This window comes from Carettochelys insculpta, chromosome 17 (assembly GCF_033958435.1).
Source record: "Carettochelys insculpta isolate YL-2023 chromosome 17, ASM3395843v1, whole genome shotgun sequence".
NCBI classification, from domain to species: domain Eukaryota; kingdom Metazoa; phylum Chordata; order Testudines; family Carettochelyidae; genus Carettochelys; species Carettochelys insculpta.
The window spans coordinates 3,682,236-3,821,959 of NC_134153.1; the positions used below are offsets into that span (position 1 = coordinate 3,682,236).

At 55.4% G+C, this 139,724-nt stretch overlaps 3 protein-coding genes and 1 long non-coding RNA gene across 5 annotated transcripts; 1 reads left to right on the forward strand and 3 right to left on the reverse strand.

Moving 5' to 3' along the window:
* Positions 1 to 5,484: 5,484 nt before the first annotated feature.
* Positions 5,485 to 9,966, reverse strand: LOC142022079 (uncharacterized). Its single transcript, XR_012647848.1, has 3 exons — positions 9,671 to 9,966; positions 8,262 to 8,485; positions 5,485 to 7,041 (listed from the first exon to the last, which is right to left on the reverse strand). It is a non-coding gene; the product is annotated as an uncharacterized LOC142022079 (long non-coding RNA).
* Positions 9,701 to 17,284, forward strand: FAM110A (family with sequence similarity 110 member A). Its single transcript, XM_075011555.1, has 2 exons — positions 9,701 to 9,777; positions 13,771 to 17,284. The coding sequence occupies exon 2, from the start codon at positions 13,981 to 13,983 to the stop codon at positions 15,034 to 15,036; it is 1,056 nt and encodes a 351-aa protein (XP_074867656.1). The 5' UTR covers positions 9,701 to 9,777; positions 13,771 to 13,980; the 3' UTR covers positions 15,037 to 17,284.
* A 27,379-nt stretch (positions 17,285 to 44,663) lies between these two features.
* ANGPT4 (angiopoietin 4) lies at positions 44,664 to 90,698 on the reverse strand. 2 transcript variants are annotated; one of them, XM_075011885.1, is made up of 9 exons: positions 90,103 to 90,698; positions 61,862 to 62,008; positions 60,289 to 60,410; positions 58,922 to 59,138; positions 56,188 to 56,358; positions 54,804 to 54,905; positions 53,686 to 53,852; positions 51,172 to 51,302; positions 44,664 to 48,655 (listed from the first exon to the last, which is right to left on the reverse strand). In XM_075011885.1, exons 1-9 carry the CDS (start codon positions 90,415 to 90,417, stop codon positions 48,495 to 48,497), a joined length of 1,533 nt encoding a protein of 510 aa, XP_074867986.1. In that variant the 5' UTR covers positions 90,418 to 90,698; the 3' UTR covers positions 44,664 to 48,494. The 2 variants fall into 2 exon arrangements, with proteins under 2 accessions (XP_074867986.1, XP_074867985.1); XM_075011884.1 differs by having other exon boundaries at positions 56,188 to 56,303; positions 58,906 to 59,138.
* Positions 90,699 to 104,814: 14,116 nt separating this feature from the next.
* On the reverse strand, positions 104,815 to 131,355 carry RSPO4 (R-spondin 4). The gene is made up of 5 exons (XM_075011993.1): positions 131,277 to 131,355; positions 113,287 to 113,475; positions 112,713 to 112,856; positions 110,040 to 110,225; positions 104,815 to 104,894 (listed from the first exon to the last, which is right to left on the reverse strand). Exons 1-5 carry the CDS (start codon positions 131,353 to 131,355, stop codon positions 104,815 to 104,817), a joined length of 678 nt encoding a protein of 225 aa, XP_074868094.1.
* Between the last annotated feature and the right edge of the window lie 8,369 nt (positions 131,356 to 139,724).

Below are 139,724 nucleotides of genomic sequence, written 5' to 3' on the forward strand. Positions count from 1 at the left end.
GGGGTGACGTGGGTGTTACCCATGAAAGCCTGTTACCTAATACATACATTTGTTAGTCTCTAAGGTGCTACAGGACTGCTTGTTTTTTGTTTCACAAGCTAGCTGGTGGGTGTTTCTCAGCAGGGAGGGGGTTAATAGCCTTCTGTTGGCAAATGGCTGTAATGAACAGGAATTAACACCCCAGTGAGATGAATGTGGAAATAGAGTTCACAGCTCCCTGGGCTGTCAGGAACAGATTCAGAAAATCAGGGCACCAGGCATACTGAGGACCCTGTACATGGACGGGGATGTCAGTCACACTGGTGGTTTCTATGGCCCTTGCTGATAAGGTGGAATGACCTTTCTTTTGGAGCCAGTTTTGGGAAAGGCCCCTCTGAAAAACACCAGCAGCTGAGACCTTCAAAGAGTGAACCGATGATAAGATGAGTAAATAGAACTTCCCCAGATCAAACAGGGAGGATAAAAACTCTGCCCACGGGAGCAGCCTGTCTGCAGAACATCAGAGCAGCAACCCTTTGGAGCCGGGTGTGCATTGATTTCTTCTCTTTCAAACTGGATAGAAAGAATGTTGAAAACATCTTAGAGTTACATACGGCTGTACCCGGTACACTCAGGCCTATCCCGCGCATGACCAGAGAGCCACCACCATAGCACGAGTATTGTGGGAAAAGTACGTTTCAGCGATTGGACTCCCAACTTGGATACGCCCTGACCAGGGGCGAGACTTTGAGAGGGACCAGACAGGGAGGACAGCGGGGAGAATATATTTTCAGTCCCAGTCCCCGGGCTCTGTTATTCTGCCCTTGGAGGTGAGTGGAAGAGGTGTAGGATGGAGGATACAGGAAAACAGCCAGTACTGCTGGCTGCATGGGCAGGGCACTGGGCTCAGGGCCTTGGAACCATCATGTGTTTGGGGCAGGGGAGGGGATCACAATGTGAAATGCAATGTGATGAGCCTTCAGCCCCCACGGCCAGCTAACCTCAGCCTCCTGGACCGGCCAGGAAGGCACATGCTGATGTCAGCCCCTGGGCTCCAACCTGGCCCTGGCATTTGGGTTCTGAGTGCGAAGATCCCAGCCCAAGAAAGGCCTGTCCGCAGGAGCCCAGCTTGGAGGTTTCTTCTTCTCTGAGTCTCAACGTTCCGGGCCAGCCTCTTCCCCGCAGCTTTGGTGCTGCTGGGTCTGACCTCACAAGCCCAAACCATTTGAACACCACGCCCTCAGCCTGGCTGCAGTAGATGTGATGAAAAGCAGGCTCCATAACCACCCACCCTTTCACTGGGGATTCCAGCCAAGCCAGGGCTGACTTCCCCCAAACATACCCAGAGACTTGTAGCTGCCTGTCGGACGCCTGTGTCCTGTGCTTTCTGCTCATGGGTTGGTCTGCTGAGTCACTGCTCAAGGGCTGGCCAGCCATCACCTCGCTGTGCCAGTGCAGGTTTGCTCCCTCTGACAGGAGCGTTTCTCTCCTTCCCCCATCCACCACTCTCCCGCCAGCTCATTCCAGCAGACGTCACGTCACCTAGGCCTGCTTCATGCTTCTGAGTGGGTTTAGCCTGCTTCTCTGCACCCCCCTCCCAGACCCCATCCATGGCAGACGGTAGCCTTGGTTACCTCAGCCACCCTGCAATGAAAACTTGCTCCAAGCCACTGGATTTGGAGCCCGAGTGCAGAGCTCAGCCAGTCTCTGAACAATGGGTGACCTTCCCTCCCGTAGCTCTCCGGCCCATTTTGTAGATATACCCAGGTAGCCACTGAGTTTGGGAGCCCAAACTGGGCAGCTCCAAAGGTCTCCACTGCAGACTGGCTGGAGGCCACCAGCTCTGGTTGTGCTCATTGCCCTGGCTGCTTAAGCAGACATGGCTTGTTGGCTGCTGTGAGGGGGTTCAGGGGTCCCCAGGCTCTGTGCCCCGTCCGCAGGCAGGAGCGACTCTCGCTCAGCAGAACAGCGAGTTTATTAGCTGACAGGGCACAGCGTGGTACAGAGGAGTCAGCAGAGCAGGTACAGACAGCCAGTCCAACCATGCTGGGGAGAGGAGACTCTGAAGGGCCCCCCGAGACAGGGCCTTGCCCCCTCCTTGGTCTCTCTCTCTCTCTCCCCGCCCAGACTCACTGCTTCCCAACTCCCAGTTCCAGTTCAGCCCCATTAGACTCCACCTCCCGCTTTGTCTGCAGCTCAGAGGTGTCACCTGGTCGCCTGGGTTACCCTCAGCAGGAGCCCCACACCCTCTGTAAGCCCCCCCCACGCACACATGTATCCCCCACTACATCACAGTTGGGCTCAGCAGCAATGAGAACCTGCAGCGTCTCCTTCCTCTGGGAACAGAAACTGGCCACAGCCACTTTTCAAGTCTCCATGGGCTGCACTTAGTGCTTGAAAAGTACATCCTAGCGCAGCATGGCCCAGTGCGCTTCAGCGCCCAGGACCTGGGTGCCAAAGGAACATCCCTTCCCATGGACACTTTGGATTTTAACCCTGAAGCAATCAGGCTCCTTCTGGTTCACGAGGCAAGAATACCACAGGAGACACTCACAGCTGAGCAGGGACAGAGTGCAAAGCCCGAGCCGGTTTTCAGATCTCAGCTGTCAAGTTTATTCTGTAGCAGCTCGTTTTCCCTGTGCCTCAAGGGCATCTTGATACGAAGTGGCATCAGACTGGACCAGATGCTTTCCGGGTGCAAGACCATCGCCTGGGTGTGTCGCTTGACGCTTGACAGTTGTTTTCAGGGTTTAGCTGTGCTCACCTCTAAGTCATCCCAAGGGATATTCCCAGAGAGGGTGAGGCTCTTTGAAGCTCTCCCAATGACTGCAACGCCCTGCTGAAAAACGCACAGATCCGCACTCGAAAACATGTACGGGCAGCTCCCTGCAGGAAACTTTTGCCGACAACCTTGAGCCCTATGTGAAATGCTGGCCTCTGGTGCGTGCCCCATACAACAGCTGCTCCTTTAGCCACGTTCCTGCACTGCACACCCACGCACAGTTGCACAAGCAGGTGAAAATATATGGGCAATCAAAATAACGTGGCTATTTCAGACCACCTGTGCTAATCGTGTTGTGGCTACACCAGCACATCAGTCATTTGCTATTCTAGCAAAGCTCGGTTTGCAGAGCCCTTTGGCAGGTTACATGAGTCCAGGGCAGCCCTCTTGGGCTGAAGTCACTTGTTTTCCCAGAACTTCACTCTGAACTCTTTGCCTTATCAGCTCTCTGGCTGGCTGCTGATCTCACTTCCAAAATCCACCAGTTTAGTGTTGCTTTTCCACTTCTGGGCTCAGGGGGCCAAATGCTGGAGGCCTTCAGGAAGCCAGAAGGACTGGCCGTTGGGTGGGAGACCCCTCTGGGAAGCAGGGAAATGGAGTCATTCAAGGCTTTAAAAACAACGAGAAGTCCCGTGGCACCTAATAGACTAACAGATATTTTGGAGCATAAGCTCATGCATCTGACGAAGCAGGTCTTTGCCCACGAAAGCTTATGCTCCAAAATATCTGTTAGTCTATAAGGTGCCACGGGACTTGTTGTTTTTGAAAATACAGACTAACTCTGCTGCCCCTCTGATTCAGGCTTTAGTGTAGCACCCACATGCTTCCCTGGCTTTGGATGTCTACTCAAGGGCCATGCCTCCACCTCTTTTATCCACCTCTGCTATGTTCTCCAACAAGCACTAGTGCTCTCGCTAGGTAGTCGGCCCCCGTGGAAAATTGCTGTGCGGTATGCGGCTGATAGAGCCTCCTTGCATGGCTATTCCAGGGCCAGAATTCCCTCTAATTTTTTATTGTCCGTGGGCAGAATAAATTTGTTATGTGCACCAAGGCATGTGTGGATGTGCACCCCCATGGAAACACACGCTGGCAGCTGTGGGTGCTCTGCGAATCAGCAGGGGAACACGTGAATCTGTCCTGGGTGGCCGCATGGCTGGGGGAGATGGGACTGGATGCAGGTAGCTCCCAGATGGAAGAGGGAAGCAGGACCCCTGGCTGCGTGTAGCCTGGGCACAGTGACCATGGGGAGGAGGGGAAGGTGCCTTACGGCTAGCGGGGGAGAAGCAGGGTCACAGCTCATGGTAGCGGGGTGAGGCTGTTTCCACCTGGCGGAGTGGGGGAGAACAGATCCCAAGGAGCAGCCCCCCGCCCAGTTCATTCATAAAATGCCCAGTTGCGGTCACTTAGTGACCCCGGCTGCATCACGTTCGAATGGCGGCAGCAGAGCCAATCAGAAGGAGGCGCGGGGGGTCGAGCGGACTGGGGTGTCTGGGATGTGCTGCAGCCTCCACTGTTCCTCCGTCCCCGGCGGGTTCAGCTGTGCAGTAAGTCAGGCCAGGGAGGGGTCAGCAGGAACCCAGGGCTGGGACTGGAGTGTCTGAGGGCGGAGTCCCGAGCCCAGAGCCCGCAGGTGGGGACAGGACTCTGGAAGAGGCTTGGAGGGGAGACAGCCCACAGCCTCTGTTGCAGGGGATCGCTTGGGAGTGGTATTCATATTTTGGGTGCTGTGAGCCCCCAAAGCCTGACCCTAGCACAATGTCAAGGGAGGGGGCGCCCCGTTTTCCCAACCACCGGCCCCTGCCTGGGGAAGTGCAGATCACGGCCAACAGACCCTGTGCTCAGAGTGAGACAGTAGCATGAGCTGTACTCAAGGGGCAATGCAAGGAGAACGCGGTAGAGTACCCCTTGGCCCCAGGATTTTGGCCATTAGTGGAGCACAGGGTGAGAGCTGGACACTGGCAGCCGAGGGGAGGCCAGTTCGTGGGCTTGTGCCGGTTACATCTGGTGCTGATTTCCTGGCGGGGGAGGTGGCTCTCCAGAAAGGGCTGCGACCTGCAGTTTATCAGGTTGCCCCAAAGCCACGTGGGATGAGCCATGTTGGACTATCTCCCCGGCTGCGTGTTTCAGTGAAAGCAGGCCTGCCGGAGGGGCAGAGTGTGGATGCTGTGGCAGCCTTTGTCAAGGCCTGGGCGATTGTGCACCCAATAAACACACCAGTTCTGCAAAATACCAGCGAGAGGAGCAGGGGCAGGAGAGAATTCCCCTTTGCATACAGCACGACAGAACTGGTAGATCCTGTATGGAGATTTTTTTACCTCTGACACATCAGGCCTCAAACCTTCCCTGAGGCTGGAGACGGGAATTGGTGAGCTGACGTGGTGTGACTACGCCATGGTTTGTGGCCAATCACTCAGACAGCCATAGCAAGTGAGCAACCCTTCTGGTGATGCAACATGAGACGGCCAAGTGGGAGATGTGGTTTCCACTCAGTCAGACCACAAAGCGGGCGAGGCATTGCAGGGGCTCCAGAGATAAAACGTGTACCTGCTTTGCGATGCCAAGGCTGGTTGGCTTGTATCTGGGGTGTCAAAAATGGGGCCAACTTCAGGTTTATTTGATTTGGTTTGAAGACTATTTACAGGATCTAGAATTTTGCGTTTAAAATGCAGTTTGACTCCCCACCCCTCTCCCTGCCCCCCAAAAAAGCACAATAGGGTTCCATCTTCTTTGTCCTGCAGTGATTTTCAAGGTGAGATGTACCCATCTGTGTTCTCTTACGGCTAGCCCCACACATCGCCCTGAGCTAGGAAAGTCATGCTTGGCTTCTTACTTTTCACACCTCAGCATGGATAAAATATTTTGTGCTCGTTTACAGCTGTGCAGGATCAATGTCCTGTAACTGAGGACAGAATGAGACCCTGCAAAAGGGACTGCATAGAGCTTTTTTGATGAGGCATGCTGGAAACCCCGTGCCCTTCCCAGAGCTGGGCTGGCAGTGCCAGCAGGAGTCAAAAGGCCAATCTTTGCTATTAAATTCAGTATGTGCGTTCCTGGCTGCACAAAAGGGGCAGTTCTGTTGAATAAGAAGGTGCCTGTTTAGTTACTCTTCAGTGCAATGCTCTGGAAATACACGTTCACCTGATTGACGGGTCAGCGTATCTGAGCTAGCTGCAGGCTTGTCTATACCTGACACAGTGCAGCTGTGGTGCGTCGGGGTAGACGCAACGGGTGCAGACTGGCTGGGTTCTCCCATGAGTGGAGGAGGTGCCTGAGAATTCTGCTGACCTAGTGCAGTCTATGTTGGGGGTGAGGCTGGCGTAATTCCATGCGGATTCTTAGCTGGGTCGACCCTACTCTTTAGTGTGGCCCAGGGCTCAGCATGACTGGGTTTTGACTGTTGAGCTGATTGCACACACGGAGCCAGTGTCATCATCCTTGGGACTGGGAGGGTTACAAGTGCTGGTTGGGAAACAAAGAAAATCCCAGGGATGAATGGCTGGGGAAAAAAACCAATCAGCTTGTATTGTGATTGAAAATCTCCCAAATCCCCCAACAAGGAAAGGGCGTCTGACTCATAAAGATAATCCTTTTCAACAGCTCCCCCAGTGCCACAGGTTGATTTCTTTGGCTGCTGTTGCTCAATAACGTTATCATTTCATCCAGTTCCCTGGGGAGGCTTTGAAGTCACAGCTCAGGTGAAGTTGGGCTGCCCAGACCACACCTTTCTCCCCTTCTGTTGTTTAGCTGGAGACAATGGTCTGAGTCAGCTGCAGCTGGAGGGACTCCTGGGGCTGAGCTGGCAGACAGAACTCCCCACCACGCACACCCTGTGGTTGCTTGCAAGCGGGTCCCTCGAATTTGCCAGCGTCCAACGGATCTTGGGGAGCTTTGTGTTGTGGGGGAGGCCAGCCTAGCCCCGCATGGACTTGAGTCCTGTCTGATGGCAAAAGGAAGGCCGGTCTTCCATAGCTCCTTCCTAGCTCCCCCTCTATTACGCCAATATGCTAGATCCACACGTTATCTGCAGGTGCTGCAGGGACGTGGCTGTACTGGGCACGCCCCTCCTCTCTCCTGCTCAAATGCAATACTGGTGCTGTGCTTGGTGCCAAGGCTGGCATCTGCCCGCCCCAGTGACAAGAACCGAAAGCTGCGTGCTGTGGCTCCGAAGCGGGCAGGTGGAAGCAGTTAGGGACGTCTGTCACTTATGAGAAACGGGAAATCAAAGCCACTCCCTCCTCCTCTGCCCTGGCCTTGCGGTAAGATCTTGCCTCCTGGAAAACCTGTTTGGTTGGAAACAAATAACCACACTGAGACGGACTGTGCAGCCAGCACAAACCTTCCTGACACGTGAGCATCACGTAGCTAAGAGCTCCAGTGCCCACTTGCTGGGCTTTGTCCCTTCTGTGCCCTCGCACAGGTGGAAACGGGGTCACCTGAACTCGATGGTATCTTCTGCCTCAGTGTGTCATGCCTCGGCTCCCTTGGGAGATGGGAAGGGCCTTGGCTCCCTCTGCCCAGACCAGGGGTGAGCTAACTTTTCATATCAGGCCCTACTTTTCATCTCTGCAATGAGCGCTCCCTCCCTGCAGCCTGTCTAACGTAATCCAAACCAACGGACATTTCGGTTCTGTTTGTCTAAAAAACCCCAAACCCTTTGGCACACATAAGAAAACAAGACTGTAGAATGTAAAATCTTGATTGATCAGTATATACATGTGAATACACCTACAGGCTGAACCTCTCTCATCCGGCACCCTCGGGACCTGACCGGTGCTGGGTGAGAGAATTTGTTGGTCTATGGAAAGTCAACATTGTCTAGCTCATTACCGACACTTCCACTGCTTACCAGGCTCTTAGAAGACATTTGGGGTAAAGTACAGCTAAATAACAGCACAGAACCCCGAGAGCCAGGACTGGTGGCTGGAAACAAACTTTATGGGGCTGTGGGAAACTTGGCCGCATCCATGATAAGTGGTCGTCCGGCTACTAAATTCAGGCCAGATTACGGATGAGGCTGGAAGAGAGAGTTTCGGCTTAGAGAGGTGCAACCTGTACACATGTCCAGTAACTCATTTGAACATTTTTAATGAGATGGATGCGCCTGAGACCAGCAGCCAATTGTACTGCTCTACCTTTATGAATTTTCATGTCCCCCTACAGGAGGCCTGACCACCCCTTCACACCCCTGTCTTAGACTCCTGCCTTGATGAAGTGTCCCTCCACCAGTGGGGTGGGGGCAAAGAGCAGACAGCCAGGCAGCCTGTTTCCTCTCTCTGCTTCTTCCTTCTTTCTCAGGCTGTTTTGCAGCAGATGGAGAATTAGGGTCAGGGCTGCGGCTGCCACTTTTGCCTCCCGGTAAGTGAAGGCAGAGAAGGGACGGGGCTGTCTGCTCTAAAGGCAGAGGACTAGGAGTTGGGCTTCCCAGGCTCTGTGGGATGTGGGTGAGTCAGGCGGCATGCTTCAGTGTTGCTATCTGTGAAATGGGGATAATGAGGCTTACCTCACAGGATGTGAAGCCAGCGATGATGATTGTTGTTATTATTAGAGCACCCAAGAATGTGCCCACATTGTGAGCATGCCATCACGCCTGCTCGAGATGCCTGGCTGGCAGATGCCACGTCAGGGCTGCAGAGAATGGCCATGTGCTTAATGGTCCCCTAGGTGAGAGCTGGTATTTCAGATCGCGCCTGCTTCGGCCTGAAGATGTTTGCTTCCTCAGTCTGCCTGAAGGAGTAGAAAGGAGCCTTTGTTTGATGTGATTATAACCAAGTCAAGGGATGGTGCTTGGTCCTGCCAAGAGGCCAGGGGACTGGACCCAATGACCTGCCAAGGTCAGTTCTAAGAGACGTGTATCTGTGTCCCTTTCCAAGGGGGAGGGATAGCTCAGTGGTTTGAGCGTCGGCCTGGTAAACCCAGGGTTGTGAACTCAGTCCTTGAGGAGGTCACCTTGGGGATGTAGGGAAAATAGATTAAAAAGAAGGGTTGTGATCTGTCCCGCAGCAATGTCTGTCTCTCTGTGCAGAATGGGTTGTGCCTGCTGTAGTTTCTGTTCCCCCTAACTTCAGTAGTAGCTGAGAACCAGCATGGCAGAGGGGATAGGCCACTGGTAGGAGAACTAGGTTCATTGGTGCCACTGCCTTGGCGTGCCACCTTGGTCATGTCACTTCACCTGTCTGTGCTTCTGTTTCCCCTCCCAAACTTTGTCTTGTTTCTCTGTTTCAACTGAACCCAGGGCAAGGCAGGGACTGTCTGTTACTGTGTCTGTACAGCCCCTAGCACAAAGGGATACTGATTTCAACTGGAGTCCCGGAGCACTGCTGCGATGGACGTAACCAGCTGCATCTCTAGGGGGAAGCTTACCTCAGTGGTGTGGACGCCTTGCCCCAAACACCGCCTTCTCCCTCCCCGTAAGAGGGGTTACCCCACAGCAAGACTCGCTGGTTTCCCCTGCCTAGCTCATCACTCTGACATGTCACTCCCCAGCTGCAGGCCTCTGCCCTGAGCAGCTCCTTCCTGTGGCTGCCTTGGGGTGGCGGCTGTAGAAGCCCCAGGCCAGAGGAACTAAGGAGCAGGAAGGGGCTGTCCCCCACCCTGGAATATGCCCCACCTGTAAGTGCGCCGACTGCCCCCTCCTCTCTTTCCAGGCCCTAAGGCTGGCGGGGAGCAGTGAGGCTCAAGTCACCAGAGGGGGGAATGATCGGGAAGCTGCTGCTGCAGCCCGATCCCCTCCCCCGCAGCCTGGCGCGGGACACTGAGGCAGGGGGCGGCCCTGGAGGTGAGTGAGCAGCTCCGGCCGCCCCCTCCCGCCGGGCCGGGCCGGGGCGGTTCTTGCAGGCCCCGTGCAGGGCGCCCTGTGCACGCCCCCCCTGCCCCCGGCGGGTATAAACAGGAAGTTGTGCGAGCCCTTACCCGGGCGCTCCAGGTGTGCAGCTGGGGCCGAGCCGAGCCGGGGGCGCTCTCCGCTGGAGTGGGCTGGCGCTGGGACCCGGCAGCCGCCAGGGGCAGGAAAGTCCGCGGTGAGTTCCTGGGGTTCCCGGGCACTGGGCGTCCTCGCGGCCGAGCCGGGGCAGTGGGTCCCGCTGGGTGCAGCAGCGCCCGGCCCTCCCGCGTCTCCGCAGCGCTCCCGGGGGGCGCGGGGCCGGGCAGGGTCTGCCCGCTGCGCCCGCCCCGGCGCTCGCTCCCGGCGCTGGGACCCTCGCTGGGGCGGGTGCGGCCTCCCCGGGGCAGGCGGGCGAAGGGGTTAACGGCTCAGCACCCCGCCCCCCAGCCATGCAGGGGGCGTCTAGGCTGCGGCCCGCCGGCCCCAGAGCTGCAGCGTGGTCGTGGCCGGAGCGGATCGCCCCGCTGCCGGGTTGAGCCTTCTCCGGCTCCTGCCAGCGACGGGGCAGGGGTCCCAGCAGGGTCCAGCCCCGGGGGGCTCTGGCTTTGCGGGCAGGGAAAAGAAACAAAGCTCTGGAGGGGGCTGGGGGCAGAGGGGGGGCCCCTCTAGGCTCAGGTGGGGGCGGGACGCTGCCCCGGACCCCTCTGGGCTCAGGTGGGAGCAGCCTGCTCGCCCAGCGTGAAACCAGGCCGGTGGCATAGGGAGAAGGCGCTGCTGGGCCCATTGAGGCAGGTGGAGGTACCCGGAGCGGGCGCTGGAGACAGAGCAGCCCTGACCCGGCCTTTGGCTCAGTTGGAAAGAGGCCAGTGGAGGGCAGCAGCCCGGGGCGGTGGCAGAGCGGCTCTGGCTTGGGTGGCTGGGGTTATAGCTGCATCTCCATGGTCTGTTTGGAGCCTTCCTGCCTCCCAGCTGCCCCCCAGAGCCGTGTGGCAAATGCATAGGGTCTGGCTGCAGGCTCTGCCCTGGCAGGGCCGGGTAAGAACGGGCTAAGCTGGGAAGCCAAGCAGGGGTCGGGGAGTTACTTGTGCTTGTGGCCAAATGCCCCAGACTTGGGCAGGCCAGCGCTTTCCCCTCCAGCCCGCGGCTGCCTGGCTGCTGGGAAGGTGGCACAACCCCCTGTGGTTCAGGGAAGGCCACAGCTGCCGGGGAGGAGGGAGACCAGTCTTCTGTGGCGGTTTGGGGAGCTCTCAGTGGGGGAAGGCCCCATGCTGAGGTCACTGGCCTGGTTTCCAGCCCTCGGGGCTGGGGGGTGAGTCACTGTCACGTCAGCTGTGGGATGCTCAGGGCCCTTTTCGCAGGCCTGGGCCTGCTTTTGGCAGCGGTGGGCTCTGGACGAGAGTGCTGCGGCTGCTGACAGCTGGGCTGAGCGGATGTAGGGCTGAATGGGGAATGACAGACTGAATTTGCTGGGTGCCAGATCTCTGCCCACCCCCATTAATCCCCATGCGCTGCTGGAAGTGTTTGTGAAATCCCTTCCACGCTCCTGGCCCCACACTGCTCTTGTGCAAGTGAACGATCCTGTGCTGTGGAACCATTGCCCTGCTCCTCATTTCTCTTCCCCCCACCGCTGTGGAGCGAGCAGCCCCTTGGCTGTGGGCCATATTGGCTCGGAAGCATCTCACAGCTCCTCCTGCGAGGGACCGGAGGTGCAGCGTGCTGTGCTGTGATTTAGTTCTGACTCTTCCTAGCTGTTCACGTGGGAGCTTTGTTGCTTTTCTGGGAGCCCATCTGCCCGTGGGACGTTTGCTCCTGCGTCCTGGCGGGTGGCTGGCTGGCAAGCTGCCACCTAGGCAAAGCGTGAGCCACCTTGAAGAGGTTCTTTATGTCTTCGTGTTTTTTCCAGTGTCGTTCACCAATGGATCTCGCAGCAGGACTTGGTCTCCAGCAACACTGGGCTAAGGCCTTCAGTCTGTCACTCTGCCAGCTTGTGGCTTGGAGGGGCCAAACTAGACCTGGCTTGAAGCTGCTGGCTTCCATCTGCCTGCAAAGCACCATTAACCCCCTTCTAAGTGCCTAACAACGCTCCCTTGTTTTGCCCTCCGGGCCTGGGGGTTGTGGTTGCTGGAGAAGAATGGCTCCTCATTTGGAAGCAGGAGCTGCTAGTTTCCAGGGGCTGGTTCTCCAGCTGTGGGTGTCTGATTCAGCTGTCAGGCTGTGGGGGGAAGGGGGTGTTCCCCTTCTGCTGGTGACTGACAGCCCTGGTTCTGAGGCCAAGCTTCCAGCAGGCTGCAGACCCATTGTCCCTGCTGTACAGAGCAGGAAGCGTCCTGTCTGATCAGGAGAGATGCAATGGTCTGCTGTCCCCATGGGGCAGATGGAGGCAGAGCGAGGGGAGGCAACTAGACTAAGGTCACAGGGGGATTGTCTGCAGCAGAGCACAGGTCTCCTGGCTCCCAGTCCTCAATTATCACCCCCTGGGATGGGCAAGCCAGCAGGGTAAAAAATTTACCACTGGAGCAGGGTGCAGAAGGATGCTAACCCTCCCACCTCCTTTCTGAGCTCTGGAAGAGTTCCCTGCCCTGCACTTTCCCTAGTTGCAGATGTGCGGAGGGGCCAGGAGCAAGGCTGCCTGGCCAAGATTTTTCCCAGCCCCAAAATACTGGGATGGCCGGCCCGACGTCCCGATGCGTTTCCCATGCGCCCGAGCTTTGCGCATTGCTAATCCCCATGGCTAATGAGAGCCGGGAGCTGTTGTAAGCGGTTTTAAAATGCCCCTTCGCAGCGGATTAAGGAGGGGAGGGCAGGGGGAAGATGTCAGCCTCCTGTTGCTGACGCCTGCTTTGCAGTGAGTGCTGGGGCAGAGTGCATCTGGGGAACAGGGGTGAGCTTTCTCGGGGCTGCTGCAGGGGGCTGTGCAAAGTGATGAGGGCACCTCCTCTGACCCTGAATCCCAGCCATCTCTCGCCTCCGGGGCCTCAGCCCTGCTGCCCGGGAGCCCGGGTATGCAAGAGTCCAACACAGCCACGGTCCCCCAAGGCTGCATTGCGGGTGACACCAAGTGAACCCTGCAGACTTTGGGGTACTCAGCCCCCCCATGTTCACAGCAAGATCCCCAAAAGTGTGGGTGGGGCCCCCTCAGCTTTAGCACCCTCTGTCTGCCTCTCCTCTGTGGGAGAGCTGGGTAGGCTTGTCTCAGGGCTGGGTTTCCTAGCCTGGCACATGCGGGCTTGTCGGTGGCGCCTCTCTGTGGCCCCTTCCCCAAATGGGCCCCGTGGCTGTGACCAGCAGAGCAGGGATGAGGCAAGGTTCCCTGCTGGAGCGACTAGGCATGCGGGGTGCCAGGTCACGGAACCCCCTTCAGTGACGTTCCCTCCTGGCGGGGCTCCAGACAGGCCCGGCCGTCAGTGCTGAATGGCCTCTGTTCCTTCAGAGAGCGTGGGACGCCTCCCTCTTAGGTCCTGTCCGGCCAGGCGGGGGGGTGCAGGGGAGGGGGCACACAGGCTGCCACAACCCAGAACTGGCCTGAGGCTGCCTGGCCCTTCTGACCCCTGGCAAAGGAGCGGGGTGGTCTTGGGGATTGGGGGGGGGGGTGCCCCAGCTGTTTGGGAGGTGAGATGCCCCCACAGCCCACAGGAGGGTTTCAAGGGCTGTGTGATCCGTTCCCTGGGCCCCCGTCGGCGATGAGGGCGCAGGCCCTGGTGCGGATTACCCGGATGCTGGGGTTGAGGCCAGTGTGTGGCTTAACACCTCCCGCAGCTGTCAGTCACAGCTCCTTGGTGCAGATGGCTGTGGTTGGGGGCAGCTCCCCAAGGACGCGCAGGGGCATCCTGGCAGACCCAGGCCAGGCCTGGGGGTCAGCTGGGATCCCATATGGGAGGAGGGCAGGTGATGGGGGTGGGGAGGCTGGGCTGACGGTGGCAGCTGACTCCCTTTCCTGCCCCTCTTTTCAGCCCAGGCGCTGGCTGGGGCTGCCCTCCCGGGGTTGGTGGAGCTTCCTTTTTGAAGCGTCTCTGCCTCTGTCGATTGGCTGGAGGGAGAGACCTGTCTGCAAGTGGGGCGGGGCCTGTGCCTTGAAATAGGAAGCCCGGCTGGGCTCCCCCGCCTGCCGGTGCCTTTGTCTGGCTGCCCTGGCAGAAGCAGGAGGCAGCAGCTCTCCACTGGGCGTTGATCTCTGTCCCCTTCTTTGCAGCGAGCGGAGCGTGACCCGGCCCCTCGGACTCCTCGCTCTGGGCCCCTATGGAATGTCGGAGCCGTTTCCTTCCAGGGCGGACGTCCGGCACTAATCTTCACGGCTAGCCATGGGCGGCAGGTGACGCCGGATGGACTCTGCTGCCCAGGGCAGTGGGAGCCAGCGAGCGGAGTGGGCAGCGCCGGGGGGAGCAGCCGGGGAGCGTGCAGCATGCCCGTGGAAACCCTGCAGGCCGGGGGCGTGCTGAAGGGGGTTTCGGTGACGGCACCTTTCACCTCAGCCATGCCCTTCCGCATCCTCAACAAGGGGCCAGAGTACTTCCGCCGCCCGGCAGCCCCCGGCGCCAGGAAGCCCAGCGCCGTGGAGAGGCTGGAGGCGGACAAGGCCAAGTATGTTAAGAGCCAGCAGGTGGCCAGCACCAAGCAGGAGCCGGTGAAGCCCCTTCTGAGGCAGCCCCTCTTCGCCCCGGGGGTCCGGAGAGCCATGCTCACTCCAAGCCGCAAGACCCCTCCTGGGGGCCGCAGGGCGGAAGCCTGTGGGCCAAAGACCTCCCTGAACCTGGAGATCCTCAACAACCTCATCAACCTCTGCGACAGCCCCCTGCCCTTCCCCAAGCCAGAGAGTCCCCGGGAGCACCAGCGGCAAGCGGAGCTGCCGGCGCCCCAAGAGCTGGGTGGGCGCCCCGGCGGGCAGAGGAAGAGGGGCCCCACGGAGGGCATGAGCAGGCTCTCGGAGCACTCTGGCACCTCCAGGGCCCCCAGCACGGTGGCCGTGCGGCGAGTGGATGTCCGGCCCTGCGGGGTTCTCCGGGCCAGGGCGAACCCCCCTGTCCAGGTCACCCCCGGGCCCCTCTCCCCCGCCCCCAGCTCACCCAGCAGAAGCCCCCAAACCAGGCAGCCAGACAGCGCCAAACGCCAGACCCTCCTGCACCGGTCTAAGTCGGACCTGAGCGACAGGTACTCCCGGGCCACGGCCGACCTGGAGCGCTTCTTCAACTACTGCGGCCTGGACCCTGAGGAGGTGCAGGACATCGGCGTGGAGCGCTTTGCCCGCGCCACCTCCGACATCGTCTCCCTCCAGTTCCACAGCGTCAGCACGGCCAGCTCGGAGGGCCCCCGCTCCCAGCGCAGCGCCGCCAGCCCGGAGGACAGGCAGGCGGAACGCATGCCCTACGGCATCTCCGTCATCGAGCGCAACGCCAGGGTCATCAAGTGGCTGTACGGGCTACGGCAAGCCAGGGAGCCCCAGAAGGTGTCCGACGTATAGTGACTGGATGCTGCCAGCTCTGGGGCAGGGGAGAGTTAATTTCGTGCATGACTCAGTCTGGTCCCTGTGGTGGAGTCTCATGGACAGAGCATCCGTTAACTCTGGTCCTGGTCCCCCCGTTACCTATTGCCTGTCCCTCGCCTGTGGCATTGACAGACCTTCTCCCTCCAATGTTGAGACATCCCCCGGCCGCGATGAGCAAGAGGGCCAATTTCCTTGGCACAGGGAGAAGCCAGGCAGCGTAAGTAGGGGCCTGCGGCAGCCTCAGGAGTTACTGTGCATCGCCTCAGGCGATGAAGCTGGCCCCGGGAAGGGGTTTCCTGCCTGACAGGAGCTGGTGCTGTAAATATGCAACCTATTAATAAAGGGCCTGGAATACAGCTGCACCAGTTGGAGGGCAAAGGGCCGGCTTGCACCTGCCGGCCTGGCTCCAGTCTGGCACCTGCCTGCACCGGCCTAGGAGTCAGTTTACCGAGACAGCGCCGAGGGGTTGTAAACATCCTTGGAGGCGGTGGGGGGGGGGAGGGGGAGCGCACGTGTGCACCCTCCTTGTGGGCGAGCCGAGGGAACACCTGTGTGCTGGCTGGGCTGTGACCTGCGCACCCTCCTCCTGCAGCACAGCAGAGGCTCCGCTCTCAGCTAGGGCTTTTCTCCAGCCCTGCCCATGTAAGAAACAGCAGGCTCAGAGCCTACCCCCCGGCCCCCGCAGAAGGCACTGCCCCAAGATGCCAGAAAGCCCAGGAGCTGGCTGCACCTCCCTGCCATGCAGCATGGCTCCTCTGCCGCAGCTGTGGGCAGCCTGCCCCTTCCCTCTGAGCTAGGGAAATGCTCTTAGCTGGCTTGATCTCTTGCAGCCCAGGAGCCAGTTCTACTGTCCTGTGCCAACTGCCCACCCTCATTAGTGGGGTAGCGTGTGCCACGGTACCTGTTGCTCAAATGTTAACTGCGGGGGTGCTCTGTACCCACCCGCTGGACTGGCAACTCCTTGTGTTTGTGTTCAGCCTTAACCGCTCCCCTGGGAGTTCAGAGACAAAGCCATTCTAGGAGGCAGCTTAATCCAGATGCAACTTAATTTTTGTTTGGCGGTTTGCTGTCTGCCAAGAGGCTGAGCCCCTGGCGTCAGGGCCCTGGTGTCCGAGGGCGTGAATTCTCCCAACCAGCATTAGCTAAGCTCTGGTGTGGAGAGGAGGAAATAGGGGTTGATAAGAGAAATCCCTGGGCTGGGGAGGGCTGGAGCGTGGGGCGCTTGCAACAAACTTTGTCTGTGTTGCATGAGAAGAACAGCCAGGTCTGCTCTCTGAGCCGCCAGCCAAGGGGCGTGCTGTTCCGCTCCAGGACGCTGGGGCGGGGGTGACAGATCTCTCTCCTGAGAGTCCTTTTTCTGCGGTAGTTTTTACCTGCCTGTTGGTTTTGCTCTGAGGCTCCTTTCTCTTACAGCTGCCGCTTTGTTGTGGTTCTGTGTACACTCCAGTGGAAGCCAGCTTGCAATGTAATAGCTGACCCCTTGGAGAAATGTATGCAACGGGGATGGGGGAGAGAAAGTGACATGTAACAGGGAAAACAGTCCTTGAGGAGGTTACTAGTTACTTCCACTGGAAACAGACCCAGCATAGCAATCTGTGGTACAGCTGCCTCTTAATGGCCATCTGTTTCGTGCCCCAGCAGAGGTGCTGGAGAACCGCCTGCTGTGTGGAGCCATTTGGACATAAGTGTAGCAAGGTGGGAACTTTTTGAACTGCCCAGAGATCAATACAACCTCCTACCCAAGCTGGAAAGCGTGCCCTGGGACCAGGCCCCGTGCCAGTGCTGGCTCATTGAACTTCTGCAGTGAGGCTGCAAATAGGAAGAGCCTCATCAGCTTAGCCATAAAGGCAAAGATCTACCTCCTCAGTGTAGGATTACCAAGGCTCTGGCTGTGTGTGTGTTTGTATTTTGTGTGTGTGTGTGTTTGTGCATCTTTCTGTGCTGCTAGCCAGCACGGCCCAATGGCTCTGGCACTGCTGAGCCCGGTTATTTATGAAGATGGTTTCTGTATTTTTCCTCTTCTTGTTTTTACTGTATTTGCTGATGTTTGGTCTGTTTAAAAAAAAAAAAAAACAAAAAAAAAACTGACTGATTTTTATTAAAGTCCTGTCCTTTGGATGGTCGGCAGTTATTTTGTTCGAATGTAGCTGCAACCGGGCTTGATGCCCCATAAATGTGGTGGCAGGTAGGGGCCGTGCTCGAGGAATGGTGTCTGAATCAATGTAATTCACTCCCCCTACAAAAAAAAAATCTTGCCACAGCTGGGTTCAGAGCAACTCATGGAGTTGGTGGGCAGGGCAGTCAGGGCCACTCTGAAGTGTGGGGACCTGCCCTGGTCAGAAGGAGAAAATAAAATGCGAGTAGAATAAATCTCCCTCTTTCTCCCCGATTCCTCTTTGCTGTAGTTCTGTGTGTATTTCACTGGAGGTCCTGCCCTGGTCATGGCAGAGAGTGAGAACAAACCCCAAGACTTATGTGCTGCCTGGGGCCCAGAGTTCCAGTGCCCCAGACTGTGCTGTACCTGGCTCAGCTGTGATGCTCTCCCTGCCCCCAAAAGCAGCAGCTGGACTTGAAAGGGGTCAACTGCACTCAGGGGTACTTGCAGGAGCTGAAGGCCAGTAAAGGAGGGGGATGGGGGCCCATGGTGAATGGGCAGTAAGGGTACTGCTCTCCAGAGCAGCTCTGCCAGGCTGATTCCGGCCTGCAAGGAGGTGTGTCTCAGGCATAGAGCCTGTGCAGAAGGGGATGCCCATGTTTAGGGGATGGTAAAGGAGCCTGCATGGGCTCAGGAGAGGTAGAGAGGATGCGGTAATGGACTCCTTTCCAGGTGACCCCTGCATGGCCAGTGCTTTTGTCCTGGGAGCTTGGCTCTGTCAGGGCACGCCTAGCACGTTCCACGTGTAATCTGTTAAGTGCAGGTTTAATTGTAAAACAGGTGCTGTGGCTGCAAAAGTCGCCAGCTGGAGGACGTGCCTCCCTTAAAGGCAGCAGTGGATCTGCAGAGGCCTGTTTTTGGGCACTGCAGGGTGTTGACAATCTGTCATCTGAGCTGCGCTGTACATGTAGGTTAGGTCGCTTGCAGATCCTGGGGCTTGTGCCATCTGCTTCTGCCCTTGTCTCCCAGCTGGGGCCTGGATACACGCCACAGTGTTGGACAACTTCCCTGGGGGTATCTGAAATCTGCCCCAGGGTTACAATGGCCTTGAAGGGTTCAGGGGCTGTGGGTGAAGGGGCAGCACTGTGCGTCCTGCTCTGGGACAGTTAAGCGAGTGTTGGGGCGTGCCAGAAAGAAAGAAATCCCCACAGGTGGGCAGTGGGCTCCCCATCTTCCAGCTCCCTTGCTCTTGGGGCTGCTAAGCTACCCTCGGGGTGCAGGCAGCTCAGGGTGCATGTCCCTGTGCTGCTTCCATATAAGCAGCCAGTCCACAAGCACAGTACTTCTCTGCAGCTGTGGTATGGCCAAAGGCAGGCTCAGGCTTTGTGCTTTTACAGCAGGGACTGACACCAGGGAAGGTGAATCAGTGATGTCATGGGGACATCTGCTCAGCTTGGACAACCAGGGACTTTCTCTCCTTTCCTCCAGGCTCTGACACAGCCTGGCCTTTGATCTTGGGCAAGTCACTTAATCTCTCTGCCCATCTCCCCAGCTGGGAAGTGGGGAAGGTGATCACAGGTGGTTGGTGTCTGTATTCTCTTGGGAAAGCTTAAAAAAAAAAAGATATAATTGGAGATACACATCTCCTAGAACTGGAAGGGACCTTGGGAGGTCATCTAGTCCAGTCCCCTGCCCTCTTGGCAGGACCAAGCACCATCCCTGACATCTGTTTGCCCCAGTCGCTAAATGGCCTCCTCACCGATTGCGCTCATAACCCTGGCTTAGCAGTCCAGTGCTCAAATCGCTGAGCTATCTCTCCAGCAAGGCACCTCATGTGGCCAATGTACAATTCTTCAGGTGCCCAGCAGGCCGTCTTCATGACGTTGTCAAGGGAAGATACTGGTGTGAAATGATTCCCTCTGTGGGAATGGCCTTTAAGAAGCGGGGTGGGGAGTTTTCCTCTTGCAAAGAAGCAATCACTGCGTGGTCAATGGCAGTTGCAATGTTTTTTCAAAAAGACTTTGTAGTCAGCGGTAGTGGAAAGAAATCCTGGAGCAAATGTAATTCTGTCTCCTCTGGCAACTCCCAAGCCCAGGCTAGCTCTGTAACTTGACCAGAGATTTCTAGGCTCAGGGCCCTACCAAGCTTTGCCAGCCCCCAGACCTCTCCCCCAGCCACTTTCTAACAATCCGCAGCCATTGCACTTGTGCGTCTTATGTCCAAATCCAGGTGTCTGAAGTAAAGCCGTCTGCTGGGCAGACAGACCAGGGAGTAAAGCTCACAAGTCACACGATTGCAGGGTAAGTTCTCTTGCTGGTCGATAGCGGGGGGTGGCACCGAGCAGGTTTTGCAGACTGGAAGCAGTCCCTGGAGGTGCTGACTTCTCAGCCCGAGGCCTGGTTCACATGGGAAAGATGGTTTTCTTTCTTCACTGTAAGCAAAGGTGAATTTAAGCCAGTGTAGTTCTGCTGCTATGGCTCCCCCTCTGCGGATGCTGGTAAGAACAGAAGAACAGCCATACTGGGTCAGACCAAAGGTCCATGCAGCCCAGCGTTCCGTCTTCTGACGGTGGCCAATGCCAGACACCCCAGAGGGAGTGAACAGAACAGGGAATCCTCAAAGTGACCCCTCCCTTGTCACCCATTTCCAGCCTCTGGCAAACAGAGGCTAGAGACACCGTTCCTACCCAGCCTGGCTGACAGCCATTGATGGACCTCACCTCCATGAATTATCTAGTTCTTTTCTGGTCCTCGTCATAGTCCTGGCCTTCCCATCCTCTGGTGAGGAGTTCCACAGGCTGACCGTGCGCTGCATGGATCTGATCCACTCGTGCATCTGATGAAGCGGATCTTTGCCCATGAACGCTCATGCTCCAAAATCTCTGTTAGTCTATAAGGTGCCACAGGGCTTCTTGTTGGTTTTGAAGATACAGACTAACTCAGCTCCCTCTCTGATACTTGCATGGGGAAAAAACCCAACAACTGCCTTTTCTCCGTTTTAGACCTGCTGCCCATTAATTTCATTTCAGTGTCTCTTGGAAGGGGCTTTTGGCAAAATAAGTCCCACTAACACCAGGCACAGAGTGTCGTCACATGGAGTTACAGCAGGGTAACTTGCACAGCTGGTCGGGCTCTCCTGCGTAGACCCAGCCCGCAGGCTGCCAGAGCTTCTTGCAAACGGTCAGCATCGAGCGTCCTTGAGAGATTGAGTGGTTGTGGCTGAGCTGGGCTGTGATTCCACTGCCCCACTAGCGTCGTGTGTGCATGTCCCCTCTGTAGATCCCCCGCTTCTCTTTGCTCTCGCAATGCCCCTGTTCTCTACTGTGGCAGCTCCCTGCTGTCCGTCACGCTTGTTTCTTCCTGTTGCTCAGCTGGGGCGTGTTACTTCTGTTCAGATCAGGGCCTCCTCCTCCAGTGAGTGACCAGTTGCTTTTGGATGTCTGGCTTGCTGGCACTGTTGTGTTACCCACACAAATTTCTCATCCCTTCCACACTCAGGGACATACACACCTTTGCCCAATCGGTAAGGCTCAAGGCGTGACCCTGTTCATTTAAACTCCCACCCTTACCCAATTCCTAGGGCTCAGGGTGTAACTCCCTACTGGTCTGCAGGATCTGTGCCACTGGAAAAAGCCTCACATGGTAATATTCTTAGTCTCTATTTATTTACAACTACCAATAAAGCGGAATACATGCTAAGCACTCAATGTCATGCTCACCAATCCTGATAAGGCAGATTTCCTCCCTTGTGACAGAAAAAGTCACTCTCTGGATGCTGGTTGCTGCACTTCTGGGTCTTAGAGGGTGAGTCCTCCTTAAGCTGTTCCTTCTTCCATCTTTCCTGCTGGATGTTCTTTCTTTTCTTCCTGCTTGATGTTCTGTTCTCCCTCCTTTTTCCTTCTTGGACCCCAAGTTAAGTATTGAAACTTGAGTCCTGCTTAGCTAGACCTTGACCAATTATTTTACTACGGTTTTACTAACCAATCACAACCTACTGTAACAAAATTACCTAACCAGTCATAACCCACCACTAACTGATTTACACCTAACTGAATTAATTATACAGCCGATGGGAGCAATTACAAACCAGACACAATATACAGAAAACAGTAGAAAAGCGAAGACAATCATTGTAGAATGGTGATTCCATGACTTCAGCTCTTGAGAAGTCATTGCTTGCCAGATGAAATCCTGTTGACTAAGTTTTCTTTGCTTATCTTGAGATCTGTTTAACAGTGGGTGGCATTAGGATGTGGTCTTCTTCTTACCAGCCTGATGTGATACTATTGTGCCAAAATGTAGATGGGCTGTGAGTATGCGACCTGTAGCGTCAGTTACTGGCTGCTGCTCTTTAGTCTGGCTGCAGACAAGCTGTAGGCCTTTCAATATGGCTAAAGAAACCATATTGGTTATACTGTTACGGTTGCCTTTATCAGAACAAAAAAGCAGTCCAGTAGCACTCTAAGACTTTAAAGCACTTTAAAGGATTGCTTTTTGTTTTGGTAGAATGTAGACTACCACGGCTATCTCTCTGTTACTATTCAACATGCAAGTTGCCTTTGTGTTGCAAGAAATGAAAAAGACTTCCTGCTCCAAGGCATGGCCCAAGGGGAGGCTGCCTGTGGCTGATTTGCATGAAATCTCGTTAGCCTGATTGGTGTTGATACCCCTCAGCAGAGAAGGGTTCAGGGCCATGCAAATGCGGATCAGCCTTGTGTCTAGGCTTATTGCCTCTAGAGTCCCCTGTTCCACTCCCTCATGTTATTCAGCAGGCACCACGCATCCTGGGCAGGACGGCAGAAGCAGGTAAAGGGTAACTGATGAGCAGCAGGACTCCTGCCTCACCTGGCCTCACCAGGCCCGATCGCCACCGCTCGGAGGTGTGGATCAAGGAGGCTGGCCTAGTGGTGCAGATACGGTCGCTGTGACAGCAGGCGCTTCTGTAAAAAGCCCACGTCATTCAGCTTGCCGCGGGCAGACTGATGTTCCGCAGGTTAATAAGTGATTGTCAATCCCAGCGCCACGTGCTGTTTTTATCTGAATGCAGCTTCTAATCCCCTGCACAAAGAGACGGGATGCAGGAGCCAGCGTGCAGCTCAGCTAGCCACCCGTTCGCTGCCTAGGCAGTGTCTCCGGTGAATGGGGCAAAGGGGGAACCAGGGTATTAGGGGGGATCTCCCTGCTGGAGGCACCAGGGAGCCGGCACAGATTTGGAAGTGGAGAAGACACCAGCTTTCTTTTCCCTTCCCTGCCTGTGCCTTGCAGCGGTAACAAAGACACAGCTCAGCTCCTGCTGTCACAGCAGCTTCTGTTCCCACCCTGCTGAACTGCTGGCACAAAACACGACCGAGCCGCAAGGAGAGCACAGCGCGATCAGACTGAAAGGCAGGTGCTCGGGGTTTGCCCAGACCATGAGTGTGCAGGGTCAGTGGTCTGACAACGACAAGGGCTCTTTCTTCTTTGCCACTTTGCACGTGCTGCTGGGACAGCTGAGTCCAGCAGCGCTCTGGGCTAGGCGTGTCTGAAGTAGCAGATGAATGACAGGTGCCAGCGGGGCCCAGAATTTGGAGTGCCAGGGAGCAAGGGAAAGAGGGCAGAAAAGTCAGGAACTTAAAATGAACTAAAGGGCCCCGGTGGGGAATTGTTTCAAATGCAGAACAAACCAGCAGTCCTGTAGCACTCTAAAGACAAACAAAACGATCTATGCGGCGATGAACTTCGGTGGGACAGACCCACTTCTCCAGATCAATCTCATTTCCAGTCCAGACGGACAGCTGCACAGTACAGAGGTCCAAACCCCATCGGAATTAAAAACTGACAAATCAAGTACGTAGGACTGAAGGAGGGGGTGGGGCACGTGAAGTGCCCTGCCTGAGATAATTACGATTATCAAAGGAAGGGAAGCAGGCCTTGTAATGCCTGAGGTAATTGTTGTCTTTGTTCCTACCAAGTGTGAATGTGTTGCATTTCAATATGAACCCCAGTTCACAACTCTCCTTGTGCAATCTGTTTGTAAAGTCTCTTTGTCCTAGGACGCATGTTCTTGGGTCTTTAACAGAATGGCCCACTACATTGAAATGCTCCCTGCCTGGCTGAACTGACCTTGTCAACTTGTTAGCCTCTGACAAAGGCTCACATCCCCCAGCTGATCTAACTTGTTTTTTCCTCTTTTGATAAGTACTGTTGATGCTGGGCCATTTCCACCTTGCTGAATAGACCTCGTCAGCTCTGGCCCTCCCTTTTACTGGGACCCCACTCTTTAAATATCCCTCTGAAACCACCTCCCACTCATGCATCTGATGAAGCAGGTCTTTGCCCATGAAAGCTTATGCTTCAAAATATCTGTTAGTCTATAAGTGGCGACAGGACTTCTTGTTGTTTTCGGAGATACAGGCTGACTCGGCTACCCCTCTGATACTTGACCGGCTTATGTGTATTGAGATTCCTGATGCTTGCTCTGTGTCCATTCATTCTTTGGCGAAGTGTTTGCCCGGTTTATCCAATGTACATCGTAAAGGGGCATTGCTGGCACGTAAAGGTGTATATAATATTGGTCGAGGTACATGAGAATGAGCCCTTGATCCTGTAATTAACGTGGTTAGGTCCAGTGATGGTATCCCCGGAATAAATATGTGGACAAAGTTGGCAACAGGGTTTGTTGCATGGAAGAGTTCCAGGATTGGTGTTACTGTGGTGTACCTGTGATTGCTAGGGATTGTTGCAAATGCAGGTGCCCACTGGGCCCCTTCCCCTGTGCTCTGGTGGCAGTACTCAGGAGGAGAATCGGACAAAGAAACGAGTGGGAGGTGGACCAAGGGCTTGATTTACGAGGACAGATCGAGGGAGACATACCTGCACCTTGGGTAAATGAGAGCCCAGGGGTATCGGAGCAACCAGGTGGGGAGGGAATAGCTTATCATAGAATCATAGAACGATAGAGCTGGAAGAGACCTAAAAAAGCCATCGAGTCCAGCCCCCTGCTCTAAGCAGGGCCAAACCCATCAGATCAGCCCTGCCGGGGCTTTGTCGAGGCGAGACTTAAACACCTCCAGGGATGAAGACTTTTATTGGACCAGGTTCTGTTGGTGAGAGAGCTGGTTCCCTGTCCTCTGACGGCTGTTGCGTCGGGTGTTGGGCAGATAATCTCCCAAAGCCCCTTACTACCTTCTCTCCCAGGCTCCTGCTTGGAGATGGGGGCCAAGAGGTTTGGCTCGATGCCCCCTGACATGACGGGGAGGGTAGCCCGCCCTGCCAGCCTTGGAGAGGGCCGTAACAGGCAGGGGAAGAGACTCAGGGTTATAGCCCTGCCTTCCTACACCAGCCTTCACTCTGCCTGGGCAGACCTCGAACCCTGCAGCTTTGCAACACTGGGGTTTGGATGGGCTCCTACATCAGCCAGCCCCTGCAACTGTGGGGCTGGGAGACAGCCTGGGAAAACAGAGCTGCTGCCAGGCCTGCTCTAGGGGAAGAGTGTGTCACACTCTTGCACACTTCAAATGGGTGCTTATTTGCACAGGTGTGTCGCTGGAATAGCTACCTGACAGGCCCACCGCGTGGGGAGGGACAGCTCAGAGGTTTGAGCATTGGCCTGCTAAACCCGGGGTTGTGAGCTCCATCCTTGAGGAGGCCATTTAGGGATGGGGGCAAATAGATGTCAGGGCTGGTGCTTGGTCCTGCCAAGAGGGCAGGGGACTGGACTAGATGACCTCCCAAGGTCTCTTCCAGTTCTGGGAGATGTGTATCTCCAATTAAAATAAAGGCTTCTGTTTGCGGGTGGCAGTGCTGGGCCTTGACACCCAAGGTGGGGGCAAACCTACCTTCTGTTGGACCAGCTTCTGTGCGCTGGGTGGCTTGGCGTCTGCGCTGACAGGTGCTGATTAACGCTGTGGCCGGTCTTGGCCATTCCCGGGGCTGTTTGTGTACCAGCGGGATGGGAACAGGCTGCGGGGAGATGGTGCTGACAGGCGAAAAGGGGAGGGAGTGTGGCTGGGAGCCCCCTGCAACACGGCGCTTCCTCTCTGCCTCACAGCTGCGGCTGAGAGGGCCTGGGGAGGGAGGGGAGCAGGCTGGCTCGAGGGCTGCACGGTGCAGCGTTACCAGGGCCACACACATGCCTTTGTCTGTCTGTGTCTCCCAAGCCACTAGGTTGCTGCTGTGGAGAGCAGAGGGTCTCGCCCACCTTCAGCCTTGGCATTCACCCTCCCTCCAGAGGCGCAGCAGGCGAGAGGCAGGACAACCGGGCGAGGACCTTCGGGGAAGGTGCAGCTGCTGGCAGCTCTGAACGGCACAGCCCCAAGCCCCTGGGGCGGGATGCAGCCCCTGGAGGGCTGGTGAGCTCCAGGCCGGCCCCAGGGCCATTTGCTGGCGAAGGAGCATGCCCTGAGCACATTCGGAAGTGCTGAAGAGCACCCCATGGCTCCCAGGCCTGCCTGGCGTTTGGCTTCTGTGCCTCTATCGGCTCCCAACGAGACATGGCGCTCCCGTTCCTCAGCCGGCGTTCTGTTTGGATTCCCCAGCGGGGTGGGAGGGAAAAAGGCAAAGTCTTCAACCAGAAGGCAGAGCCAGACCCAGGCACTGGAAGCTGAACTTGGACTAATTCAAATGGGTAACTGGGTGCTCTCTCTTTCTCATGGCTTTGGACCCGGGCTGGCTGCCTGTCCAGCAGATGCTGTAGTCAAGCAGGCGTTGCTAGGCTCACTACCGCAGGTAACTGGGCAAAATATGCTGCTCTGTGATAGCCAGCAGGTTGGACAGGATGATCTGATGGTGCCAGGGAGCTGGCGGGGGGGGCTAGGCCCTGCCTCACAGCCGCAGGCGGGTGTGACTCTCGCTCGGCAGGGAGAACAGAAGGGACAGTGACGCAGGGTAGAACAGACTGGTCAGCGCAGGGACCAGGAGCTGTCAGTACAATTCAGCCTTGGGAGAGGGGGCCAGGGGGTCCCCGAGCTGGGAACCTGGCCTCCGTCCTCCCTCTCCAGCCAGAGCAGACTGCCCCACCCCCCTGCCCAGCTCCCATTCAAACCAGCCAGGTTCCTCCTCCCTGCTCTGGCCTGTTGCCTGGGGAAAGGAGGTATCACCTGGTGGCTTAGGTTACAAAGAGCAGGAGCTCCCCTTGTTTACGTGTGAGAAGTCATCAAATTGACGCTCCCTTCAACTATGCTTGGATGCTGTGCCTAGGGAAACTGAGGCACATACACGGTGTTACTACAGAGCATCCGGAAACACATGGGACCTAGCCTGGGGACAAAACCCTCACACGCTGCACTGCATTGCAGACGGGCCCTTCTGTTCTTAAACTCTGTGACGCCAGCCTGGAATACCGAGCATCACAGTGGCTTCCCAATGTCCCCATAGAACAGAAGCAGTGAAGAAATGGCCCATTTCTCATTTCTGTGCATGCTTGTCCCTTTCTCATGGACCCTCAGCGCCACCGGCCAGTCTGGGAATCGGGGATGAGCTCATCGGGCCTTTCTAGGCTGCCTGACGTTCAAGGATCTCAAAGCACAAGTTAGGCCTCACCCCTGCAATGAGCTGCATAAGATCATGGCACATTCACAGGTCATTTCTCCCACCACTGAATGCAGCCATGTCTGGGGTGCAGCATTGTGGCTAGTGACCTGCATACAGCACAGTTGAGGACGGGAAGTGAAGACTACCCTCCCACTGAGTGAGGAGTAGGACCATTAGGCTGACAGGATGTGACTAGATCGAGGTGGAATTTAGCCACGGGATCATTAATGGCCAGGACCTCAGGTTTACACGTCATCGGCAAGGCTAGCCCTAAGTGATGCTGAGAAAAGCACGATGTGGTGATGACACAGCGCGAGAGGCTGCCTCGGTGAGCATGCATCAGACAGACCATTAACGTGGTTATTGGCTGACACGCAGGAGTCATGTAAAAATGCCTCGGTGCTTGGTGCGCTCTGGGAGCGGAGGTGATTGTTGTTTCGCCTTCAATAAGAGTAATCACCGATCCAGAGTTAATGCTTCCCGAGTGCCTGGTTGGTTCAACGCACCAGGCAAATTATGGCACAACCTACCCAACACAGCTGCTTCTTCCAGAGGGACTTTGTGTATTTCCATATGCCCCCAAGTAGTCACAGCCCTTTTTAGTGAGAAGAGAGGCCTCAAGCCCCAGGGGTAATGGACCGAACAGCTGTCAGGGTGTCTTGTTATTCTGATGCTTTTTAAAGTGAGGTTGGAAAAAGTTAATGTTCCGCGGCTAATAACTGTGCACGGCCCCCACAGCAGTCGAATGGGGCTGTGTTCTGTGCAGGGACGGCCGGGTTTCCTACCTCACTCACCTACAGCAGTGTTGAAGGGCAGGGTGCAGTAATTGGTGCAGCTTTCTTCCAGTTGGGGCTCCCAGGACCAAAGGGGTCATGACGGTGGTGTAAGGGGGCTGTGAGTAGGGTCACTAACCACCCAGGTTTGCCCAGCCATGACCTCCTTTTTGGTCTTCAAATCTTCCTCTGGGCAGATTTTGGAAATATTAAAAAAAAGTCTGGGATATTTTTTCTTGGTTTTCCACCAGAGAGCTGTGGACACTGTCTGGGCACCCAGTTTGGAGAGCAGCACCGGTGGTAGCAGTAGCACAGACAGAAGGGTGCTGCCTTCTGAGCTAGGTGGTCACAAAGCAATGGCCTCGGCTCACTCACGTGCCCTGCTCACATGGCAGCACCAGGGCCAGCAGCACAGGAGCATGGCAGGTGTGGTGTGGTATGGCCACCCTTCCATCTGCACTGCTGCTGGCGGTGGTTCTGCCTTCGGGCATGGGCAGCAGCGAGCAGTGGCTGCTGGCAGGTCACCCAGCTCAGCCGTCAGTGCCACCACTAGCCACAGCCCCAAAGGTAGGGTGGGATGCTCTGGTATCGCCTCCCTTCCCTCTGCACTGCAGCTAGGGGTGGGTGGCCAGAGAGCAGGTGCCACTGGCCAGGTGCCTATCTCAGAAGGCAGAGCCCCCAGCAGCAGCAGCACGAAAGGAAGGGTGTCACGGAATTTCATTGCCACTCTTCCTTCTGTGCCGTGGCTGGTGGCGGCTCTACCTCTCAAGCTGGGTGGCCGGAAAGGCAGTGGTGGAGAAGGAAGGGTGGCCTGGTGTGGTACTGCCTCCCATCCGTCTGTGCCACTGCTGAGGGCAGTGCTGAGTTACACACTGGGAGGCCGCAGAGTGTAGGTTAGATGCACCCAACACGCACAGCTGGAGTTTTTGGCAGAACAATGCGACCTCCTGAAACAAAGGTCTCCTAGCCTCACAGCTCGAGCAGCCAGCAGGATGCAGAGCAGGGGGTCGGAGCAGGTGTCAGGAGTCCAAGAGCCAGCCAAAACCCAGGTCTCATTGACTCAGGCTTTAAGGGCAGAAGGGACCATCATGATCATCCGGTCTGACTTTCTGCCCAGTGCAGGTCACAGAACCTCACCCGCCCACTCCTGTAACAGGCCCACAGTCTCAGACTCAGGCCAGGTCTACGCTAGACCTTAAAAGTCAATTGCAGATATGCAATTCCAGCTGCAGCCATCGCATAGCTGGAATCGACGTATCGACGATCGACTTACCTGGCCGTCCTCACAGAGGGAGGTTGGCGGGAGAAACTCTCCCATTGACTTCCCTTACTCCTGGCGGGAATGAGGAGCACAGGGGTCGACTGGCCGCCCCAGAGAGTTTGATTTGGCGCTTCCCCAGTAGGCCTGCGAAATCGAACCCCAGAAGATCGACCGTGACCAGGTCGGTCTCCCGGTACGTGGAGATGTGCCCTAAGTTACTGGCATCGTGACTTCAAGATGGCAAGTTACGGAGAATCCACCATTCACGCTAGTCGACGCTAGCAAGTGACCCATGTCCCATGCTGCAGAGAAAGGGAACCTGCCCCCCGCCCCCGGCTCTGCAAATCTGCCCCATTGAGAATTCCTTCCCACCCCCAAACACAGGGTCGCTCAGCCCATGAGCGTTTTGGCAAAACCCACCAGCCAAAGCCGGGGAAAGAGGTGTCTGCAGCGACTCAGCATCATGTGCTACACCTTGGAGCAGGAGCGGCATGGGGCCCTCCCTTGGCTGTGGTCTGGGCAGGGATGGTTTTACCCCATTGGGGTGCCCAGGCCGCAGTCACTAGGGAGGAAGCCCATTGAAGGTTGGGCCTTATTTGCTCCCTGGCCTTGCCCCCTGGCAGCTGTACTGGGGTCACATCTGGGAAGCTGCAAACTGCCAGCTTGCCCTCTGTGCAAGGCCTGTGCACAGAGTCACCGCTCCAAGCATCAGCCGGGCCTAGCTCTGGCCTGCTCCTTGCCTGGCCCTGCACTCGACGGCACGTGGTGGCAGGAAGGGGTTTGGGGCTCTCTCCGGTGCCTGGTCAGTGGAGTGACCAGGGGGCTGCCTCTCTCCCCTCCCCCACCAGACGCCCAGGGGCAGGCAGGGGCCTGCTGGAGGGGGTGAGGAAGGGGCGACAGACCGATGAAACCGTTGCTCGGTCTGGCAGGGGCTGTTAAGTACTCCAGGGCCTGGCTGGGTCTCGGGTGACTATTTCCCATCCAGATAAAACAGGCACCTTAGGGCTGTGTCCCCATCAGCCCGGGCCGGCAGCACCCATCGCACCTCCCACGGGCTGGGCCGCGACCCGAGACGAAGCAGGGACAAGACTGGGGAAGGGGAGCAGCAGGACCAGGTTGCGATGCCAAAGCTCCAGTGAAGGCAGTTTTTACTGGGCGGGGGGGTTTGCCAGGGGCACCGGCTCCCGGCGCCTCTCTGTATGCTGGGAACGGACCCAGGCCATGCAGCAGTGCTGCTGAATTCCCACTGCAGGAGAGACCCGCGATGGGACAGATGCTTCTCCAGCCGGCGTGTGCCCATCCACCCTGGAGGCAGAGTGTCCCCTGCCCAGGCTCCCTGGCTGCAGCTCTGGGGCGCAGTTCCCTGGGGCTCTCCGGCAGCTGGCAACTCCGTGAATGCTCTGCCTTCCCCCTCTGCCAATCAGTGGCACCGTTTGTCCTCAGCAGCCTGGGAGCCTGGGCACTGCCTGCCTACACCTGCCAGCCCCTGGCAGCCACGCACTCCACGAGAAGCCAAGGGCAGGATGTCCCAAGCCCTGGCTGAGCTTTGCTGGGGATGGGTCCGGCTTTTGGCCTTTACCCTGTGCGGGAAGCGGGTGTGTCATGTGTCTGTCCCAGGGGAGGGTCACTGCTGGGTAACATAGGGCGGGGGCTTTCTCTCACTTCTCTTCTCCTGCAAAGCGGAATCAGGCGGCCCCTTGTTGTCACGGCCTGCTCCTCTGTGCGGGCGCGGCGCAGACGAATCCCAGGCCCCTTACCTGTCCCGACGGGAAGGTATCACATCCGTTTGGCCTCTTGCCTGGGCATAAGTCGCACCTGAGAGGCTGTTGTGTGGTGTGGCTGAGCGGGGCATCACGCCCCAGAGGTGGCTGCATTTCTGCGGCGAGTGGCGTGATTCTGCAGACAGGTGCACGCTCTTGCTCATCTGTTGGTCTGGTGTCTTTATAAAGCCCCGTGAGTCACATTGCGTGTATTGCCACTGCTAGACACACCACCTGGCCTTGCATAAATGGCTGGCGAAGCTCCCTTAGGGGGCGGGGAAGGGATGTGACAGAGGGGTCCTCTGTGCTCACACACAGGACCTGCCAGGCCGTGCTAGGTGTGAGTGTGACCAGCTTCTCCGACAACGAGGCAGTGCACGAGCAGCTCCAGCGTGGCCGGCCCCCTTTCCACAGGGAAGTCTGAGCAAAGGCTGCAAGAAACAGAATCCGTCCCCTCCCCGCCAGCCTGCCTGCCCTGCCCTGGTGGAAGCAATGGCTGGTGTGAGCACTCCCCTTGGCACCTGTCTCCCTCCGGGTTGGGTTTCTGTTTGGAGTCATAGCAGAAGGTGCCTGTTATTTATAGTGCAGGGAAGTGGCACGAGGGCTCTCTCCCTGCAGCTCCTCATTTCAGTGGTCGGAAGCCCTCTTTATGTGGCCCGTTTGTAAAGGTGATTCCTCCCCAGCCTTGTTTTGTGATAGCCAGGCAGATGCACCTCAAACCCTGGGGAAGTTCCCCTCCAGATCCAGACCTGAGCTTTGTGGCTGGAGCCCTCCTGTTGCCTGGTGGATGCTGGGTCACTTTCGGCCAGGTCTGGGATTCAGCAGGGGGCCAACCCCCCAAATATTTGAGTGCAAGGAGAAGAGGGAATAGACATCTGCAGCACTGTGCAGTTCACAGCTCCTGCAAGACCTAATAGTGCAAAGGGCACCAAGCCGGCACCAGGAGACGTGGGTTCTCCTCCTGGCTCTGTCCTGTGTGGCCCTGAGTTAGTCACTTCCGTGCCTCAGTTTCCCCCGCCTCGCTTGTATATGAAGTGCAGGCTTTGGGGGCATGGGCTGTCTCTTGCCGTGTGCTTGTACAGCACCTGGTGTGGTTGGGCCCGATCTCAATGGGTCCCACAGTATTAATGCGATAATAATCCTGGTGGCAAGAGAAGGCAAAAGGTAAGAGGACCAGAAGCTCTCCTGTCTGCGGCGTGGAGGAGACGGCCGCCTGCAGTGTTCCCTGTATAAGAACTCCCTTCCCCAGGTATTCTTCCTGAGCAGGGTGGTGCGAAGGGCCCCACCTTTAATATCTTTGCCATTTGCTAATTACACACACATTCTGCAATGAGCATCATTCCTGGCGTGCCAAGTACTTCATGTGCTTTACTCACTGGTAATTAGCTAGTGCCCTTAGCGTGATTGGAAGACCTAAATGCCAGCTCCGTAGAAGTGCAAAGTATCATTAGTGCTGTGAGTGCAGCCAGAGCTGCATACTCTTGGCTGGCCCCAAGGGGGCTGGCGTGTTTCCTAGCATAGCTATGGGCTTGGTGTATGTTCCAGAGGCTGCTGCCCGCCCCAGCCTTAATTAAGGAGCCTGTTTCATCAGCTCGAGATGGCACATATCTGGCAAGTTTGTACCCACACTTGTCCCCGTTGCACATGCAGACTTTGGGGAAGGCAGGGCCTAGTCAGACAGCCAACCATCTGCCTTCGGCAACTGCAGCTCAGGCGTGCAAAGGTGCACAAGCACCTACCTTTTGCACAAGTCAGTGCGACGCTCTAACACGTGCTGCGTCGTAGGTGTGAGGCCTATGAATCCGGAGGGAGCGAACCTGCGACCTTAGGGGCTAAAGCCAGGTGCGCACAGCTAAGGCTGTAGAACAAGGACTGCCCTCTCCCTTGTGCGTGGTCTTAGTGCCTCTGGGGGTACACAGGGAAGGCTCTGTATTTGTGTCTGTTTGTGTGGGGGATGCCCCGGCAGCTACTGTCCTCCATTCTCCCTCAGTGCCTGTACAGCTGTGGCTTCTCTCCATGCAACCCCCATAATGTCCTACCCTCTTCTCCCCTGAGCAGACCAGCTCGCAAGGAACCAGGATCAGGCTCCAGCTCTGTTTGCAGGAGTTTGCCCCTTCCCTTTCTATGGCTCTCCAGCTGAAGCCATGTGGTCTCCCTGCCCTGCCAGCCAGCCAGGGCTGTGTGCTCCCTGCTTCACCGGAGGGTGTGGCTTCTCCACTCCACTCCACCTCTGGTGGCCCATTGCTCCCGGATGCCTGTTTCGGACATCTCACCCTGCTCCGGCTCAGTGGCGGAGCAGCTGGACCAGAGACTGGGGTTGCATGAACGCGAATGGAGATACGATCGCATGTCCTACGGGTGCTGATCGCTCCAGACCAGCTGTTCACACCCCCTCTGCTCCGTGCACTGACTCGGCCGCCAGTGTTAACAGAATGTGCAGGAGCAGAGGGTAGGGACTCACCATAGCAACCCTCTCTGGGGAGGTGTCAGTCCAGGGCACTGGATACCCTCCCCTGCTGGGCTCTGGAAAGCCTCCAGGATGCTTAAGGTTTCCCAAGCAGCTGAGCTGCCGCTGTGACTTGTAAAAGGTATCGGGTGAAAAGCAGCTGCTTGGGGCTCTCCGGGAGGGTCAGCTCTGCCCTGCACAGGCCTTTCTGCTTCACCTGCCACCCCGGCCGGAGTCTGGCTGGAGCATCCCCCGGGAAAGGCCTCCAGCCCGGCCCGGGAACCACCAAGAGATGGCGAAGGCACCACTGCCTGGGGAGGTGGCTCAGGGGTCAATCACCCACTCTGGGAATGGCTGGGACCTTATTTCTAGCAGGACTGTTCTTGGCTTCTGCGTCAGCCATTGGCTCTGGTTCTGCCAGTCAATTTCTCTGGGGGTGCTAGGGACACGCTGCCACCGAGTCACTTCTCTGTCCGTCCAGCCAGGAGCTTGGCCAGCCTCCTGCTCTTGGGCTTTTTGTCCAGCTCTCTGCTAATGCCTGGGGCTCTTTCCTGTGTCCCAGGGATGGGTGGGGGCTGTGGGAACACTCCAGGGGCTGATCTTTGTTTCTCCCCGCCACATCTTTCCTCCTGCCCCCACTCAGCTTCCTTCTCCCTCTGCCTCTGCCCCGAGCCAGCCCCTTGCTGCTCCTCCTTGGCTGCTGAGAGCCAGCAGTGTCTGGCCAGACTCCGGGCACGGGAGTGGGCAGGGCACCCCTCTGCTGGGGGGCGAGGGTAGTAGTGGTGGTCCCCTTGGGGTGGGAGGGGGAAGGCTAGAGTGGGACCTGGAGGGGCTCAGGTTCGACCAGGGAGCAGATGGGCGGAGCTGACAGCTGCTCCTCCGGCCCCTCCACCCGTGCACTTTGCCGATGCCCATGTGAAATGCACACACCAGAGCTGGTCGCAGCAGTCCAGAGCCGTGCTCACCAGGACTGGCCACATAGGAAACGCCGCCTCAGCTGCTACACACTCAGCCTGTTTACCTGGGCAAGGACCGTGGGGGCCCTTTCAGCTGCCGCGTAGCGCTGGGAGCTCAGCTCAAAGGCTGCCCCATTCTGGCTCATGCCTCCCGGTCTGGGCCACAGCTGCCCTGGGGCTGCAAGAGCGCAGAGCGATAGCGTCCCGGGCTCATGCAGCCATCGCCCCAAAGGTTAGCCCCAAGGCGCTGGGCATGGGGGGGGAGGGGAAGGAAGGACCTTTGTGCAGAGGTGGTGGGAGGGGGTCTGTGGTGTCTTGGCATTGGAGCAGCTGTGCCCACCCGCCCTGGCAGTGGCAAGGCCCAGGGTCTGGGCGATAGCAGGCAGCTTTCTCCAAGTGCTGGTGCGAGGGGGTGAGGAAGGGGGTTAATCGGGGGTGGGGCGGAGATCAACTCATCTAGGCCTGAGCATAGCACAGAATGGGAACGCTGCAGCCCCGTCTGCCCCAGAGGACAGCCCAGTGCAGGAGCCCAGGGGCAGCCTGGTGGAGGAGCCCAGCGGAGGAGCCCAGGGGACAGCCAGGTGGAGGAGCCCAGCCCTGCCCTGCACAGGGGGCGTGACTGGTACCCGGGCGCTTATCTGGACATCTCAGCTCCTGGCGTTTGAGCATCGCCTGTGAACAAGTGCCAAGCTCCTCACGGCCCCACCCCAAGCCTTTTCCGAGCGCCCCCTGCTAGCAAACCTGGCCGCATGGCTCTCCCCAGGGCTCACCGTCCGGGGCAGTGCTGGGCTGGGGCTTTGTGCCCTGCTGGGCTGAGCATCACCCTGATGTGCCCCAAAGCCAACCACGTCTGCGATAACGACCTGAAATCCATGGCAGGGTGTGATGGGGTTCTGGGGTCCCCCAAGCTCTGCACCCTGTCCGCAGGCAGGAGAGTCTCTCACTCAGCAGGAAAACAGCAGGTTTATTAGCCGACAGGACACAGCATCGTACAGAGGAGTCAGTGCAGCAGGCAGAGACAGCCAGTCCAATTCATGTTGGGGAGAGGAGGCCCTGAGGGGGCCCCAGAGCCGGGGCCTTGCCCCCTCCTTTGTCTCTCTCTCCCTCAGCCCAGACTAACTGCTTCCAACTCCCAGTTTCAATTCAAACCCCTCAGGCTCCACCTCCTCCTTTGTCTGCAGTACAAAGGTGTTACCTGGTTGTTAGGGTTACCCTCAGCAGGAGCCCCACACCCTCTGTGAGCCACTCACACACACACAGGTATCCCCCACTCCATCACATCTTTTCCCCCTTCCAGACCGAACTGAGCGGGGTCACTTAGCCAGTGACCTGGGGAAGTTTGGGGCCCTTCCCTCGTGATTGGGCATCGGCTGCACCCTTAGTGCTCCCCTTGATGTGCACCACCTTTATGTTATAATCCTGCTGGGAAAGGCTTTAACTCAGGAGGTTGGTATTGGCCCTTTTCATGTGATGCAGCCGGGCAAGTCCCTTTAGTTTTCTTAGGTTGGTTGGTTTTCCTGCTTCTGTCTTTGGTCCATTAGCCATGTTCTCAAGTCGGGCAGGCAGAGCCCATACAGATGCTGCAGCACCAACAGATTAAATAGTTTTTTTTTGGTCTGGGCCCTGCCCTGTCTGACCACCAGTCCATACAGCTGCTTCAGCCAATGTTTGGAATTCAGTTACAGTCCAGTAAAGGAAGGTACAAATGCTTCCACCCTTGGCATTTAGCCAGACCACCAAAATGGTTGTGTGCCTCAGTTTCCCCTTCCATGCCACACAATGGGTTTGGAATGTTCCTTCTTATGTCAGAGGTTGCAAGACTAGTTACAGGGAACAATGGTGACATTTCAGAGTTACAGACTTCTTCAACATACAACTCATGCTTCTACATCAATGTCATCATGTCACATGGCTCTTTTCAAACATTCAGTGCATGGTACAATTCTGCAGCTTTTGGGAGCAGCACCCCTTGGTTACAGCAGTCAGCGTGAGTAACAGAACAAACCCATTGCAACTGTACATTTACGTTGCTCTTTGGTAGACCACAACCTTTGTGCAACATCCTTGAGAATCTGGTATTTTGGGGATAAATGGCTGAGGCCTTTCTTAGCACCATCAAGTTCTAATCTTCTCCCTTGCCCCCTGGGGTGGAAATCTGATCTCTCTGGCTGTGCCCTCCCTTCTAACAAGAGCTGGGCCATTGATGATCTCAGGGAGACGGCCCCCTCCCAGCCAGCCTGGAAATTTGCAAACCAAACTGCTTTCTGAGAGCCGTTTTGTGAGTCCCAGACGCAGAATCCACATGAAGGAATCCCTGTTTATCCCTTACTGGCCCACCAGGCCCAAAGCTCCTTTGTCCTTCCACCGCCAACTACTGCCTCCCCATGGAATCAGAAGTTGAATCCAGTATGAGAATATGAGTGTTTCCACAATCTGGAGATGGGGAATTGCTCGCCCCCTCCTGCATCCTACAGAGACTGACTGTGCAGCTGTTTTACTTGGTTCTCACAGGGCTGCTCACACTACCTGATAGTTTTCACTTTACTTGCATCAACTTCCAATTCCTGAGAAACTTTTACCCTGCCTGCTTTGGACCCTTCCAGAGCACAGCCAGTGGTTACACACTTAGGCGGGTCCTGGCCATCAGGAGCTGAAACAAATGTCTCCCCAGGCAAAGGGCTGCTCTGGTGCTTACAGACATGCACCTTTTTTGTTCACTCTCCTTCACCTCACTCCCATTTTCTGCAGTCCCCACAGATGGGTCAGGAAAAGTTTCAGGGAAATTCTCTTCCTTAAGAGCTCCCCCAAACAACAACTTACCCATCTGGCTCCACAGGGGCACTGCTCCCTTGAGCCACAACCAGCTCCTGGGGTTCACCTACACCCAGGATCACTTCTGGCCCATTAGGCAGATTCCCACATAATCCCCCTCCAGGCAGACAGCCAGTACCACCGGACAGAAGATTAGGGTCCCTTTCCTCCCTTCTGCTACCAGATCCTTTATCTTCATCAGTTAGCATAACTCCATTGCCCATCTGTTCTTGTGTCCTGGCAAGAGGATGACTCTGGTAGGACAGAGTCCTCTCACCCCCTCCCAGTAACACCTCAGCATCAGGCAAAGAACAAGCACCAGAATCGTCTGGTCTCTGGGATTTCCTGATGATCTTAACTGGATTAGACCAAGTTAAAGCATCATCCCCCCTGAGAGACACAGAGGTAGGCCCACTTCCCATCTGGGCTTCAGCTGCCCTCAGATCCAGCTCTGGGATCTTGGCTCCATCTTGAGCCCCCACAGGCTCAGGCAAAGGATTCGCTTCCCCAGAAGCAGAAGCACTTTTCTTGTACCAAGGACCAGTGTCCTCAGCAGGGACACCACTGCCCATCCCAGAGCCATTCCCTCTGCTCCAGCCCCCATGGCTGGATTCAGAGACACACCTGGAATGCTCTTTCCTGGTGGTTCCTTCTCCAGCCACCCCAGGCTGGGGAATCTTCCTCAGACAATGGGCTAGTTTCCTCATTGGCACCTTTTCCAAACGCAGGCTCTGCTCTCTCCCCAGGCTGCTGCTGCTGTTCAACACAGACAGACAATGGGAGACACTCTCTCCTTTGTCCCAGCCTCCCGGCTGGTCTCCACACACACACAGAAGGTGGAGCAGCTTCTCTCACAGACAACTTGCCATTCCCAGTGGATCAGCTGCTTTCCTGCACAGACACACAGGCACCTTCCTCGGCCCAGGCCTGGAAAACTCTTCGCAGGTCTGTCTTGGCCACTAGTAGATGATGGGTTGGAATCGCTCCTTCCCTCCTTGAGCTGTGGCGGGCCACTCGGTTCAGAACTCCATGCAGTCCAGGGTTCCCTTCCCTGATCCGGGCTCACCTCTGCAGGATTCTCCCCAGCCCTCAGCTCCGCCACTGCACATCCACGCTGCCTTGTCCAGCTTCTTTAATCTCGATTCGGTTTCCAGGTGCTGCCACTTCACAGCGGAGTTGCTCAGCGTGGTTGCAGGCTCTCAGGCTGATGCCCTCTGCACCCCACGATTCCTGGAAGAATCCCTTCAGTGTGCCAGGCTTCTTGCGGGTCACAAGCTGCCCGGGGTTAGGCCGTAGGCCCCTCTGCCCTCTGGGACCGACTCCAACAGACTCCAACAGACTCCCAGCGGAACCCCTTCTTCAGTGTGACACCCGCTGTCAGGGACCATGAGCACCCTGTCTTGGGAAGGACTCATTCAGCGTCAGCCTCCTCAGGGGTCACTTGTTCCTGGGGGTTGGGCTCTCGGCCCCTCCACCTTCTGGGACCGACTCCAACAGATTCCCAGGAGTAACCCCTCCTCGGGTGTGACACCCCCTCTCGAGAACCACGACCACAGTTGCTTGGGTTCGGCCGCAGGCCCCTCCGCCTTGGGGAGCTGCACCTCACTGCCCTTCAGCACACCTGGGACTCGCAGGCCCCACTACTTCCGGGGCCCCGGTCACTTACTGCTGGATGCTCCATCCTCGGGGTGCAGAACATCCCACTTCTGACACCAGTGTGATGGGGTTCTGGGGTCCCCCAAGCTCTGCACCCTGTCCGCAGGCAGGAGAGTCTCTCACTCAGCAGGAAAACAGCAGGTTTATTAGCTGACAGGACACAGCGTCGTACAGAGGAGTCGGTACAGCCGGCAGAGACAGCCAGTCCCATCCATGTTGGGGAGAGGAGGCCCTGAGGGGGCCCCAGAGCCGGGGCCTTGCCCCCTCCTTGGTCTCTCTCTCCCTCAGCCCAGACTAACTGCTTCCAACTCCCAGTTTCAATTCAAACCCCTCAGGCTCCACCTCCTCCTTTGTCTGCAGTACAAAGGTGTTACCTGGTTGTTAGGGTTACCCTCAGCAGGAGCCCCACACCCTCTGTGAGCCACTCACACACACACAGGTATCCCCCACTCCATCACACAGGGGCTATTCCACAACAGCTGCCCCCAACAGCTCGGCCCCCACATGTGATGGCCACTCCCCAAAGCATCGCGAGTTGTACCGCCCACCGGGGCCCACACACCGGCGCAGCCAATGGGTTAGCGCGTCCAAAGCAGGGACCCTGTGGCCTGGCCCCAGCTGCAATCACTGTCCTGCACCACACAAGACAGGCCTGATCCTGGACGTTGGTGACCTCAAGTCAAGCAGGCAAAGGCTTGCTCAGGGCAATGCAAAGAAAGAGAGTAAATTATCAGAGGGGGAGCCGTGTTAGTGTGTGGCTGCAAAAACAGAGAGAAGTCCTGTGGCAACTTACAGACAAAGCGGTCTTATGGAGAGCTGTTAGTCTCTAAGGTGCCACAAGACTTCTTGTTGTTTTTAGTAAATTACAGGTAAACTCCCCATAGGCACAGAATCCCAGAATCCCAGAATCCTGGGGCTGGAAGGGACCTCAGGAGGTCATCGAGTCTGGCCCCCTGCCTAAAGCAGGATCAGCCCCAACTAAGTCATCCCAGCCAGGACCTTGTCAAGCCGGGACTTAAAAACCTCAATGGATGGAGATGCCATCACCTCTTCAGGCAACACATTCCAGTGCTTCACCTCCCTCCTGGGAAGTAGTTTTTCCTAATATCCAACCTACTCCTCTCCCTCTGTAACTTCAGACCGTTGCTCCTTGTTCTGCCACCTGACACCACTGAGAACAGCCTCTCTCCATCCTCTTTAGAGCTCCCCTGCAGGAAGTTGAAGGCTGCTATTAAATCACCCCTCAGTCTTCTCTTCTGTAAACTAAACAAGCCCTAATCCCTCAGCCTCTCCTCATAGGTCTTGTGCTCCAGCCCCTTCATCATTTTTGTTGCCCTCCGCTGAACCTGCTCCAGCACATCCACATCCTTTTTATACTGGGGGGCCCAAAACTGGACACAATATTCCAGTGCCACAGCAATGGTTGACTGGGCCTTTGGGTCCCTCTTGTGGCAACAGCTCAACCTTCAGGTTTATAACCCCGGTCTGAACATAATCCAGCGGGAAACAGCAGCCTCGACGTGTCAGTGTGTCTGCTCAAAGGCGACCGCTAGTCAGTTCCGGAGCACTGACGTTCCCAGGCCAGCGCCTGCTAGACTAACCGAACTCAAACTAACGTGGCGGCGCGGCCCTGGCCTGGCTTTCGAGAGGGCGTTCACGGATAACGCCGGCAGGAGGGGAGAGGCCTGAGAACTCATCTGCTCCAGACAGAGAGCAGCACAGGTGACATCCACTGCAAGAGGAACCTCACCCAGCCACAAACGGACATCTGGGTTCTGCTCTTCCACGCCAAACCCAGCTGGGGAAGTGGCTTTTACCCACGGGAATTCATGCCCAAATAAACTGGTCTCTAAGGTGCCTCAGGGCTGCTTGTTGCAGTATTTGTGCGGCTACAGACTAACACGGCCGCCCTCTCTGAGACTTGTTGCCCAGCTTCAGATCACAAGGAACTAGGGGCGCATTTTCCGCAGCTGATGTGCCGCGCAGGGTTCCTTTCAACCAGGGATCGCTGGATTGCATCCTGAGACCCTCCCACCCTCTTAGGGTGCATCGCCCCCGCCTGGAAGAGCGCGTGGCGGCGTTCGATCTCGCGGGCCTCGTGGGGCCGCCTTAAATCGAACCGTCGGAGCTCCGCCGTCGCCCTGGTACTCCAGGCAGTTGTGAGGCATTAGGGAGGTTGATGGAAGAGTTTCTCCCGCCGACCTCCCGCTGTGGGGATGGCAGGAAAAACTGATTTCTGATTCCTGCACTCCAGATACCCGACTCGCATAGCTCGAGCTGCATATTGTGAATCGATTTTTCCCCATCGTGCAGCCCTGACCTTAGATTCCCCAGGGCTGTTCTTAATGCTCAGGCTCCAACCTGGCAAGCGCCAACCAGAGCAGATTTTGCCCAATTCAGGAGTAAAGCGGGGGGGGTGCGTTTTTAGTGGCAAAGGGCTGTCGTTGCCGCCATTCCAGTGCGGGGAGAGCTCTGAGGATTGGCAACAGCTTTGTTTGGCCTGCTTGGATTCATTCCGAGTCGCGAGTCAACCGTGTGTCAGATGAGCAGCTACATGCATACCCTGGAGGCTCTGCAGCTGCAGCTAAGCAGACATACTTGGGCATCCCTGGGACTGTTCATGTGGACCTGCCGCATCGAGCTCTCCATGTGTTTGCCATGCTACAGGCCAACAGAGCAGACTGGGAGCTGGGTGCACTGGGTTCTCTTTTGGATTTCGCCACCGGGTGAAGGGTTCCCTTGAAATTTTTCCCATCCAGGGCTGGAATAAATTTTGTGATGTGCACCAAGGTCATGTGTGGATGTGCACCGCCAATAGGAACACACGCTGTCGGCTTTTGGCGCTCTGCTCTCACTGGGCGGCACCCGATTTGCTCATGGGCAGCTGCCCACGCGCTCAGCTCACAGGGAAGGCTGGCTGGCTCATCTTGGGCAAAGCCCTTCGCTGGCCTCATTGGCCCATCTGTGAGCGACAGAGCCACCTTTGTAATGCACTGGGAGTGCCTCTGCTGTGCACCCTGTGGGTATTGTTAGGGTGTTCCTTTGTAGGGTTCCTCATCATTCTTTACATGTTTCATCTGTGCAGCTGCTGATGGGGAGGGCCACGCGCGCACACACACACACACAGAGCAAATAAACAGCAAGCAGTCCTGTCGCAGCTTAAAGACTAACAATTATTAGGTCACGAGCTCTCGTGGGCAGGCAGGTGTGGGTCTTAGCCACGGACGCTCATGACCTAATAAACTTGTTCGTTTTCATGGTGCGCCAGGAACTGCTTGTTAGCTGGGAAGCTACAGACCAACCCGGCTCTCCCTCTGAGCCTCCGAAGCCAGGAAGTCCTTCAGATCCCTCCTCCTCGGTGGGCTGCCGTGCCCGATGATGACGCCTTAAGCTTGCGCAAGCTCATCGGTTGTGGACTTACATGTGGCTGAGGAGTCCAAGCCTTGACCGGCCTGGGCGTTTACAGGAGGGGCAAGGGAATTGTCCCGGCTCTGTCCGTGCGGGTGTGGCTGTGCCTTCCTTCTCGCACGAGCATCAATCAGGCGTACGCGTCGCTGCTCTTCAAAGTTATCATACGCGTGTCGTACGAGAGCGTGCCAGCCTGGTCGGCCTTCTGCACGCTGCTCTAGCTGCTTTGGCTTTAACCCAGCATGAGCAGGATTGGCCTTCACGCAGTCTTTATACCTTATGCGAAGCCTACCTGGATTCCACAGCAACTTTTTCGCCTTCAAAGAGAGTTATAGCAATTCGGGCCAGTAGAGGGCATCTGGGTCCATTCATTGTACAGTACAAAGCAGAAGTCCTACCCCTGAGGCTGTGCCTCGTAAGGGTCATGTACACCCATCTCTGTCTTTTGAGCACCTCCCAGATGTTAGCGCCAAAGAAGCACGCTGTCCCCCACCGGCAGGAGAGCTTTTCAGGCGCAGGCTGGTCGGTTGCTGCTGGCGTGGGAGGGAGATGGTGGGAAGGTGAAGTGCTTGTGGATGGACTTTAAATGGAAAATGTGAGGCTGGTGAGGAGGCTGTGAGCTCGCAGCAGTGAGTTCTGCAGCCCGGAGAGGGTGGACGTTCTGTTTCCCCTCTCCTGGGTGGTCGTGCTCGCAGAGGCAGAGGACTCTTGGCTTTGAGGTGCTAGCAGTGAGCTCCCAGCTGTCTGCGTTGCACAGCAGAGCCACAGCTGGCTCAATATAACTTTTTAAACTGCGAGAGAGCGAAGAGGTGAGACTATGTCATTGGCATGGCTCAGGAAATAGCTCAGCTGAGGCTGGAGGACAGAGGTTACAAGCCTAAGTGATAGACAGTAAGTGCTGTTTAGTCTGGCCAGGAGAATTAAAAATCTGTGATACTTTTTCAAAAGGCGATGAGACTGGAGAGGCCCCAGGTCCTCGGTATGTTTGGGGTTTTGGGGAACCTCAGCTTTAAAAAAAAGTTGGATTTGACAAAACTTTTCCAGGTTTCCTTAAACCCATGTTCCTTTAATTCCATCCATTGCTTTTCATGGAAGATGTAATGAACCAGCCAGAGATGGGCTTGGATAAGCATCTACTCAAACCTCCATCCCTGAACTTTGTGGAAGTTCTGGTTCTGTTCTTGAACCAAACCACCCAGCTCAGGCTTCCTGTGTCTTGAATCCCAGACAAATGTGGGTTTCTTCCCCCTATGTCATGCAAACGAGAGAAGCTAGTTGGACAGTGATTCTGGCTTAGCTAGAGTGATTGAGGGAATTCAAATAACAGTGGGGAAAGCTCAGCGGGTGGGTTTTGCTGTAGTGGAATGGAATTTGAACCTCAAAAAGCGTGTGTTCACTTCTAAATGTAGCACCAATTGGCTTGTGCACCCGCTGTGTATTAGACACAACAAGGTCTCTCAAAGTGATGGGTCTTATCTGCAGAGCTAAAGGGGAGATTGCAATGGACTCCCCATGCTTTTTGGAAAGTGGTCATGAGTATGCATAACTCTGAAATGCTTCATCATAGAGTCATAGACTCATAGAACCCCAGGGCTGGAAGGGACCTCAGGAGGTCATCTAGTCCAGCCCCCTGCTTCAAGCAGGATCAACCCCCACTAAGTCATCCCAGCCAAGACCTTGTCAAGCCGGGACTTAAAAACCTCCAGGGATGGAGAATCCACCACCTCTCCAGGCAACACATTCCAGTGCTTCAGCACCCTCCTGGGGAAGTAGTTTTTCCTAATATCCAACCTACACCTCCCCCTCTGTAACTTCAGACCATTGCTCCTTGTTCTGCCACCTGACACCACTGAGAGCAGTTTCTCATACACCTCTTTAGAGCTCCCCTTCAGGAAGTTGAAGGCTGCTATTAAATCACCCCTCAGTCTTCTCTTCTGCAAACTAAACAAGCCATTGGAACATCTGCAATGGGGATCAAAGTGAGATTTTCAGAGCCACCCGTGTGGTTACAACACACTCATCCCTCGCTGTACGAGCACAAGTGGTTCCCAGCTTTCTGCTCATGGGTGAAAACTCGTAAGAGAGACACTGAATTGCCATTAAAATACACACAAACGTCTCTGATTGGTCGCTAGGGCTCCTAACTGGGCAAAGGGGCGGCAGCAGGTGACGCTGCTTTAGGAAGCTAAGTGAGGCTTGGGTTTGGGTTTGGGGGTTGGGAGGGTTAAAGGCTGGGGCAGTTTGGGGCCATGAGCAGGAGGGAGGGTTAAAACCTGGAGACGGATTGGGTCCGTGGGGAGGGTGCGGGGGTCAGGCTGTGGCTGGCTGGGGCTGCGGAGCTGGCGGGGGGTTCAGGCTGTGGTGGGTTGAAGCTGCATGGAGTGGGGTTAGGCTTGTATTAGTGGGGTGGAGTTCACTCATCTAGTGAACAAAGGTAAGTACATGTGTCCCTCGTTTAAGCCAGTACTCGTAAGTAAAGCGCTCCTCTAACGAGGGCTGGGGGTACCGGTGTCCCAGTGAGGGACTTGGGCAGGCAGCAGCCTCAGCCGCTCTGGGAAATGCCCGTTCGAGGAGGATCAGTCACCAGGTGAGCCAGAGACATGCGAGTGTCCACATGGTGCCTTCCCTTTTGGGAGCGGCTCTGCCTTCCCTGGGTGAGATGGGGTCAGTGCAGAGCCTCTTCCTACCGGCTCCCTACTCAGACTGTAACTTTGATCACGGACTCCGACTAGTCTGAGCTGAACGGGGGACTAGTGGAATGGAGACCTGGAGCCAGAGACCCAGAGACCTGGAGCCTCCTGTGGAGGGATGGAGAACAAGGGAATAAACCCCCTGGTACCTCTGCTGGAGACAGTGCTGCTAACAGTGACGGCATGACTGGGAGCTGGGTAGTCCAACCAAAGAAGAGCAAGAGGGTTATTGGTGGCTACTATAAAATCCTTTATGTGGAGCTCAGACAGACGACGGGCATTACAACCCAGAGGCACCCATCACTCGTCTGGCAGGGCAGCTCTTTGAATCCCACCACCGAATACAGTGCCAGCCCTTCACAGAGGAAACTGGGTGGTTGCACCAGGCTCTGACGGCTCCCAAACCTTGTCTGAGAACTTGTTAAACTGCTTATTGTGCAATCAAACCCTGGATCTAAAAAAGCCCAGACCCTGCACAACCCAGCGTTGGAGACATGCACAAACCACACTGCGATGCCAGAGCCACCTGGCACCGGGGGCAGGATTCAGCAATAGGCCTGTGCTGGGGACATTGGCTGCTACGAATGTGGGACATTGATCTGGGAACGTCTGCGTGTGAACTCCAGGAGTCTGGCTCGCCCAGTGCGAGAGTGCACGGGGTGGATTCCTCAGCCATGCGGTGACCTGGCGTCTGTGCCGGCGTAATGCTCAGGAGCCGCACAGCGCCCTCTGCCGAAGGTCTGGGAGCGTTTGGTGCTTGTTGAAGATCAGGATGCGTCCCGGGGCGGGAGAACTCGGGCTAGGAGGGATGGGGCCCTCAGAGCCTAACAAGCTTCTGACTTTCGAACGGAAGTTTCTCTGGAAAGAGGGGAACAGAGCCTAAGCTTGGAACAGCTCTGAAGGCTGATGCTTGGGTGTGACCTTGGCCTGGCTGTGCAAGCCCCGCTGTGTCTGAAATCTTCCATGGCCAGGAAGAGGCCGGCCAGGTCAGGGTCTCCTGTAGTGGCTGAATATGTAATTTAGCACTCCTGGCTCCCTGTTAGCACTGCTGCAGGGCCAGGGGAGCTGAGCTACCTTAAGCAGACACCGAGGGCGACCCTGTTTCATGGTGCTGCTAATCAGTCCAGGTGTAGGTGTCTGGGGGACACATGGCTGGAGGGGTATTGGGGGATGGTTGGGGGGAAGACCCTTCCCATGCTTGGCAGTACTGGAGGAGTGGTCCCTCCTAGTGGAGTTGAGCTTGGGGCGCTTGTCTCAGGCTGACAGCAGCTTGCACAGGGGCTTCTTAATTACACATGTGTTGGTTTAAAAACCCACAGGGTTTCCATGCACATGGCGCTGCAGAGGCCCTGCAAGGCCCTGGACCATGAGTAGGGCTCTAAGCCAGTGGTTCCCAGCCTGGGGTCCGTGGATAGCTGGGGGTTTCCGAGGGTACTGCAGGGGGGTCTGTGGAAAAAAATAAAAGAAAAATAAAAATGATCCTAGTGTAGCACCCAGAGGTACCAAGACCTCAGCTGGGGTGAGTGAAGTCTCTACTCTACAGCCTTGGCTGAGAGCCACCTGGCCTTTAGCTCCTGTGGTAGAGTGCAGGGCTTCAGACCCTCTCCTCGTAGGTTCTATCCCCTGTGCCGTCATCCCGGGTCTGTCAGCGTTACAATAGGAAATAAGCTTTAAGTAAATGGTAAAGTGGCGACCAATTGTCCATAAATCAATGCTGTGGTTTCCTTGGCCAGCGAATGAGGTGTACCACAGAGGCTAGAGCTGGCTTTGATGGGGGTCTGCGAATGGTTTGGGGGGCGATTGGGGTTCCTACTGGTTCACAGGCTGGGAACCCCAGCTCTGGCCACAACAGGAATCCAGAGTGCTGCTAGTAACGATTCGCTCCGCTCAGCCGGAACCCAGGCCCAATGCTCCTTTGGCTGAAAATCAGGCAGTGCCGAATGAGGCACAGAACGGCCATGCACGTTTTCTAGCCTTTGAGAAGCCGTTGCTGAGAGGTGGAGCGGCTCAGGCAGTCACCCTGGAGAGGCCTGAGTGGGCTGTCACCCACGGGGTGTCGTGACAAGAACACAACAGGCCTGGAGGAAGAGGCAGACCTGCCCCCTCCTCTCCCCTGGCTCCCTGGAGGATGGAGAGCCGACGGATGTGCTGCAATAAAGCCAGCTAGACAATGGGGAGGGGTCACCAGCCTCTCGACTCCTCTTACGTGGACTTGAAACTTGTCCCCTTGGAGGGTCTGCAGAAGGGGCCAAGCCACGGCTGCGCATAGCTGTGGCCAGCAGCCATGGGTCTGCAGGGCAGTCGAGAGGAGCTCTTGCTGGGAACAAACAGCAGCAGGGCCGGCGAAGGAGGCCCTTACGCTGCTGCTGGGCCAGTCCCAGGCGACGACAGGCTCCGGTCGCCTCGCCTGGCAGGCAGTAGCTAGAGCTGCATTCGCCAGCCCCTCAGCCTGGTGGGGCCACCTTTGTGCGGAGGGATTTGGGGTGCTGCTAGGGCGCCGGGGCATGATCGCCCAGCAGCAGGGTGGGTGCACCTGCTTGCAGAGCCTGTGAGGCCGCATGGTGCAGTCACCCAGCCGGCAGTCCGCAGCAAGGGGAGCAGGGACAGGCGGTCAGGCTAGCTGCCTGGGTATGAACACACTGGGCCCCCAGGGCATGGACATGGCCCCCCCACCACCGATGCTCCCTCTGGTTTTCTCCCCGTCACATGTGGAATGAATTTTATTCAGCGCACCGAGGCCTGTGCAGACATGCACCACGGGTACAACCACATGGTGCCAGCTGTGGGAGGCCGTGGGCGCTGTGCTAATCAGCTGGGCAGCACCTGGCTCTCTCCTGGGCGGCCGCCTGTGCGCTCAGCTTACAGGGAACACTGCCCTGACCCCAGCTACTCTGCTGGTGTCGGTGCATCAGCTAACGCCAGTCTGTCTGCTCGAATGGTGACGCAGATGCAGGGTGGGCCGACCCGAAAAGGTGAGCGCGTTGTTAGCCTGGGACAGCGGCACTTAGCACAGCTCCCCAGCCACGCCCACAGCACGCCCCACTACCTAGCGCATGGACGAGTTACTGAGCAGGGGCTCGGGGGGCCTTCAGCCGTCAGAAACGCCCGGCTGGCACTAACCCTGAGCCAGCCCAGGCGGAGAGGCAGGAGCCCTGGGATGAGCTGCGTGGGTGCTGAACGCAGAGGACTTGCCAGAGGGCCCTCTCTCAATGTACTCCGCATAGCTCATAAGCCGAGCCTGCTCATTCCATCCCCTCGGCAGCCTCCCGCACCCCCTGTGGGCTGCGCTCTCCAAGCAAGGCCTGGCGCTCGCCTTGCACTGGCCGTCTGTGCGGCTGGTCGGGAGCAGGCTCGGCACTTTGGCAGGTCCCCTAGAGGGAAAGCTGGAGCTCGGCAACGGCAAACACAAGAGCAAGCCCCAAAGCAAAACCATCTCGTCTCCCCCCCGTCAGGCTTCCTCGGGATCAGCTGCTCCCAAGGCCACCTAACCAGCCGCTGCAGACAAGAGCCTGCCTTTGGGAGCAGGGCAGCATGGGGCAGCTCAGAAGCAGAGAAAACAGGGAAGGAAAAGGGTGGGGGTGTATTTGCTGGACTGTGACGAAGCCATTTCAAACCAGACCCCCTCAGCAATACTCTCCCTTGTTCCCAGCTGCCATTCAGAAGGTCTTTCTCAGCCCCTGACCAGGGGGCAGTGGGGTCTCTGTGGTCGGCCTGATTTCCCTGTAGATGATATAGCATAGAAAACACTCACATTAGTCCAAATACTCATCATTCACACCAAGGGGCCGTTGAGTTTCTAGATCTTCTGATTGCTCTTTCTTCCCCTCCTTTTGGGAGGCCCAAGGCTCCAGGCCAAGTCCTCTCTCCCCTTAGCTCCAGGTCTTCCTCCTTTGCCTTGTGCTGGAGTGCCAGGCATTGGGTTACAAGAGCCCTGCTCCTGCGAGGATGTGTCCCTCCTCCTTTGCCATCAGCTGCTGGTCTAATGGTTCCAGGATGGATTCTCGCCTGCCAGTCCGGAGGCCTGGAACCTGGCTTGCCGTCTGCCCCAACGTCCTCCCAGTCTGGGGCGCTAGAAGTCTGAAGGTCTTATCATCATGCGGGTGCCCTTGAGAGAGTAGCTGGGCCCCTGGAAATAGTGCCACCTGACGCCGTTGAGCTTCCGGGCGCTGTGTTTGGCGGGGTAGTAGATGCCGTTCAGGTTCGACAGACCACAGGCGTCAAACCACCAACCTGAGCGGGGGACACAGAGGAGAAAGGTTAGAGAACTTACCACGTGGAGTCCGCACCCCGGACAGAGCTGGGAACTGCTGGGCTCTGCGGTCGGTTTGGTGCTCATCACAGGGCTGCTCTGGGGAGCGTAGGCGGTCGCCATTACCCCAACCGGCCTAGACATGAGGCACGGAGAGCGTAAAACACAGAGCACAGGCGTCCCGGCGGGTCAGACATCCACTGCTCCGGGGGCTCGGAGAATGGAACAGATCAAAAGAGCTGGGGGGCTTGGGGGGAAACGTTTTGTGGTGTCGGGAAGAGTTGGTCCAAATTCAAACCCTCCGAAAGTGAGAAAAAGAAACCAGGCCTGAGCTCTCCTGCCTGCAGCAGAGCCCGTGTTGCCAGTGGCAGTGGGGCGAGCAGTAACTGGATCCTGCCCCACTGGCTTCCATGGGCCAGGATGAAGCTGGGTAGGGTGGGGTGTGTGCTGCGCTGCACCCTCCTGACCTGTTCACTCACCTCACCACCCCTGCCTGGGGTCACAGCTCGATTTGCCAACTCTCCCAGCGTGGCAGAGCCGGGGTGAGGGTTTCATTTCCCTGGTTTAGTCGCATGTGTCTCCTATTCATAGAATCACAGAATCCCAGGGCTGGAAGGGACCTCAGGAGGTCACCGAGTCCAGCCCCCTGCTTCAAGCAGGATCAGCCCCAACTAAGTCGTCCCAGCCAGGACCTTGTCAAGCCGGGACTTAAAAACCTCCAGGGATGGAGAATCCACCACCTCTCTAGGCAACACATCCCAGTGCTTCCCCACCCGCCTGGGGAAGTAGTTTTTCCTAATATCCAACCTACACCTCCCCCTCTGTAACTTCAGACCATTGCTCCTTGTTCTGCCATCTGTCACCACTGAGAACAGCCTCTCCCCGTCCTCTTTAGAGCTCCCCTGCAGGAAGTTGAAGGCTGCTATTAAATCACCCCTCAGTCTTCTCTTCTGTAAACTAAACAAGCCCAAATCCCTCAGCCTCTCCTCATAGGTCGTGTGCTCCAGCCCCTCAATCATTTTTGTTGCCCTTCGCTGAACCTGCTCCAGCACATCCACATCCTTTCTATACTGGGGCCCCAAAACTGGACACAATATTCCAGATGTGGCCTCACCAGTGCCGAATAGAGGGGAACAATCATTTCTCTAGATCTGCTCTCAGTGCTGCTCCTAATGCACCCTAGTATGCCGTTAGCCTTCTTGGCTACAAGGGCACACTGCTTACTCATCTCCAGCCTTTCATCCACCATAACCCCTAGCTCCCTTTCCGCTGTACTGCTGCTTAACCAGCCAGTCCCCAGCCTGTAACACTGCTTGGGATTCTGCATCCCAAGTGCAGGATCTGCAGTTCTCCTGGTTGAACTGCATTAGATTTCTTTTGGCCCAATCCTCCGTCCTATAGTTACACCAGGGGGGTGCCTCAGTTTCCCTAGGCACAGCATCAGCGCATAGCGGCGAGGGAAGTTTCGGTCCAATGACTTCTGACACGTACGCAATGGCCCTCCATGGCCCTTGTAACCTAGGCAACCAGGTGACACCTTTCTCCCCCTGGAAACAGGACAAAAGCGGGAGGAGGGGCCTGGCTGGTTTGAATTGGAATTGGGCTGATGGGTGGGGCGGTCTCCTCTGGCTGGAGAGGGAGGCGGGAGGTCCAGAGCCCAAGCTTGGGAACCCCCTCTGGGCCCCTCTCGCCAGGATGGATTGTACTGATGGCTCCTAGTTTCTGTGCTGACAAGTCTGTTCCGTGTTGTGTCCCTGTCGCCTGATAACCTCCTGTTCTCCCTGCCGGCCGACAGTCACGTCTGACTGCAGATGGGGACAGGGCCTGGGGACCCCCCAGTCTGTGACACCCAGACCGGATGACAGTACTAAAAATGGCACCTGCCCTGGGAAAGCTGGCAACGTAGCCACATCTGGAAGCAGCTGGGGAGCCCTGGGACAGCAGCACAGCCTCCAGGGCCGGTGGCTTGGACCCTGAGGACAGCAGGCTGCAGAGGCCACAGGGATGGGCGGGACCATGACAGGGCGCCAGGGCCTGCAGGAGGCTGGGACCTAGTCCAGGCAGGGATGCTAACACCTGCAGCATTCAGCTGCCGGCAGAAAGCCTGAGCTCAAAGCCAGAGGTCCCCTCCTGGGTGGGGAGAGGAGCTGGCCAGAGACAGACACCGGTCACATCGCTTCGGGCATCTCTGGAAGGGTCTCAGCTAAAGTGATGGTGGTATCTGAGAACCTGACCAGGACAATGTGGCAACAGTTCCACCCTTGGCTGCAGCAGGTGGTTACGCTCTTGCAGGTCTAGGAAAGTTGGAGGCAGAGTGACGAAGGAGCGGTCTCACTCACATGGCTGGGGGTCTCCGTCCACCCGTCCATCCATCCACCCATCCTCCAGTCAATAAGAACGGAGATTGCCAAGAACGGTGTCCCAGATGCTCTGCACTCTCCCCTCCCACCCGTTCACCAGGCTGGCCCCAGGTCCCTCTGCCCCGGCACCCGCTCACCTCCTGACAGCATCTGGGCGCACTTGCAGAGGCAGTTGTCGTTATCCGAGTCCCGGGTGCTGAAGTTGGTTCCCTGAAAGACCAGGCCGCTCTGCTGGCCGGCGGTGCCGCTGTAGCCCTTCAGGGAGAGCCTGGAGGAGCAAGGCACAGGGCGAGCAGGGCAGGAGGAGGAGGAGAAAAGGAGGCAGAGGACAAGAGTTACTTTTCAGACTCTCGCCAGCGGTTCCTGGATTTCCTCCCTGGCCTGGCAAATAACCATAGGCAGGGGGAGCAATCCCCTCGCAGGTTGCTTCAGCAGCACTGAGGGATGCCAGATCCCTGCAGGCGTCCCCCAGCCACCGGCTCAGGTGGAGCTGTTCAAGCTCACAAGCTACCAGGGGTGAGGCTGCATCTGGAGCAGCTGGTACAGAGCAGGGCCTATCTGCTTCTGGTCCGTCTCTCCTGGCCAGAGTTCCATGAGTTCTCCAGGGCGCCGTCCCGCAGGGCGTTGTGGGCTCTGGCCCTTGTCCAGCCCAGCACCAAAGCACACGAGAGACGCCAGCCGGACCAGGCACTTAAAAGTGCAGCGTGTGCTTCAGAGTCTCGCTGGGGCAGGGCCAGAGAGCCGAGCGCCTGGCGGGAGTGAGGCCCAGAGATACGGTGAGACTTTTAACGGTGCTTTTAATACTGGTCTCCTGGCCGAGTTTCAGCACTGAGTATTGTGCTCTGCCTTGCAAGTCCCTGCTCCTGCCAGCTTCTGCTGGCTAGTCTGTACCGGTGATGTTAATTAATTGTTGGGGCACATGGCCAAGAGCCACGGTGGAATCTTTGCCACTGGCAATTTCACGTCGGGCTGCGGGGTTCCCTCTAATTTTTTCCATCCAGGGCAGAATAAATTTTGTTACGGGCACCAAGTAATGTGTGGATGTGCACCACCAATAAACACACACACTGCTGGCTGTGGGTGGCTGTGGGTGCTCTGCTAGCCAGCTAGGGGGGCCCTGACTCTGCTGGGCGGCCACCCAAGCCCTCTGCTTACAGGGAACCCTGCTGGCCTGGCTGTTTTTCTAACAGCTCTGCTCTGGGAGCTAGACACAGGCGTGGTGCAGCCTGTGTTACACGGGGGCAAGTGAGGTGACCACAGTGTTCCCTTCGCTTCCAGCCCTGTCCTGCCACGCTGTTTCAGGGGGTGGGGTTTGAATGGTTATGCAGCACTCCCTGTGCATCCTGCATGACGCAGCAGCCTTCCCACGGGCCTGGAGCAAGCTCAGGGACCAGTCCCTGGGGGTGACGTTTGCCGAAACGGAGGGTGCATCCGTCACAAAGGCAGAGGGTTGATGGGCACACGGGGGGCAAGGGGGTCTGGAATGATTTTATAGTCAGGAGAAGGGGCTGAAAGTTGGGGAACCAAACTGGAAATTCTCTATAGAATGAAAACCACTTCAAACCAGGGGTGCAGCAGCACCCCCACACCCCAAATTCCAGCACCTAGGTGGGCATATGCACCCCCCCAGCCCCCAAGCTGCACCGCCCCTTTCTGCAGCTTTGGTCAGTTGTGTGTGGACTGTGCCTACACCCTGATCCATGCCCCCATGGCCAGGTCTGCATCACCTGGGCAGCCCCGCCCCTCCCTGCAGCTGGAATTACCGGGACAATTAAAGGTGCCAGACCCGCCCCGGAGCGTGATCTGCAGTTCCACAAGGCAAGGTCAAATATTGCGGGAGGTGGGGGTCCAGTCAAGGCTGAACTCCAAAGCAGAGATTCCCCAGACCCACAGTGTGAACCTCTCTATTCTGCCACCCTAGGACCGACCGAGGCAACCAGGTGACACCTTTCTTCCCCCGGAAACAGGCCAAAGGCGGGAGGAGGGACCTGGCTGGTTTGGAATTGCAATTGGGCTGATGAGTGGAGCAGTCTCATCTGGCTGGAAAGCCCACGATTTATGACCAGTAGGAGCTGAGAGATTTTGCTGGAGGCGTGAAGCCTCCCACTCTTCTCCTCCCAGCGGCTGGAGCAGAGAGCGCAGGGAGCAGGCAGCGGTTCTGAGCAGCCTGGGGCTGCAGCGAGAGAATTTGCCGGACCCCAGGAGGTCAATATTTTCTAGCACATTTCCAACACTTCCGCTGCTTCCTGGGCTCTGGGAAGACATTTGGGGTACATTACAGCTAAAGCACAGCCCAGAACACTGAGCACCAGGACGGGTGACTGGAAACCAACTTTGTGGAACCGCAGGAAACTTGGCTGCACCCGTGATGAGCGGTCGTCTGGATAACAGAAATCATGCCAGCTTAGGGACATTGCTGGGGGAGAGAGTGCTGGACTGGAGAGGTTAAGCTTCTCCTGCTCCCTTCCCCAGCTGCGCTCTCTGCTCCAGCCTCTTCCCCAAACGCTGGGGGCCCATCAGCCGGGGCTGTGATTTTGGCTTGAAGAGGATTGCCACCGAGTCCTGCCTGGCAGCGGGGGAGTTCCTGGGTCTAGGTGGGGTTAGAAGAAAGACCCAAGGGAATGTTGTTCTTGTCCCGCTCTGGATCCCACCTGTAAAGATGACGCTCGCTGCCCAGCTGGAATGTCTCGTAATGGGCATAGGCCTGGTGTCCTTCCCAGTCCTGAAGCTCCACTCTCAGCGAGTAGGGAGCCTGGCTTGTCAGGAGGTGCACTGCTTCATTCCCCAGCCAGTACTCCCCGGCAGGGTCCCCAAAGCCCTGTGGGAAAGGAGCCAACGGGGGGCGGTGTTAGAACGTGTCTCTGAGCTGAGCAGGGTCCCTCGGGGTTGGCAAAGGGAGGTGGCACAACTCCATCAGCTTTGGATAGACCAGAGCAAATTCTGCCCTTAGTTACAGCCCTGTGTCCTGGGCAGCATGGGAGTGACTGGCTCCGTGTCTTCTCCACGCTAAGCCAGGACCGAGCGGGGAGAAGTGTTTTGCACTGTAATGGTTCGATGAAACTTCTGAATCTGGGGAGCAGGAAATGGGGAAATGTTTGACTGGCATCCTGCCTCGAGCCAGAGTTTTCTGTCGCCTTGTGCTCTGGCAGCCGGCTCTTTCCATTCCCTTCTGCCCACCAGCTCTTCTCCGTCTGGCCCTCTCCAGTCCCCAGCCTGCCTCCCGAGGTCAGTGGTACTTTCTCAGATACCTGTGAGACCTGACATGGCTTCTGGAGCAGAACCATGCCCTTTGCTGTATCAATCAAGGGTCCCTCTAATTTTTTCCATCTGTGGGTGGAATAAATTTTCTTACGTGCACCAAGGCATGTACTGATGTGCACCACCCATAGAAACACCTGCGGCCGACTGGGGGTACTTTGTGACTCAGCTGGGCGGCACCTGACCCTCTCCTGGGTGGCTGCCCAAGTGCTCAGCTTACAGGGAACACTGGTCTCAGCTCCTGTGCTGTGTCCTCTCTCGTGCTCAGTGATGAGGTCGCCTGCCCCAGGAGCTGATTGCATTGCCTAATCGGTTACACTGTTAGGTTTTCGTGCCACTGGCTCTTTAGTTCCATCCACTGCAGGCTTGACATACAAATGACCCACCCGAGCCTGACCTCCCTGCTTCCCCAGGGGTATCCTCTCTGCCCCACCCAGGTTCCCCTGCCCCTAGGACTGCCAATGGGTCAGTGACTGATCAGTTCAGCAGAGGGGCAGGCGCGAGGTCAGACCTGTTTGTATTCTTTCCACCTCCTCTGGAAATTCACGCTGCCGTTGGCTCGGCGTTGGATCACCGTCCACCCCCCGCGGTCCGTCTCCATCTCGCAGAACGCCTGCCGGGGATGCAAAGGACCAGCGCTGCAGGGGCTGAGGGGGCACAGGGAGGTTCCCCGAGCAGCGGGAAGTGAGGTTAACACAGATCTCGTGGCTAAGGCAGGTAGGGCAGGAGGTGAGGTCTGTGTGGCCTGCCCAGCAGCCGGATGCAGCCGGTGGCGCGCCCAGGCACAGAGCAGCCAGCTGCTGCTGTAAGCAGCTGCCCGCTCCACATGGCTCTCTGCTCCGGAGGCGGTGAGGACGGGGAGGTGTCCCACGATTTACAACCAATAGGAGCGGAGAGATTTTGCTGGGGGCAGGGCCAGCGCGTGAAGCCTCCCCCTTTTCTCCTCCCGGCGGCTGGAGCAGAGAGGGCGGCGGGGAGGCAGCAGTTCTGAGCAGCCTGGGGCTGCAGCAGGCAGAGAGGAGATTGCCCCTCACCCATCCTCTGTGCCCCACTCCCACCCCTGCCCTACATAACCCCAACCCTCCAGCCCCTCCTGCACCCATATCCCCTCCCAGACCTCACCCCCCGCCCTGAACACCACGGAAGATGCCACCCTGGACCACTCTCCACATTCTTGGTGCAGCCCACCCGTCGGAAATTATCACCCGCCCCAGGCTCAGGGGTGGTGGCACCAGGCTCCCCCAGACTGGGTGTTTCCTAGTCCGGCTGGAGATGCATTGAACAGACTCTCTGAGGACCAAGAGGCTGGGCTGTGGTGTGGAAGTGGGAGACCAGAGGCCTAGCAAAAGTTCGGTCAAGCTATAGCCTGACTGAAAGGAATGATGGGTACTACACGAAAGGTGCGCGGAGACGAGAGACGAGACGCCGATGCTGCCAGCATCCTGATAACGCCAAGCAGCGCTGAGATCAGCCAGACCCAGGCAGTGCCAGCGCCCCGTTAATTAGGAGAGTTTCTCTGTTACTAAGCCATGTGACTATTGTTTGCTTCACTTGTAAAAGTATATCTACCGGCCCAAAGTGGTGTTCGGGGAGACGCCTATCACTGGCTGGGCGAAACTCTGTCAGGTGGGCTTCTCCCCTGCAGCTGCTCGTATATGCTAATAAAGAGTCTCTGGCAGCTTTCTACCCAAACGCAGAGTGAAGCTTTGTTTCTTCCACAGTGGAGAGTCCCAGCACGGGCCCGAGGCTGGCCCGGGGAGGCCTTAGGTGCCAGGCCATGGCAGCCGGTCAGGAAGCGTGGCCGATTGTCTCCGCTCGGACCCCTCGCCCTCGTTCTTGGGCACTGACCTCCACGTCAGTGCAGGCCCTGAGTCCCACTTCTGCGCCGGACTCACCTTCCTGGGCTCTGTCATGTTGGGGATGCGCAGGGTGTAAACGCCACTGATGTTAAACCCCGCTCGGCGGGTCTGTGCGCAGTCCTGGAACGCCTGCGCCTCCTGCCGGGCGGGAGCTGGCAAGGCAAACAAGAGCACCTGGCAGTGAGCGGCAAACAGCTGACGGGTGCTCTGGGACTCGGGGTATGTAACAGAGAGACAGCACTTCTCTGCCTCTTTCCTGGCCTGGGCACAGCCCTGCCAGCCAGGAGCACCCTGGATTGTCTGTGTGTTCATGATCAGTCTTCGATATTACCTACTGAGCACCTCTTTGCACCTCCAGAGCGCCTGCCTGTTCCAACCCCAGCCTCCTTAATCACCGCACAGCTGCTCCGAGTGTAAACGCACCTTTAAGAGAACCAAGGGGCAAGATCCAACGCTGGGAAAGGACGGGGTTGTGGGGGGCGGCTGTAACATTCATGCCGCTCCTGCCTTGCACCTTGGGCAGCCCACCTGCACTGGGGGAACGATGCTCCCAGATCCAAATGGCAGCATTTTACGCTCCACTTCATGGCAGTGAAGCACAAGGGGCAATGCCACAGATCACAAACCAGCTTTACAGGGGCTGGTAAATGCTGGGAGGACGAAGGTCAAGAGAATGACCCCGCCTTCGCCCCCACAGCCTTGGATGTCATTGCAGCTAGGGTGCTAGGCTCTGCTGTGCTGACTCCCCGTCCCAGCCAGGGGCTGGAGTCAGACTTGGCTCCCTTAGAGGTCTGGAGCTAACGGTCCCTCCCGTGGGAGCCCAGGTAACACCGAGCTAGTTCTCTTTCGATAACTGGCAAAGAGAATGTGAGCTCCAGCTTCATAAAACTCAGAGTGCGGCAAAAATAAAGAGGGTGGGAGCTTAGCAGCCCTCTCCCCATAAAGCCTTCTTATTTACCAGGCTGGCATTAGCTTCTGGGCTGCAACTCTGTCCAACCACCAGGGCCACCCGGGGCAATTTTTACTGGCTTGCTGCAAAGGGAGCAGGAGCTGCAGGCATCGGGGCTCAATCCTACAAGATGCAGAGTGCCCTCAGCTCCTGCTGGGGGGCAAGTGGTTCTGAGTGCACGCAGGAGCTGGTGGGGTGCTGAGCACGCTGGAGGAGCAGCCCCTGGAGAGCAGATGAAGATGCACGAAAGCAAACGTGTTAGAAGGAACGCTCCTGGCTCTCTTGGACACCCCTTTGCACTTCCAGCCTTATGGGGAGGAGCCCTTGCATGAGAAGGGGCCGTCTAACGCTATGGCTTTGCTCCAGTTGGGCCGTGCACCTTGGCTGCTCTTTTCCTCGTGGCTTGAGTGTTTGTGGGCAGGGCTCCCTCTCATTTTTGACATCCATGGGTGGAATAAATTTTGTTACATGCACCACGGCATGCATGGATGTGCACCACCAATAGAAACACACGCTGCCAGCTGTAGGCACTCTGCTAATCAGCTGAGCAGAAGTTAACTTCTCCTGGGTGGCTGCCCAAGCGGTCGGCTTACAGGGAACACAGAGGGTCTATTTGATCATCTTTTCATGCGTCTATGTGCATGTGGCTGTGACACCTCCAGAGCACAGTCTGTAGACTCAGCCCTGAGGATTTAACATGGCTGGGGAACGGGGCTGCACAGAACACCCTGGGACAGTGCAGAAACCTCCCCCTGTTGGAATTTTGGGGGCCGGGTTGCTCTGTGCCTCTTGCAGACATAGTCAAAGTGAACCCACGGTGGGTTCAGAGCAGTTTTCTGTCTCTCTGTTGAGTCTATCAACTGATTGAAATCTACGGCACTTCTAACGTAACGCTACGGTAGGTCGACCAGTGGCAGTTACAGGTTGAACCTCTCTCGTCTGGCACACTCAGGACCTAACCGCTGCCAGACGAGAAAATTTGCCGGACAATGGGAGCTCAATATCGTCTTACACGTTACCAACACGTCCACGGCTTCCTGGGCTCTCAGAAGACATGTAGGGTAAATTACAGCTCAAGAACAGCACAGAACACAGCGAGCCAGGACTGGTGGCTGGAAGCAAACTTTACAGGACCACGGGAAACTTGGCTGCACCCCTGGTAGGTGGTCGTCCAGCTAACTGAGATCAAGCCAGATTACGGAGTTTGCCGAATGAGAGCGTTCCAGATTAGAGAGGTACAACCTGTTTGAGAAGGCGCCCCTAACTCCAGCGATGTTGGGATCTAGATTCAGCTTTGACTAAGCATCTTGGCTCACTTGCCCTGCTGTCACAGGATAAGCTAAATCCTTGGGCCCCAGCTCTCCCACCGCCTGGTTTGCGTTGTTGTGAGACCAGGCGGAAGATGTCCAGCAACGCAGGAGCTGTGAAAGGACCTTTTCCGGTTTTCTAGCCCAGCTTCACTGAACACCCACTGTCCCACAGCAGGGTGAATTGAGGTGTACCCCTCATTTCTATGGGCACTGCAGGCCCTGCTGCAAGGAAGCTCACATTCCTGCACGAATGGGTTGCTGGGCCGAGGAACATCACAATGGGGGGGTCCCAGCTAACGCATGACATTACCGTGGGGAAGTTTGCACCCTGGGCTCTACTCCTATGGACAGGGCAGGGACCCATCCTCAGCAGCGAGTTCCAAGGAGCCTTTGTCCCCCACAGAATCTGGGACAGGTTCTCTTCTCCAGTCAGGGATACCTACGAGCTCCCTGCAGCTCTGGCCAGCCGAGGACTCGCCCGTGGAAGGAACTCACCTTTGCCCTGGGAAACCAGCTGCACCAGGTTCTGGACTGACTCCTGGAGCTGCAGCTGCTGCTGCTGGAGCAGGCTGGTGTTACTGTGGGTGGCCTGGAAGGACTTCTCCAGTTCCTCGATGGTGTGGCTCTGGTGGTTCACCAGGTGCTGCAGCTTTTCCTTCTCCACCCGGATCCCTTCCAGCTCTGCCTGGCGCTTGCGCTCCATCTCCAGCACCCGTGTCTCCAGCAGGCTGCAAAGAGACAGGCCAAAAGAGGAAGGGTGAGGTCCCCACTCGCTCGAGGGAATCTTCTCCCCCTGGAGGACAGCACAAGCCACACAACACCCCGGTTAGGCAGCTGCTGGGGCCCGAGACAAACCCACTGACATTCAGAGGAGGCTTTTGATTGACTTCAAATGGTTTTGGCTCAAGCTGTGGCTTAGACTCATTGTGTCATTCGTGGGGCCCACCCCAGTGGTCTGCTGCCCCCAATTCTCTTCCTTCTTCATGAGTGACTTGGACCCCACCTAGCCACAGCTCCAGGACAGGGATAAAGTCCTGGCAGCACCTTAATCATAAGGGAAGAAGCCAATGGCAGCCGCCCAACTCCACTAGCATGGACTGGCTGTCGTCCCGAGCTCGGTGCTCCTGGCAGGGACCGGGCAGCTGCAGCTGCAGAGATGAGACAGCTCCGCCGGCGACTGCAAACACTGAGCGGCCCCCCTTCAGCAGCGGCCCTGGCACCCATCCCGCCCTGTGAGCCTGTCCAGGAGTTAGCCGAGAGCAAACATTCCCCATAGCCCAGGGCAGAGCGAAGGGAGGGAGGCAGAGAATACAGCAATCGCTGCATGGTGCCTCCTGCCACGCACATTGGCGGGCATCGCATCGGGGGGAGCAAAGCAGCTCTAGCATCAACCAGGAGTCAGCGTGTGGGAGCAGGCAGAGCAGCATTCCTGCTCATCTTCTCATGTGCGGATTAAATTTTCATGTGGGCTGAGGTACGTGCACCACCCCCGGAAACAAACACCTCGCTGGGGGTGCTCTGCTAATCCGCCGGGAAGCGTTTGAGTCTGTCCTGAGTGGATGCACAATCACCCAGCTGCCAGGGAAGGCCGACATGGCACACACAAGGCGCAGGGGAAGAGAGATACAGACCAATAGGAAGTGTATCAGGCACTGGGATGCTGGAGCTGCCTGGGAAAGCTTCCCACTCGGTCCTGAAAGTAGCTGAACCCCGTCGGGGGCCCCATAAAGGAGCCAGAGGTTCCCTCTGGGGCCAGGAGAGCTGCTGCTGATTCAAAGACCAGCCTTCCTCACCCTCCTCTTCAACATCTGAAGGAGACAAGAGTCAGTCAAGGGAACTCAAGGGAAAGTTTAGCTGGGCCGAGCCCGAGAGCCGTACTTGTTCCTGCTCTGCAGCTTGTGGATTTCATTCATCTGCTGCAGCAGCTGCTTCTCCAGCTTGTTGGTTGAGAGGGAATTCTCCAGCAGCTGCTCCTCCAGATGCGAGGTTTGGTTCAGAACCTGTCCAAGGAGCAGTTGGGAACAATTATGAGTGGGACCCCTGAGCCATCTCCCCAGCTCTCCCACCTGCCCCTTCCTGGACCTCCCCTGAGCATTCAGCCACGTAACCAGCCCCTGATATGATATTTCACCACGGACGCATGACATCCGCACCCCAGGAAACCAGCGTAGCTGGGGCCACCTTTGAAGCCAATAGTAGGTGGTACCATGGATCTCAGGCATGCTGGACAAGAGCAGGACCTGGTCTTTCCAGGAAAGGGGAGCGACACAAGAGACCACAAGACTAAGAGGAGCAGAGGCTGATCGGATGAATCATGTGCTCCCCGTTGGTGACCTGACCTTAAAAACCTGGCCCTTGGAAGCCATCTTCTCTGCTCCTTTTGCACGCACCACATCAACTACCCATGGCAGGCTCTCAAAGGTGGCTGTCCCCTTCTCAGCGATTTTCCTGGGAACTGGCATAATTTTGCTAATTGTCATGGCCTACTGGGCTGCATTAGTGGGCGTATTGCCAGCAGATCGAGGGAAGTGATTATTCCCCCCTGGCCGGCACTGGTGAGACCACATCTGGAGTATGGTGTCCAGTTCTGGGCCCCCCGTTACAAAAAGGATGTGGAGGTATTGGAGAGAGTCCAGCAGAGGGCAACGAAATGCTGAAGGGGCTGGAGCTCATGACTTATGAGCAAAGGCTGAGGGATTTGGGCTTATTTAGTCCACAGAAGACTGAGGGGTGATTTGATAGCAGCCTTCGACTCCCTGAAGTGGGGTTCCAAAGAGGATGGAGAGAGGCTGTTCTCAGTAGTGACAGATGATAGGATAAGGAGTAGTGGTCTGAAGTTACAGTGGAGGAGGTCTAGGTTGGATATTAGGAAAAACTACTTCCCCAGGTGGGTGGGGAAGCACTGGAATGTGTTGCCTAGAGAGGTGGTGGAATCTCCATCCCTGGAGGTTTTAAGTCCCAGCTTGACAAGGTCCCGGCTGGGATGACTTAGTTGGGATCATTCCTGCTATGGGCAGAGGGCTGGATTCAATGACCTCCTGAGGTCCCTTCCAGCCAGAGGATTCCAACCAGCAGCATTCAGGAACCTCAGCCCACCCATGAGGCACACACATAAGCCAGGAGTTCTTTGTGACCAGCCCCACGGAGCACAGGAAACCTGCACATGACAGGCATGTGATGGTCATGTAAGCAACATGCACTGGCTTGCCCCACACCCCCAGCCTTCAGCTAAGAAGCTCAAAGCTCTTTACAAAGGTGAGCGAACGAGGCCTGTGAAATGGGGGGAATCTCCACTCTCGTTTACAGCTTGGGAAACTGAGGCAAGAGGTGATGTGCTCTGCCCAAGGACGGTCACGTTCCAGGGGGAGAGCTGGCGAGAACCCAGGACCTCCTAGCCTGAACCAGGTACACATAGATGTCATCAGCTGTTCCCAGAATGCTTCTGCTGTACCTGTGCCTCCACAAACGCCAGCTTCCGGCTCTGCTCCGCAGTTTGGTTCAGGAGGTTTGTCCCAATCTCCAGCACGGTGGCTGTTTGGTTCTGCTGCTGGAACTGTACCATCTCAGGCTTCATGTTCATCTGAATGTAGCTCTCCAGCTAGATCGGGGGTGAGGGGAAGTAGCCAGTTACTCCCCGGTGCCAGAGCTCTGCGTATCCCCAGCCCAACACCAACCACTCTCTTCATTCCAGGGCTGCAGCGTTTAACCTCCCTCTTTCCCGGCACATAATCTCCCCCTGGTGAAATCACTCCTAGCCCCGTCTCCAGAGAATCACCTTTGACTCCCTCCCATTCGGCTGGTGCTAAGCCAACCCAGTATTACTCATCATGGTTTGGACAGGAGAGCCCATGAGTCTGCCGAAAGCTTCTCACCCCAGCATAAACTCGCTTGGCCGTTTATCGGGAGGACAGCGTGTGCTGTCCGCAGCCTGGCCTGCTGGCGCAAGGAAGTCCGCTTGGGAAAACGAACCTCTCCAAGATTCTCTGGCCCAGGAACTGTTGGAAGCTGGCTGTGGCCTTGAAACCTCTCTCCTCCCTGCTCCCCTCTCTAATCTGATGAGGAAGGACCCGCCTCTGAGCAAAGGGGCAGCGTGTGCTTGTGATCACAGATCTGTCCGTCTTCTGCTCCCACACTGACACTAAGGCTCTGCTCACCCGTGACTGGAGGGTGGCAACAGGTTTGGACGGATCCAAGATCGGAGGTGCTGAGTATCGGGTGCTGTTGTTGGCTTGGTCTGGCACTGTGGGCATTCGGCAGGGCCAGAGCTCAGCCCCCTCCGAAGCCAACGTCAGGCAGGAGAAACTCACATGATGCAAAAACTCAACGGGGAAGAGCTCCACTGATTTACACTGATCTGCACTAGCTGAGGGCCTGGCCCAGCATCCACCAGTCTGTGGAAAACTGGAAGCAAAACAGCAGGGGCCTTTTCCAAGAGATTGCAGATTCCCTGTGCTCTCATCACAGTCCTGTCCCGGCTGCAAACTCATGACACATCACCCCTGCTTCTCTGAGCTGCTGGTGCCGGAGGCCCACCCTCCTGAGCCGGGCAATACAGAGACAGGAGCTGAGAACAGAAGTGCCCAGGCATTCACCAGGGGCTCAGACTGAGGCCTGGGTAGTCACCTGTGGTGAAGCTGCGAGAGCTTATGATCTAATAAATGTGCTAGTCTCTAAGGTGCCTCGGGACTGCTTGTTATTTGGTCATATTTGGCCCCTGGTGGGTTTGGCTGTGCGGTGTCCCTCCAGTTTGTTTGTGAGAGACAGCTACACTTCTAGAGAGCTGGAAAACAGGAACGCAAACGGTGGGAAGGACAGAGGGCAAACCTCAACCGACTGTTTTGTAACCCTCGTGACTGGGGAATCTTGCGAAACCAAAGCCTGGGAGATCTACCCTGAGTGGGTCCATCTTCCGGGTAACGCAGACTTAAAGCAGGAGCGTCTACAGTCTGACCTGCCAGCCAGCTGGCTCTCAGCTACGGCTGTACAGGAGTCTCAGGCTTTCTCTGTGTAAGTGGTCTAGAGGCCTCCACATGGGACAGTGAACCACACCCAGTAGGCATGTGAGTTACACCAACACCACTAATAATACAGCCAGAAACCAGCTCCAGGGATCACAGTGGCTAACAGCGAACCCAAGGGACTTGCCGGCCATTGCTGACCCATTGCACATGGTTGACACGTGGACGAGAAGTGCTTACTAAAGCCCTTGGCTTTTGCACCCACTCAGGGCTCCGGTTTGCTGTTTGAATCACCAGCAAACCAGCCAGTGCTAGACACACACTTTAGTTACACGGCTCTTGCTGGGGCAAGGGGGGAGGAGGGTGGTCTATTTTGTTTCTGTCTTGCTGCCAGCAGGACATAGAAAATGTTTCTATCGCCTGTTCTCCTCCCCTGGCGACGTGAGAAGAAGAGAAGACAATCGTACAGCTGGAGTTAGCAGACACAGTTCTGACTGTTCCATCGGCTGTTCTCCCTTTCATTTCCAGTCTGAGCTCCGGGGCTGGGTTGTGACTTAAGTCACCGAGAAGATTTGTTTCTTTTCAAGGAGATTCGCGGCAGGCATTTGGAGTTGGGAGGGGGCTGTCCAGCTGTGTCACCTGGCCCCCGTGTACTGCTTGGAAGACTAGTATCAGAGAGGTCGCTGAGTTAGTCTGTATCTTCAAAAACAACAAGAAGTCCCATGGCACCTTAGAGACGAACAGATAATTTGGAGCATTAGCTGTCATGGGCAAAGACCCACTTCCTTAGATGCTGTTAGTCTATAAGGTGCCACGGGACTTCTCGTTGAGTTTGGAAGACTGTAAGGCATTGGGTTGGCCCTCAGTTTTCCCATCTTTATAGCACAATGGGCCCATTTGGTATAAACCTCCCCTGAGTGCTCTGCCCTGGGCAGTCAAAGAGGAATGGAAATGAGAAAAGAAATCAACATACTCAGAGCTGCACAGACAGGCAGGGGACAGAAGCTCTCTGGCTAGCTACTGTTATAGTGAGTCTGCGCACTCAGGTGCCTGTGAGAGGGTGGGGTGGGCAGCTACCAATGTCACCCTTTGGGGATCCTAGCCATTTACAACCCCCAGAGCACTGGGTCTGGCTAGAGTCGGAACTGGGCAGGCTGCTCGGTTTGAGTCACTGGCACCTGCAGGTGCATGAGAAGTTAATGAGGTAATCGGCTCCCCAGCTGCATGGCAGAAGAAAGCAAGAGGTATAAAAGACAGGGCTTGGCTACACTAGGTTTTTTTCCTCCTGCTGGAAAACCTCCCCCCTTTTTTTCCATCTCTGTCCCCAAGCTTTCACACAGCCAAGCCTGATAACGCAGGATACTGATTCCACCAGCCCAATGACTGACTTTTGCCAGCCTCCCCCTTTCAAGGTTGAAAGTGAGGGTTTGTGTACCAGGCAGAGGCTTTGGCCACAGGATTGACCTCCAGGGAGGCTTCCCATAATGCACAGGTATGTAGACACTCTAGTCAGCACCACAAGCTCTACTGCCTTTTGCCCAGGTGTCCCAAAATGCCCACCCCTCCTGCAAGCCCCAGGAATGTTAGATGCTAGCCAGGGCTGGGAGCTCTGCCCTTTCTTCTCAAGTGAGACAAACAGCCCAGGGAAAGGACTGCCAGGGAGCAAGGGGGTGCTTCTAACTGTGCTTTGATGATCAGAAAGGACAGAGTAGTGAGGCTGCTCAGTAAAGGCACCTGGTGGAGGGTGTGCTGTTGAATCCCCAGGAGGGCTGGCCAGGCAGGCCCTCCAGGGCTGGAGGGGAGCACCATGCCCCCAGGGCCTCCAAACCGCCTGTCACTGCAGGTCTCAAAGCAGCCTAAGAACTACTCCCTGGGGCTCCTTTGAAAATCCCACCTCTGCAGGTACAGCAGATGTGGAGGGGTCAACCTTGTTCATGCTGGTTTAAAACCAGAGCAGCCAGAGCAGCATGCAAAAGACCGACCAGGCTGGCACGCTCTCATACGACACGCGAATGACAACTTGAAGAGCAGCGACGCGTACGCCTCGTTGATGCTCGTGAGAGGAAGAAAGCAACAGCAGCAGCCACACAAACAGAGCCAGGACAAGTCCCTTGCCCCCCACTGTGAACGCCCAGGCCGTTCAAAGCTTGGACTCCTCAGCCACAAGCACGTCCACAACCGATAAGCCTGTGCAAGCTCAAGTCATCATTGTCGGACACGACGGACTACCTACGGAGGGGAGTAGATAAGGCAGCTTTAGAGCTGACATGGGTCACCAGCAGAATCAACCACTAAGCAACAAGCTCCATCATTCTCCAGGTTCCCTGTAAGCAGAGTGCTGGGGCAGCTGTCCGGGAGAGATTTGAATGCCACCAGCTGATGAGTAGAGCTCCCACAGCTGGCAGCCTGTTTCCACTGGGGGTGCACATCTGCTTGTGTCTTGGTGCACATAACAAAATTTATTCTGCACATGGATGGAAAAATTAAAGGGCCCCCGACTGCTATTAGTAATTACTGGCAGACATACCTGGTGCTGCTCAGGCCCTGAGCTGAAGTTATTTAAAAAAAATAGGAAAATGTAGTGGCCTTACATTATTTCAGTAGTGGGGCTCAGGGAAGGGACTGGTGGGGGTGGAGGCAGGGGTGTGGAAGGAGTGGGAGGTGGTTTATAAGGGGGCTAGGGGCAGGGAGTGTGAGGGGGCTGCCTGGGCTGCGGGGAGGAGGCAGGGGGATTTAGGGGGCTGGCCTTTGCCCCAGCTCCAGGATGGCCATGGGAGCTGGGGTTGGCCCCAGCCCAAGCATCCTCTCCTGGAGAGGGGACAGGGAGGCTGGGGCCAGGCCGCCTTGCTGGGGCCAGGCCCGGGGGAGCCTCCCCAGTCCCAGCTCGGGAGCGGGGGCAGGCGGTGAGGGCTGGGGCCTGGCTGCAGTGCTAGGCCCAGCTCTGGTGGGGTCATGGGGTTGGGGCTGGGCTGTGGCACTGAGCCCCGCCCCAGGGGGGACCCCCCTGTCCCCAGCTCCAGTGGGGGGGGGCAGAGCCATAGCTATTGATGGGGGTGGGGGGGGCATGGTTTCTTTCCAGGCCCCAGCCCTGCAGGAGTGAGGTGGTCGGGGCTGTGAGATCCTGGCAGCTGGGGGCTGCAGCTGTGTAAGAACCACAGCCCTGGCCCAGTGGCAGCGGTGGACAGAGGGGCCCTTACCTCAGTGGAGAGCCACTGTCTCCACGTGGCCACTGTTTTGCTGCTGTGGCTGCTTCCCTCCGCCCCATGGTCACTCTGCCCTATGGCTGTTCCCTGCACTCGCTGCCCCCAGTGGTGAGTCTGGTGTATGTCACCCCTCCTGGCGGTGCCCCTCCCTTCCCATGTGCAGGGAAACCCTGGGATTTCAGGCACTTCCCACTTCCCAGGCACAACCAAACCCTGACCTTGGTTAAGTCGGGGCAGAGGAGGCTGCACACCAAAGCCGTGTCTACATGTGCCGGCTACTTCAAAGTAGCGGCACTAACTTCGAAATAGCGCCCCTCACGGCTACACGCGCTGGGCGCTATTTCAAAGTTAACTTCGACGTTAGGCGGCGAGACGTCGAAGTCGCTAACCCCATGAGGGGATGGGAATAGCGCCCTACTTCGACGTTCAACGTGTAGTCGTTGCGCGTCCCGCAACTTCGAAATAGCAGGGTCCGCCATGGCGGCCATCAGCTGAGGGGTTGAGAGATGCTCTCTCTCCAGCCCCTGTGGGGCTCTATGGTCACCGTGGGCAGCAGCCCTTAGCCCAGGGCTTCTGGCTGCTGCTGCGGCAGCTGGGGATCCATGCTGCAGGCACAGGGTCTGCAACCAGTTGTAGGCTCTGTGTATCTTGTGTTGTTTAGTGCAACTGTGTCTGAGAGGGGCCCTTTAAGGGAGCAGCTTGCTGTTGAGTCCGCCCTGTGACCCTGTCTGCAGCTGTGCCTGGCACCCTTATTTCGATGTGTGCTACTTTGGCGTGTAGACGTTCCCTCGCAGCGCCTATTTCGATGTGGTGCTGCGCAACGTCGAAGTTGAACATCGACGTTGCCAGCCCTGGAGGACATGTAGACGTTACTCATCAAAATAGCCTATTTCGATGTCGCTACATTGAAATAAGCTATTTCGATGTTGGCTTCTTGTGTAGACATAGCCCATATGTTGTGGTTGTAGCTCTTGTAGTTTAAGAGGAGTTCTTGAGCAAATGTAGCACTGACAGACAGACACTCTGTAGTAGTAATATAGTAGAGTTGCTCTTTGTACTAGGGCAGCACCCGGAGTCCTCAGGCAGGGATCAGGGCCCCCTTTTGCTTGGGGCTGTTAAGCCCCCGGCGAGAAGCCAGACAAATGGATATAGACAGACCAGGTGCAATCTGTCAATGGGAGACGCTGCCCATTCCAGCTCCCCAAGCCTCCTGTCCTGCTCTTTAATCAGCCAGCCCCACTCTTCTCCTCCCAGAGTGCATGCTCCGAGCGGGCCCTCCATTCACCCCGCACCTCTTCAGGTTGGAGGTTTTCTCCCAGGGCCTCCCCGCGCTCCATGCTCTGTCAGCGACGTGGCTGCAGAGCGGCACCCCCGATATTTCATCCAGACATGTTTGTGAGCTGGACTGAGCCAGGTCCCGGGCTGGTTTGCTTTTTTGCAGCATGCCCGCTGCAGCCTGATTCTGGTGCAGGGGAGAACAGGGGCTCTCCCCAGGAGGGGACACACTGTGCTCTCCCTCACTTGTGACTGGTACATTTCAGGGGGAAAAGCAAACAAGCTGAAATTGGGAACAGCTGGGAAATGTCTGTTTTTAGCCACTCGAGATCAGGTCACTCGACCGCCGCAGGCATTGGATGGTCTTTGCTAGTGTAAAATAAATACATGGGTTCTCTAAAGCGACCCCTTGACATCCCTGGAGAGAAGAAACTAAACACTTGCAGTGAAATCCTGCCCTCACTAAAGTCAATGGCAAATCCCACATTGAGTCAACAGGGCCAGGATTTCACATGGGTTATTTTGCTTTGTTTCTCAGTGAGGTGCAAGCATGCAGGTGGGGAAGTTCGATACGGGCCAGGGGATGGGAGGAACAGGGAAGATGGGACTGGAAAAGTCCTGATTGGGCCAACAGAACAAAAACTCACTCTGGGCGCCTGGATCCTGGAATCCTCACCCCCAAAAGTCAGCTGGCCTAAGACACAGAGCTGAGCATGTAAGAACAGAGCTGAACAGTAGCCCTGGCTCTGCCACAGATTCCCTGCAGGACCCCGGGCAACTCTCCTAGTCACTGTGGTGAAAGAGGGAAATAACATTTACCTGCTGCGGAAGGAGATATGGTCAAGATCATTCAATACATAATTCAAAGCCGCTTTGAGAACCACTGCTGCTCCACAGAGACAGATTAGTTTGTGATCTGCATATGCAAATCAAGCAGCCAATTACCTCCCATCCTAATCTGGAAACACAAACCCAGAGCTGCTTTGTCAGCTCTTCCATCCCCGGATGATGCAGAGATGTTCCCTGTGAAATATGTCCTACCACTCATTCAAACCATCTTCCACCACTTGCCCTGGGAGACCCTTCTAGGAACCAAGTGCTTGTCTACACCAGGGAAATTGACACAGGGATACTGACCAGAGGGGGGTTATATTTGAGCCAATTCCTAATGCAGCCACTCTGCCCTGGGGCAATGGGAGCCCTTGCTGATGTGACTTGTAATTGGATTGGTGTCCCACGACGAGGGTGAATAAACCCAACGCAGAAAGGGCTAATCTGCCTCATTCACTTCACTCTAGTTCAGTCATAGACTCCTAGGGCTGGAAGGGACCTCAGGAGGTCATCGAGTCCAGCCCCCTGCTTCAAGCAGCATCAACCCCCACTAAGTCATCCCAGCCAGGACTTTGTCAAGCTGGGATTTAAAAATCCTCTAGGGATGGAGGTTCCACCTCCTCTCTCAGTAACACATTCCAGTGCTTCACCGCCCTCATAATATCCAGCCTACTCCTCTCCCTCTGTAACTTCAGACCATTGCTCCTTGTTCTGCCATCTGTCACCACTGAGAACAGCCTCTCTCTATCCTCTTTAGAGCTCCCTTCAGGAAGTTGCAGGCTGCTATTAAATCACCCCTCAGTCTTCTCTTCTGCAAGCTAAATAAGACCAAATCCCTCAGCCTCTCCTCATACATCCTGTGCTCCAGCCCCCTAATCATTTTCATTGCCCTTTGCTGGACCCACTCCAATGCATCCACATCCCTTCTGTACTTGGGGGCCCAGAACTGGAGGCAGTACTCCAGACGTCTTACCAGTGCCGAGAAAAGGGGAATAATAACTTCTCTAAATCTGCTGGAAATGCATCTCCTAATGCATACCAATATGTTCTTAGCCTTCTTGGCTGCAAGGGCACGCTGTTGATTCCTATCTGTCATACAGTAGGGTCTCAAAATTCGTGAACCTAAGGTTCGCGATTTCACGTATCTGTGAGTGGCTGCTTCCCCCAGGGCTCTGGACAGGAGTGCCAGCATCTGCAGCTTTTCTGGGGCCCTGGGTAGAAGCCCCAGAAGCCAGGCTGCAGGCGAGAGCAGCTGTCATATGGTATTCGTGACATTCAACATTCGTGAGGGTTCTCAACAAGGAACTCTTGCAAATGTTGGGACCCTAGTGTATATAATCCATTGGCACTTGAGCACACCTATGTGTTTGTGTGCCATCATGTGAAGGGATGACGTATACACATCTCCACATGAATTTCTCACTGGCAGTGGGCTGAGGAAGGGAGAGTGGAAAATTCACATGCTGAATATTTGACCTACTGGCTGCTTGTCACCGATCTCTTACCCTCCTTATAAAAGAGCTCATTTATACCAAGCAGCTGTACACGATCCAGCAACAAATGCCTATCAGAGGCCTGTACCACAGCTCCGTTGTGGTGATCTTTTTAAAGCTGGGATGAAGCGTGGTGTTTGTGCTACAAATAAAGCTCAGATGTTGCTTCTTCCTTCTTAATCCATTGGGAAGGTGCCTCTCCCAAAAGCTTTCTATTTTCAGGAGGATTTGAATTGAGGTTTCCATTCTGGTGTGCACGTTTCAAGCAGAGGCTTGGTTATAAAAAAATTAGACATCAAACACAAAGCTACAAGCCAAAGAAATGGAGAGACCTGAAATGTGTTCGACCCGCCTGTGGTCACAGACTGGGAGATTCTGCCCTGGCGAGGACAGATTCAGAGCTCGTGAAACAGACAAAGGAAAGAACCTGATTTGCAAACTCCTGCTAAGAGGCTAGCCTGGGGCACGAGCTGGCTAGGGGCACTGGTGCAGGAATCGCCACTTGGTTCTGCAGAGTTGTTGAGGGCAGTCAAGGCTCTGGACTGGCCCTTTAGCTAACCCGAGCCCCATCCCTGCAAGGCTTTGAAAATCAGGCCTGAAAACTGAAACTGACTAGGATTGTAATAGGGAACCAGTCCCCCTAGCTGCCTCCCAGGGCGGGAGAAATTCAGGAGCCTTGTGTTGGGGAGAATGTGGCCAGGTGTTTCCAGACCTGTGTGTGTGTGTGAGAGAGAGAGAGAGAGAGAGAGAGAGAACTGGAATAAACCCCACAGATTCCTATCTGTCATACAGTAGGGTCTCAAAATTCGTGAACCTAAGGTTCACGATTTCAAGTACCCGTAAGTGGCCTCTTCCCCCAGGGCTCTGGACAGGAGTGGCGGCATCTACAGCTTTTCTGTGGCCCTGGGCAGGAGCACCGGCAGCTGCGGCTTCCCCCAGGCTCTGGGTAGGAGCTCCGGCAGCTGGGTTGCAGGCGGGAGCAGCTGCCATACGGTCTTCCTGTCTGCACCTGTCCTTCCCGTCTGCACCAATTCACCGTGTGATCCTGGCTGTGTTCTTTGCCCATCTCCTGTCTCTGTCTATCTGGCTGGAAAAGTGAGACGAGCTCATGCTAGCATTTGAACTCAGCTCCACTGGGGCAGGATGACCCCAAAGCAATAAATGAGGCTGGTAATGGGCACTGGGCTTCTTGGAGTGGCCTGGAGAACGGGGCACTTGGGAACTCGTTTTGAGCCACTTTGCACTTGTTTTACATGATGAACTGTGGCTGGTAGCTGCACCAACTCTGTTTTTCAGCTGAAACATCATCCCTCTGCAGAGGGTCCTTGTGGGAGAGCTGGAATCCCAGGGCAGGAGAAATTCGGGGACATGAGCAAAGCCCCTTGGCTTGTTTGTTTGTTTTTTTAATTATTTTTTTTTTGCAAAGGCTTATTGACATCCCACAACAATGTTAACTTGGGCCTGGGACGCCATCTCGGACCACTGGTGGTGGAAAGGCTTCCCCAGCTGTGCTGTGCTAAGGGGGTGGAAGCATCCTGTAGCCGGGAAGCAAAGAGAAGCTGGAGAGCTGTGTCTAGACAGCCCCGAGTGAAGCTGGATGATTTCTGACAACCACACGGTTCATCTCCCTTCTTCCCACTGTAAGGGATTTTTTGGGGTTGTTTTTTAAACAAACACCTCTGTCAGCTGCAGCATCAGAAATCGATGTGGAAAAAGCCAGCGGAGCAGAAACTAGGGCCGACTGCACAATGCGGGGCCGGGGACACTCTATCCCTGGTGAGATCTAGGGGGAGAAGGCAGAATACCTGCTGGCTGATGTCTGTCTCAGGAATCGGGGAAACACTTGCTCAGTGAGGGAGAAACTCTGCCCCAGGGGAGGAGCTGGAGAACCGGAAGCAGGTGTAGTCCACCCGCCACCCCCACCCTGGTCTGAACATCAAACTGCAGAACACGCTCAGATGCCGTCACAGGGGACATGCGTCTCCTTGTGCTAAGCAGGCAGCAGTACAGGCTGAACCGCTCTAGTCCGGCACACTCTCATTCAGTAACATCCGCGATCCAGCTGGATGACCGGTGGTCCCAGAATGTTTGTTTCCAGCCACCCATCGTGGTTCTCCGGGTTCTGTGCTGTTATTAAGCTGCAATTTCCCTCTGAATGTCTTCTGCAAGCTTAGTAAGCCGTGGAAGTGTTGCTAACGCTGCTAGATGATACTGACCTCCCTGGGTTCAGTGAATTCTCTGGTTCGGTACCAGCCAGGTCCTGAAGGTACCTGAGCTCTGCTGGTGAGACAGCCTTAAGGAAGTGCCTCTGGGCAGTTCAGAGCACTCTGCCTCCTCTGTCAGTAATGCTAACTCTGTCCTTACAAGCCCTGGCACAGGCATGGCGCTGTCCTCTCCAGGAGTCGCAGAGTAGCCAAGTGACTATGGAAGTCAAGCTTGGAAGCTGAAAGACAAGCAGAGGAATGAAGTGGGAGCCCGGGGAAGGACACCGGTGGCTCACCACCTCCTGTAAGAGAGGGACCGTCTGCCCGTGAGCATCTCCAAGGCACCAGCCCGGCACAGGCTCAGCAGCCTCAGAATTTCAGCTCCGTTTGCAGAAGTACAGGTGGCTGAAGAGATGCTACAGTGAGTGCACAAGTGCAGAACCTCTTTAGCAGAACCTCCCAGGAGACACTGGACTCTGCAGCCCGAAAGATGCACTGTGCTTTGCCTGAGCATCACACGCCGCCTGGGCTGAGCTACGCAGAGGAGAAATTCTCACCACTGTTGCAGTTGATAAGGTGGCAAGACGCTCATCTCTTCCCCTAATGCTGTCTGCCAACCACGCCACTCAGGGTGGGCAGCCTGTGGCCTGAGGGGGACACGTGGCCCCTCGGGGTTCTAAGTGTGGCCCACAAGACGTTGTTCACTGGTGCCAGTGTGCAGGGTTGCCTGATTCTGCTGCTTTCCAGCCCTCTAGCTTTTTTTCCTACTAAGATGCACCTCCCTGGTGCAGCCTGGATGGGACCTGACAAGTCCTGAATAAAGCAGCTGCCAGACCAGGGGAAGTCTAGGGCTTCTGCCCCAGGCAGCTCCAAGATCTGGCTCCCCTGGGCCTCTGGGCTCCCCAGACTGCCAGGGGTTCTGGCCCCTAGCCTAGTGCTTCCAGGGCCGTTTCAGGGATCCAGCAGGCAGGTGCTCCACTGTCACTGCTGCCATGGGGTCTGCGGAGGCTTCAGCTCTCTTCCCAGCCAGGCTGCGGGTCCAGCCCCAGCATTCTCTGGGTGAGAGCACCGGATTTCAGTTCAGCCCGTCGTACTATTAAAATGACGCACACTTAGAGCAAGCGCCCATGAAGTGAGGTACATGCTGATTGAAGGTCATGGGCCCCACTGCAGCCAACCACAGCACTGCTATGGTTCAATTCACACCCCCCAGTTCTAGATATGCAAATGTGGTTAGCAAAACTGCTTGAGCCCAGAAGCCCATGTTGGTTCCGACAATCCTGAGCCCCTGAGGCTGCTGATCGCTGATGGGACTTGCTTAACTCTAAAGAAGCAAGGCAGTGGCATGGGAATTGATTTCAGAGGAGCTAATTGTGGAGGAAGGTGCGATTCAGCAAATGGCACTAGATTGGCCAGAACTGGACCAGTTCAGCTGGTCTGGAAGAGGCAAGATGAGCAGCAAGAATGATCAAAGGTCTAGAGAACGTGACCTATGAAGAGAGGCTGAAAGAATTGGGCTTGTTTAGTTTGGAAAGGAGAAGATTGAGGGGGGACATGAGAGCATTTTCGGATATCTAAAAGGGTGTTATAAAGGAGGAGGGAGAAAACTTGTTCTTCTTGGCCTCTGAGGATAGGACAAGGAGCAATGGGCTTAAACTGCAGCAAGGGAGGTTGAGATTAGACATTAGGAAAAAGTTCCTAACTGTCGGGGTGGTCAAACCGTGGAATAAATTACCAAGGGAGGTTGTGGAATCTCCATCGCTGGAGATATTTAAGAACAGGTTAGATACATGTCTGTCAAGGATGGTCCAGACAGTACTTGGTCCTGCCAGGAGGGCAGGGGGCTGGACTCGATGGCCTCTCGAGGTCCCTTCTGGTCCAAGTGTTCTATGATTCTATGATTGTCCAGAACAGCCTGCCTATATTTCCATGACTCTCCAGCCTCAGAGAAGAAGCAGTCTGGGGTCGCTTGCTGCTAGAAGAAAAGTCCCATTGCAACAGCAGCTGGTAATGAGCCTCTGCATCTCTGCCCAGATGGCTGGACTTAGCCAGTGTACATCCCCTTTGACTGGGATAGCCTGAGAGTGAGGGGCCAGCTGGAGACAATAGACCTGGCATGGTAGGGGAAATTCCATGCTACCCAGCCCAGTGTGACGGCACTATTTACAAACCAGCCGTTGTCAGCTGCCCAGTGGCCTGCCTGGCCCCGTGCTGCCAGCGTGTCAGGGTGCTATTTGGGGGGGGTTAGGGAGCAGGATAGCCCCTGCCCGCCAAGTTTGAATCTCTGAATCTCCAACTCGAGGTCTGTGGAAGAGCTGTCTGGGGCTAGGGCACAGGCTTTACGGCAACAGGGCTGGTGCTGCTCCCAGCTGTGCCTTTGGGGGCAGGGAGTTTGTTAGTAAGCAGAGGGTGGCAGGGGGAGTAAGATAACGAAGGGCTTGTCATTCAAATAAATGAAGGCTCCTCATATGAGCCTGAAACCATTGTTGGGAACTCCACTTAGAAGCTTGGAAAAAAAGGTAGAAATAAATAGCCTGCTCCAGGGGTAGGAACCGGGTCCAATGTTGTTCAACTCGTTCATAAATGATCTTGAGAAAGGGGCAAACCGTGAGGTGGCAAAATTTGCAGATGGTACAAAATTACTCAAAATAGCGCCGTGCAAAGCTGGCTGCTCGGAGTTCCAGGGGAGCTCACAGAACTGGGTGACGGGGCACCACGAGGGCAGGTAGAACTCAGTGCTCATAATGCAAAGAAACATGCACGGAAAAATACGATCCCAACTCTACACACAAAAAACGACATTAGACCCAGCACCCCTCCGGCCCCCGCAAAAAACCACCGTGCCCTGTGCACCCCCCCACCAGTGCCTGCTGTCCACAGCCCCACCGTGCCTCCCAGAACCCCACTTCCTAGCATCCCATAGGCACATCCCTCCTGCCACCTCACAGCCCCACATTCGCCCAGGGACCCACTTCCCTGCACTCTGCCTCCCGGCCGCACTCACCAGCCTGCGGGGAGGTGACAGTGGCTGCAAGGCTAAGCTGCCTGTGCAGCCAGGGCTGGACCTGGGGCGGGGAATCGCTCCAGCCCCTCAGGAGTGGTGCAGTCAGCCAGGCCAGTGCCTGCCCTGGTCAGCTTCCTCAAAACCCACTTGCCTGGAGGGGCCTGGCCAAGCCCCTGCACTGTCCCTGCCCCCCAACAGCTGTCTGAGACTGACCAGCTTCTACCCAGTCCCAGGCAGCTCTGCTCTGGGGAGACTGGAGGGGCCCCCAGGTGGTGGGAATCTGGCCCCAGGGAGAGGGGGAAGCAGGGCCGTGCAGCCAGGGGCAGAGAGGAGTGGGGGTGTGGCTATGGGGCAGAGAGCAGTTCTTGGCCTGCCAGTGGCTTCTCCCCCTGCCTAGTGGGAGGGGTACTGGACTGGGAGCTCAGCAGGATGTGTGGGACCAATGACAACAGCAGGGGCAGGAGGTGCAGGCTGCAGGGAACTGGCCGGGACCCCGAGCTGAGAACCCCGGACAGCACCCACTGCTCCTCAAAGCCGTCTGCCTGGATGCGAGACGCGAGGGCGGAGTGGAAGTAAGCCCCACAGTATCAGAGCAGCCCTGTCCAGCATCCTCCTCCTGGGCTTGTGAATAGCCTCTTTGGCGAGGGCCAGGAGGAGGTTGATGGGGAGCTCTCAGGACTTCGTGGGGCCCTGGATGGGACGTGTGAGGACGAACAGGCTTGGGGAGAAGCGCGGCCCAGAACTCAGGGGGCAGTTCTGGAGAAGCTGGACTTCGAGGTGGGCATGTGCCAGGGTTTCCCTCACGCTGCAAAAGGGGCAGGTGTCGGGGAGAGGGGTGAACCATGCCAGGTACGCATGGCTCCGAGAAGGAGCTGTTAACTGATATCCCCCACGGGCCCTGGGACCGGGGTGGAACAAGGGCTGTCTGACCGGGTTCCTCACCCTCTCTTGGTGGTAACTAATCCTGCCCCTGAGAGCAGCAGGGGAAGCCAGCAGAGTCTAGGCACAGTGCCCGTGGAGGAGGCTGGGACCACTTCTGAGCATGGGACCGGCTCCACTGAGCCACTGGCGTCATGGAAAACCCAGCACCGGCTCCAGCCTGACTTTGGTTAGGCTGTGGTGAGCTCACACGCAGCGTCTGTGACCCTGAGGGTGGCTGAGGTGGGTGAGCGGAGACGTCTCTGCCTGTTCTCAGTGAGCTGCCCCAAAATGAGCAGTGGCAGCTCTGCGGTGTCCCCCTGGAATATTTCCTTCACTCCCCATGGATTCCCTGTAAGAGAATCTGTCACAGAAAATTCCCTTGTCCTGCAATGGGCTCCCTTCCCTCCCGTCACACACCGCAGCTGGATTGTGTGTTGGCACGGCCAACTGCTTTCCTTCCGCAGGAGACGGGGCAAGGGCAGGCTCAGAGACCCAGGCACCAGCAGCCCTGGAGAAAGGAGGAAATAAGAAAAAGGGGAAGCGGCAAGTCGGGCAGAGACTCAGGTGCATGAGGGTGTCCGAGGTCCCTGGTCCCATCAGTCCGCCCCAAGTGAGGCCATCCCAGCTGGTGATGGTCAGAGTAATTTTGACGTCATGAGCCCGGGGTGATGCACTTTGGAGCTCAGGCTCATTCTAGACCGTTACTCAGCCTGTGAAAGAGGAGCACAAGAAGCAAAGGAACTGACCCGTGCAGAAGGAAACAACTGATGCTGCAAACAGCCTCGAATGGAAAGGGAAGCGACAGGCCAGGGAATTCCGGTGGCTCAGTTGCTGCTGATGCAATGAGTGAGAAAAGTCAAAGGGCGGAGCCCGATGTTCACAGCCCATCGGAAGGCAGGTCTGAGTCTGACAAGGCTGTGGGGTTATGGCACAAGGCACGCACCACAGAGAAGGGAGGGAGGGCTGTGACGCAGTGGGGTGTGTGAGGATTTGATGCCCCTGGTTAGGTTGCAGGTGTTTCCTACTGTCCCGCAGTAACAGGCGGGTGCCTCGGTTTCCCTAGGCCCGGCATCAGTGCAGAGCTGGTGAGGGGAGATTTGGTGTGATGACGTCTCACACGTACGCAATGGCCTTTCATGCCACTTGTAACCTAGGCAACCAGGTGACAGCTTTCTTCTCCAGGAAACAGGACAGAGGAGGGAGCAGGGGCCTAGCTGGTTTGGAGTTAATTTTCCAGGTTGCCCCTTAGCTGACTGTTTCAGCAGCTGTGTCTGTAGCACCCAAGAGTGAAGCGGGGAGCGGGGCGCATGCCGCTGAAAGGCACAATCCCATCCCACCAGGAGAAGGTGTGACTCAGAGTTGTCGGTTGGTGGGCTTCCCTAGAAGTTGTTGTTGACTCCTTTTAGAGCCCGGATTGGCACTGTGGTTGCTGAACGTGAGCTCTCGGTTCCACTAGCCCTCCTTTGTGTAAACCAGGAGGAACTTCTCCTGAAGTCCATGGGCACACATGACACCAGAATCTGCCCTTGGGGCTGAGGGCCGGGCTGCAATCAAGACAAATTTTGGAATCCAGGCACAAGCTCTGCCAAGATTCAGAACCTCAGAGAGAATTGCAGCTGACCAGCCAAGAAGGTGAAAAAACAAAACCAAACCATAAGCAGGGAGGGCCAGGAGAGGCTGCAGGACAATGAAGTTCTCCATCAGGATCTAGCAGAGCTGCAGGGTCAGAGACTGGAATATGCACAAAAAACTGCACAGGTGGGTCAGGCGTGAGTTCCCTCGCTTGGCAGCCCTGGGCCCATTCTCCAGCCTGGCCCTGAGTGGACAACTGGCAGGGCTTCATCTTTCGCTGATGTTGAAGCAGCAACCTAGACTGAGATGTCTTGTCTGGTGTCTCTGCAATGCTTCTCCTTCCATGTCCTGCCCTGAAATGCTCTTGGTCATATGCGTCAACAGTGTGCCTTTGTAGCCAAGAAGGCGAATGACATATTGGGGTGCATTAGGAGGAGCATTGTGAGCAGTTCTAGAGAAGTGGTTGTTCCCCTCTGTTTGGCTCTGGCGAGGCCACATCTGGAATATTATGACCAGTTTTGGGCCCCTCAGTATAAAAAGGATCTGGATGTGCTGGAGCAGGTTCAGTGGAGGGCAACAAAAATGATTGAGGGGCTGGAGCACAAGACCTATGAGGAGAGGCTGAGGGATTTGGGTTTGTTTAGTTTGCAGAAGAGAAGACTGAGGGATGATTTAATAGCAGCCTTCAACCTCCTGAAGGGGAGCTCTAAAGAGGATGGAGATAAACTGTTCTCAGTGGTGACAGAGGGCAGAACAAGGAGCAATGGTCTGAAGTTAGAGAGGGAGAGGAGTAGGTTGGATATTAGGAAAAACTACTTCCCCAGGAGGGTGGGGAAGCACTGGAATGTGTTGCCTAGAGAGGTAGTGGAATCTCCATCTCTGGAGGTTTTTAAGTCCCGGCTTGACAAGGTCCTGGCTGGGATGACTTAGTTGGGGTTGATCCAGCTCTGGGCAGGGGGCTGGACTCAATGACCTCCTGAGGTCCCTCCCAGCCCTAGGATTCTAGGATTCTACGATTATGTGCAGCAGTAGGTAACTTAGTGACTGGACCCCAGGGTCACAGGACACTTCCCCTCCTCTGGCGTGGGAGGACATTCTTGCTCAGGAGCCCAGTACATAAGGCCTAACAATGAGCTAGCAGGGCCTGGGGGTAGAGAGAAGAGCATGCAGTGCTGTAGCCTAACCCCTGAGTATGAGCTTGGGCCTGGCCACACTGCAAACGCGGGGTGGGGGAAGAGCCCCCTCTGCGCTGATCCACAGAGCTGGGAATCCTGGACCCTGGATGAATAAAATAGGTCACAGCCCCCCCAGCCCCACACACTTCCTTTCCTTGTGGGTTCCGTGGATCTGTTTCTTGCCGGCTCCTGAGAGACGGCAGAGGCGGGCGGGCTTGCTGAATATCCCAGCAACACTGAGCTGCAGCAATGCACAGAGGGTGACACTGCATAGGACCAAGCATGGGTGCTCCACAGGGCAGGGCGGGGCAGGGCCATGCTGCAGGGATTCCTGCCTGTCTTTTCACCTGGATCACCGTTACAGGGGAGCTGTTGTTCTCAGTCTTCTAAGAAACAGCTGGAAATAGATTCTTTGGCCAAGTCCCCTCTGGGAAGATGCCAGATGTGCGTATCTCCTGCTGCTTCTTCCACTCAGGCTGTAGGCCACAGGCTGCCAGGAGCCCAGTTTGAATCCCCACCCGATAGGATACGGCAGATGCCGGCAGCAAGTCCAGCCACCAGCTGGGAGGGGAGGGACCTCAGCTAATTGGCTCCATCTGCTCTAGTGTCTGGCCACCAGCAAGCGGTGACAAGGTTGGGAGCGGCTCCCGCGGGCTGTTCCCAGAAGGGGAGGAATTAGGAAGAGAAGCAAATTGTGGCTTCAACTGGGCCAGCCCAGGAGGGGATGAGTCGGCCCTTTGCTGGACTGGAGGTACCAGAGTCGAGCTTCACTGGCTGGGCGTTTGCTTCTGAGCCCAGCCTCCGGCCTGGGTCCAGTGCAGGCCCCATGATGGGCAGGTGAGAGGCTGGCTCTTAGCACCCTGCTGCTGGCCACTGAAGCTAGGTAGGGTCCTGAGAGCTGGTTCTGGCTCAGTCTCCTTCCTGCGCCTCTCCCATCCCTGGCTGATGGGCACCCTGCATACCCCAGTACTGAAGGCTTGTCTCCCTCTTTCTGCAGTGCCCTGAGGGCCGGTCATCACTCAGCCTCCTGTTCCACGGCCCCTCTTTGTTTAAACTAAAATGCACTGCAAATAGCCCGAGGAGAAGGAGGGTCCAACTGCTGATAAAGCAAGAATAACAAACCCAGCGCCCAGGAAAGCAGCGCCGGGTTATTCCTGGCAGTGGCCAACATTCCTGGGGATCTCAGAGCCAGGCAGGGACCTGGCAACGTTAACCGAGCAGGAGAAGGCAGCGTGGTTCAAAGAGCATTCTGTAGCTGGAAGCCTCAGAAGAAGGATGCTGAGGCCCTAGTGAGCAGACAGCGTCTGTCTCCTGGGCTCATGCCCAAGGAGGAGGGGAGTTTGATTCAAAAGAGAGGACCCAGGAGAAGGTAAATCCAGCAGAGGAAGAGAGTGAGGGGCCTTTATCTCAGCCACTCTTTCATCTTCCTTTTTCCTCTTCTTCCTCTCACGTAGCCTTCTCTCTTCCTACTTCCCCCTATTGCAGGGGCCGGAACCAGGCCTTTCTCCTGCCATGAGTAGCAGCTGCAGGATCCAACACCTTTCAGAGGCGGCATGAAGGGTCTCTGCCAGTTGAGGTGTATTTCCAGCCTAGTTTCAGACAGTTCAGGCAGAAATTGTCTCTGCGCACTAGAGCCCTGTGAGGGCACTGGGCAGAATGAAATAGGTACTGCGCGAATTGTAGTGCAGTCAACAGATGATGGGCAGGTGACACCTGATCAGATCTCTGTTTATCTGCCAGCTCATTTCTGGGTCTGCTTAGCTCCCCAGGACTCGTCTTCCAACACAGATGGACCAAAATCCAGGTTAGGCTTAAACTAGAGAAGACTCAGCCCTTTAGCCTTCCAAGACAGATGAGTCCTATGTTGACTTTTGTCTTGAAAACTAATGTCCTGACGATCCCCCAGGGGAGCTCTGTGCCCCTGTGCCCTTTGCCCAAATCCCCTCTTTCTGTGCTGTGGTGCTGTGTGCTGGCTGGCAATCTCCACCCCAAAGCTGGCTGCCTGGCTCTTAGGTGTCTATGTAAAAAGGCCAAGAACATTTATCAGAAATGCTAGGCTGCCAAGTCCTCATTTAACTGAGTGCTGAACGCCCAGCAGCTCTTCAAGATACACATATCACACTGAAGTGGAAGGGACCTCAGGAGGTCACCGAGTCCAGTCCCCTGCCCTCTTGGCAGGACCAAGCACCATCCCCTGTTTCTTTTTAAAGTTTGAATCTATTTGCTCTAGAGCCTTGACGGGCCTCCTCAAGGGCTCAACTTACTACCCTGTGTTTAGCAGCCCAATGCTCAAACCACTGAGCCAACCCTCCTTTTTTTCTTTTTTTTTTCAATTTATTTTATTTTATTTTTTTGCTCTACAAGGCTGATGTCCAGAAAGTGGTTGTAGAGGTCAGGAATGTACTCCTGCACAAGGCATTCCGACTGATTTACCATGCAAATCTTCAAAGTTCTGTTTGAAAAGCTCCCTGAGTCCAAAGTCAAACGTGATTGTGACCAGAACACTAAAGCCTGCTCTTCAGGCACATGCAGAAACAGCACAGCGGCAAGAAATGATTGGCCTTGGCAGTAGCCAGTCTCTTCATCACAGGCAGAATAGGCCTTGCATATTTTGTGTAAGAAGTCTTGGCCATCTCTCCCCGTATCCTTAAAATAATCATGGGCTGGGAACATATGACTGATGTCCTGTGTGGTTGCACTGTACTGCAGAGACGCCGTTGGGATGAGAATTCAGTATGTTTCTCTTGAAGCCCAAGCCTTCTCTGGGTTTAGGCGGCTAACATTCAGCTTCATTGAATTCAGTAAGGCAACAGATGAGCCAGACTGGTAAAATCAGATCCAGCAAGGCTGCTTGATGCAGCTAACTCTGGTATTTTATACCCTTCCACAAACAAGCCCAATGTCCGAGGCAATTAGTTAGAGAATCGTAAATCCCTTTCCAAAGAGAAACCGTTATCAGCCTGGAAAACCAGGTACAAGGGAGCTGGATCCCCAACTCCAAACGGTTCATTAACGCATTCCATAGAGCTCATCCTCCCAGCCGTTCCCAAACAGGTCAAGCAAAGGACAGGCTCTTGTGTGCGTGCAGACGTAAGGGGTGTGAAAGGGATTCTATATAAGATGGCTTCCACGTTTCCTCTAGGTAGTCATTCTTATGACTTCCCACCAGCAGCTGCCACACCCATCTGCTTAGTGCCTCTGGAACACCACTTCTCACCAATGCTGACAAAGGCTTCAGCCTCACGCTCAAATTCAGATGCCATTTGGACAGATGATTTCCCCGTTTCCAGAATTTTTTCGGCACGCTTTTTGGAAACATCCCCAGAACCACTCCACAGAGACTCATCGTTATCTTCCTCTTCATTATCCTCTGGGCGGGGGAGGAATCGTTTGGCAAGGCTCAGTACTTGTGAAAATTATGCCTCAGGATGGCTGGAGGAGCCCCACTTTAGGCGCTTATTTTTGCAAGTCTCGCTCATAACCCAAGGCACGCACTTCCCTGCCTGGGCTGAGACCTGCCAGGCTGACTGGAGGGGTTAGTCACAGCCAGCCCGTTAATTTCAATGGGAGCTGTAGGGCTAAAAATGCCTAGTCTGTTTTGGAAATCTCAACCTTGAGCCCTGTGTGCCACAGTTGTACTTGTGCATGCCGTCAGGAATTTGCACGCCCCAGAGGTGCACACAGGCCCAGTAACGATGCCTGTGCAGATTAGGTGGTGTGTGTGCATTGTGTACTTCCAGCAGCGTGCCTACAGCTTTTGGGAAGCAACATGTAACCCCAGAGGCACTGGGACCATGCCCTAGGGAGAGCAGAGTCTCAGCTCTGCAGCCGTCGGTCAGAACTGGCTGGTCTTCCACTCGTGTGGTAGAGCACCTGGCCCCAGCCCCTGGGGTTGCAGGTTTACTCCCTTCTTCCAACAACCCGGGTCTGTCGGTGCTACGTGTGCTTAAACACAAAGGGCTCTGGAAGTTCATTTTGCCTTTTAAAAAAAGCTGGGTTATTTGCTTTTTACCCGACCCCACAAAGGTACTGCAAGGGATCCAAAATACCCAGCGGGTCTACTAACCAAATGCAACGTACAACTGAACAGCACCGCGGCCACTCCAGCTGGGGTGGGAGCACTGTGAGCGCCAGCAGGGAGTCTGCACATAGTCTGAGAGAACACAACTATTCCGCTACACCGTAAAAATATTTAATAACTAACGCGGGCCTTCCCCCACGCCAGGCACAGGATCTCATAGATTGCCCCCCTCCATCTGCAGTGAGGGGTTCCATCAGGAATGCCAGGTTCCCCCTCCTGAGAACTAGGCTGTCGAGAGCCCCTGAGTGATGGGCTCCAGTGAAGGGACCTCAGAGCACGGCTTGAACTTTCTGGATAGCTGGCAGAGGCAGCCAGTGCTTTGTTTTCAATTATTCCATGAACCCAGTGCCCCGTCTACCCAGTTTGTTTATTCAGGCCTCAAAGCCAACCAAAACAGGTTCCAGCTAAATGAGAGAGAGAGAAACAAACAAACAAAAAACCCCCGTCCCTCTCCAAGAATTGCTGTGCTGGGGGACAAGGTTACGGGCACTGGCCTTTGGCGTTTGGCAGCCCCTCTGATCTTTGGGAAAGGAGACCAGGGGCTGAATGCTGTGGTCCCCCATGGCTCTTGCCCAGCCCCGGGCTGTTTGTGCAAAGTGACCCAGGAGTTCAGGGAGATCTGCAGCATTGCCCCTCCCTGTTCTTACCACCGCCCTAGCAGCTAGAGACCCCAGCTGGGATACAGGTTCGCTGCGCTAGGCCCTGTGCAGCCTTGTAATGGGAGAACCTCCCCGGCCCCAAAGACACAGGATATCTTGGCTGCCTGTGGGGTACCAAGGCACAGACCACATTCACCACCAGCTCTGCTCTGTCCTGCCACGGGGCTGGGCAGCCGCTGATCCAGAGGTTAAAATCTTGGGAGGGCCTTTCTCTTTAGCTTGTCAGGTTGCTGCCCCCCATCACACTTAATATGCAAGTGCCAGAGCCCCCACGCTCTCCCCACCAGCTACTGCATTGGGGTTTGTAGCCAGGGGCTTCCCTGCTGCTCAGCACCTCCATCCCCACCCTCTCCACCAGGAATCCTCCACCAAGGCTAATGTTTTGGGCCTGGTTCTAAACTGCGATGCAGTGGGGGTGGGTGAGGGTTTCATTCCCCTACAGCGCCTGATCGTGCAGAACGATCACCGTTCCCTAAGCCTTCATCGGCTGTTTCCAGAATTCCGAATCAGTTGCACCAGGGAGGGACTCCCACCCAACAGTGCCATATGCAGCCGCAGCGAACTAGGGCAAAGCCTGGATCAAACTCCGACCTCCACGTGCTCACTAGTGCTGGCAAATGGCAGGGCCAGGTCCAAACATACAGCTCAAGCAAATGCTAAGCAAAGGGATTGTTCCACTGAGGGTACCTATTGTCTCCTGGTTTAACACTCGGAAGTCGTTCCTCTGTCCCAGGTTTTTAGGGTCTATCCCGCAGTTTTGTTTGGGCTGGCTGACAGTGGGGGGAATGTGCGCCACTGAAAAAAGAAAAGAAATGGCCTCCTCATGAAAGGAAGCCCCCCGCTTCAGCAGCTCACAGGAACAGCAGATCACACGGGGCTCGAGGCTTTCAGAGGAAAATCGTGGGGTTTTTTTTTTTCCAACCTAAAAATTATTATTAACTTTCCAACCTCTCGTGTTTGCTGTTAAGTTGGCTCACTTGAATGGGGGGGTTGGAGGCAGAGGGTGGGGAGGATGGCTCTCCTTTCCAGAGAGGGGAGGGAAACAAGTGAATCTGGTGAATGGAAAAAGTGTTAGAAGATCAAAGCTCTGGGGGTTTTGCTGGAAGCAGAAATTGCCCTCGGATGGTGCAGCCTGGCAAAGGCAAATGCAGAGGATATACAGGTACGTTTGGGCATTCTGGCAGTCATTCCAGACGGGGCTGGAGGAAGGCTCCCGGGGAGTGCAGAGACACAGAGATCGCCTCAGTCCCCTCTCACTTTTCTCACCAGACAAATCCCCCACCTAGTTCACTGTTCCCTTGCTGCAGCTCAGTATTTACAGCTGTTTTGGGACCTTGGCCCCACCACCCCAGCCAAGAAGGGACAGAGCTATTTCCGGGCCTGACGCAGGCAGCTGCTCGCCCGGCTGACAGATGTGGGGTCAGATGGTGCTTGGGAGAAACCTCTGACAGGAAAAGGCTCTTCCTTTGGGGGGCTGCTCTTTCCAGCCTCCCACTTTCGGGCCTCTCAGGAGCCTGAGTGGCCCACAGATTTCAAAGCCCTTCCGGGCGGAGATTTTGACTTGACCACTGACGGGAGACAAGCTTGACACTCAGATGTGGCTGCATCTGAGTTGGGCTTCTCAGGCCCAGCCAGTGTCTAAGGGAAGGCCCATCCCTAGCATAGGGTGGGGGCTGTCATTTAATCCCCGTGTGTGCCATAGTCGAGGGGGATAAGGGGAGGCTCTGCTTGCTGAATCGCATCAGTGGCAGAAGGGCAGCCACACTGGGGCAGACCAATGGCCCATCCAACCAGTCTCTGCAAGCACCAGATGCCAGGGCTCCAGAGGGAATGAACAAAACAGGGCAATTATTAGGCGATCCATCCCCTGGCATCCAGTCCCCACTGCTGGGTGTCAGAGACTGCACGCAGGCCCACCGACGGGGTGGGGGTGAGAGTAGGCAGTTGCCCTCGTGCCCAGGGCTCCCAGCCACTGCTCTGGCTTCTGTGGCAGCCAGAGCCCAGGCCCTTTAACTCACAGCCAGAGCAGGACGCCAGGTGATCCATGAAGCACAGAGGGCTGGAGGCAAGGGGCTGGGCTGTCCTCCGGCAGCAGTTAACATGGGCTGAACATGCCCCGCCCCCTCTGCCTGAAGTTCCAGCCCTTCCAGATATGCAGAGCTGTGCCCCTCACACCTTGCCCCGAGGCCTGTGGGGGATGTTGGCCAGGGACACCCCAGAGCATGAGGGTGCTCCCCTGACTATCTTGGCTAGCAGCCAGTGATGGACCTATTGTCCATGAACTTACCTAGCTCTTTTTCCAGCCCCATTATAACCTTAACCTTCGCAACATCCTCCGGCAAGGAGTTCCACAGGTTATATGCAAACTGTGTGAAGAAATTTTTCCTCATGTTTGTTTTAAACCTGCTGCCTATTCATTTCATTGAACCATCCCTGGCTCTTGTGTTCTGTGCAGGGTGAATAGCACCAGCCTATCCACTTTCTCCCCACCAGTTATGCTGTTACAGACCTCTATCACATCCCCCTTGTTTGTCTCTTCTCTGAGCAGTCCCAGTCCTTCCAGTTTTCCTTGGTCTGAAAGCTGTTCTGTTCTCCTCATCAGTTTAGTTCCACTTCTCTCTACCTTTTCCAATTCTAATATATCTCCTTTGAGATGAGAAGACCAGAACTATGCACACCATTCCAGGTCCAAGTGTAGCTGCCCACAGGCAGACTCAAACCTGGGCTCCCTGGAGCTTAGTGCCGTCACCTCTAGAGCTTAGAGGTGGCCAGCTGGCTCTCAGCTTAGGCTGTAGAAGACACTTATTCTTTCTCTGTGAAGTAGTCTAGGTACCACTTCATGGGACAGTGAGCCGTACATAGGTGTGTGGGTTACATGAACATAATATGGTCTTAGATAATGGCTTTATGACATTTTCTGTCTTATTATCTATCCCAGTCCTAATGGTTCCCAACATTCAGTTAATATTATGACTCATGCTGCACTCCTAGTAGATATTTTCAGTGAACTATCCATGAGGGCTCCAAGATCTCATTCTTCAGTGGTTAACAGGTAATATAGACTCCATTGTTTTGACTATATGATAGGGATTATGTTTTCCAATATGGATTCCTTATATCAACACTGAATTTCATCTATCATTTTGTTGCCTTGTCATCCAGTTTAGAGAGATCCCTTTGTAATGCTTTGTGCTCAGCTTTGGACTTAACTATCTTAAGTAATTTTGTATCTGTAAATTTTCCCACCTTTTACCAGGTAATTTATGACTAAGCTGAACAGTACAGGTCCCAGAAGAGATCCTGGGAGGAATCCACTACTCCAATTCTCTTCATTGTGAAAAGTGGTATTTATTCCTATGCTTTGTTTCCTATCTTGTACCCATTTACTGGATCCATTAGAGGACTTTCTGTCTTATCCCACGTCTGTCTTTGGTGAGGGATCTTGTCAAAGGCTTTTTGAAAGTCCTTGTGCACTTTATATATTAGGTCACCCTTGTTCACAGGCTTGTTGACTTCCTAAAGAATTCTAATAGATTAGTGAGGCATGATTTATTGCTACAAAAGCCACATTGACTCTTCCCTAACATATTGTGTTTATCTTAGCATCTGGTAATTTTGTTCTTTATATCAAAGTTGCAACTGGAGCGTCTGGTGCTGCAGTTTGGTTCCCTAGCCCATAGTGGCCAGGATCAGTTCTGGAGCCTGGAGCCACACAGGAGCCTCTCTCAGCCATATGAAGGGCTGCAATGATTCACAGCAGAGGACTCACTGCTTTGCAGATTCTTCTGACAGCTCTGTTCAGATGGAGTCAAGAGAGCTGCCCCTGTCTGACGACCTGGGAAGGGCATCAGACTAGTGAGCCTCTTGATCCCCTGCCCAGTTCCCAAGCAGCTTTGCCCCGTAACAAGGTGTGCGGATTTGACAGTGTTCTCACATGTGATTCCAAAGGTGAACCCTCCCAGCGGAGCATTAAAGCCAAAACTGCAGCAAGGTCCCTCTGGACAGATTGTGTTGCAGACCAGGGCTAATCCTGGTCCCATGGAGCTGAAGACAAGCTTGGACATTGACTTGAATGGGAGGAACAGCAAACCTATTGTGCTTGTATGTGTGTAGTTTGGAACTCTCCTGTCTCACCAGGGAGGATCTTGTTCCAGGCTTGGCTTTTGCTCTGGGATTCCAGCCATCCTGCCACCCACACTGAGCTGGAGACTCAGATCCTAAGTAGAGCCGCCAGCCCCCACTTTGCCCGTGGGGGTGGGTGGGGGGAGTAGATGCTCTAACCACAGAGCTTGCCTCTGGAGCCAGATCTCAAGCACCCGGAGGTCCGCTGTTGTAGGCCTCAGGTTTGGGTTTGGCCCAGGATACAGATTTGGGGCCATTTGGCTGCAGTTCTGACCCTCCCCAGGGAAGCTGAGATCTGGAGCTTTGCTTCCGGCCCTTCTAAAGCATCCAAGCGGCTGGCCCTCATCCTCGCCCTGCACCCCCTGGGGATCCTGTGATGCTCTCAACAGGCAGAAGGATCGGAGGGCTCCTGTGGCACCCGCCTCCCCTCTGATGTGACTGAGACGCCCAGGGCCAGACCCTGCACATGGCAGGTGTGAGTACCGCATGCGGAGACACACAGTGAGGAGTGGGACTGCTGCCTTCAGACTTGTGCCTCCCAGCTGGTGCTCAGGGCACAGAGGAGAGCATCCTTTACGGGTCCCATGGGCTCCATGGACACACCCATGCTCAGTCTCTCCTGTGCCCTGCCTGCTCGAGAGCACAGCAGCAGGGCTAGGGAGACGCACGGTCTATAGCCAGGCTACTCCCACACTGAGTGATGGCAGGTGAAGAGGAGAAGCCCTAATCCGAGAACCGGCACATTTCATCCCCTGGAAATGTAACCAGAATTGTCGCCCCACTGAGCTGCATAGGTGGGTGGTGGGAAAAGCTGGTTCTGTCCAATTTGGAGCCAACTCCAAACCCGTGTGTCAGGGGAAGGGGGAGCCTGGAGACCCAGAATGAATTCCAGCCTCTGCAGGGTCTAGATCAGCAATGGGTGAAATGCAGCCCGTGGGCCAGCGCCAGCCTGCCAAGCCACTGGATCCAGCCCACAGAGCGCCTTGGGCACGGAGCAGCCAGCTGCTGCTGGAAGCGGCTTCTGCTCCCTGTAGCACTCTGCTCCAGACACCAGGAGGGAGGGGGAGGCTTTGTGTGCTGCTCCTGCCCTTTTGCAAAATATCTCACTTTATGACTCCTTTCTGCACCCAACCTCCGTGCCAGCCCCTGCACCTCCTCCTTTAATGTCAGGGACCAGTGCGGCCCTGCACCACTTTCCAAATTATTGGACAACCCCATCAAAAATGACTGCCCACCTCGGCCTAGATCCACCTGACTCGAGCAGAACCTGGGTTCTGGGTGGGTCATGGTCATTCCCCGGCTAGACTGTCAAGTCCCTCTCTTTGGCTGTGATTCATGGGACCTCTTCAGGGCACGGCTGCCTCCTGGCTAGGAAGGTTAGTGGGCATTTGGTGTCCCTGTTGAGTGGACGGCTCTGTCGATCACCACCTCTACTGTTTGCTTGGCACAAGCATTGCTGGGCTACACACACATCTCTTTCAGCGGCTGTTCCCACGGGAAGCAAACAGCGAGCCCCACTTCACGCAGCGCCCACATGTTCCCCAAAACCCTACGCGTAAGAAAGGAGGCCTCCCCGGGGCAGCCCCAGCCCTGGTGCCTGATCTGCTCCAGTGGCCCTGGGTGTCTTACAATAAACCACAGGCGCAGGGCCAGATCCTGCCCGAAATCAACAGGCGAGCCAAGGCTGAGCACAGCGCTCGGCAGGACCCGGGTGACTGAAATCAAGGGAGAGTCCAGAGCCAATTAACAGCAGGACAAAACATTCAGCAGCTCCTAAAGGCTGGGACCACGGGGGCCTGATTCCAGTCGGCGTTCGCCCCATGAGACCCCACTGCACTTAGCGGAGCAGCACGAGGGAGGACCCTGGCCAGTGGGATGACAGGGACATACCCCAGCGCGGAATTCAGCCCGGTGGTTCCAACCCGCTCTGCAAGGAGCTACGGCGGAGGCGGACGAGGCGCACGGGGGCAGGATAGACCTCCGGGGGCAGGCGCTCAGTAAGGGGCTTGCCAGGCAGACCACTAAAAATGAAACCAGCCCCCGGGCCCCCCACGCCGGTAGGAGCTGCTCTTGCCCACCACCCCTCCACCCACTGCATGCCCACCCCGAGCACCAGAGCGCCTGATGGCAGTGAGGGGAGGGACATTGCAGCGGAATGGCAGAACTTCCCCCCCTTTCTAGTGCACCCTCCTACCTTCAGCAGCCACTGGGTGTTGTTCTCCAGGGTGCTCTCCAGCTGCTGCACTCGCTGGGTGGACCAGGGGTGGGTCTGCAGCGTGGCGGCGGGCGAGTCCCCCTGCAGGCTGTTGGCACGGAAGGTGGCCCTCGTCGGCGGGCAGGGCGGCGGGTCGGCCTCGGGCAGGACAAAGGTGTAACTGCACTGCCCCTGCTGGACTCGGTGGTATCTCCTCCTGCTCCCACCGTCGGGCGCCCTCCGCTGGCTGCCGTCCACGCAGAAAGCTACTGTCATGCAGACCAAGGCCACCAGCTGGAGTTGTTCGCCAGGCATGGTACTCCGAGGCCTGGCCCGTCTGCGCCACGTGCTGCCCCGGGGAAGGGGCTGCTGGAAGCAATATTAACGGCAGCGCCTGCCCCGCCTGCTGCTCGCCGGAAGATGCAGAGGGGACATGGCACTCTGGCTGCCGTTTGCAAGCCGCTGTTTGCACAGAACAAGTGAATGGGCTCTTTAAAGGATGTCGAAAGCGGGTAGTTTTGGCACATCCTCCATTCTCTCCCCTCAAAGCAGCTCCAACCCTCCCACCCTTTTATCGGTCTCCTGGCTCCACTGGAGCCCTGGCCCTCTTGCAGGGGAAAAAAATGTGTTGAAAAACAATCCTGGTATCTTTTTGCTTTCCTAGCCCACGGCCGGGAGCTCAAGTTTCACATGTGATCATAAATGTTCACACACGCACACACAGCCTGACTCTGTCCCTCTCCCAGCTGCCTCCCATTCTCCGCCCCAGCCCGACTCCCCTCTGCCAGGACCCTGGCTATCTGCCGGCTTCTCCAAGGCCTTGCGGAGTGACCCCCAGCAAAAAACTGGAAGAAGAAAGCTCCATTTCCCAGCCAGACCCTCCCTTGAGTAGCACCAGCTGGGACCCTGCAGGGTGCAAGGAAGTGATGCTGATGCAAATATAATTCCCGGCCCGTTTCTATTTATAATGTGCGAGGCGGCTGGGCCCTGTATTTAACTGACTCCACGGTGAAGGAAGTCCCCAGGGAACACATCCCAGCCAAAGCTCTTCCTGGAGACCAGAGGAGCACAGGCTCCAGGGAGGGCACTTTAGGAGTGATTTAGGGTCCCTTAGAGAAATCGCTTGGGTCATTCCTAGGGCTGCCAAATCCTCACTGGAAGCAAAACTCCTGTCCTGGAGGAGCCAGTGGGAAAGGAGCAGCTCTGTCCGTTTGAGAACCCAGAACACTCAGCCATGCAATTCAGGCAGGACCACACAAAACCCAAACCTGAGCCCTGTGACCTCTGCGGGAATGTCCCGGGGGGTGGGGGCGGGTTGTACCCCGAGCTCACCCTGGACTCACCCCAACGTGTGACACCGGGCCATCGCATCACACAATCATAGAATTCTAGGGCTGAAAGGGACCTCACGAGGTCATGGAGCCCAGCCCCCTGTTTCACGCAGGATTGACCCCCACTAAGTCATCCCAGCCAGGACCTTGTCCAGCTGGGACTTAAAAACCTCTCGGGGTGGAGAGTCCAGCTCCATGGGTCACTGAGCCGTGCAATGTTCCCTCTGATCTTTTCCACCCATTGGCAATTTTTCCCATCCAGGTGTGGAATAAATGTTTCTATATGCACCCGGCCAAGTGCGGATGTGCACCCCCAGTTGAAACACAAGCCTTCCCTGGGGGCACTCTGCTAGCCAGCTGGGCTGCACTGGACTCTCTCCTGACCGGCCACCCAAGTGCCCAGCTTACAGGGAACCCTGGAGCAGTGCAGGTTTGACCTATTATGGCAGCCAAACCAAACTTGGCGGGTGCTGCAGTACAACGCAGCAGGTCATAACGCTACACAGTTCAGGTCCCTCTCCAATGAGGGAGACACGGTAAAGGACCCTTCACTCTGCCCTCCTGCAGCCCTGGATTCAGGTGGTCTAGCCCCCCAACCCCAGTGGTGTGAAGTCCCTTTGTTCAGCAGGCCAGCCCTGACCTCCATTCTTGCTGAGGGGCTGAGGGTGTTTCTGGCCCCACCCTGAGTCCCAGACCTCTGCAAATGGGTGATGCTTCCACAAGGGCACATGGCGCGAGCCAGGCTCTGTGTCTGGAGCGAGAACAAGGCGAGCTGTCATGGAATCATAGAATCCCGGGGCTGGAGGTTCAGCGGAGGGCAACAAAAATGATGAAGGGGCTGGAGCACAAGACCTATGAGGAGAGGCTGAGGGATTTGGGCTTGTTTAGTTTGCAGAAGGGAAGACTGAGGGGTGATTTAATAGCAGCCTTCAACTTCCTGCAGGGGAGCTCTAAAGAGGATGGAGAGAGGCTGTTCTCAGTGGTGACAGATGGCAGAACAAGGAGCAATGGTCTGAAGTTACAGAGGGAGAGGAGGAGGTTGGATATTAGGAAAAACTACTTCCCCAGGAGGGAGGTGAAGCACTGGAATGCGTTGCCTAGAGAGGTGGTGGAATCTCCATCCCTGGAGGTTTTTCAGTCCCAGCTTGACAAGGTCCTGGCTGGGATGACTTAGTTGGGGTTGATCCTGATTGAAGCAGAGGGCTGGACTAGATGACCTCCTGAGGTCCCTTCCAGCCCTTGGAGTCTATGAGTGAGTCTAGTCCCCTGTCCCAAGCAGGATCAACCGCAACTGAGTCATCCCAGCCAGGACTATGTCAAGCTGAGACTTAAAAACGTCCAGGGATGGAGACTCCACCACCTCTCTAGATAACACATTCCAGTGCTTCAACGCCCTCAATAATGGTTGTGTAGGGAGACCCCAGGCTGCTGTGGGGAGTAGTGATGCCCACCTCACAGCTCTGGCTCAGCTCGTGACAGCCATACTGGATCAGACCATACGTCCAGCTGGCCCAGTGTCCTGCCCCGATAGTGGCCGATGCCAGGCACCCCAGAAGGAACCAGCGTACGGTGCCAATGTTCCTGAACTGACGGCCTGGACACTGTTTGCAACAGACCTAAGAACAGGTGATCATTGAGTGATCCGTCCCCCGCTGCCCACGTCTTCACTCTCCTGCCCAGAGCTCTGCACTCACAGAGAGCCCAGCACCCTGAAGATGAAAGAGATCATTCTGGGAGCTGCATCCTGCCGGCCAGCCTATGAACAGGCCTTTGCTGCCTACTGACTCCGTTAGTCCTCTGGGGCTCTGCATTCGGCTCCCTGTTGGCTTGGTAGCTCTGGAAGCCATGGGTGGAGCTCCTGGCTGCGTTTGCACTGTCCAGCCGCTAATCCGTTGCACAGAGGCTGGGTGTTTATTACGCAGACCCCTACCTCCCTAGGGCACTTGAACGTCCCACAAAGAAATGCAAACACTATATCTGAATTGCAAGCACTTGGCCTATCCTTCCCCACCCTGCACGGGGAGCAGCTAGAATTATCCTTCCTTCCCTGGCTCTGCAACTGGGGCATGACTCTCCCCCACTCCCACCATAGCTGGGAGGGCATGAATCTTGCCTTGGCTGCATCCCCCCTGCCCCTGCCAACCCACATGGACCAATCTCTTCCTCCCCTCTGCTGCCTAGAGAGAAGTCTCAGCTGCGGAGTTTGGATCTGTGAATTTCCTCCAAGTCCCAAGGGGTTCAGAGCTGGGGGTTTGGTTTGGTGCACTATACAGCTGGAAATGGGGGAACACTCAGCTGTAACATGTGGATCCGCCCTGCGATCACAGCTTGCCCAGGCTTACTGATGTGCAGGGCTCCGGTTCAGCTCATGCTAGCTGCAATGTTCACTCCCTGGTGGGAGTTTCTTCCAAGCCGAGGGATTTGCAGCTCTGGGGTTGAGTTCTGTCCCACAGCTCACCCAGTCCCCTGCAAATGGCTTGGAGCTTCCCCTCCCCAGCCTGGTACAACCCCTGGCTGCTTGTTCCTGCCTCACTTTGCTGAGAGGAAGCTGAAATTCCCAGTGTTTGCGCCACCCTGGCCCTGGCCCATGAGCCCGCCGAGGTGCTCAGCACCCTTCTTGCAGACTGCCATTTGCATGGGGTTTGCAGCCCTCCTCTGTGAATTATGCCAAAACTTTGCCTTTATTTCTGCCTGCAGCCTCTGCTGGCCAGTCTGACTGGGTGAGTGCCCCCTGGCCCAGCCACACTAAGAACTGGAGCCAGACTGAAGCATGGATCTGGCTTCAACCCTGAAAATGCACTGCCAGATCCTGCTCCTCTGCGTTCTTTGTCACCAGCTGACGCCTCATCCCAGCTCCCTGTGTGTGCCTGGGATCTGCCCTGCAGCCCAAGCCTTGGTGTCTACCTCTTTCCAGGCCCCAGGCCTTCCAGCGGAGTCCAGCGTGTGATTCATGACACCTGCTCTGGTTAGTCCAGGCTATTTTTAAACCACGTCCCTTGGAGAACATAGGGCCCCTTACAGCCCCACACTGAGGAGAATCATAGAATCATAGAACACGAGAACTGGAAGAGACCTCAAGGGGTCATCGAGTCCAGTTCCCTGCCCTCTTGGCAGGACCAAGCAGCAGCTAGACAATCGTTGACAGGTGTGTATCTAACCTGCTCTTAACTATCTCCAGCGATGGAGATTCCACAAACTCCCTGGGTAACTTATTCCAGTGTTAACAACCTTGACAGTTAGGAAGTTTTTCCTAATTTCTTCTCTAAACCTCCCTTGCTGCAGTTTAAGCCCATTGCTCCTTGTCCTATGCTCAGAGGCTAAAGAGAACAATTTTTCTCCCTCCTTCTTTTGTCACCCTTTCATGTACATGAAAACCACTGTCATGCCCCCTTTAAGTCTTCTGTTTTTTAAACTAAACAAGCCCAGTTCTTCCAGTCTTCCCTCAGAGCTCATGTTCTCCAGACCTTTTATCAGCCTTGTTACTCTTCTCTGGACCTTCTCCAATTTCTCCACATCTTTCTTGAAATGTGGTGCCCAGGACTGGACACAGTCCTCCAAGTGGGCTCTAAAGGGAAAGAGCAGCACTGAGACCTCCCATTCGAGGGGGGTGAGCATTCATGTCCTGCTGTCGTTTCACGTGATGCCCCAGGCTGGCTTTGCAGTGAGGCAAACCAGGCCGAAGCCTGTGTGATTCCAGGCCTTGTCTGCCTGGGCCACCTCTGCCCTCAGTCACAGGAAGCAGGATGTGGGGCTGGAGACAGGCATCAGTGTGGTCGTTTGCTGCAGGACCTTCTCAATAACCTGGACGGAGAGTCCGATTAAAAATCAGTCTCGTTTCTCAGTGCTTTGCTGTCTCTGTGTGTCCCTGTCACGTCGCTCAAATCCTGCTCGGTCTTTATACTGGGAAAATGCCCCCTGAGGCCATTGGGCCAAATGAATCCCCACTTACGTTCTCCGGAAGGATATATTTCAATGAGAATTTTGTCAGAATAAAGAAAGCAGAATTGAGGCCTCCTACACCAGGCCTACTTCTGCAGCCCTTCCCCAAATGCCTTTCTCACTCCACCAGGCTGGTGTAAACACAGGGGCCTTTGGGCCTCCCTGAACTACATTTGTAGTCAGGATGTTTTGAGAGCCACCCAAAGTCAGTGGCTGTGTCTTACAAGTGCAAGCACCAGATGTACAACACCCGACGCCCGCAGAAACGCACTAGATGCATAAGTGGCCCTGAAAATCCAGGATGCTCCTGCAGTTGTCACGGCAACGGTGCAGCCAAATGAGGCACCTCAGAGCATGGACTTTTTTGTAAGTCCCGGGGCTTGGGGTTGCGGCGGTGCCGGATGAGAGCACCCTGCATTTCACGCGCGTTCCTCAAAACTGCTGAAGTTTGGAATTTGATCCTGTCCCAGACCCTGGTTCTGAGCTTTCACCTGGCCATTATACAGCACCAGGGAGTGAGGCCTTAGTTAGTTACCCTGCTGCAAGGGAGGCCAGGATCTGGCTCCAGATCTTTGAATAGCCATTTTGCAAACTCAAGATTCAGCTGCCGAACACAGAATCATACAATACGAGAACTGGAAAGGACTGGAGAGGTCCTGAAGTCCGGTGCCCTGCCCCTACTGCAGAACCAGGGACCATCTAGAACAGTAACAAGAAGTCCTGTGGCACCTTATAAACTAACAGATATTTTGGGGCATAAGCTTTCGTGGGCAAAGACAAAGCGGGTATTTGCCCACGAAAGCTTATGCTGCAAAATATCTGTCAGTCTATAAGGTGCCACAGGACTTCTTGTTGTTTTTGAAGATACAGACTAACACCGCTCCCTCTCTGATACTTATCAAACGTAATGACCTTGTTCCAGGGACAGCTGAGGGCACAGCTCCTGTCTCACCCTAAAGCCTATGGGTTTTGCCTCACTCCTGCCTGTGTTTTCAGAGTGTTGCTTTCCCAATGTGCTGAAAGGAAGAGCGAATGGAGACGGGCTGAAGGAGCTGCTCACCCTGGGCAGCAAGTGAAATCAGATGGGAACAGCTGGTTACAGACCTGCAGAGTCGAGTGATTCTGTTCTGTATGGAGACAAAGCACGGGAGCACAGGGACAAATTCAGCTGCCCGTTCTCAGCCGGCTGCAAGGCTCTGTCCTGGAACTGTCCGCTGACCACAGGAATGATACAGCAGCGCCTCGTCCACGCCAGCCCAGCGCAACTGGAAAGCGAGCCAGACTCAGAAGAGGTCGGCAGGAGAATGCAATGCAGCCTGGAGGGCAGGGAATGGGAGATTCCGATGCTGCTCCCTGGTGTCCACCTGCAATCCCACAGGAGAGTCCAGCTGGCCAAGCGGGGCCGGGGTGGGAGTGGCTGGTCGGGGAGGAATGAGACAGGGTAACTAGTGAGAACCTCAGAGTAAACAGCCCCTTGGGGAGACCCAGGATGGTGGTGCTTTATCATTCAAAACACCCACAAGCTGCTGCTTCATCCCTGGGTTAGGACAGGGTCCAGGGGCCTTCGGGAACACTCTGGCAAGCACCAGCGGGCCCTGAGCTCCTCCCCAGGTGATATCAGAAGTGTACCTGTCCCCATGGGATGGCACAGCCCGCTCCCCAAATCACAGCCGGCTCTGCTGCCCTTCCTCCCCCTTGCACAGGGGTTTGACATCTGCGCCCCTCCCAGAGTGGGCTGCAAGCAGAAGGCAGCCTCTGCCCTCAGCAAGCCTGGAGCAAGCTGCACAAAGGCCGGCCTTGACAAGAGCCCCCTGAAACTTTCAGCAATGCAACTCATCGCCAGGTTCATCCCTTACCAGGCAGCCATGGCTGGATGCCCCAGACACACTGGCTGTAGGGGGTATCACACCGCTGGCAGCTCTGGCTGCACTGGGTAGCAGTGGGGACTTTGCTGCCAGACTGGGGGCAAACTAGTCCCTTCCCCATGCCCACCTTTGCCTCAGTTTCCCCATCTGTTGCACATGGAGAACATCCAGCTTGTTGTAGCTTAACCACAGCCACCGGAAGGCCCCGTGACGTACAAAAGCAAAGCAAGCAGAATCCTTTCCCACCGCTCCCTGGGGACCATTCATCGTGGACAGATGTGATCTGTGCCTGGGGGAAAGTGCGACGGCAGCTGGGCTCACTACAAACCAAACAGCAAATCTACCAGGAGATGGGAGCTCATCTCTCACCCTCCCTCCCGCACACCACATCCCCTCTGAACCTGGATGCTGGCAAAGCAACCTTTGTGCAGCCCTGGTCAGACCCGAGCACCTTCCCTGCACACACCTGGGTGCTTAGTTTGCGGAGCAGAGACCACCTTGCAGCTCTGAAGCGGCCCCAGCAGGGAAGACCGTAAGGGAAAATGGACGCATAAAGAAGCTTCCTACATCAGCGATGCTGCCAAAAGCCGGGCCCGCCGGCTGGGCCAGAGGGAGATGTTCAAGCTGCTCTTTTTCCCCCACCCCTAAGCACCCGGACTTCATCCTGTTTATTGCCTTCCTGTTCCACCTGAGATCCCCGCTCCCCTTTGCGGGCATGTGGAATTCTGGCCAAGATGAGTGAGATCTGCATTCTGTACAGCAAGCCTGAGCTACACCCCGGGCTTAGGGCTGGACCCCCGAGCTCAGAGCCCTCCCCTACAGCATCGAGATGCTGCTATTCACACTTGCTCCAGAGCTGCATTTAGGAGCCTAGTGTTCAAACAGGCTGTTAAATGGGGCGGCCCACTGCAGCCCATCCCAGCAGCTAGGGGAGCTCACGTGCGGCCCTTCCACCCAGGCTCATGCTCTAATGTCCTTGCTAAACTCGGCTCACAGTCCCTCTGGGAGAGCGTTGGATTTAGCAGCAGTCCTACCAGGAGAGGACTGGAAATCCCTCGAGGCGCGCTGAATTGCTTTTTGCAGCCCCTAAAACAGGCTGGTTGGGAGGGACTACGGTGGAGCCCTGGTCACTCCCTCCGGGTCCCACGCTCCCTAGTGGCCTTCTAGCCTTCTCGGAGGCTGACGGTGACCCTCACACAGCCTCTTGGCTTTGCAGAGGTGCCGGACTCTGCTTCCCAAGCCATTCTAATCACAGAGAACTCTCTAGTCTGGGGCAAGCCCCACTGGCAGTTCTTGCTCCCCCTTATTCCTGCCAGGGCCATCCCCCTGAGGGCGTGGCGAGCAGTGGTGGGACCCCAGGCATACCTGCTGCTCTGGACTCCAGCCCAGACCCCCGAATAGAGGCAACTGATGGAGATTCTCCGATACCCCAGTTGCAGCAGCCTTTCACCCAGACCATGTCACCACCCGCTCCCCTGTTGCCTTCAGTCAGGTACACGGTTACGCTTTCCCCTCCTGCAAACCTCCACTCTCTCTGCACTTCCTGGTCCACTCCTCTTCTCCTTCCCCCCTTCCATTACTTGGGGGAACCATTTTAACCTTAGCTCGCTGCTACCAGCCAGCTCTTCATGAGTCTCAGGTGCCTTCTCTGCAGGAAACAGGAACCCACTCACCCAGCTCCCTCCCTGTGTATTGGCCTCCGTTAGGCTCCTGCAGCCCATGGCCTTGGGTCTGCCACAGGAGCTTGAGATGGTGTAAAATGAAGTAACCTTTGGAGAGGAGAAGTCATCTCCAACCAATCCCCCGAAACACTTCATTTGGAAATGGTCAAAATGGGTTTTTGTGGCAATTAAAGAGATCCCAAAGGTTTGGAATCAAATTAGCCAAAATTGACTCTTCCCCCCCAACAGCATTTGTCCCCAGAGTCCTGGCCTGCTGGACTTGGAGCCTCGCTGCCTGCTGAGTGCCCAGGAATGGGGCTCTGGGTGGCTGTTGGGGGTGAGGGGTGAACAGAAGCGAACAGCCCCCAACCCCGGCACAGAGCATGAAACAGCAAAGGAGGATGTGCCCTGTGGGACTGGAGAGCTCATCCCCCCACAGAAGTCGTCCCACTATAATCAACTCCCTCCCCCACCTTGTGTCCCAATCCCACACAATAAACCACAACTAAAAGGCCCAGCAGCCCCATGCCTGGAGGAGGACCCACCCCCAGGGAACTGACCCGGGAGGGTAAAGCCAGGCTCCACCCCTGCCCTTCTGTTCCTGAGCTGAACTGCTGGGAAGTTAGGGGCTGGGCCTGAGAGTTGCTTCACTCCATGGCTGCAATGCCTCAGGCAAGGCTGGAGCTGGATTTTCCTGCTGCTCAGGGGCTGTTCAGAACTGGGGGCAGGTCAGGGCCCATCTCTACAACTGGCTTTTGCCACCCCGTGCTGCTGAGGATGGGAAATGGCTTCTGAGGAGACCAGCCAGGCTCGAGTCACAAAGTGAGGGGTCAATGAGGTCGCGTATCCCAGAGGGACATCACCTGGGGCCTTGAGGCATGAGATTTTGCACCCTTTATCTCCATGCAGAGCTACAGAGGTTGTTACAGCAGGTAAAATTATACACCCACCCTGACCTGCCGCCGCAGCGAACTGTGTGCTGAGTGAAAAAGGATTCCCTCACTGGGCCAGTAATTCCACCCAAGGCTCCCCCGTTCTGGTGTTGTGGGGCAGCCTGGAAGCGAAGGACCGATCAGGCTCTGCTAGGTCCCACATCTGCTCAAATATAGCAGCCCGAGCAGCCTGTCCCTCCTCTCCTGGCCCGGCTTAGCAGCCCTGGTCTTTGCAATGCTCCTCTGCTATCTCACACCCCAAATCATTGGGTTCCACCCACCCTTCTCTGGACCTGTTCCACTTCTGGTGTGTCTCTCCTAGGGAAGAAGCGAAGACTCCCTGGGGCTGCATCAAATGGTGGAGACTGACTGGCTAAGCAGCAGTTCTGCAGAAGAGGACCAAGAGATTAGAGTAGATGGGAAGCTGGAGATGAGTCAACACTGTGCCCTTGTAGCCAAGGAGGCTAACGGCATATTGGGGTGCATTAGGAGAAGCATTTCCAGCAGATCTAGAGAAGTTATCATTCCCCTCTGTTTGGCACAGGTGAAGCCACATCTGGAATATTGTGTCTAGTTCTGGGCCCCCCAGTATAGAAGGGATGTGGGTGCCCTGGAGAAGGCTCAGCGGAAGGCAATGAAAATGATGAAGGGTCTGGAGCACAAGACCTATGAGGAGAGGCTGAGGGATTTGGGCTTGTTTAGTTTACAGAAGAGAAGACTTAGAGGTGATTTAATAGCAGCCTTCAACTTCCTGCAGGGGAGCTCTAAAGAGGAAGGAGAGAAGCTGTTCTCAATGATGACAGATGGCAGAACAAGGAGCAATGGTCTCATGTTACAGTAGCAGGAGGTCTCGCTTGGATATTAGGAAAAACTATTTCACCTGGAGGGTGGTGAAGCTCTGAAACGCGTCACCGAGAGAGGTGGTGGGATCTCCATCCCTGCAGATTTCTAAGTCCTGGTCTGACAAAGTCCTGGCTGGGATGATTTAGTTGGGGTTGATCCTGATTTAGGCAGGGGGCTGGACTAGATGACCTCCTGAGGTCCCCTCCAGCCCTAGGAGTCTGGGATTTTACGACTGGAAGACAGGATACTGCAGTTCTGCCAACCAAGTTCTCAAAAATTGTGAGTTGGGCCCCCCCTCTCATCAGCTTGAAAGTCAAGACTTTGCAGAGAAATGAACACGATGTTCTTTTCATTTGCCATCGGGTCATGCTGGGAGGACACAGCTTCATGCTCTGTCCGACAGCCATGAAGACTAGAGACGTCGGGAAGTGGAAGCTGAGAGTCTCACCCAGCACAGGACTGTATGATCTGGGGCTTTACACAAAACACCCAGGAGCAGAGGGCTCCCAATCCAGTTGCAGGGATGGGCTGTGCACGGTGGTCATTTCTCTGCGGAACTGCAGGAGGGGGTGGGCCTGTCGCACAGGCTGCCCTGTGTGAGCTGCAGAGCAGCATGGGAACAGCAAGGCAGCCGGAGCAGGGAATAACGCAAGGGCATCCTCTGACGCAAACCATCAGAACCTAGGAACAGCCACACTAGGCCAGACCAAAGGGTCCATACAGGCCAGTGTCCTGTCTACCAACAGGGGCCAGTGCCAGGTGCCCCAGAGGGAAAGAACAGGAATGGGAGTCACCCAGGCTGTGTCTACACTACAGTCCCCTTTCAAAAGGGGAAGGCCAATGAGGCAAATAAAAAGAGGCAAATGAAGCACCAATTTACATCTCTCGCATTTCATTTGCATAATGACATTTTCAAAAGAGAGTCTTTCGAAAGAAAACCAGCAGTGTAGATGGGGTTGTTTGGAAATGAACCCCCGTTTTCAAAAGCCCCCTTCTTCCTAATTTTTATCTGTGATCCATCTCCTGTTGCCCAGTCCCAGCTTCCGACAGAGGCCAGAGACACCAAGGTAGCAAACTAGCGTGGGCACCCAGGGAGCAATGGCCAGTCTGACAGCTCCTCCGGAATGGGACCCAAACCTGGGCTCTGCCTCAGTACAAATATTCTCTGTCCTTCCGAAAGACGTATTTATGGAGCACTTTTCATCCATTCTCTTCTGCGGGACCATCATGTCTGCCACGGTTGCCAACCTTTGTGGTTGCATTTCAAATCCCACGCTACATGTGTAGATATCAAGGCCAGACCACTGTGATCCTCTACTCTGACCACCTGTACAACCCAGGTCAGAGACCTAGAGCAGTTCTCTGAGACAAACATCCAAGCTGGACTGAAAAATTGCTGGTGACGGAGAGTGCAACTCTTGGAAAATTGTTGTTTCTTAAAACTCCAGCTCCTAGGACCAAGCGACCATGAGTGGAGCTCAGCTTGCTTCTTGAAATGTCAAGTCCCTGTGGCTGCAGAGCAAGGCAAGATCCTTAAGGCTGGAAAGCCAGAAGGCAAACATAAAGGATCCAGAATGTTTCCTGTATTACTCTCAGGACTCTTAGTTGTTTGACATTGGGATTCTGTGCTTAAATTAGCCAAGCAAACTAGTGGCGGTGCCTGGAGGAGACCCCCCGCTCTGCTCGCGCCCAGCCCACTGCTCTTGACCTCTCTCTCTCTAGAATGAACAGAATACGCTGCGGCCATGCCATTAAGCAAACAACCTGCCATAGAAACGTGGATTCTCAATGTCCTCATCCATGTCATTGACCAAAGACACGTTGCACAAGCTGAAGGGTTTAATATATTTATTTACTATTTAGCAAACCAACCCACTGCACTTTTTGGGTGCACTACAGGGTGATACATAACCCCAAGTTACTAGAATCCTTGAGGCCTTTCACGTTGCTTCCTGGTGGGACAGGAACAGTTATCGCTCCAGAACAGCTAGTTTTGTAAGTAAGCCGGAAGTAGTACTAGCCATTCCTTGCTTGACAGCAACACCTAGTGGCTACTGTTAAAAAGGACACACAAAACACTCCCTAGGACAGGGTTACCAACGCTTATAGCTTTTTGTATGACAAAAAACTAGCAACCGTTTGCCAGCACCCTTTACACACGGTCATTACAACCCCACCATCACCAAAGGCTGAAGCACAAATTGCTATTTACAATATTTTATTTAAAATAAAAATACTTACCTTAAACTAGCATAAGAAACTATGTATAGAGTGAAGGACATTTTAAATACATTTTTCCTAGAAATAAATTTCTATATTTCATATATATATATATATATGGAGAGTAAAACCTAATTTGTCAGAATCACAGAAATGAGCTTGAATGCGAGGAGGCATCTGACCCTCTCAAGGAGTTTAGGATGTGGGGCTGGGGTCCAAAAATACAAAGCTTTAATCATAGTATCATAGAATTCTAGGGCTGGAAGGGACCTCAGGAGGTCATCTAGTCCAGCCCCCTGGCCAGAGCTGGGTCATCCCCAAATAAATCATCCCAGCCAGGGCTTTGTCAAGCCGGGACTTAAAAACCTCTAGGGATGGAGATTCCACCACCTCTCCAGGTAACGTGTTCCAGTGCTTCACCACCCACCTGGGGAAACAGTTTTTCCTAATATCCAACCTACACCTCCCCCAGTGCACCTTGAGATGTAGTAGAGGTAAACCTACGGAGCCTTTCTTCCTTAGCTGAAAGGCTCGGCTGCCCCCCATGTAATGCCCCCTTCCCATGCGAGGGAGTCTGGAACTCTGCTAGCAGAAGTAGCTACACTGCTTGGATGGGGGACGCTCAGGGAAGTCTGCCTCCAAACATCCTAAGGTCTCTCCTTAATCTGTGCCCCCGGAGGCAAAGGGTGTTGTCTTGGTGACACGACCAATCTCCACAAGACACATATTGGCTGGATGTGCAGATACCGTCTCACCCCTTCTGCACACCAACACAGCAGGATCCCCAGACCTCCACAGGGCATATCCTGGGTGAGGGCTCTGGATAGGCCACGAATGAGGCAGAGTTTGCCCTTGGTGCAGGCGGGGGAGTCTGTGACCTGAGCCCCGCCACCAGGCCTAGACTCCTTGGGCTCCAGCTTCAGCCCTGGGCCCCAGCAAGTCTAACACCAGCCCTAGTGACCCCACTAAGACGGGGATGTGACCACTTTGGGGTCCTGCCCCAGCGTTTGAGCCCCCCTGCTCTAGGCTGAGCTTGCCCCCTACTTTTACGCTCTTTTGTTTCTAACCCAGAGAGCTATAGGCAACCTTCCTTCTCCCTCCCCGTCACAGCCACGCAGGGCTGGGCAGCTGCAGGCCCCGAACGAGTTGGAGGGAGAAGGGCGGGAAGATTGGCCATGGGGGTGCTCAGGCAGCTGCGCAGCCACGTAATTGGCCTGATGGTGCATGGTGGGAGCCAGAGGCCCGGCCAGCAGTGCTGTAAAATACCCAGGATGGGGGTCTTCACAAGAGGCCTCTCCCCACGTCCTGGTTACGGCCCTCCGAGCGCTGTCTGCCACAGGCAGTGAGTGGAGGAACCTGCCATGTGACTCCAGTGGGGAGGTGGGGAAGGAGCCTGCCAAGGAAAGGGGCACCTCCCCCCAGCCCCACATCCATCGAATGTTCCTGTGGAGCAGCAGCACTGGGGGGTGGCACCATGTGTAATAACTTGCCCCTCCTGCCTGCAAAGGGGGAGGCTCTTCCTGGGCCCTTCGGTGAGGGCCTCACAGCTCCTCTCCCAGTCTGTAACTCAGCGAGTTCCTCGCTCGTTCTTGCCGCGCTCCCTGAGGTTGCTGGCGCCAGCTGCCCCAGAGCAGGAACCAACCTGTCAAGATGCATCAGGGCTGGGGAGGAACCAGAGCTTTGCTTCCACTGTCCTGCTGCAGATTAGATTTTGTGAAGAAGAAATGTTTTGCAGGCCATGAGCAGCCTCAGAAGAAGCCTGTGGGACGGCAGGGCGGGGGATTGTGCAATATTCTCTGGGAAAGGTGGAGAAAGGGAAGCCAAGAAGGAAATGTCGCTGAGGCCTCAGAGGGAAGACCTCCTTTATGTCCCATGCTGCTCCACAAGGCCGCCCCCAGCGTGGCCTCCTGTAGGGTCCTGGTTAGGTGCCTGCCAGCGAATCTGCCTTCTGCTTCTTTTGTTTCCTTTCCCTTTTCGTTTTCCTGATGCTCTCGGGCTTCTCTGAAACACAGAAACAAGAGCAAGTTGGCTGAGGACCGGGAATGTCTTTGGAACCTGGTGTTACATCTCAGCTCACTGCAGTGCCGAGCTGGTTTGGAAATGGATACTCTCTGTGCAGGGAGAAGATCTTGTGGTTGGAAGAGGAGACAGGGAATCCCACCCTCCATCCGGCCCAGCAGGACTCCTGGGCTTGCCTTCTGTGTCGAACACAGTCTTGCTTTGTGCCCTTGGGCTTGTTACTTAATCACTCTGCTTAGGCCTCAGTTTCCCTGTCTGTGAAATGGGGAGAATACTGTTGTCACGCCCCTCCTTCCCAATTTCAGAGGTGTTACACTGAACTAAGGAAGGATGGTCTGAGCTGGAACTCAGGGTGCAAACTCCTGCTCTGTCCCAGGGGCTCCCCTAGCAAAGTAGCTAGTCCAGGAGGTAGAAAAGGGCCATCTGTCCCTGGAACCCCCAGCTCACAGCTGCGCTGTCTCTTGGCACCCGTGAGAGAGGAGAGAAACAGCAAACGGACACGAAGAGGAGGGGAGCTGATGCACACAAGCAGAACTGGGCCCACCTCTGGGATTTAGGCCCTGCGTCTGGGATTTGGGCACCCAGCCTTTGTGCGTTGGGAATGGGAGGGCTCAGTCCATCCCCATCTCTGCTAGAGAGGGGCCTTTGAGGCCAGCAAGTCCACTGGAGTTGCTCCTGCTGCACCATGGCTATGCCATCAGACCCACACCGCTTGGTGTGTGTGAGACCTAAAGGGGTGGCAGCAGAGGTCCCGGAGGTGACACACACAACTCACCAGGCTGCGGGTGACTTTCTTCCTCTCTCCGGCTGACCCACACCTCTGGGCAGCAGACTAGCTGGGGTTGGGGGCTACAGGTCCGGTGCTCGGGGTGAATTCACCACTGAGCCGAAGGCAAGCTTGTGCTCGCATCTGACAAGGCAGACCCACTGCTGGGCATTTGTTCCCATGGGGTTTCTGAGCCAGGGACTGTGCATATGGTTCCCAGCTCGCCGCCTTTACTCCCGCTTCCTCCAATTGCCTCGCTGGGTGGCTGGTTCTTCCTCCCCTCAATTCCCCACCACCCCTGCGAGGTGTCCCAGCAGGTTTCCTGTAGCCTTGAGCACAGCCCATCCTGCACTGGTCTCCTGTCAGTCCCCAGCATGGGCTCCAGCTGGAGACACTCCCTTGAGCTGTCCAGGCCTGGGAGGGCAGCAAGCTAACCCACTCCTAGTTCCCCGCAAGCAGGGCCTGCAAACCGGAAGCACAGACGGCCTTGCAAAGATCTGATGCCCCGGTCCAGTGTCTCAGCCTGAGAGGTGCATCCGCGGTTGAAACTTCCCCAGCCCCGAGTGGGGAGCTTGGGAGGGTGTCGCAGCACCAGGGGAGACATGGAGACATCATCCCCAGTGGCTCTGAGGCACAGGCTGCTGCTCGTCCACCGAGCAGAGAGAATCATAGACTCACAGAACACTGGAACTGGAAGGAATGTTGAGAGGGCATCGAGTCCAGTCCCCTACCCTCATGGCAGGGCCATCTAGGTCGGGGCGGCCAACCTGGGGCTCTCGAGCTACGTGCAGCTCTTTGAACCATTAAATGTGGCAGCTCCTCAGAGCTGCGTGTTGGGAGTGCCGGACGCCGCTCTGTCCTGCGCCCCAGTGCTTGGTGGGAGAAGCATGTAGCGGCCGTGGCGCAGGCTCCGGTGAGTTCCCGGCATCAAGTCTGAGCACAGGGCTGGGGGTTCCTGGCTCTGCATGAGGGGCGGAAGATTGGGTTGGAGTAGAGAACTGGGGGTGCCTGGCTCTGCAGCAGGACATTGAGCCACATGTTCTATATCAGAGAGGGAGCCCTGTTAGTCTGTATCTTCAAAACCAACATGAAGTCCCGTGGCACCTTATAGACTAACAGATGTTTTAGAGCATTAGCTTTTGTGGGCAAAGACCCATCTGACAAAGTGGGTCTTTCCCCACGAAAGCTTATGCTCCAAAATATCTGTTAGTCTATAAGGTGCCACAGGACATATTATATATGTATTTTTAGATAGATAGATAGATAGATAGCAGAGGTGTATGGGGATAGATAGATAGATAGATAGATTCAGTGTAGATAGATAGATTCAGTGTATATAGATAGATAGATAGATGGCTCTTGCATGCTATGCAAGTGGTTCTTAGTCCCTAACTGGTTGGCCACCCCGATTTAGACCATCCCTGGTAGATGTCTATTTAACCTGCTCTTAAACATTTGCAGTGGTGTAGATTCCACAACCTCCCTAAGCAATTCATTCGAGTGCTCAGCCACCCTGACAGTTAGAAAGTTTTGCCTAACGCCCAACCTAAACCTCCCCAGCTGCAGTTTCAGTTCATTGCTGTTTGTCCTGTCCTCAGGGGTTGCAGAGAATAATTTGTCTCTCTCCTCCTTGTCGCACCCTTTTGGGTCCTTGGAAAGAAAGAGGTCATCCCAGATATTTGATGCCATCTCGACAGCTTGTGCCTTCCAGCGACTAGCCCTTGCCTCTCAGGCAGGGAGGGCCCTAGCTCCTCCAGCATCTTTTGGGTCCATGATAACCCCTTGCACCAGAGGCCTTTCTACAAGATACTGTGGGAGGCCTGGGGAACATGCCAGGCCTGGTGGCTCTGAAGCTACAGCTGCGTTGACCTGCTCCTCTGCAGCATCCTGGATCTTGCGTGCCGATCCAATGAGGGGGGTGGCAACGGGGCCTGGCACTGAGTCAGGATTGCTGGGAGAGGCTCCCTCGGAGCCGCAGTGTGGGCTGCCCCACCTGGATCTGTTTTGCAGCCTGGGAGGGGATACAGAGGGGCGTGTTGGTACAGAGCAGCACATTGTTTTGAAAGGTCAGTGACTAATAAACATGAGGAGGAGGAAGAGGAGAAAGCAGAATTCCCCCCAGATTGATGCCACCTGGCTCCTATTATGCTCCCCGATGCGCCGAGTTTACATCAGATGGTGAGCCAGCGGCAGATCGCTGCTCAGAGGCATCGTTATTAGGGTGGAATATTTATGTGACTGGTTTTATTTCTAATATGAACTGAAAGGTCGAGAAGCAAGAGGAGGAAGAATGCCTTGGTGGTCAGCTTCCAGCTCTCTCTTTACTGCAGCCCCCCAGCAATGCTCCAGCTTTTCCCTGACTTCTTCCACTTGTCCATGGATGGAGCCTTCCTTTGCTGCCTCCCCTCTTTGGCTTTTGTCACATGGTACAAGGCTATTTTCACTCAGCCTGCCCCAGCTGAGAGCCATAAATCGCTCCAACTCAGAGGCCGGGAACTCTGATCTTGTTCCAAGGGTGACAGACCAATGATGCGTGCAACCTCCTCCTGCAGCCAGTTATTAAGCAGATATGTTTTAGAACACTCACAGCCCGGCCAATCGTGTCCAAGAATGACCTCAACTACCTTCTGGTTTCCATTGGGCACAAAGAGCCGCAGCCAGGATTTTAAGCCGAGAATCACCTGCCCTTGTCGGGGGCACTTGAAAGCAGAGGTGTCTGGAGACAGGAGATGACAACCACAGAGGGGTCTAGGTTTCTGCAGCAGTAGTCTATCCTGTAACTGGAGACTCCCCAGGTCAGATAATGGAACTGGACTGGGTAGGACTTAAGGTGCAGGATGGATTTTATGGCCTGGGAAGGAAACATTAGAGCAGTAAAACCCAATTTCACTCGAACTTCCTTGGGTTGCATCTCCTGGTCGGACTCATTTTGCAAGCCACAAACCAAAACTCACCTTTCTAATGCTTGATATTAATTTTGCAAATATGCACATATACAGAGGTTGAATCTCTCTAATCTGGAACTCTCTTGTCTGGCAACATCCATAATCCAGCACGATTTCAGTTAGCTGGACACCCACGTATGCTGGGTGTAGCCAAGTTTCCTGTGGTCCCATAAAGTTTGTTTCCAGACACCAGTCCTGGCTCTCAGTGTTCTGTGCTGTCATTTAGCCGTAATTCACCTCTAAATGTCTTCTAAGAGCCCAGGAAGCCGTGGAAGTGTTGGTAATGTGCTTGACAATACTGACCTCCCATCATACTGCACATTCTGTCGTCCGGCACCGGTCAGGTCCTGAGGGTGCCAGATTAGAGAGGTTCAACCTGCAATACATTGCTGCTCTATCAAGCGTTTTATCCCAGGACCTCAAAGCCTTGCTTCCAAGCAGTACTGGAGTGTGTCTCACACCACCTCTCTGATGGGGAAACGGAGGCAGAGAACGGCATTTCGATTTGTCTGAGGTCACATGAGGCAGAAGCAAAGTCTGGGCTTGAATCCAGGGATTCGGTTGTCAGGCTCCAGCCTCTGCTTCTGCACGCACAATTTGGGCCCCGTGGCTCTGTGCCTTAAACCACATGCCCACCAGCAAGGCAGCTGTGCTGTGTGCAGCCCTTGGCAAGGCCATGGTCTTTACTTTGAGGTTTAGCAAAACGCCCCGAACGCAACAGCCTCTGAGATTTGCAAACGGCTCTAGACTGCAAATGGCAGCTCCCCTTGTCTGGTTTGGCACCCTCCCGCGTTTCACTGCTTTGCGGGAGGCAGGGTGTGTGGCTATGGAAAAAGCTGAGAGTGAAGGGTTGCTACACTCTTATTTGTAGCATTGCTAGCCCATGCCTGCCGCTGTCGGCTTGGGCTCGGTGGCGTGCTTTGCCCAAAGGGAGCCCAGTTCAATCCTTGGCTCTACTGCAGCCTCCCTGTGGGAAGTCTCATCAGTTATAGATGCTCCCTGGCGGGGCTGTTCTGACCTTCTTTGGTTCTCCTCCAAGCCATAGACTCCTGTGTCAATCACATTGCAGCCTCCTGCATGGGTCGCTGTTGGCTACACTGCCAGGAGAACATTCCCCCCTGGCAATGGTAGCAGACGGGACAGATTGTAGGTCCAGCTCTCGAACAGCTTCACCCAGGGACATACTTGTGCAAACACAAAGGGTTATGGACACAGGCCTGAGCAGATTTCAAAGGTGAGAACAAGGCTCGGTGGTCACAGCTAATGTGGGGCAATCAGATTCATTTTTGACAGGTTAGGGACATAAATGAGCTTTGAGCCTGAATTCCCCGTCCTGGACTCTGAATACAAAGGCTAATTCTAATCCCCTCGGTCCGCCTGCTTGGGCATCACCAACTTCCACCCCTCGTTCCTCACCTCCAGGGCAGTACTTCCTCATTCTACACTTCCTGGACTCCTGCAGGGCTGGGCAGGTCACTGCCTCCTCTTTGGCACTCCGGATTACTTCGCGCTTCCTGGTCTCCAGGCCCCACTTCCAGCCGCAGGTTCTCCCCTGGTTGCTGCAGGGGCTCCATTCACTCCAGGGTCCCATCTCGCACAGCTCTGGCCAGAGCGGGAAAGAGAGCAGTGATGTAACAGCAGCATTCTCACCAGCGACTTTTGCCGCCTGCTGACACATTTTGTACGGCCGAGTTGTAGTATGCTTAGACATTCAGATTTATATGCACAAACCCCAGGCAGCCCTGTGCATGTGAAGCCAGCTGGAGGGTGGGGACCGGTGTGGCCAGAACTTGGATGAGAAAGGCTGTTAACCCTGGGGGAATTCCGCACCACTGGACGGGTGCAGAATTCATGGCCCCATAGATGTCTTTGATTCCTGCAGAAAAGCAAAGGGAAGCTGCAAGAGTGGTCACTCTGGGCTCCTGGAGCAGCTGGCAGAGAGCTGTAACTCACTGCTGGGGGAGGCCTTGACAGTCATGCTTGTGTGAGGGAGACCCTTTCCCTCTCTCTTGTGGTTGCAGCATGCTCAACATGGAGGGACAAGCCTGGGGTGTCTAAGGAGTTACCCCGGGGCACGTTCCGTCCTCTGAGGCAGGGCAGAATGGAGCAGCATGCCTGTTTGGGGAATGTTCCCCTTGGTTTTGTGAATTCCCCCAGGAGCAGGGGGCCGACAGAACTGCTGAGCTCCTGAACTAGCTTGTCTGGGGAGGGTTGCCTCCCTGCTCCTGGAAGGCCGGGGTGGCTCCAGGAGAAGCGCCAGGGCTGGCGGGGTAGCCTCCCCACCGCCAGCCCTTCAGCACCACCTGCGACACACTGCCTGGGGGCTTTGGTGGTGGTTTAAAGGGCCTAGGGCTCTAGCCGCTGCTGTTACCACTGTAACAGGAGCCCTTGGCCTTTAGATTCACTGGGCTGGCCCAGTTGCCCTCTCTGACCCACACCCGGCGGTGGGCCTGTGGAGGTGTGTAAAACAGGAGTGAAAGTTGTAATGCTCCTTTGCATGGCCAGAGGGGAGCAAAGGCCCATGTAGGCTTATCAGTGCTGCTGGTGCAGCAGGGATTACAACTGAACTAAATATTTAGACTGACAAAATTTCCTCTCCAGACAGGCCCTTGTCTGGAGGTGGCCAGTAGCCGGTAGACTGGGTGAGCCTGACTCCCTAAGGTCCAACCTCCACTGACTGTTCAGTCGCCTGCGAGGTAACCCTGACCAGATGGCAGCATAAACAAATGCCTCGCCCCTGGAAACGAAGGGTCGCGCCTGGCTACGTTGCCACAGCAGGGTCTCAATGCTCGCAAGGGCTCCATGTTGAGAAGCCTCACGAATGTTGAATTTCCCGAATATGGCAGCCGCGTCCGCCTGGAGCCCGACTGCCGGCGCTACCTGCCTGGACCCAGGGAAGCGGCCGCTTGTGAATGGTTGAATTTGTGGACTGTCAGTTCACGAATGTTGAGGGCCTACGGGGCTCGGGAAGGGGGGATTCTCACCAGTGCTCCCGACTCCCGTTCCCCAGCCAGTGTCTTGTGGTTTAAATAAATTACCAAAATAATTGACCCCCCCCAACTGCACTGCGTTATTTTGACAAATAAAACAGGCAGACTTTTAAAATATGGTTTGCGGGAGCGTGCTGAGGTGGCATGGCCCCTCGCTGATCCCGAGCCGGAAGAACCCCGTCCTGAGCCCTGGTGGGCGGAGCCCCACACCTGCCTGTCATCTAGTTGGAAGCTAGGGGGCGGGACAAGAAGTATAAAAGCTGAGCCCAGGAGTTCCCTTGAGCCCAGCCCCTGGCGGAGCCCGACCCGGACCCCAACCTGCTGCCCGGTGGGGTATGAGGCAAGGAGCAGGGGGAGGTTGGGAGTGGGCCAAGGCCTGCTAAGTCAGTGCATGGTGGTCTGGCTCCCTACTGACCCCAGTGGCAGACCCCTCTGCCGCTGGCAGTGCCCTGGGCCCCGCCCCATCACCCCTAACTGGTGAGTGGTAGGCTCACCCTCTTGCTCTTGCAGGCATGTGCCTGTGTTTGTTGGCCCTCTGCCTGAGCTACGGTCTGGGCCGGTGCTGTGACCCCTTTGCTGCCCTGCCTGGCACAAGGGCTTGGGCCAGTCTGCTTGCCCTGAGCACCAGCCTGAGGCCGGGGACTAGCGCTGGGTAGCGAGGTGGGCTGGTCCCTCACCGATGCGGCAGGGGGAGAATCCTCTCCAAGCCCAACCGGGCTACGGGAAGTTTTACTGTTTTGGTGTCACGTCCCTCCCGCCCCAAGAGTGACGCTGCAGACTGATGCAGACAGGCTACAGTCCGAGGCCTTGGGAAAAGATGCCCTCCCCTTCCCTCCCCTCCTGGTGTGTCTGGGAGACTGAGCCAAAGCTCACTGACGTGCAGGGGGCCTGGCCTTTGGCGTCAGCCCTGCACCAGCCTGTTACCGTCCCTTAGAAGTCCCCGAGCGTAAGCAAGTCTGGCAAAAACATTGCTGTGGACTGTGTGGGTCTATGTGGTGCTGGGGGATCCCAGGCCCGGGGGTAATTGCTCAGGAATCAGCACTGGTGGAGGAAAGCCAGGGGGACCATGGAGAAGAAGCAGCAAGTGCCCAAGACTTACCCTGGCACTCCCGGGTGCTGTGCTGGGCCGTGGTGTTGGACGGGCAGGCGCTGAAGCACTTCCCTTTGTGCAGGTAGAACGTCTCTTTGCATTTCATGCAGAAATCTTTGCTGAAGCAGCTCTCGCAGCTGGGCGACCTGCACTCTGACGGGAGGCAAGGGGCAGGGTAAGTGACGCCGCCCCGTGGCCAGCAAGAAGGCAGCAGAGATGACGGAGCAGGGCCCTTCCCGTCACCTGGGGGTCTCAAAACCCCCTGGGGCTGTTAGATCCCACCCCATTGTAGCGACGCAGGAAGGTGAGGTGGCGTGCCCCAGTCACGCAGCCGAGAACCAATGCTCAGCCTGTGGCGCTAACCACTAGGCAGCGTCAGGCTGGCTGGCGGGCGCTGGTGTTGGGCAGGAGATGAGGAAGCAATCTGGACTCCCGTCTTCGGACCGCCCAGCGCATCGGTTTGTGATCATGTGGGTGGCAGCCGGGGACGGCAGAACAAGAGGGCGCTGAGCACCTGCCATGCTGCCTCCCCCCACTCCCCAGATGGCCAGCGAGGGCTGCAGCCGGTTGGAGTGCTACGTACGTGTGCATCTGTTGACCTCGTGGCCTCGCACCCCAAAGTACCCCGGCGGGCAGGCGTGGACGCACGCCCCGTACTGGCGGATCCCGTCCCTCCAGATGAGCAGGAAGAGGCGCTGCTGGCAGGCGATGCACCCGTTGTCCTCCGAGCACATGACGCAGCCTGTGCAGTTCTCAAACAAGGCGGTGCTCGCTGCAAGAGGAAAGGCAGAGCAGACAGGCCGTGGGCGTCGGCTGGTGCGCTGGCATGAGCGGGGAGCAGGGGAACGGGAAGCCTGGTGCAGCGTGGTCCTTTCTTGTTCTGCCTACGGCCCAGCTCCCAAGGCTGTGCTGACGCTGGCTCTAATTAGCGCTAGTTTCTTAGCGCAGAGGAGCTGAACAATGGCCGGGGCGGGGGGCGCTGCAGAGGAGCTGGTTCTGGTGAAATGCCTGGGTGAACGCTGCAGCCAGGTACCAGACTCAGCAGCCAGGATCCACTGTGCCCATTCCTCCAGCATCTGCCCATCAGGGTGGCGTCAGGGGCCTTTATGGGCCGAGCTTCCCAGACAGGTCTGGGGGTGGGGTTGTTTTACTGGCTGGGTGCAGCCACTTGGAACTGAACATGGGGTCTGGTAGAGAGCTCTTGCCTGCTGGTGAAGCACTGAGTGATGGCTGAGCACACTGCTGGGCCCAGGGACTCCCGAGTCAGCCTGGAGCATGCTGTGTGGGGGCTGGCAGATGGGGTGGGTCCCATGTGCTTGCTGCTGGGGGAACTGACCGGGGGAAGCTCCGAGGGGAGGAGAGAGGCGCCTGGCCTGAGTGAAGCTGGGCACGGGCAGGCCATGTGTTTGCTGGCTCTTGCAACTCATGGCTGGATAAGCCCCAGGCCAGTGATCTGCAACATGGGCTGGGTCAGGTCCTGGGCTCACCGCAGCCAAAGGAGGGCTCCTGTGGGGGCTGGAGGGAAATACCAGGCTGGGTTGGAGCAGGGCTCAGCCGTGCTCTTTCCTGTCACCAGCCATGGCCTGTCCGACTGTGTTGGGAACTCCCTGCAGCAGGCCACGGCGAGGGGAGCAGACCTCCCCCGAGCGCCCCGGAGGCTAAACCCAGGTGCTAGCTCTCCGCTCTGCCTCCCCAGTTCCTGCCCTCCCACGCCTGCTCTCCTCCCCCTGGTCTGTGCCTGTAAGACCCTCAGGCTCCCGTTCCCGGCTCTGCGCCAGGCCACGGTGCCTGCGTTTGCCCCTCCGCTGGTGCCATGGGGCTTCACTGCTGCAGAGGGAACACCAGGGAAAGGCGGTTTCAGTCCCGCAGCCTCCTGCCGTTAAACTCCAGCCAGCGGGCAGGCGCCCCCACCCCCAGCACAGCCAGCTGCCCCCTGCTCCAGCAATGACTGCCAGAGCAGGACAGGTACCCAGCCCCCCTCTCCACCCACTGTTTGGCCGGCATGTGGAGGACTCTGCCAACGCCGTCTGTTATCCTGATGGTGACGCATGTCGGAGAGGCAGCCGTGTTAGTCTGGATCTTCGAGAACAGCAAGAAGTCCTGTGGCACCTTAGAGACTAACAGATATTTTGCCCGCTCAAGCTTATGCTCCAAAATATCTGTTAGTCTCTAAGGTGCCACAAGACTTCTTGTTGTTACCCGGATGGTTAGGAGTAAGGGAAAAGGGATGCTCCCTGGTTTCACACAGGCCGAGCAGTGGGAAGTGACTGGTGGACCTCACCGGTTGGTATGTGAACGAGTGCCCTAGAAGAGTTGGGACCCCTGGGCTCCTGGAATCCATTCATCTGTCCTGATTTCTGTCAATCACTCACCCCTACTTTGTCGTCCCAACATTCCTGTTGGTTTGTCATGGCAGCATTACACCACCGTCTGCACCAGGAGCCCAAGGATCTCAAAGCAAGACCCAGATTTTTAACTAACCCTCAAGCTGCTTCTGTTACTTAAGGGGCAGCGACAGGTCAGTCCCACCCTTCAATTACAGGCCGAGGGTCGAGCACACGCAACTGATGTCAACCAGGGAGCCTCTCGGGATTGCCATCAGAATTCGTTGGAACTGCAGCATTGCCACGTGGCGTCACCAGGCACCAGCTGCTCTGTACACCAAAGGCCTGAGACACACAAGTTAGGTACTTAGCTATCAATTTCCCGATCCCCTCTGCACTCCACGGATACCTGTCCTATGTGAGTACAGCTCCATGAACCTGGGCCTGGCAAAGTTGCCAGGTAGGAATCTGAAGGGAAGATGTTCAGCACATTCCCTGTAGAAAAAGGTGGTAAATACTGAACAAAATTTACAGCATGGGCTGGTCTTTGCAACCCTGGCATAGCCCCTAGGCAGGGCACATACCATTGGAGTACAACCAGTCCTGAGTTTGGTAGGAGTCCTGTTTAGACCCAGGCCCTAATTCGGCAAAGCATTTAAGTGCATACTTCACTTGACACTTCACAGGGACTTAAGCACGTGCTGATGTCCTCAGCTGAATCATGGCTTTAGCAAAGATTGCTGGATTGTCCCCCGGTAAATGCACAGCCTTATCTAATGGTGACCATAATACAGTATCAGAGGGGTAGCCGTGTTAGTCTGTACAGTAAAACCTCAAGTTACGTTCTTGCAACTCCCGCGTAACTCAAATTTTCAGATAAGTCGCAGGGGAGAGGGAACCAGGCTGCAGCCTGGTTTCCAGCTCCCCTAGGCTTGCAGGAGCCAGAAAACTGACGCAGCAGGTCTTTGCCCATGAAAGCTTATGCTCCAAAAAGTCTGTTAGTCTATAAGGTGCCATGGGATTTCTTGTTGTTTTTGCATAACACAGTACATGCAGGAGGCCTCTTTAGCCACTTAAATATCAGCTGCTATTAACATAAGGGCTACGTCTACACGTGAAGCCTACATCGAAATAGCTTATTTCGATGTAGCAACATCAAAATAACGTCTACACGTCCTCCAGGGCTGGCAATGTCGATGTTCAACTTCGACGTTGCACGGCACCACATCGAAATAGGCGCTGCGAGGGAACGTCTACACGCCAAAGTAGCACACATCGAAATAAGGGTGCCAGGCACAGCTGCAGACAGGGTCACAGGGCGGACTCAACAGCAAGCCGCTCCCTTAAAGGGCCCCTCCCAGACACAGTTGCACTAAACAACACAAGATACACAGAGCCTACAACTGGTTGCAGACCCTGTGCCTGCAGCATGGATCCCCAGCTGCCGCAGCAGCAGCCAGAAGCCCTGGGCTAAGGGCTGCTGCCCACGGTGACCATAGAGCCCCGCAGGGGCTGGAGAGAGAGCATCTCTCAACCCCCCAGCTGATGGCCGCCATGGAGGACCCGGCAATTTCGATGTTGCGGGACGCGGATCGTCTACACGGTCCCTACTTCGACGTTGAACGTCGAAGTAGGGCGCTATTCCGATCCCCTCATGAGGTTAGTGACTTCGACGTCTCGCCGCCTAACTTCGAAGTTAGTGCCGCTACTTCGAAGTAGCGTGCACGTGTAGACACAGCTAAGACGTATTAAATCAAGGCTCAGTTAGTGGCTGAAAATATTCCTTGACCAGAAAGAATTAGCCAAGGCCAGCGAATGTCCAAGGGAACTAGGAACATATGGCTCAGCAAACGTTACAAGAAAAGAGACAAAGATCATCTCATTGCCCAATACTCAGTAATATTTGCTTTTCCATAACACCATTCATCCAATGATCTCAAAGCGTCACATGGATTTTAACTAACTCCTCAGCGGACGATGGTATTGCATCCATAGGACACATATGCTGAGATGCTAAACAATATAACTAATCTCATGCCACAAAGCAGAGCCGGGAAAAGAACCCAAGAGTCCTGACTCCTCTCTAAGTTACGTTGCACTGGGAAACAAAAGCCGTAAGTGGTTAAAAAGGAAGGGAATGAGGAGTAACAGGGTGAAAGTGCCCAGAAGTGTTGTTTGCTCTCTCTCTCTCTGAAGCCGTCACCTTTAACCCAGGTGCTGGTTTCTGCCAGGTGAGGTCATTGTCCGAAACAGAAGAGAGGCTGAAACTGCTTTGGGCTGTGTCTACACGTGCCCCAAACTTCGAAATGGCCATGCAAATGGCCATTTCGAAGTTTACTAATGAAGCGCTGAAATGCATATTCAGCGCTTCATTAGCATGCGGGCGGCAGCCGCGCTTCGAAATTGACGCTCCTTGCCGCCGCGCCGCGCGTCCAGACGGGGCTCCTTTTCGAAAGGACGCCGCCTACTTCGAAGTCCCCTTAGTCCCATGAGCTCGGGACTAAGGGGACTTCGAAGTAGGCGGCGTCCTTTCGAAAAGGAGCCCCGTCTGGACGCGCAGCGCGGCGGCAAGGAGAGTCAATTTTGAAGCGCGGCTGCCGCCCGCATGCTAATGAAGCGCTGAATATACATTTCAGTGCTTCATTAGTAAACTTCGAAATGGCCATTTGCATGGCCATTTCGAAGTTTGGGGCACGTGTAGACACAGCCTTGAAAAGAGAAACTGACTATGAAATATGTTATAGAGTCCACCCCAAAGCCTCAGCTGGTGTGATCTGCTGCACTCCGCAGACTCCCAGTTTAAGCATCTGTCACAAGCAGGATGAGTCTGGGGCACACCTGCACCCCCAAACTTTCTTCCCTGTTCCCAGCAGAACATAGACTCATCCTGGAGCAGACTCCAAGAGGGGCTTGGATTTTGCATCACGCCTCGGTCAGCTTTCAGCCCCTCAGCCCAGCCTGCCTCATCAGACTCATCCAGCAGCTAGGGCTGATCTGGAAGCCATCTGCCTCGGTCATCTTGACAGCCCCCTGCCTCTGACTTCGCCGTGCCCCTTTGGCTCATGCAATCAACTGGGAACTCAGGACGGACTGTGCCTCCATGTACCTCACACAGATCCCCAGCTTGCACGCACAAGTTGCTATCTGGCCACCCAGCTGCCTGATTTACATGTGCAAAATGGGAGTGGGGGGTGTCCTTATTTGTGGATACTAGAAAACATGGGCACAAACGGGTGGAAAAAAGTGCAGCCTGGCCAAAATCCATGTGGATACAAATAAACCCAAGTATTCAAGCGCCACTTCCAATCCCGAGCACAGTCTCAGGAACTGGCTGGCATAGCTCAAAAGACCAGCAAGAGCACAATTAAAACGTTAAAAGGGAGGCCCCGTCCAGATACAAAAATGCACACCTACGCTGGCATCTAAAGGCCATGCGCACAATAACGGCCTCCGACTGCGTCCAGCCACGCTGAGCCGCCTTGGCAGCGTTTGCTCAGATAAAGGGCAAGACATTTAACATTTTTAATGAAAACGTATGTTCAGCAGTAACTGCACCAGAAGCGCTGGTGTGCCTCCAAGCAGTGACTCAATCAGCAGTGGAGCTTATTGCATTAAGCTGGGTTTTTCACGGTGCCAAAGCCTAATGAACACTAAACGGACAAAATAAAAATCCCAGGACCTATGAGAACCTGTAGATCAGTGGTGGCCAACCAGTTACAGAGTGAGAGCCACGGAGAGAGTGCAAAGAGACACGTATTAGCTATTTATTTTCATCTATCTCTATAGATATAATATACATCTATAGAGATAGATAAATATGTCATGTGTGGCTTCATGCCCTCCCCCAGAGCCAGGCACCCCCAGCTTCCTGCTCTAACCCCATCCCCCTTCCCTCCCCCAGAGCCAGGCACCCCCAGACTCCTGCTCTAACCCCATCCCCCTTCCCTCCACCAGAGCCAGGCACCCCCAGACTCCTGCTCTAACCCAATCCCCCTTCCCTCCCCCAGAGCCAGGCACCCCCAGTCCTTCACTCAGACTCGATGCTGGCAACTCACCGGAGTTACCGCCACATGCTTCTCCCACCAAGTGCTGGGGTGCGTGCACAGAGCCGGGGTGAACACTCCCAGCACACGGCTCCGAGCAGAAGCTGCATTTAATTGCTCAAAGAGCAACATGCAGCTCATGAGCCACAGGTCGGCCACCCTGCTATAGACTGATACATTTGCAGCTTGATCCCAAACCTGTTGGGACTCTCCCCATCCTCTTCAAAGAGGTTTGGCTCAGCCCCTCAATTCTCTGTGCACTCTCCTTGCACCCCACGCTTGAATTGCACTACAGTCGCAGGCGTTTGCAAACAGTTACTGCACAGAAAGGTGCAACAGGCTGTACGGAACACACATATCGTTTTTTACCGCGTAAAGACCCATCAAAAGGCCACTAGCGTGTTTTAAAACGGTATCTGTTCTTAAACAAATTGGAGCTGGTTGCCTGGCCTGCAGCTCTGATGCGTCTCAGCAAAATAGAGTTTAAAGCCAATTAAATAAACTGGGAAAGTCGTGTTAAGAGACCACGCGAGGGACCAGTGAAAAGGGGGCGCTTCTCCCAGGGCCTGGGAAGTTATTTGACAAGACTCTCAGAGAAGATTAAGCCACAAAACTCGACCAGTTAAGAGACCAAGAGCTGGGCCCTGAACGCCCTGTGCACCGGCAGGGCACTGCTGGCTTCTGAGGAGCTGCTCCCGATTTACCAGGCTAATTAGGCTCCTTTTCCCCCATAAAACAAGTCTGAAGGGCACATGTGTCATCAATGGGGGGTTTTCAGGCTGCCAAGACGTTGCTCTGCCTGCTAGTTTCCCCAGTCAGAGGTGGGACCGAACTGCTACACTGGTTACATCGGCGTGCTGCCTGGGATTTTACTCACGCAGCACCCGACACTGCACAATGGGCAGCCTGTGTGAGTGGTTCAGCCCATGCACGAAGGCAGGGCGCCGGAGTACCCCCACAGGCCTCCTCGGGGAGGCTGCTGCTCTGTGGGACCAGTCTGTGGTGCCCGAACCCGGTGGGCTGCTGGGAAAGCTGGGAGGTGGCTGCTACCGCAGGTACTGCGTCCCCCAATGGCAGCGTTCCCTGTAAGCCGAGCACTTGAGCAGCTGCCCAGGAGAGATTCAGGAGCCACCCAGCAAATTAGCAGAGCACCCACGCCTGGCTGCATAGTGGTGGTGCATGTCCTCATACATCTCAGTGCATATAACAAATTTTATTCTGCCCCAGCTGGAAAAGTCAGGGTTAACCCTGCCCAAGGGTGGGTCTCCGATGCAGGTGCTCCAGCGATCTGTAACGTTGGTCACAGCACATCCCAGTTAAGGGAGAAAGGAATCCTCCTGCCGTGCTGGAACCAGAGCCATGTCTCACAGGAGTTGCACACTCCCCCTGAGTCTGGCAGTTTGAACCTATTACCATTATCCTCTATGACACAGATTTCCACAGCCGCTGGCATTCACAGCTGGGGTGCAGACCCCACTGCCCTGTCGCTCCAGGACAGTAATGTGTGATCTGGTCACTGCCCCCAAGAACTTACAGTCGACAAGCTGCAGCCCCCAGGGGCTTCCAGCTCCAGCCTCACCACCCCACCCGTGCGCAACAGCCAGCCACCCACAGCCAGCCGGCGTTCCTGAGCTGCTCCTCATTTCCTGTGCAGTAGCAGGTTCAGAATCGCACCACAGGCATCTGCGCCAGAGCAATTACTGCAGCCCACGTGCTTCCTGTCATCAGTCCGTCTTTGCAGGGGGCCGCATCCAAACCACAGGGCAATGCCTGGCGAGGCTCCCACTGACGGAGGATCGGGCCCTTCGCGCGGAGTCCCTGGCAGGAGGGGAACAGGGCAAGCCCAGTAACTCCAACTGAAGCAAGAAGGGGCACTCACCAGTGGGCAGGGCAGCTGGAAAGCGAGAGCAGGATGGGGCCCGGTGGGTTACGTCTTTCGTTAATTATATTCTTTACAGCAGTGGTTCCCAATACCGTCAGGGAGCCACCGACCCCAGGTTATAGCTGGGGGACCATAGAACCACAAGGGAGGACCCAGCCCACGCCCCAAAGAAGTTATGAGTGAAGTAGCCTGGCCTGGCAACATAGCTGGTGGGCATGTGCATCTTAATGCAGGTGGTGCCCGGCTGCCGCTCCTCTAAGAGCTGCTGGCCCCTTCCAAGGAGACACATCTGCTGTCAGGCACGTTACCAGTGGCCATGGCAAGGCAGCAGCTCTAAGAGGCCCCCTTAGAAAGATTCTAATTCCAGCCAGCACGGGGCGCGGGGCTGAGCCTGGACTGTGCTGGCTGGGGCTGGGGGCTCTGGGACAGGAGTGCAGAAAGTGGGGGGCAGGCCCCCTCATGGGGGGAGTGAAGTTTCGTAAGGGGGACACTGCACAATCAGCGGCCGGGTCTCAGGCTCACCCATCTCATGAGAAATGCTGGAATCTGTTTCTGCTTGTCTGTCTATGCGTTCACGTTTCTAGACGAATTAAGAAAGTTTTTACTTTCTACAGACTTGTTTTCTTACACGTGCCAAAAGTTTTATTTCATGTGAGCACAACCGACATTTCTGCCACCACCGAGGAGACCGCTGCACCCACACAGGGCGACAGTTGCTGAAAGCAGACCACTGGCCAGGGCAGTGAGCTGGAGGTTTTTAAGTCCCAGCTTGACAAAGTCCTGGCTGGGATGATTTAGTTGGGGTTGATCCTGCTTTGGGCAGGGGGCTGGACTGGATGACCTCCTGAGATCCCTTGCAGCCCTTCAGAGAGACCCCTCTGATTCTATGACAGAAGGGCACCGACAGCTGCCGCTCTGTGAGGGAAGGTGCTCACTGAGACGAGAAGGGGAAATGCTTACGTTCTGCAGCTAAAACCTCAGCTGCTGCCTCCAGTCCAGACCACACCGGGCCCTGCCAGGGAGGGGAGCAGCCCACCAGAGCTCCCTTGGAGGGGTAGGACCCTGGTGCCGTGCTCCAGCTGATGGCCCAGAGCAGCATCTCTCCTGGTTCCTGTGTTTGCTTCCAATCCGGGACAGGCCTCACCCTGCCTTCAGATCCCAGCTCAAACTGGCACCCGCTGTGCTGGGAGGAGGCTCGTTTGTGGCCACAAGGATTCAATACGGCTTGACTTTCCCCTCCAGTTAATAATGCACCTTGGACCCATTAAGTTGTTATGGTCAACATTACATATTTGCTAGATGCCTGCAACATTTGTGTTTCTGGCTGCAGCTGGAGGGACTTCACTGAAATGCCGAAGGATTTATGAGTGTCTCTTGCTCTTTTAGGGCTTTATGACTTTTTTTTCCTTTGCATTCTCTTTTGCCCATTTATTTGGGAGATGGGAGCAGAGCGGCTGAAAGGAGTTTGGCATTCCCAGCCTAGCTGGGGAAGGCAAGGGCTGAAGCAGGCTCCGTCCACACTGCGAATCGAGGGCGCGTGCTGGAATGCTGGAAACCGGGAGAGGAACCAGCAGTTGTCTTGGTCCATCCAATTAGTCTCCCTGACAAGGGCAGGGATGGCTTAGTGTGAGTTCTCCCCGAGTGTTGCAGAGCTAAGGAGATGGTTGTCCTGTGAACTACTCGAATGGAGAAGGAGCACAGAAGGAGATGCATGGATAGGCAAAGCCCTGGCTGGGCTGATCTGATGGTCTGGTCCTGCCTTGGGCAGGGGGCTGGACTTGATGGCTTTTTAGGTCTCTTTCAGCTCTATTGTTCTACGATTCTATGATAGGAGAGCTGAGCTGAGCCAAGCCAAACGGAGCCAGGCCAGCACAGAGGGAGCTCTCTGCGTGGCGTAACCTCTTCCCTCTCTTAGGATTGTATAACAGCAAAGGCAGCAAGAGTCTGGTGGTTGATAAAGCCCAAATAAAGCATCTCCCAGTGGTACAGACTGGGGCTACCACAGCCATGGATACAAGAAGGTGCCCGCTGGGCTGTGCCACCCCAAGGCTCGTGCCCTGCTCATGTACACACGCTTGCACTGTCACTCACTGGGCTAGCTCAAGTATAAAGGCAGTGTCGCAGCAGCACGGGGAGGAGAGCGGAGGCAGCGCTGCATACAGAGAGACCAGAACCTGCTGGGTCTGTGCGCAGCCCTGATTGGCCGTACCACTACCCGCCCTGCTGCGCTGGTGTGGCGGGAGTGACGGGGTGGGAGGGGTTAGCTGAGGCCTAGCCGGAGAGAAATCAGTACAATTCATGAAAACTTCATAATCAGAATGATTCTAGCTGCGCTCCAGGTGTAAGGGACGGGGCTTTCAGTAATGGCCCCCAGACCCCCGCGAACCCTCTGCTTTTGGGGCACCAGCACATTCTGCTTGGCAAGTTCAGCCCTGCCCCTTAAAGTCATGGGAAGGTCAAGAAACCATTGGTTTTGGTGCTGCTCCTGGAGTCATTTCAGTGGGGTCACTCTTGACCTACACCAGATTCCTGCTTCAGGGCCTACAGGCTCCAAACTGGTGGGAAGGCTGTGGAGGTGGGAGACGTTTTGCAGGGGGCTTCCTCGCAGCCTGGAGGGGGAGCCCCGTCTATGTCAGCCTGCAGGATCGGGCCTGTTTCGTGGTCCTCCGCAGGCAAAGGTATGGGTGTCACACACCAGGCGGCGTTGCATCCAAACCAGCTGAGCCAAGCAGCGGGCGTGCACAGATTTGGAAGAGGGACGAGGATGGATCAGCAAACTCAGGTCCAGCAGAGCACAGGAGAACGGAGTGAGCTGCACAAGAGAGAACTGTCCCTTCCAAGCCCCGTGGCGGGAGAGGGATCCCCGCACCAGCCCTGAGCCTGTTCCTTCTAACTTTCTCCATCTACGGACAGAGTAAATTTTGTTGTGCCCCAAGACTTCTGGGGATGTGCACCACCAGTAGAAACAATTGCTCCTGGCTGGGGGCACTCTGCTAATCAGCTGAGCAGCACCTGAATCTCTGCGGGGCTCCGCTCACAGAGAACGCTGGCGCCGGCCTCTTGCGTGATAATCACCCACATGAAGATGAGAAGAAGCCTTAGAACTAGAAAATCCCAACACGAGAAATGGGAGCGGCTCTGTGGAGGGCGGCAGACTGGCAGGGAGGATGGCAAACAAATAACTGCCTCCAAACAGAGCAATTGTGATTAGAACGGTTGTTTGAAGCATTGATTTTATGCTGTGCGCCTCTGGGCTCCCTCGTACAGGGCAGGAAGTTGGAAGTGCTTTAACCAAAAATGTCAGGGTGCTTATTAGAGGTGGTCTCAATCCAACCTGCCAGACACAAGTGCTCCTGAGCTGTGCGTGGAATTTGCAAGTCCCAATACGACTGCTCCTGGGGTGGAATAAATTTTGTTATGTGCATTAAGTTGGGTGTAGATGTGCAGGGCCAGACCGCATTCCCTCAGAAGCAGTGACGATGGACCTTGAAACCGCCACAGACATGCTGTATGAGCTCTTTGGAAGAATATGGGACACCAAGGAAATACCACGAGACTGGAAACGTGGACATATAATTAAAATACCCAAGAAAGGAAGTTTGAATGAATGCAGAAACTGGAGAGGTATCACTCTGCTGTCTATTCCGGGGAAAGTCTTTAACAGGATCCCGTTGGAGAGAATGAAAGCAGAGATTGACAAGCTGTTGAGGGATGAACAAGCTGGTTTTCGGAGCAAGAGATCACGTGTAGACCAGATAATGACCTTGAGGATCATCATAGAACAGTCATTGGAATGGAACTCCCCACTGTATGTAACTGTCATTGACCTTGAACAGGCCTTTGATAGCATAGACAGAAATATACTGTGGAGACTGTTGCAGTATCATGGCATTCCCCAGAAGATCATTAATCTCATTCGAGCCAATTATGAACCTCCACTTTCTAGGTTGTGCATAATGGCACTCTGACGGAATCTTTCGCTGTCCGAACAGGTGTGAGACAGGGATGTCTACTCTCACCATTCCTTTTCCTTACAGTTATGGATTGGATTATGCTAAAAACAACAAGCGGACACCAGAGAGGTATTCGGTGGATCTTCTCTCATCAATCAGAGGGTATCGATTTTGCTGATGACATTGCTCTCCTGGCACATCGGCATGAGCATATGGACAGCAAAGTTGCAGCACTGGGTAGCGCTGCCTCAAAGGCAGGCCTGAAAATCAGTAGATGTAAAACTAGAACAATGAGGGTCAACCACTAAACAAGACAACATCCCTTTAGGGGGAGAGACCCTCGAAGACGTCGAACAATTTACTTATCTTGGCAGTGTTGTGAATAAAGATGGTGGCGCCGACCTAGACATCAAACCCAGGACTGGCAAAGCCACAGCAGCATTTCAAACTCTGTGGCCAGTATGGAGATCGCACAACACCTCTGCCGAAACAAAGGTGAGAATCTTCAGTTCAAATGTAAAAGTCCGTCCTGCTGTGTGCCTGTGAGTCACGGCGCACCGCAAAGTCCTCAACACGCAAACTGCAGGCGTTTCTGAAGAGATGCCTGAGGTACCTATTACAAATAAGATGGCAAGACAAAGTCACGAACGAACATCTGTGGACACGAACAGGCCAGGAGCCAGTGGGGATCCAAATAAAAAGGAGGAAATGGGGATGGCTGGGACATACTTTGAGGAAACCCCCATCCAGCACTGTTCGATGTGCCCTAAAATGGAATCCTCAGGGGAAACGCAGCCGAGGAAGACCCCGAATAACATGGAGGAGATCTACGGTCACGGAAGCACAAGAACTGGGACATTCATGGGGCCAGATGGAAGCCATTGCCCAAGATAGAACCAGGTGGAGGAGACTTGTGGATGACCTGTGCCCCACTTGGGGTTCATGGGTTTAACTGAACTAACTAGATGTGCGCCACCAACAGGAAAACACACTGCCCGCTGGGGACGCTCTGCGAATCTGCTGGGCAGCACCTGTCTTTCTCCTGGGCAGCCGTGCAAGCACTCAGCTTACAGAAAACGCTGCTCTAGACCCCAGATCCCTCAAGCCTTGGAGTGCATGAAGTCTGGGTTCAGGTCCACATTTTGCAGCGGGGCCATAGCCCATTGGTGATGATGCTGGTGCTTGGAGAAGGCGGCAGGGGAGAAGCCCAAGGTAGTAGTTATGCACTGAGATCTTTGGTTGGATTGACTTGGAGATGATGAGCATGTTCGGGATTCTGGCTCCAATCCAGCACATGCTTCAGTGAGGCTGCCCACATGCTTAAAGCTAGGCAGGCGTGTGTGTGTCTTGCTGGAGCAGGGCCCTGTTAGGTCCATGAGCTGGCTGAGAGAGCACAGAGACGTTTCACATGGCTAACGTGCCAATTCAAACAAGCCTCTTCTCTCTCAGTCAGGTCTCATTCAGCTCTTGTCAGCTGGGGCTGGCCCATTCCCACAGGCTCCACGTTAACATCCAGCAGCCAGGTCACACCACGCGCCTCTCCTGCTCTGCTCTGTGCTGCTGGGGAACTGTCCAGCAAAAGAGCCCCTAAGGGAGAACAGGAAGGATCTCAGTGACTCTGTCCAGCTGAGGGATTCATGGACACAACTAAAAATGTAAGAACATAAAAATGGTCACACTGGGTCAGACTAAAGGCCCATCTGCCAGTGTCAGAGGTTGTGAACACAGCAGGTAATCAAAGCGATCCCTCTCCCGTCATCCATTTCCAGCATTGACAAACAAAGGCCAGGGACCCCATTCCTACCCAGCCTGGCTAACAGCCATTGATGGACCTCACCTCCATGAATTACCTAGTTCTTTTTTGAACCCTGTTAAAGTCTGTTAAAATGAGCAAGAACCACACGCCACTGACTACTCACTTCCCAACACATAAAGAGCCCAGAGGGAGGGCTGGAAAGGAAGCCCCGTTCAGCCACCGTCAGAGCAGTGAAGTTCAGGAACGGCCTTCCAAGAGCAGCAGAGGAGGCAAAAACCTACCAGGCTTCATGCCTGAGCTGGTGGGATGAGACCACCGACAACCACGGGTGGCAGATACCCCCATGCCTGGAGCTGGGACAGTAAATGGGGAGGGTTCGGAGCTATGACTGTGGATTCTTTCACTGGGTCTTACCCACGTGCTCAGGGTGTAACTCATCACCACCTGTGGGGTCAGGAAGGGATTTTCTCTGGGTCAGGTTGGCAGAGGAACTGGGTGGGGTTTTTCTCGTTTTTTTTTTCTCCTTTTTCTAGCCCAGTGTGTCTTAAGAACTCGCAGAGGTGCAGTGAGTGTTTAGAAAAATGATTAAAAATGTTACAGTCGATAACCATGTTATGATGATAGCAGTACTGGAAAATACTGCAACATAATTTTTTTTCTACATCTGGTGAGATCAGTAGCAGTCGGGCAACACAGCAGGGTTGGCAAACATTGGGCTAGCCTCCCCTCTCCTCTCCTTTCGTTCTCCTATGCATACAGTGGCATAGTAACTAGCAACACTGTGCGGCATATGATAAGGGGCTGGAGCACACGACCTATGAGGAGAGGCTGAGGGATTTGGGCTTGTTTAGTTTACAGAAAAGAAGACTGAGGGGTGATTTAATAGCAGCCTTCAACTTCCTGAAGTGGGGCTCTAAAGAGGATGGAGAGAGGCTGTTCTCAGTGGTGTCAGATGGCAGAACAAGGAGCAATGGTCTGAAGTTACAGAAGGAGAGGAGTAGGTCGGATATTAGGAAAAACTACTTCACCAGGAGGGTGGGGAAGCACTGGAATGTGTTGCCTAGAGAGGTGGTGGAATCTCCATCCCTGGAGGTTTTTAAGTCCCGGCTTGACAAGGTCCTGGCTGGGATGACTTAGTTGGGGTTGATCCTGCTTTGGGCAGGGGGCTGGACCAGATGACCTCCTGAGGTCCCTCCCAGCCCTAGGATTCTATGATACTCTGCCAGCGTGGCGGCTACGTTGTCAGTCCGCTGCTTGATGTCAGCAGATGCACATGTGGCGTGTTCATAGGCATTCTGCATAAAAAATATTATTGTTTGCTGTTCCCTGGCCTCAAAGAGTTTAAGAAACACTGCTCTATGGCAGGGGACATGGGTCATTTGCAGGTTCCCAGTAGCATAAATGGTGGATTCTCTGTTACTTGAAGTCTTTAAACCATGAACCGCGCACATCAGTAACACAGCCAGAAGAGAGTGGTCTGTTGTGGAAGTGGGTGCGGAAGGTTCCACGGCCTGCAATGTGCAGCAGGTCAGACTAGATGATCATGAAGGTCCCTCTTGGCCTTAAAGACCAGGGGACACAACCTGGGGTGTGTGGGTAAAGCCCACTCCAAACCCAGCTGAGCTCAATGGCTGTCTTTTCCCCTGACCACAGTGCTGGAGGTTGAGAGTTATGGCCTCATGGAAAGCGAGGGATGGACAGGTACTTCCTTCGCTACACCTTTTTGCCAAAGGATTTCTGTCCTGACCTTCGGTAGCCCTGATGCTCCAGCCTTGGGCAGCTGGGCCTCAGGATCCTTTTATGGCTTGGTTTGTGCCACCCCCAATCATTTCTACGGGTCGCTGTGACGCATCCTATGGCGCACTTGAACCTGAAGAAGGAACGTACCTGAGACACGTGGCTGCTTGGAGTTGAGCTATCAATAGCCAATGTCTCTTCAAGGAGGAAGTGGATAGCATGGGCATAGAATTTTCCTTGTCCCCCAGGGCATTCCTTTTGGAGTACACCCCAAACACCCTTTACCGGACCTCTGTACAGCTACTGGCTGGAGCTACTGTTCTCTGATGGATTGGTGAAAGTTTAAATCTACAGCGTGGACAACAACTGAGAACTGTTTGGAAGCCAAATCCGTGAAACCCTGAGCAATCACAGGCATCTGAATCATCAGTGATTGTTGTAAAATATTTCTTTCCCTCCAAAACGTTATGTGGTCTCAGGTCTTTCCAAAGTTAGCTGGAGCCAGATCGTGTGGGTTTGCTAAATCACAATTCTGATCTCGCTTATAATGGCTTGGCATTGATGTAACTCCAGTCACATCCGGAGAGTAAGTCCTGATTTACCCCCGTGTAAGTGAAATTTGAATCAGACACAGAGGAGGGGAGGTGACTCGCCTATAGCCAGGCAGAACCCAGCAGTCTGGACTCCTTTTGGCACTACAAAAACACCCCTCCCACAAGCACAGACAATGACCCAGATTCAAACCTAAGCTATGCTAGTGCACATTGCAAGTTTCTTCAGAAAAAGTAAGAAGATCACTCCCGAGTAATAGTAGCTCCACTTGATTAAAGTGGATTCTCTTTATGGGCTGGCTTCTCACAAGCCCCGTAACACTTCACGTGCAAGCCCAGGGACAGGCTTGTCGGCCTCTCAGCTGCTCGCAGAGGAAAAGTTTGGCATCTGGTTTGTCTCTGGCACCAGACGCTATCTGGCTTTCTGAACATGCCTCATGCAACACCAGCCGCAGGATGAAAAAACAGCAGAGCAGACTCCAGGATTGCTCTCCGCTTGCACCAGATGAGAGCGGTAAGTGGCAGTGACTGCACGCTGCAGCAAAAGCCTGGGCCTCCCAGTGTTTCTGCCCTGAGCATATGGCCTCCATGAGCAGTGACCTCGAGTGGTTGGTTACGTGGCCTAGGGGCCATTTGTCTTAGCAACGTGGTTGTGCTCGGCCGTTGTGCGATATTTTAAATATGCACCAACCCCATTTGTTTATCTACACAATGGAGTCAGTGGGCCATGTCCTCAGCTGATGTAAATCAGCACAACCCCACTGGCTTCCATGGAACCTTGTGGATTTACACCCGCTGAGGATCTAGTCCAAGGTATCGACTCTGCAGAACATCGAGGACATTGGCACCTGTCTCGAGCCCAGTTGTCACGGGCCAGGGATATATTTTGCACAGCACATAATAAACCTCTGCCTGTCAACTCCCCACCTCTTACAGACGAGAGAGAGAAAACTGATTCCACTCCCATATGAGACAGCTGAGTGGCCCTTTTCCCATTCACCCTGGCCGCTCGGCCAGCAGAGTCTGATTCCAAAGGTGAGTTACTCAGGGCACGGAGTGAGATTGAAAAACAGATGCAGCCCTGACGGCTGCAGGAGTCACACTGATCTGCCTGACAGCCCATCGGCGTGGGCAAGGCGCTGCCTGTCCTGCTTCAAGCCAGAGGCAATGTGCTCTTCGCCCAGTGCTGGGCATTGGCTCGGACAATACATAAGCGCAAGACATCACAGCTGTACAGGACAGGCACAAAGGAGCCGGCACACGAGGCTGCTCCTCACCCATCTGCTGCACAGAGACCTGCAGCACGAACGGTCTCGGTGAGCAAGTCTGTTCTTTCACGGGGGATCTACCTGTACGAACAGCTAGAAAGAGCAAAACCAGAACCTCCAGACAGCTGGCTGCTCGTGGTCCCCAAAGCCAGGCTGGGACCATCTGCCTTTCCCAAGGAACCCAGCAAACTCAGACTGGAGGCGTTCACCAAAGTAGCACTTCCCTCCACGAGCCACAGTTAGCCCTGGGGTAATTGCAGACCAGAGTGTTTCTTCAGGAGCCCTGGCTCAGACCCCTCACCCCCACCCAAACAGAACTGGTGTGGCCAGTGTTCTGCACGCAGGAACTCAGGGCTTGGCGTGGCACAGCCTCTCCCTGTGCACCCTTCGCAGGAATCGTTTCCCTACTTGTGCCTTTTTGGTAAAAAAGAGGAGCCGGTACTCAGTATCAGCAAGTACCAGCACAATGAAAAGTACCCATAGCAGGTATCCAACCACCATGAAAGCCAGCCAGTTCTGTGTGGTCTCTAACCCCTTGCTCTGCCCTCCTATGTCATGCACAAGCTTTCCAAGGCACAGGCAGCGACCCTCTTCCAAACCACCCCGCTGATAATAGCGTGTTGCAATATACTGAGCGCTCGTATGGTGCTTTGCCTCTTCCATGCACTTCTACGTGCCCTGGCTGAGCTGGGACACGCTCCCCACCCTGTGCAGATGAGAGTGAGCTAAAGGAGGGGGGCTCCATTGGAAGGGATCGAACAGCAACCTGTGCATCCACTGGTGTGGATTAGCCCTGGCCCCTCATTTTGCATTGGTCCGTGCCCTGTCCCCTCTAAGTTAACCATCTGGCTCAGGTCCAGCTACAGTTAAAACCCCCTCTTCATGCCTCCTTTATCCTGCAGCAATAAAATTGCCGGCCAGTTTGTTTTGCCCCACCAGCCAATTCCCCCAGTTGCTCAGGTTCTCTCTGAGCCCAGTTCCCATCCCCGTCTACCCTGCAGAGCCCAGCTCTGCCTGTTGCTGCTGAGCTGGAAAGGCGAACGGCAGCGCATACAGTACCTTGTATCTTCCTCCTGTTCTGGGTGAGCACTTCCATGGAGTTGATGAATAACAGCAACATGAAAAGTCTCCACTGCATCTGGGCAGGAATAATTTAGGGCAGTGAAGGAATCAGATCATCCAGGCGGCCGGCGTGCCTGCTGACGGCTATGGACGGACCAAGGGCAGCAGAGGGAGAGAAAGGGGCTGTGGGAAAAGGATCACTCACAGCATCCTACCAGTGCTCAAGCAGTTATGCAGCAAAGCTTTTAAGGTGGCGTGAGAGGAGCATCGGAGACCCAGGCAGTCCACAGTCCGCTGCTGAGATCATGGTGCCACAGAAGTGATGTCCCGGCCAGAAGCTCTTCCCTTATATGCAGATCTCAACCCTCACACCCCTCCGAAAAATCCCACAACAAATGGACTTGCAAACAAATTGGCTGGCATTTCTCACTCTGAAACCCTCCCGGCTCCACCTCAGCTGGGAACTCACCCACTCTGCCTCACAGCTCTTGTACCTCTGCCAGCCCTGAGAAGTCAGGTTCAACGCACAGTCCACAGCCCCAAAACTCGGGGTGGAGTCAAGGAAATTAACCCTGGCCGTGCCAGCAAGCTTTGTCTCGTCCCCTCTTCTGAGACCTTGCGACAGCCCATGTGAATTAGTCAGGCTTAGCATTGGTCTCTGTGGCCTTTCTTCTAGGAAGGGAAAAATTCATCACTAAACCACACACTCTGTGACAAAGCTGCTTTGCTGGTGGCGAGGCTAATGGGCACAAGATCTGTGGGGCAGATCCGCAGCTGGTATAAACACTGTCACTCTGCTGACAGCAGTGGAGCCAGGCCAGTTTATGCTCCATGTCTCTTCAACCCTTGTCCCCGAGCTGGGGCTTGCCTGCACATTACCCTTGCCAGCCAGTCCCGCTCACTCTGGGCCTTGTACGCTGTTCGGCTCTAGTGTCTCAGCTGTTGAAATGCTGGCGACTGGATGGGTGGGAAGGCTGTGAGCTAACCATTAAGACTGATGTCTGGGTTGCTTCTACCACGGCCTTGCTGTGTGGGGGACAGTGACAAGGTGCTGTTAACAGGGTCGGGTTGATCTCTAGGTAGTCAGCGGCCTGGTCACTTAGGCCAGCCAGGACCCTGGGTGTGAATAAGCAAGACAGGGCCATGCAGCCTGACTAAGTAATCAGCTACACGCTGGAGAACCCCAGAAGGGAAGCAGGTTTATCAAAGGCAAATTTGGGCACCAGGAGGGGCTCCTCAGACCTGCTATTATAGGGCTTATTGTAGCTGGGCCATAAGGAGACAAACAAGAAGCCCAGGCAGACAAGTTACTTTGGTGCGCCTGTGCGCTGCTTAATTCACCGAGAGGGTGTCCAAGCCAGGGTTCTCTTGAAGAAAGAGCAGGATCCCGTTCACAAGAGGGTGATTGTCTGGGAACCACGTGCCAGCCACAAACAAACTGAGAGGGGATGTGTGGCAGGTAAGTGGGAAAAGATGGAAGAAGTGATGCGGTGGCTGGGAGAGCAGGAGACACAGACGTCACTGCAGGCATTCCAGTGAACCCAGAAGGCTGAAGGACAAGCTCTGAGGGGACAGCAGATGGAGCTACAGCTGGAATTTTGGGCGTTCATGAAAGGACAGTCCCTGGTGCTGCAGCAGTTAATGCAAAATGTGACATTCCTTCTGGGGGTGGTGGGGTGGAAGTCAGGAGGGTTATAAGGCGGACAACCCACCACCACCTCCAGCTGCTGTGTTGGGTACCTGCCTAAAATGAGCCCCACGGCTGGTCTGGACGCATTGTTGCTGGTGTGGGCTGGGGCAGAGGATTATGGCTGGCTCAGAGCAGGCCGAGGATGAGATTGCTCTACTGGAGTGTGTAGGCTTGTGAACAGAATTAGGGGATTGAACAGAATTCAGGCAGAATTAGGGGATCTGACCCAGAGCATTTATGTTGACTTTGAAGGACCGGGCCAAACAATGGCTGAGGCGAAGGGGGCAAGGTGCAGAAGAGCTTATGAATGCTGCGGTATTAGACCAATTTACGCAGCTCCTAGACACGCCTGAAGTCTGGGTGAGGAGACATCAACAAGTGATGATGGAGGTAGCGGCAAAGGTGGGTGAGGAATGTGGTTGGAGGCAGGTTTTCCCAGGAAAGCAGCTCGGAAGTGGGGAAATAAAAATAGGAGATCCCCCACTCAGGAAAGTCTGGAAGGAGACAAGTGGCAAAGCAGGCTACTTCAACCAGCCAGGATATTACTTACTAGCAAGGCGGGGCTGGTGGGGGGGAGCCACATTATGTGGGACTGCCCAAATACGGAATGCAGACCAGTTCATGGGAATAGTGTGACTGGCCTGTGGTGAAGGAGATGCCTAGGAAGGATGCCCTAACAAGTATGAGGGATAGCTCAGTGGTTTGAGCATGGGCTTGCTAAACCTGGGGTTATGAGCGCAATCCTTGAGAGGCCCATTTAGGGATCTAAGGTAAATTGATTTAAAAAAAAAAAAAAGGGCAGGGGGGGATTGTGCTTGGTTATCCCCAGAGGACTGGACTTGATCACCTCCCAAGGTCCCTTCCAGCTCTATGAGATACATCCTATTATTATTGTAACCCCTGTAAGCATGGGACAGGGGAGTTATTGACTTGGTGGCCATTGTTTGCTGTTGTGGAGCAAACAGGTAGAACTGCAGTAATTTCAGGAGTGGGGAAACCCTGTGCATGGAGCATGTTCTCAGGAAGAAAACAAAATACCAAGTGACGACAGTACGGGTGGCGGTACATGGGGGGTTGCAGCATAAAGGAGTCAGGAAGGGATTGGAAGCCTTGCCCCATCCTATTGCCTTGGGACTGATTGGAAGCCATTCCCTTTGAAGAGAAGAAGGGAGGCCTCGGGAAGGAACCTCAGCGGGGAGTGGGGAAAAGAGGACCTTGAATTACACCTGGAACTCAGAGCCCATGAGGGGGATACCAGAAAACCTTAAGCAGAAAACAATAGGCCACGAAAGTAGAGCCCAAGTGGAGAATGCTGGGGCAGGAGAGACCCTGGGGTAGGAGTGACCCACACCAGGACAACCCCAAGGGAGGGCGAACAGACCGTACATCAGTAAGGGAGTGATCCCAAAGGCCTAACTGTGAAAGGGGATCAGAGACAGCTGGCAGGTGAGGGGCTGGCTGGGGAAGAAGCCCCAGTGGGCTTCACAAGGCCCAGGGTTGATCCTGGGCCAGGGCTGGCGGTTGTCACTGTGGGACAAGACAGATTTGTGCAGGTGGAGCTCCGTCCCTCGAGTACTCCTGTGGGTGGAAGGTGGCCAGCAGAAAGACAGACAGAGTGAAATGGGGCAATTTATTGTCCTCGGCCCGTGGCAGTTTCCCTTTCTAGGCAGTGCGGGCCTCCACAGCTTGCCCCCTCAAAGTCCGGCCAACCCTGGGGGCCTTGTCCCCTTTAAGGCACTGCTCAGGGCTGGCCCACAGTTAGGGAGCCCAGTTCAGGGCAGAGCAGCAGGTAAGCAGTTAGTCACCAAAATGGGGTGGCTCAGGAGAGGCGTGGGGCTGCCTCTCCTGGGGGTGTGTTGGGGTAGGGGGACGCAGGCCCTCCCACTCCCCTGCTTCCCAGCCCAGGGCCCTAGCAATTGCTCTCACCCTGAGCTTGGTAGTGGGGATCCAGGCCACACCACACCACCATGGGCTCAGATGGAGCGTCCACCGGGCCACTTCCTACCTCCACCTCCACCGGCGCTGGGTCCCAGTTGGACTGGTCAGCAGGTCCAGGCAGGCAGGTCTCCTGTAGGCAGGTAGCACTCGGCAGGTCTGGCCAGTCAGGCATCTCAACATCATCTGGGTAGTCCACTGGGGTCAGGACCGTGGGCTCCAGACGGGCAGAGGTCTCAGAGCCATGGGCATCAGGCAGGAGTCCAGGGCCGTGCTCGCCTGGGACCCCGGGGTAACTGGCCACGGGCAGTATCTCTGGCTCTGGCAGGGCCTCGGGGGAGGGGGCCTGCCACAAGCCCACAAGCCCCGATAGATCAGAGAAGTTGGGGTACCAGGCCAATGGCAGGCTGGGCTGCAGCCCTCCGGGTTGGCCTGGGCAGCTGGCCGGCAGCTCTCACCGGCCGGCTGGTCTGGCTAAGGAGCCTGGTCGGGCAGCTCTCCCCTGCTCAGAGGCCAGTCTCTTAATGGGCTTCGAGCCCCGCCATCGGGGCTGGTCTCTGAGGAGTGGGGCACAGGTGTAATGGCTCAGGGCCTGCCCGCCAGGGTCTCTGAGCAGCCTCCTCCACCTCAGAGTGTGTGGGTGGGGGGATAGCACCTTGCTACAGGCAGCAAGGAATCGTTTCCTCCGTAAGGACAGTAGGGAGAAAACAGAGCCCTCGTGGAAAAGGGGCCCCTCACCAAGAAGGGATGCTGAAGAGAAAGAGAAATGACAAGGTGCTGTTAACAGCTTCAAACTGAGCCCTATGGAAGCCGGCACCCTGGTCACGTTGAACCCCCAGGGCAATGGGTGCGGTTAAAATAGGATGGGTGCGTAACAGGGCTGGGCAGACTAATGATTGGCGCGCCTGACTTCTGGCCCCTTATTTCCCTGGTTAAGGCACCTCAGTCCTTCAGGCAATGGGGCTAGGGGGGCCCTGCCCCTCCCACTCCACCTAGGCCCAGTCCAGGGCCCTCTGTGAGTTGACCCCTGAACAGAGTCACTTTGAAGAGGGAGTCTAATGCCTCTGTCCTGGGACGCTATCTACCAGAGCCCTTTTTCAGCTTAGGGTGTCCTTATAGTCCAATTTACTGGCTCTTGCGGACTGTCGGGGGGGCCCGGCCTCGGTCCCATGCTCCTTCAGGAGGAGTAGCTGTGAGCTTGGTGCAGCTGAGCCCCACGATGTTTCTAGGCTACAGTCACCCAATTATTTCAGTGGCTGGAAATTCTCAGGTCTTATCTTCAGTCTCCCTTGGCATTGCCATCCCTTCAGGATGGTCCTGGAGTCTCTAGGAATTTGTGATTTTTGTCATGCGAAGAAACCTCCAGGACTACATTCAACCAGAACGGGTGACCCTTTCCCTGGTGACTGCCTTGGCTGGCAGGGTAGCAAACCTACCTTTCACCTCCTCACCAGTCAGCCCAAAATGGGGCCCACTCTTGCCTTTTCTACTGTCTCCAGGCCTGGCATTGGCTGCCGATCTAATGGGGTGGGACTAGCTGGGCCCAGAGACGCTCCTTAACCTCTGCCATTCTGGCAGGAAGTTTCGCTCCTTCATCATGGAAAACTTACACCTGCTGGTTGTCTACAGGAGTTAATCAGATAATTACCTCACGTTCATTGGGTCAGTACAGACCTTTTTTCTATGGGATTTTCAGACAGAGGAGCTTGCCCCCATTCGTACTTTGCAAAACAAGGAAGGAACATTAATCTCTACAAGAAACCAATTGATGCTAGATTTGCACAAAGCACTATATGCTTTTGTAACTGCCCACAGGCAGACTCACACCTCTGACCCGGGGAGCTTAGCGCAGGGGCCACTATAGCTTGAGTTAAAGGCTCTCAGCCGAGGCTGGAGAGGACGCTCATTTTCTCTCTGTGACTCTGGTCTAGGTGCCGCTACATGGGACAGTTAACCACACATAGGTGAGTGGGTTACACTGTGACTGAGTGATCGAGAGCTGGATTCTGTGCCGCACAAATTTCTTGGGTGTTCGTCTCTTACGGGTTTTCTCTTCCCAGACAATGGGGTGAACGTGAGTAGAATGTCGGAGAATACCTGACGATCTCCAAGCACTTTTTCAAAGCTGCAAAGACTCCCGTGAGACAGGTAAGAAGCGTTTTACCATTTCAAAGCTTGCACAATCTGAGGAAAACTTCCCTCTGAAACGTCAACAGGAGAGAAGCCATTTTAAAGTACATGGCTAGTGAGGAAGATGTTAGCCAAACCTGTTGGAAATTCAGCTACAGTTGGCTCGTCTTAAAATTATTTATCTTGACATTTAAGGCCTGAGCCTTTAACTCTTGTTCATGTGAGTCATCCTTCCTGAAATGCTCAGTGACATCAATGGAAGTAGTTAATCACGGAGAACTAGGTAAAAAGTTACAGGACCCAGCCTGTGAAGTTTCCTAAAAATAATGACATAGCTACTTTGTGTGCAATATAAAGTTCTTTCCTGTGGTTGACATTAATGTGACATTCATTGGGACCCTTCCAGATGTTCAAGCCAGTATATCCCGCAAGAGGAATTCATTACTCCCATACCCAGGCTTTCATAAGGATAGCCATGTGACTTCCCGGGAATGAAGACACTACTGGTTGGACTATCTCTGCAGAACCCAAGGCCGAGGCAGGGGCCAGGGCTTAATGCACTTCTCTGTTCTTCAGGTGGCACCTAGCAGCCTGGTTCTCAAAACTGCCTGGTGTTTTCTGATCAGTCTTCAGCGTGATGAAGGAAAGGGTAACACTGTGTTACAGATCAAGGGCTGGCCTGAAACTGCAGCCAGGATGTTTAATAGCAACAGTCCCCAGGACTCTTGGGAAAGAGACAGTGGAAACACAAGTAAGTCAACCGCAGCCATTTACAAATGAAATTTAATCAATAGAAAAATGCCTCTCTTCACTGAAGGTGTCCAATCCATCCAGTACAGTATGTGAATCAAGTGACAAGCCACTTTCTAATTGCTTGCAGCAAAGGGGTCACATTTCAAGAGGCTCTAATCTCTCTTTGGCCCAGTCCTACACGATCATGTGAAACCTAGAAAACCAGATGTCTAGAAAATTCAGAACGGATCAAGAAGAACTGAGAGTCCACCTCCTTGGCCCCCACCGTAGGGAAAAATCCAACTGTCTGTCAAAGGGATAAGCTCTGGTAACGTCAGCCCCTAAATACATTTCCTTTATGCACTCGCATTTATATAGGCTGTTAGCTCATGTTACACTTCAAAGTAGATTGGCCCATATGCTAAGAATCCATTGATACTTCCTGAAAGAACAAAGTGCAGCATCTACATAAAATGATGTAGCCTTTTCTGCTTGTCTCGTTGGCTGATGTAGAACTTAGAGTCATGCCACCTTATAGTGTCAACCTGTTAGGATCCTAGGGCTGGAAGAGACCTGCAAACATCATCAAATTCCTCAAAGCAAGACCAACCGCAACTAAATCATCCCAGTCAGGGTTTTGTCAAGCTAGGACCTAACCTCTAGGGATGGAGATTCCATCACCTCTCTAGCTAACTTTTTCCAGTGCTTCAGTTCTTTTGAACTAAGCAGATTTGGGATTGTCTAGTCCTTTGGTGGGAGACGGCTGAGGAATATCTACCGTGTACGCTTTGAGAAGTGGTGCTGGTGATTCAACTGGGTATAATCTTTAATCCAAAACCAATGCTCCAGTAGGCTGCCAGCAGCATTATACAGCTGAAGGTGCCTCCTTCGCAGGAGATGTACCCTTGTGAGGACTGAAGAAACCATGGTACTCTACAGAACAGCAAGTATGTTAACATCAGATCCTGGCAAAATTGCTGCACAAGCAGCCAGGTTCTGCATACCCAAATTCCACCTGATATTTGGCTGATTGAGGTCTCTAACATGCTCACAGACCAAGCTCCTGAACTCAAATCCTAGACCAGGTGCTCCAAAGAACAAAGCATATCCTTTTGCATGAGATTAAGGGAAAAGAGCATGTGGCCGGGCCACTAGCCCTGCGCCTCTTTTGAGGGCATTCCCGCTGCCCTCAGGCCCTGGTGGACTAGTTCTTATCCGTTTCGTCAGGCCCAGCAGCCTCATCAGGCTTCAGCGGCCTAGTCGGCGTAGGCAGGACCAGCGGCCTCGTCAGTGCTCTCCCTTCCTCAGGGTCATGGGTGGTGGGAGGGGAGCTCAGGCCCTCCCTTTCCACTGTGCTCCAGCCAAGGACCCTGTTGGTGGTGGGTGTGTCTTCCCCACCACCAGCTCAGCAGGGTTCCCCACCGCAACACACTGCGTTTGCAGGACACCTCCTGGCTCCCTGGCCTGGGCTACTTCCTACCCTGTTTCTGATGAGGTGCAACATCCTGGCGCCGGCTGCTCCTCCTCAGGCTGCTGGCGTTGCCACTGCGGTTGGGCTCATTGCTGCTCCAGCGGCTGCTGCTCCCAAGTTCTAGCAGGAGGTCCTTCTCCCCAGGTGGCCAGCCCCAAATGACTGGCCCCCTTGGCCTTTATACTGGGGCAGCATTTGGAGCATGCCCAGCAGGGTGGTGGGAGAGGAGCCTTTTCATAGGATATCATAGAATCCTAGGGCTGGAAGGGACCTCAGGAGGTCATCTAGTCCAGCCCCCTGCTTCAAGCAGCATCAACCCCCACTAAGTCATCCCAGCCAGGACGCCATTTTCCATCCAGCAAGCCTGGCCCCCACCCCTCTGGCTCGTGTGGGGTTAATACACCCCATCACACAATGAAACAAGGTAGAACAATAGCAGAGTCTCCACAGGAGAAGGCACGGTGTGGGCAACTCCTCTGCAACTGCC

Bases quoted from the DNA above. Each gene is read 5' to 3' on its own strand.
- FAM110A (XM_075011555.1), top strand. From the start codon at position 13,981: ATGCCCGTGGAAACCCTGCAGGCCGGGGGCGTGCTGAAGGGGGTTTCG.
- ANGPT4 (XM_075011885.1), bottom strand. From the start codon at position 90,417: ATGCCTGGCGAACAACTCCAGCTGGTGGCCTTGGTCTGCATGACAGTA. The intron at 51,303-53,685 runs GTGGGATCCAGA...TTGCTCCTCCAG, and splicing joins AGCGAGCGTCATCTTTACAG to GCTCTCCCTGAAGGGCTACA. The intron at 48,656-51,171 runs GTGAGCGGGTGC...TCCCCCGCTCAG, and splicing joins CGCCCAGATGCTGTCAGGAG to GTTGGTGGTTTGACGCCTGT.
- RSPO4 (XM_075011993.1), bottom strand. From the start codon at position 131,355: ATGCAGTGGAGACTTTTCATGTTGCTGTTATTCATCAACTCCATGGAA. The intron at 112,857-113,286 runs GTACGTAGCACT...GCCTCCCGTCAG, and splicing joins CGAGGTCAACAGATGCACAC to AGTGCAGGTCGCCCAGCTGC. The intron at 104,895-110,039 runs GTGAGGAACGAG...TCTGTGTTTCAG, and splicing joins GAGGAAGTACTGCCCTGGAG to AGAAGCCCGAGAGCATCAGG.